This window comes from Dermacentor silvarum, chromosome 7 (assembly GCF_013339745.2).
Source record: "Dermacentor silvarum isolate Dsil-2018 chromosome 7, BIME_Dsil_1.4, whole genome shotgun sequence".
In the NCBI taxonomy this organism is placed as follows: domain Eukaryota; kingdom Metazoa; phylum Arthropoda; class Arachnida; order Ixodida; family Ixodidae; genus Dermacentor; species Dermacentor silvarum.
Genome location: NC_051160.1, coordinates 102865024 through 103009202, shown reverse-complemented (window position 1 = coordinate 103009202; position 144179 = coordinate 102865024). Strand labels below are relative to the sequence as shown.

General features: G+C 47.3%; 1 protein-coding gene across 1 annotated transcript; it reads right to left on the bottom strand.

Annotated features, from left to right (window-relative positions):
- Positions 1 to 68350: 68350 nt before the first annotated feature.
- Positions 68351 to 120256, bottom strand: LOC119458333 (mitochondrial basic amino acids transporter-like). The gene is made up of 6 exons (XM_037720170.2): positions 119573 to 120256; positions 98816 to 98859; positions 80047 to 80130; positions 75696 to 75893; positions 74610 to 74911; positions 68351 to 69953 (listed from the first exon to the last, which is right to left on the bottom strand). The coding sequence occupies exons 1-6, from the start codon at positions 119604 to 119606 to the stop codon at positions 69641 to 69643; spliced, it is 975 nt and encodes a 324-aa protein (XP_037576098.1). The 5' UTR covers positions 119607 to 120256; the 3' UTR covers positions 68351 to 69640.
- Positions 120257 to 144179: the final 23923 nt, after the last annotated feature.

The window sequence follows — 144179 nt, the reverse complement described above, 5'->3', positions numbered from 1 at the left end:
ATGCGAAAACACACGTGTACTTAGATTTAGGTGCATGTTAAAGAACCCCAGGTGGTCCAAATTTCCGGAGTCCCCACTACGGCGTGCCTCATAATCAGAACTGGTTTTGGCACGTAAAACCCCATGATTTAATTTTTTTAATATATTGCGAATTACTGTTATAGTACGTGAAATAGCTTAGAACTGCGTCTGTCAGTTATTTTTATATTTAAGAGACACAAATATGAACCATGGCGGCCCAAAAATTACTTAAATTTGCATTTATTTATTGCAGCTCTATAAAATATCAACATTATGCCGAAACACAAGGCAATAAGTGTCTCACAGAGGTCTCGGATGCCGCCCAGTAGAAGCAGCACATCGCGCACTAAAAATGTACCTTTGCTACAAACAACATTACTAATTAAACAAAGAATTGTATTTGGTGTTTTAAGTCTACAGCCTAAATGAATCGCCAGTTTAGGCAATAGTATTGTCGAGTTTCTACGCAACGGAGTACAATCAGCATAAATTACTTGCAATATTTACCAGAAAAAACGACCGCGGATGTGTGCAACCTTGGAAAATTACAACCCGATATCCAGTGAAGGTGAAAATCGGGTGTAATTGGGTTGTAACCAAAAAGTGGCCCCCATTCTTTCAAAACCTAAACATCCGCTGCTTTTGCTGCTGCCGGGATACGATCGAGTAAGGTAATAGTGCAGTTCTTTAGAAACAGCCTGAAAACAACAACAAGTTCAGAAGTGCCTTTAGAAAAAAGTAAAGTCAGTTTTGTGTTGGTATTGAAATGGCTCTGCACGTTCGACCAATGTCATTTTCACGAACATATCTACGATAAGTCGTGATTACACAGTTAAATTCGGCAGTTATACCTATAAGAGGATTGGTTGGATTTTTTGATAGTGATAAGGTACTGAGACTGCAACGCAGTGTAGGCTGTCTCTGGACAGACATTAAATAGTTCCAGCATTTGATAAGGTAACGATTTCATGCCGTAAAGCACACCAGTCGCTGGGTGTGCTGATTGGGTTTGCGATGGGTGTGCCGTCAGCGGCTGATTGTAATTTTGTTTTAAAATACGGATGTAGCGGCCCCAAAACATTGGGCATGATGCAGGTAGTGCAAGCTGACATTTGTTAGAGCAGGAAGTGCCCATTGCCAGGCCTCCGCAACGCGAGCGTGCATGGAGAATCCCACGCGTCGTCCGTTACAGCGCGTCCCGGGGAGGCACAAAAGACAATCCTCGCTGCCCGAGCAGAGACTACGTAGAAAGAAAAGCATTACTTGCATGGCCACTCTATTAGAAGAGAAAATTTGGCTTCAGCTGTAGTTTTGTTGGACTTTCCAGCATGCAACCGAAAGTGCCCACTTTCAAAAGTGGAGGGGCAAATGGCATACTTTGCCCCCGCCCCCCTCCCACGTTTAGACTGTGGAGGAGGGGGGGAATGACAAGTGCCCCCCTTGCCTCCCCCGGTAAATACCCCTATGCATTGGGTGCACGTTAAAGAACCTAGGGCGATCAGTATTTGTGGCCCGCTAGTTGTGCACTATGGTCTGGTGATGTTTATATACAAGCGTGTATTTACCTTTCCCAGCACCGATGATCATGCTCGACCGCCATATACCGGTGTAATGTTTCTTTCCTTCTGAACATTCGGGGATGAAAATTTCAGCGAGGTAATAACCAATGGTGTTGTGTGTGTCATAGCGCGATATTTTACGCACAAGCATATAGATATACCGTGAAATCGGCGAAACTATATTTGTCGCTGCAAGGGAACCGAGCGCGGGATGAATAAGGCGCCTGGAGCTGGAGAAGAGAATCGCCGCGTTGGCGTCCTTTCGGTTTGTGCTTGGACACCACAGTGCTTGCTGTGCATATTCGCGGCGTCTCTTCTTTGCATGCGTAGCAATATGCGCTGTCCCCGCGTGACACACCAGTCGACGCACCGTGGAGAGAGAGAGAGAGATTGTGGTTGTGACAGTAGAGATCAAACGTAGCGTCCGCGGCCGCATTCGCGACCTTTCCATTTGGACTTCGACGCCGCGGTGCTCACTGTGCATGTTCGCGACGTCTCTTCTTTGCATGCGTAGCAATATGCGCTGTCCCCGCGTGACACACCAGTCGACGCACCGTAGAGAAAGAGAGAGAGATTGCGGTTGTGACCATAGAGATCAAGCGTAGCGGCCGCGTTCGCGGCCTTTCCGTTTGGACTTCGACGCCGCGGTGCTCACTGTGCATGTTCGCGACGTCTCTTCTTTGCATGCGTAGCAATATGCGCTGTCCCCGCGTGACACACCAGTCGACGCACCGTAGAGAAAGAGAGAGAGATTGTGGTTGTGACAGTAGAGATCAAACGTAGCGTCCGCGGCCGCATTCGCGACCTTTCCATTTGGACTTCGACGCCGCGGTGCTCACTGTGCATGTTCGCGACGTCTCTTCTTTGCATGCGTAGCAATATGCGCTGTCCCCGCGTGACACACCAGTCGACGCACCGTAGAGAAAGAGAGAGAGATTGTGGTTGTGACAGTAGAGATCAAACGTAGCGTCCGCGGTCGCGTTCGCGGCCTTTCCGTTTGGACTTCGACGCCGCGGTGCTCACTGTGCATGTTCGCGACGTCTCTTCTTTGCATGCGTAGCAATATGCGCTGTCCCCGCGTGACACACCAGTCGACGCACCGTAGAGAAAGAGAGAGAGATTGCGGTTGTGACCGTAGAGATCAAACGTAGCGTCCGCGGCCGCATTCGCGACCTTTCCGTTTGGACTTCGACGCCGCGGTGCTCACTGTGCATGTTCGCGACGTCTCTTCTTTGCATGCGTAGCAATATGCGCTGTCCCCGCGTGACACACCAGTCGACGCACCGTAGAGAAAGAGAGAGAGATTGTGGTTGTGACAGTAGAGATCAAACGTAGCGTCCGCGGCCGCATTCGCGACCTTTCCGTTTGGACTTCGACGCCGCGGTGCTCACTGTGCATGTTCGCGACGTCTCTTCTTTGCATGCGTAGCAATATGCGCTGTCCCCGCGTGACACACCAGTCGACGCACCGTAGAGAAAGAGAGAGAGATTGTGGTTGTGACAGTAGAGATCAAACGTAGCGTCCGCATTCGCGGCCTTTCCGTTTGGACTTCGACGCCGCGGTGCTCACTGTGCATGTTCGCGACGTCTCTTCTTTGCATGCGTAGCAATATGCGCTGTCCCCGCGTGACACACCAGTCGACGCACCGTAGAGAAAGAGAGAGAGATTGCGGCTTGTGACCGTAGAGATCAAACGTAGCTTCCGCGGCCGCATTCGCGCCCTTTCCGTTTGGACTTCGATGACACGGTGCTCACTGTGCATGTTCGCGGTGTTCATACGCTTGCGCGTAACCCGCATACACGAAGTGCAAAGTCACCGTAACCCTTTCGCAGCGAATCTGCGAATCACCGAAGCTGGAAAAGGGCTTAACTTGACTTTGGGCGTAACATAATTACGTTTTCTGACATATCCGCTGCTATCATGTCTGCAGGTTGTGTGTCGTCGTACTTTACAAATATTGTGACGCATGTTACGTTGAGAAATTGAATTAATTCAATAACACACTTGCGCCAGGCGGAGGTCCTACTAGAATGAGGATGTTTGCTGCACTTCCCTACAACTGAGTGCCACGAGACGAACGTGTGCACACGATGTATCGGTCCTTGATGCGTGGGTGCTCTGCCCGTTGCATAGAGTTTCTCACTATATATTATCTAGAGAGAAAACTGGCGCTGCTGCGCTGTGGTATCCATGGGAATGCCGGTATATTGTGACTTCGGATTGGCATCGTTCTTGGAGAGCCAGAACGCCTTGAAGACGCGCCTGGCTAGCACCGTTCCGTCTGTCACCAAGATTCATTTACTACTAAAACAGCACGTAAAAAACTGCTTCAGCTTTATTATTACACAAAAACATGTTTTGTTTAATTTTGAGGACTTACTATTGGATGCACAATTATATGAAACGTAAAAACTATCAGAGGGCAGACGACAAGATTATCGCTCGCTTTGGAAGACCTTGTCGTCTGTTCTTGCTTTTCTTTGCTTGATTCGGCATTGTAGGTGAGTAAACTTGAGAGATGTAATATGGGTGAATGAAAGCCTTTTATGTAGATTTTATTTTAAGAAACGAATTATTTGTGTAGCCTTATCCACGTTTTAGACGAAGCCTCGTTCAACACCAGCCAACACAAGCCTCGCAGACACATATCTCGTCATTCCCATTAGGGCACGGCGCCCTTTAAGAAACTCGCTTAGACGGTGGCACCAGTTTACCCTCTAGGTGTTATAGTGAGAAACTCTATGGCCCGTTGCATCTATCGCACAGTGTGTGCGGCGCCCGTAATGGAAATTTCGGCTAACAGTGTTCAAACAGTTCACCGATGATTGCGATGCTCCCTATTGCGAAATTTGAGCGCAGCTTCATACGTGTTTTTATTTCGCGGTATATTGGCTGGCGCGGACAACCTGTCTCGTACGACGCGTTGCCAACTAAGTGAGGCGCGACTGTCGCTAATCGGGAGATCGCGAGAGGCAGCGCGTGGGTGACGCGTGGGCGCGGTACACAGCAGCCGCCGTCTTTGTAGACGTCATCTCCCCTCCAGCAACGATAAAGCGAAGCCTCTCTGGCTTCGTCTCCCGACTTTCCGGGGGCTGCTATGGTCTTGCTTGCACGCGCCGCTGCGATGGCGCGCACCTACGCGCATCTCTACTAAATATGGAGCGTGATACACGGAAGGCAGCGGAAGAAAGACTCCGCGCAGCCGATGAAAAACTGAACAGGCGAATGAAACTGGCTGGCAGCTGCAGGATAAAATATATATAAAATGGGACATATATCGCGGGAAAAAAAACAATAGTTCAAATATTAGTTCAAGCAAAGATTAAAGGTGAAATAAACGTTGGTTGACAGAAATAAGTGAGAAAAAGAAGGCCGCACCTGGAATATTTTGGAACTTATTAGGCAAGAAATCGGGAACCGTACAACAACATGTCCTTGACGAAGCTGGAAACAAACTGGAAGGGGACGTGGCATTAGGTTACGTTCGAAAAATAGCCGAATAATTTCAGGGCAATGGCGAGGTGGTTTCTGAGGAAAAAAAGGATATGAACGAGAACCAAACGGAAAAGGAGTCGGTGCTGAGTAACTTCAACTGGAAGAAAGCTGAAGAGAAAACTCTTAAACGCACAGCCACAGGTTTAGACGAGGTTCCGGTTAGACTGCTTAATGAGCTAGGACCAAAAAGTAAGGAAGCTCTGTTGAAAGCTGTAGAAAAATGCTTACGAGATAGGCAGATACCAGACAAGTGGCGACATGCTTACGAGATAGGCGGATACAAGAGAGTTGGCGACAAAATAGAATGAATTTATTATATAAAGGTAAGGGGTGAAAAAGGTATAATTCACTAATATAGACCGTTGACCATTACATCGGTAATATACAGGTTAGCAATGCAGGCGAATAAATTGAAGCTGCAAGCATGGGCAGAGAATGATGGCATATTGAGAGAACTTCAGAATGGTTTCAGAATCGGTAGCCGTTTGGATGATAACTTATTTGTCCCTACTCAGTGTATTCAAATGTCCAGAAAAGAAAGGAGACCACTATATCTGACATTTTTCGACATTACCGGAGCGTATGACAACGTAGATCGCAATATTTCGTGGGACATTCTGGAAGGGGAAGGTATAGGAAACGACTGTGCACAGCTATTTAGGAAGATTTACCGAGAAAATGCTGTTTGTGTTGAATGGGAAGGGATGAGGAGCGAGGATAAATTTGGCATCACCAAGGGACTGAGACCGGGTTGCCCTTTATCCCCGCTGCTGTTTATGATGTACGTGGTAAGGATGGAAATGGCGCTAGAAGCGATCAATATCGAATTTAACCTCTCACACAAAGAAACCGGCTCAATAGTTGAGCAGCAGCTTCCAGGTTTATTTTATGCGGACGACATTGTGTTGCTTGCTAACAAGCAAAATGATATACAACGTCTGGCTGATATCTGTGGAGAAGAATGCGAGAATTTAGGATAAAAATTTAGGGTTAAAATCACGTTTTATGTTATTCAATGAAAACGGTGAACAGACAGTGTTGATACAGGCCTAGGAAATACCATGGGTAAAAGAAAACAAATACCTAAAAAATAATCATGCTTAACTTCAAGCGTCGAACCTACAAGTCTATGGGTGGCGCGAACGGCCGATTTCAGTGGGAGTTGACCTATTTTCCTCAGGTCATGCTTGGGCAAAAGGCACGAACATGTGATCCTTAATCGCTTAAACGGATACGGACACAAAAGTTGGCGGGTGGTTTTTTGCGTCGGAACAAAAGTTGAACTGTTGAAAATGACGAATACAACAAGCTGCTTGAAAAAAAGAACGAGAAGCATCTTTTTTTGCGATTTTATGTTGCACCTTGCCTCCAAGCGGCCGACGGCAGAAGATGAAATTTGACGTCACAACACCCACCCCCGCGTGCGCGCGCGGCCGAGGTCGGCCACAGCCATCGCGATGTTTCCGGAGGTGTCAGTCCCTTGCAGCGTTTGTTTAACCCCTTTCGGCGATCTTCGCACGTGATCCGTCTGAAACATTATCCCCGTCGGTGCTCCACGCAGGTGGTGTGTCTTACCGCGGTCGTCGTTCGATATTGACGCGTTCGTCGCGGCGGAAGGAAATGCCCAGACATTGCTGTTATAACAGCATCGTTGGTCTTGACACGCCGTCGCACACGTTTCCCAGAGACGAGAAGGTGCGTAAACTTTGGGTACCTGCCTGTCAGCCATCAGGCCCAGCCTGGAGACCTAAAAAATGACTTCATTTTCGCAGACCACTTCGTCGACGATGATCATGTGACCAGCCCGGCTGTGCTGAAAAGCCTCGGCATGCCACTCAAAAGCTGTGTCATCGGTCTTCATACGAAAACGCAAGGCAGAAATGATCAGCGGCGCGTTTGAAAAGAGGACGCGAAAAGATGTCGGTACTGTTTTCGTTCACTTGCAGCCTTCTTGAGCAGTGTGAGGGCGAGGCTGGGGCGAGATGCTCGAGGCTGGGCACGAAGGCAGTAATGTCTTTTAAAATGTTGGCAAAGCATAGTAAAACAATACAGGGCTAGCAAGCGCGAGCGCGACTCACGAGATCAGTCCTACATGGCAGCGAGGCCGACACACACACAGCTCTGCTTCTCCACAGGCTAAAAGCAGGAAAAACTGGGGAGAACGCCATACAGGTGCTGCCATCTGTCGGGCGGCTGGCGAAGCGGACGTGAGAGTCTCGGAGGTACTGATATCTCACAGCAGTTTCTCACGTCGACGGCATAAAACTACTATTCAGTCATCCACGCAGTGCTGAAGTACCCTGCAGCTGCCTCGCCTGTGTGCGCTCTTGAAAAAGCAAGTTTGCAGAGTAAATGACAAATAATTCTTGTACAAGTGTCTGGGGCAGAGCGAAATCTTCGCGCTAGTGTTTGCGGTAAACCTGGCCGGCACTTCCACGGCCGCCTGCTCTTCTTCGTCGCTTGACGCGGAAGGCTCGTAACCGTAAGCGGTAATATTTCTTGCCAAGTTGGAATGGTCCTCGTCTTCAGACGTGTACTCATTGCTGGTAGAGGCACCAGAACTCGAATCCATGCTCGCGATGGCGGCGTCGGCGCGCTTCGAATGACCGCGGCCGGCCGGCTGGCTATCCGACGAGGGTGTCGTGACGTCAAGCCTTCCAACTCCCGTGAGTTGGGCGGCGAGGCGCGCGCTCACAAAAATGCCAAAAGTAAAGCCATATCGGATCAAAAATGAGCTAAGTGACTAGTTCTTTTCGGTGTAATCACACACTGAGGATTCATTTTCAGCATTTTCGTAAAATTTTCAGATTTTGTGTCCGTATCCGTTTAAATAAATACACGGAAGGCAATCAGTTATTCCCGCCAGAGAGGATTGGCTTTCGCCAGTCGCTCTCTTGCCAGGATGCCATGCTAAGGCTCAAGCATGACCTCCTTACTCCTACAGGTAGTAAACACACCCAAGCCATCTTGGGACTCGACCTTCGCGGTGTATTTAACAACATAGATCAGGAATCTATCGTACGTCAAAATGAATGCTATTAACTGTGGTAGAAAAATGCATGACTATATATCCGTGAATTTCTTACCAATTTCACAGCTGTCATTAGTCTCCATTAACAAACTTCTCCCCCAATCACCCTAGGTAGCTTTGGCACTCCTCAGGGATCTGTGCTCTCGCCATTTTACAGCGTAAGCTGTATGGGCTCATTCCAATAGCCGTTTCTGGTCGTGATGATGCCGCCGCCGCCGCCCCGTAGCCGCTATCGCGGGAAATGCGAAAAAATTTACCCGCTCTCCGCCGGGATCGAACCCAGGCCCGCTGTGTGGGAGTCGGATACATGATCACTGAGCCACGCAAGCGCTTGCTATCAGGCAGAATAAATATTCCCTTTATACGCGCCCTGCGCCTCTGTGCCTGCGCGCCTAGGCAGGCGCGCAGGCGCAGGCGCCCCGAGCCTCGGACAGTATGCTGCCGCCATCTAGTTAACGTGCCTGCAACCGCCGCGTGCGACGAATGCGATTCAGACGCGATGCTATTCAGACGAGGCGCGCAATCAACGCTATCCCGATTTTAGATGTGCGCCACGTATTCTGGGTACCTCTTCGGTACACGTTATGGCGTCTCCTCGCAAGGTACGAACCACTGCTCAAGAAGCGAATTGTAGAGCTACGTGCACGGCTACAACCAGGCATCATTGGGCTCAGCAGACTGCTGTGAAGAGAGCATTACAACCGCAGCTCGTCGTCGCAGGGCGGACAGTTCAGATCGTTCTCGTCAAAATCGAGGTGAAGACACTTTGCCGCGAAGACCTTGTTGTGTGTGGTGCCGAAATTGGAGCTACTCTTGCACCGCTCAACCAGCTTACGCTGTGACTGTGCTGCGTGTGCCGCGCAGGCGTCTAACTTTTTTATTTAACCTAGCTATGATGTCTATTACAGGAACGCTGGCACAAATACCGGATGCCCAATATTCTTTATATGCAGATGACGTTACCGTATGGATTAGGGGCGGTTCGGATGGCTACATACAAGATACCTTGCAAGAGGCTACAGATGCAGTGGCTACGAGAGCCGAGTTTATGTACCTGGAGTGCTCGCCCGCCAAATCTGAGCTGTTACTTCTATTCCCAAATAGACGCGATACGCCCAACATTCAGGTTATTGTTAACGAGAAGAAAGTTCACGTCGTGGACAAAAGCCATGTACTTGGCATGCAAATTCAATCTAACCAACTCAATACTTGTACATTTCAAACGGTTACTACCAGCGTGCCACGACATACCACACGGCTTATAGGAAGGGTGCCCAATAAGCATGGAGGTCTCCGCGAAGCAGAGCTGCTAAGGAGGAAGATAAAGTTAACTCACTGATACGCAGACTCTACCAGTTTGCCCTTGGAGTGCCAAGTAGAGCCTCCACTGAGATACTGTTGGCTGCAGGTACCCCGAGTACATCTAGTGAGCTCGCAGAAGCCCACCTTACAGCTCAATACCAGCGCTTGTTGAACACCCACACTGGTAGGCACATCCTAAAGTCCTTAAATATAGCGCAGCACCCATGGTTAATGAGAAATTTAATTGTCCCTACCCGATTCATGCGCACTTTCATATCCCTTCTCTCCTAAGAATATGCGCCCTGCTCATCACGAACATAGAAGGCAACAACGAGCTAAAGCCCTACAGAAAAAGTTATCTAACTACAAAGACTGGGTCTATATCATTGCCGCAGAGTATCCGTGCGGACCCAAATTCGCCATTTCAGTCGTTGACTCCACTGGCAGGGTTGCGACGGCAGCATCCATTCTAGCCTCTTCTTCGGAGGAGGAGGTGGAGGAGGTGGTGGTGGCACTCGCCGCAACAATACCCAGTTACTCTCTTATAGTAAGTGACTCTAAAACTGCCATATACAACTTTAAGGCGGGTATGGTTTGCAGGACAGCCCTAGCCATACTATCCCATAATCCGCCATCCAACGTCTGAGTTTAAACTGGACACCTCACGCAGGCCTAATCGGCAATGAAACAACCCAGGCTCGAGCTTTCACAAACCGAGTGCAGGCGAGACTAGGGGACGGTTAAACCGCCAATAATCTTCCTCCAGCATTTACCTTCAAAGACAGATTACTGACATACCACGACATTTGTGAGCATTACCGCCTAGGTCACCGAACCCTCCCACCTTTAATGCGTCGGTCGTCACACATACATGAGGTGCTATGGCGTAAACTACAAACTCGCTCTTTTCTATCCCCTGCATTAGGTCACAAAATTCACCCGTGAACATACCCTACCTCAGCCTGCAAGTTTTATCCTGCTAGCAGAGCGGACATAAACTACATTATGTGTCAATGCAAGAACCACTCCACACACCCTAACCTTTGTAGAGTTTTAAGTAATCGGAAACTGTGGGAGGCTGCCATGCGCAGCTACAACCCCGAACTTCAGAAAGCTATCCTGAGGTGGGCTGAGGTGGTAGAGGAGGCCTACCGCGAGTAGAACAACCTCTCTCGCCTTCTTGCAGCCCTTTCCCTTTAAGATGGAATAAATAAAGTAAGGTCCCTGTATTTTTTGGAACATACAGGGACCTTAAAATAAAGTTGTTTCTCTCTCTATCTCTCTTGAACGTCGAGTTTGGTCATGGCTGTCGTGTCTGCGATCGGCTGTGGTTTGACGTCAACCTGTCTACTGTGAACTCGCTTCGAGACTTTCATAAGTGCAATGCCGCCATGCGAGTGTTGCGCTAAGCGTTTTCCGCTGAAAACGACTCCGAAGAGTTGAATGTTCGCAAAAATCATGGCATAACATAGCATTGCATAGCAAAACTTCGTTAAAAGCTTAGCATAACATGGCAATACATAGCAAAAACTCAGTAAAATCTTGGCCTAACATAACAAAAACTTAGCAAAACTTTGTAAACCTTGGTCGACCCCCAGCTAGCCTGTTTCTTCAGCTTTGCACAAGTAGTGCAAGCTGCCCTCATTTTCTTTGCACTCCGCCTAATTACATAATTTGTCTTAATTAATTAATGAACTCCTCAAATGTTTTAATTAGATGAAAAATGCCAAAGAGAAAATATTGGGGCTACATTAAAAACTCCCGATACAGCTTATTGTTGCTGAATACATGCTACATAAAAGTGTTTTTCCAAGCGTGAAAGAAGCCCGCGAATACACGAAAAATTGCAGCTCGACTGGCCGCTCGAGGCACTTTGCATGTATTCGCGGCCTTCTTTCACATTCGGAATAACACTTTTATGTATAGCGCGTATTGAGCAACAGAAGGCTGTTCGGGAGTTTTTCATGTTGCCCCACAGTTTTATCGTTGACACATTTAATCTAATTATAAAATTTGAGAAGTTGATTAATTAAGACTAATTACGTAATTAGGCGGAATGAAAAAATAATCTGAGTAACTCCAAGCGACGGCAAACAACATTAACGTGTTTCGGTCCAGCTACGTGGCATTTGCATATTTTTAAATCTTGGTGTATGATAGTTGTGGCACCCTGTATACGCGACTCAAATCGTATCGGACGCCGCATCCATCGCGGAAGGAAAAACAAGGTGGGAGCGTCATGTGGTACAATTGAAGCCAGATAAAGTCGACCCAACACGTGATCATGTCCCGGTAAACATTACCGTCTCGGCGGGCTCTTCCGAAACGACAACATCTGCGTCAGTAACGTGTAGTTGCCATACGCCCGCAAATGGCAACGAAGAAGCGTACATGGTACAAGAAGCGACCGAAGTTTTACAAGTTCATAGGAAGAAAAATGTACGCAGAGTGGTTAGCAAAGCACCCGAACAAGTGCGCGTCAAATAAAGCGGGACCAAACACACTGGGCCGAGTACGCCAAGCGCAGGCTATCGAGTTGGGCAGACTCTTGGAGAAAAGGTTAGAGAAATATAGCGAAGGCGTATTCCTCTCACTCGATTCATTTCTTTGTTGATCATACGCCGTCAACGACGGCCTGGTCGCGGTGATATACATATCTATAATGTGGGTGGAGCGCTGATCCAAGTATTGACGAAGCTCGAAAAAGAATATCAACAAAGCAATAGCACCGTTAAATTATACCGGCCTTGGCTCACGCAGGGTGACTGCGTGACCTCATACTCCCATCCCATACGCTGTAAACGCAAATTAGCCCACATGGGCGTTTTAACAGCTGACATGCCCTTTTTCCTCCCAAGCTCAAAACAGGTACTCCCACGAGATGGAGTAAAACAAGCTAGAACCTTTATTCTACCCCCGACCTCATTCAGATGAACATCAAGGGGACGTTGCGCTAGTAAAATGGGGGTTTTCAAAAAGTACTGGCGTTGGGTAGATAGGGAGTGCTGAAATACGTTCATATCTGACCCGAGCCAAAAGCTAAAAGAACAACTCAGCCGCCTGCCATGACCAACATGGCTGTCACCGCCCCCCCTCCCCCGAGCGACAATTTCAGTAGAATTTCTGCACTCAGATTCGGAATATCCCCCGCAATGTGCGTCCGCGCTGTTTTTCTGTTTGGAGTAGCTGCGCTAGCGCTGCAGGCACTACAGGGAATGCCGCGCCAAGCCCGAAACCATCGAAACGCCGCGTCGACGGGTCTTCGGAGTGCGCGCGCTCGAAGCGACCAAGCGGCAGCCATTACCACCAGCGTCGGCGCATTGTTCTGCCGCCGTCGGTGTCTCTCGCAGTTTTGAACAGCCAAGACTCCACGGTAAGTGATTTTTAACGACCGCTGCACGTTCTGTGTATGTATGTGTTCTAAGTGAGCAGAGGCGCTGATACGAGCTATTGAAGGCCTCAGTGCAACAGTTCGCCGTCCCGAACCATTTTGCAAACTTTGCCTTGCACGATCACCGTGTTTGTACGAGCTTTGTCGTATTCGAGGCGAGTGCTTAGAGTGGATCGAGAGTACTTAGAAAACTTGATTTTAGATTATGAGGAACTTTGCCATGTCTTTGAGGTCTGTTAAGTGGATGGCTGTGAGCGTTCTAGGTGTTTCCCCAAGCGCAAGCCACTACCAGAGAAGTTACGTGCAGTGCGGGGTGAGCTATGCCGCCAAGCTTCGCCGCCTGACGGCGGCCTTAAAATGTGTCAACTGCGATGCGCGTGGGTGCGGGTTTCAGCGCTTCTTTGTGCGCGGTATCTGCCAGCTGCCGTGTACGAGGCGCCAATCCCCTCGTACGGTTGTGTGCAGTAGGTCGCTTACTAAGCGCGCACTGTGTAGATTTGCCGGTACGCTCCGGGCCGGCGTCTGTCTCTTTGCGCCCACGCCGCTGACTGTGCAGACAGTGCGCGATTGCTGCGCGTAGCTGTGCAGCTTGGTGAGCCAGCACCCGTCGACTTTCGTCTTTAAGAAACTCTTTAGATTACCGTTCAGATTACCAGATACGCCGTCACTCGACCCTTGGCGGGCAGAAAACGACTGCGGTTGGCTTGATGAAACATAAATTGACGCGATAGCGTTTGCTGTGATAGGTCACGGGAGCGTAGCGCGGTGGCTTTATTTGCTGAGGCAGCGACTACGCCTCCCATGCAAGCACTATGCAATATCTATATAATCGGCGCTTGTACACTGTTATTATTCGACTGCCCACTCTGTGCACTGGACGCCTCGACTTGTTTACTGTTTGTTTTGCTGCTGCCCCATTGCGTACAAATATTCAGTTTTGATTTCTAGATACCAAATTCATACGAAGTGGCGCGTTCAAACTCACGGTCTTATCACACTTAACAGTGTGATCCTACTGTGCACGAGTATTAATAACTCAATTCCTGCTGCTGGTCAAAAAAAAAAAGAATGGCTGGCTGATCAACCCAAATCTGAGAAAAATGTGCTTTAGGTCTGCCATTGTCTATTGTAAAAAGAGATACTACCTTGATATTCAATGTCAGCGACACTCATTAATTATGCCTCCTCTTGACTGAAATAGTTTGTCTTAGAAGCCATTCAGTTTAGGGGATCAGTAAGCATTTCATGGCTTAAGTGCATAGGGGCATGAGTTGGGTAACGGCTTTAGTTGTAAAGAGCAAAGCCTGTTGAAATATAAAATTTGGCAAGCATAGTTAACTAATAATGTAAGCTTAACAACATAAAAACTCAGCTTAGTACCGGAAGTAATCCCATATTAACTTGCGGCCAGCTGTTGCGTGCTCTATGTGACATCGCTATGTCTAATTTTTCACTTGTGTTTCAAGACTGCAGCCGTTTCATTGCCAGCTGTGAGGATGAAGCAGCTTCATAGCCGGACATCAGACGCCTTCCAGCAATTCCCCTTTTCAGCAACAGAGGCCTGGGTATGCTTTTACCTAGTTTTTTTTACCCTGTATCTTTTACCTGCGATGGCTAGTTTTGTGGCTTCAGTTATATGGATTGCTGTGACACCTGTTCCATGGGACAGAACACATATATAGGCATGTGTGTTCCAGTAAGAAAATAAAAATACTGAAGGAGCCCAACATGACGTATATCAGGACAAATGTATCATGTAAATTACTATGTGACAAATAAAAAAACTACAATATTTGGTGCACAGTGTGCAGATGTGTGCATAAGAATAACGACGGAAACCTTGTGCAAGTTAAAAAAATATTCGCTAGGTTGTTTTGTGTGGCATTATTACCATTGTTCTGTATCACATTATTGAAAAACTGTGCTCTCTAGTATTGCATGGTTAAAAACACAGTTCAAATACATCATTTGCCTTCACCGTCATATGCATAGCACATATGCCTAGCACATATGCATAGAAACAGAGTGGAATTCTTAAAAAGTTACTTTGCTTCACCGACCCTAATTTTAGGTCCTTCTCTAGTTTTCCCATCTATTTAAAAAGTATCAAACGCTTTCTAGGGTTTACAGGCAGCTTAAGCACATCGTGCCAGATTGTGGAGAAGCCAAAGAGGCCCCAGTGTCTATAGTGGTGTCTGGTAAATGCAAGTTCCTTGAATGATGCATTATGCTTAGTACCAATTGGATTAAGTCATGATTTTAGCAAAATGTTTGTTTTCCAGGCAAATGTCATTTGATGTGTGTCCAGAGAACCACACTTTTTAATAGAGTTGCTCATTGTCTAAGTCCACTGCTTGGTAATATGAAATGCATGCACCTTGTAAGCATAGTCTTTGGCCTTCAGCTGAAGATAGTATTGACACTTTTGCATGCAAATAAAGTAGCATTAAGACAAATGTGAAAACACAAGTGATAACACGACACAGCTATATATAAACATTTTCACATGAGCAGATCACTCAGCGCAATCCTTAGGAAAGTAAGTAAAAATATAATGTGCTTATATGATAAACAGTGCCGATGTCTCAGGAGCATGGCCATTTACCGTCATATACAATAACAATTTGTTATTTAGCATTATAAAACAATTTGACTTATTTGTGTCCAACTGGTCTTAGTTCGAAAATTATCATTGATCGCATTAGGAAGGTTCTGAGAGTGTCTTGAGTCACTGCCAGAATTAAATTTGTAATTGGAGCCTTCGTGTGTGTGATCACAAAAAATATTTTGGAACCAGTTGACTGTTATGCAGTATGCTAAATGTGCATATTAGAACAGTTACTTATATTTTCATTGTAGACATGTTTATAGTGTGCATGTACAGTGCCATAGGTCGGCAGTGTGGGAGAACACTCACTCACACTCACTCACCATAATTTTTTCCAGGCCCCGCACTCACTCACGTTCACACTCACCTCCATTCACACTCACAGCACTCACTCGCACTCACTTCCACTCACACTCACTGGCGCTCACTCGCACTCGCACTCATCTCCACTCACACTCACAGGCACTCACTCGCACTCGCACTCACCTGCACTCACACTCACAGCACTCACTCGCACTCGCACTCACCTGCACTCACAATCACTGGCACTCACTCGCACTCACCTCCACTCATACTCACTGGCACTCACTCGCACTCGCACTCACCTGCGCTCACACTCACTGGCACTCACTCGCACTCGCACTCACCTGCACTCACACTCACAGCACTCACTCGCACTCGCACTCACCTGCACTCACAATCACTGGCACTCACTCGCACTCACCTGCACTCACACTCACTGGCACTCACTCGCACTCGCACTCACCTGCGCTCACACTCACTGGCACTCACTCGCACTCGCACTCACCTGCACTCACACTCACTGGCACTCACTCGCACTCGCACTCACCTGCACTCACACTCACTGGCACTCACTCGCACTCACCTGCACTCACACTCACTGGCACTCACTCGCACTCGCACTCACTCACTCACACTCACTGGCACTCACTCGCACTCGCACTCACCTGCACTCACACTCACTGGCACTCACTCGCACTCGCACTCACCTGCACTCACACTCACTGGCACTCACTCGCACTCACCTCCACTCACACTCACTCACTCGCACTCGCACTCACCTCCACTCACTCACAGGCACTCACTCGCACTCGCACTCACCTGCACTCACACTCACTGGCACTCACTCGCACTCACTCCACTCACACTCACTGGCACTCACTCGCACTCGCACTCACCTGCACTCACACTCACTGGCACTCACTCGCACTCGCACTCACCTCCACTCACACTCACTGGCACTCACTCACTCGCACTCTGCACTCACTCACTCGCACTCACCTGCACTCACACTCACTGGCACTCACTCGCACTCGCACTCACCTGCACTCACACTCACTGGCACTCACTCGCACTCGCACTCACCCACTCACACTCACTGGCACTCACTCGCACTCACCTGCACTCACACTCACTGGCACTCACTCGCACTCGCACTCACCCACACTCACTGGCACTCACTCGCACTCACCGCACTCACTCACTCGCACTCACACTCACACTCACTGGCACTCACTCGCACTCGCACTCACCTGCACTCACACTCACTGGCACTCACTCGCACTCGCACTCACACTCACTGGCACTCACACTCACTGGCACTCACTCGCACTCACTCGCACTCACCTGCACTCACACTCACTGGCACTCACTCGCACTCGCACTCACCTGCACTCACACTCACTGGCACTCACTCGCACTCGCACTCACCTCCACTCACACTCACTGACACTCACTCGCACTCGCACTCATCTCCACTCACACTCACAGGCACTCACTCGCACTCGCACTCACCTGCACTCACACTCACTGGCACTCACTCGCACTCGCACTCACCTGCACTCACACTCACTGGCACTCACTCGCACTCGCACTCACCTCCACTCACACTCACTGCACTCACTCGCACTCGCACTCACTCACTCACTGGCACTCACTCGCACTCGCACTCACCTGCACTCACACTCACTGGCACTCACTCGCACTCGCACTCACCTGCACTCACACTCACTCACTCGCACTCGCACTCACCTGCACTCACACTCACTGGCACTCACTCGCACTCGCACTCACCTCCACTCACTGGCACTCACTCGCACTCGCACTCACCTGCACTCACACTCACTGGCACTCACTCGCACTCGCACTCACCTGCACTCACACTCACTGGCACTCACTCGCACTCGCACTCACCTGCACTCACACTCACTGGCACTCACTCGCACTCGCACTCACCTCCACTCACACTCACAGACACTCACTCGCACTCGCACTCATCTCCACTCACACTCACAGGCACTCACTCGCACTCGCACTCACCTGCACTCACACTCACTGGCACTCACTCGCACTCGCACTCACCTGCACTCACAATCACTGGCACTCACTCGCACTCACCTCCACTCATACTCACTGGCACTCACTCGCACTCGCACTCACCTGCGCTCACACTCACTGGCACTCACTCGCACTCGCACTCACCTGCACTCACACTCACAGCACTCACTCGCACTCACTTCCACTCACACTCACTGGCGCTCACTCGCACTCGCACTCACCTCCACTCACACTCACAGACACTCACTCGCACTCGCACTCATCTCCACTCACACTCACAGGCACTCACTCGCACTCGCACTCACCTGCACTCACACTCACTGGCACTCACTCGCACTCGCACTCACCTGCACTCACAATCACTGGCACTCACTCGCACTCACCTCCACTCATACTCACTGGCACTCACTCGCACTCGCACTCACCTGCACTCACAATCACTGGCACTCACTCGCACTCACCTGCACTCACACTCACTGGCACTCACTCGCACTCACCCCTTTCAAATGAGTGCAAGTGTGAGTGAGTGCACTCATGCGTCACCGTGCCGATCTATACCACTCACAATTCGTGTATATGCATAACGAAGCTTCCAATTTAGCACCTGTTGCATCGGGAGTGCGCCAAGGCAGTGTTTTGGACCCAGGTTTATTTTTAATATACACAAAAGATTTGCCTTCCAGATTACATGGTAACATCCGTCTATTCGCTGACTATTGTATTTCCTACCGCGAAATTAATCACAGCGATAATTACCATATACAAAATTCTGCCTTTTCTTAGTGTGAGGAGTGGCAGATGACTCTAAATGCCGAAAAATCTGTAACGCTAGCAGTAAGAAAGAAACAGATCTCTGAGTTTACTTACATTATTAATGACACACCTGTCACATGCGCATTTCAGCGTAAATATTTAGGTGTCACTTAACATACGCTCTCCGATGGAAAAGTCATGTTAACAAAATAACCTCAAGTGGAAGTCAATGTACATGCTGAGCACTAAACCGACTCTTCTTTCTGAGAAGACACCGTCTTGCGCCCCCATATAAAATTTGCTGGCCTACAAAATGCTTGTTCGAGCAGTGCTGGAGCACGCCAATATTGTTTGGTTTCCGTACACAAAATAACTCATTGCAAGAATGGAAGGGGTGCAGAGGAAGGCAACAGGGTTATGTTTTAATAAAATACAAATTAACGGATTCATTGACTAAATTATTAAAGAGAGCTGGTTTATTAACACTGCAAAGTAGAGCAAAACTAGAACGACTAAAGTTTTCGTTTCAATTTATTCATGGTGACATAAACATTGACGTCAGCCCCAAACTCTCTCTGTCCATTTCTCTGTCATTGGCATTAGACGTGTGCATGCTTGCCGCCCATGATCGCTAAGCTCCCCTTCGGTCGGATTCAGCCAAGAGAGCGGGAAATAGAGGGAGAGATTGGCTGTCCGTATACTTAGTCAACTACTTAACGCCGAAACAAACACAAAAAGGAGAACAAAGCGGTATCTATCATTGCATCTTCGCTTTTTCTCCATGTATGCGAGCGTGCGTGTCTGTTACTCTGTGCTAATTTAGCTAGTCCCTCTTCCGCTCTGCCTGTTTATATAAGGAGCCTGTACGTTTAAGAGGGAAGCAGGAAGAAAATGAGGAGCCATTCCACCCTCTGAAGGCGGATGACCAGCGAAGCTGTAGCAAATCACACGGTATTAAACGTCTTCACTCAGTGGAAGTCATGGCAAAATTTGCCGGTCATGATTTGGATATGTCTGCCGTCAGCGCTCCAGCCCATACATATTCCCTGGTGTATTAAAGAAAATGTCGCAGTTTCGCTCGAAATGCGATGCTTCGATTGCGATAGCAAATTAGTAGAGAGCTATACGAAGCAAGGATAGTAGTTTAATGGGCCGTAGAAACTTGTAAACATTCGCCTACTACCTAAATAGACAAGCACGGTGTCACGCGCGACCAGGTAAACATGAACGCATCTCGCTCGATGACCGCGGAAACTCGCTGTAAGAACGCTGGAGTAAGGAGGCGCAGCTATAGCCGCGAGCGAATTGATCTGCGTGCCGCCTTTCGCTTCAAAGCGAACTAAGCGTCGAAAACACGGCGCATACGAAGTTACCGACTCTAGTGAACATAGTTCACGTGGCAAATCGCTGTGAAGAGGAGGCGCGCGCGCGCGCCCTTTTTCCACGTAACAGATCGCTTTCGTGATACGACACCCACGCGGCCGCCGCCGGAGCAAGACGACCCCCCCCCCCCCCCGCTCCCCCCCCAATGCCTGGCGCCACGTTGCTCTTACATCGTGGCCTGACGCGCGACAGAAGCACCGCGCTTCCGCCCCGCCTTTTCCTTCGCGCGCGCGATATTGAGCAGCAAGTGTCGGCTGACCCTCGCAAGCTTCCACTCGCGCACGTAGCGTACCGCCCGCACGCTGCGACGATTTTACCGTGTTTGGACTTTATACGGAACCTCACAACGACGTCCACGACCACGGCAGAAGTTCCCTTGGAGTGTCCATATAATTGCTCTCGCAATATAATATATCCGCTCATCTCACTATACAATGTCTCACTCATGCCTGATCCTTGGATTATTACGACCTTAGTGGTTTCTATCTGGGCGTGCACAACCTGCTAGTGCGATAAGTCATCACAGCGAGTGAGCTTGTGCACACAACGTGCCTCCATTTTTCCGCAAGCAAGGTGAACCGATATCACCTCTGCTTATCGTTCAAGCGTTCACCCCGTTCACACTCACTTCCACTCACAACCACTCACTCATGTTCACTCACCTGACTCACACTCACGTTCACACTCACCTCTACACACCCAGAAGCACTCACCACGTTCACACTCACAGCACTCAGTGACGTTCACACTCAGCTCCACTCACACAGCACTCAGTCACGTTCACACTCATCTCCACTCACAGGCACTCACCACGTTCACACTCACTTCCACTCACACTCATTGGCTGTCACCTCCACTCACACTCACTGACACTCACCTCCACTCACTCACACTCACACTCACTGGCACTCACTCACACTCACCTCCACTCACACTCACCGGTACTCACTCGCACTCGCACTCACTGGCACTCACTATCACTCGCACTCACACTCACACTCACTGGCACTCACTCGCACTCGCACTCATCTCCACTCACACTCACAGGCACTCACTCGCACTCGCACTCACCTGCACTCACACTCACTGGCACTCACTCGCACTCGCACTCACCTGCACTCACACTCAGTGGCACTTGTTCGCACTTGCACTCACGCCTTTGAAATGAGTGCGAGTGAGTGTGAGTGAGTGCACTCATGAGTGAGTGCGCCGACCTATGATGTACACATTTGAAGTCGTAGACTATGCAGTTTTATTCAGGTGTGTGATTGTGTGGATATAGGTTTTTCTGTAAAGCATTGTCTAGAATTTATTAGCAGTACATTAAGGTGTGAAACAATGAGAAAAATATTGCTCGAACAAAATGGTTAAAGTTTACTCTAAGAGTCTTAAGCACATTTTGGATGACTTTTACAGCATGTAGTAAAAGGAGCAGCATGTAGTAAAACAAGAATAGGAACTGAGGTGCTCGTCACAACCATATGGCGCCAACAAACAACGAAGACAAGCAAAAAAAGGAACAGCAGTGAAGTGGACCAAATGACAAGTTGTTTCTGATGGGAGCTGTATTCACGTCTGCATGATGGATGCAATCTTTTATTGAGTTAAAGCAACAGCTTTTCCTCCTGTTCACTTTGTTGCGCATTTCTCTGTGTGTACTAAGTCTGGCTCTGGAAGCGTTGGGCAGTGCCACTCGTGGCCTTGGTGCTGGATGTAACACATCCTTCTAACTAGGTGTCATGTATTATGTGAACCTAAGTTTTCTTGAATTCATGTACCCCGCAAAAGCTGCACTTGAAACGATATGCTATATACGCCACCATTGCCATGAGTAGCACTGGCTGACTGTCCCATGGCCAGAGATTGATTTACCTTGCTTAACTATTACTGCAAAACTGTTTTGCATACAAATGTGGTAATTAGTATACATGCTAAATGCCTCACAGCATAACATTTTTGATGCGCATCTTACAATTCTTATTTTGTTTTAACTCAGGATGCCATTCTACCTGTGCTTCATTGTGTGGCAGACCACTCCAAGGATCTCAACAGAATCATTACACAGGTGTGTACCTTTGTGATTCTGAGTACGGGTATTTTTGTAGTTTACGTTTGGTGTAATGCACAGATGAAATGAAAAACAGATTAAAATATGAGCTGACAGGCACTGTCTCCAAACTTTAGTTACAGAGGCAAATCTTTTTTAACAGTTGTCTTTATAGCAATTCAAAAGAGCGTGCACATCAAAACACCAGTGCCTAGCAAGCAACGTCATTGTAGTGTAGAAGAAACCAAAACATCATACGAAAAATTGTACTAAACTAGAGACTGTATTAAAATATTATGAGAAAGACCATTTCTTAAGAGTGACAGTTTGTGTATTGGAGCCTTAAACTATTTCTTGGGTTACTCTGTCTCATTTATTGAACTCAACTGATGTCTTTTGGTTAGTTATTTTACCCACACAGATGCACATTTTGGCGCAGGAAACACATGAACCACCCCATACTTCCCTGTGACTTTCATTAAGTTGTGTGAAACCTTATTGCCAACTTGAGGGGGTGGATCTGTTGCTGAGGTTTCGCACAACTTAAGGAAGGTAGCAGGGAAGTATGGGTAGATCTTGTCTTTTCTGTGCCATGCAAGTTGGCACAACTGTGCAAATGTGTCGCCGGTAGTCAAATTAGGAAATACTGCATGACGAAACGTGAGTATCAGTATGTTCCATGTGCTAATTCTGTCGTGTACAGGATTCGTTAAACTGTGGTCGTGTTTACTTGGGACAGACTGACCAGTGCCTGAGCAACAGGCTCCGACAGTTCTTAAGGTGTTTGAAATAAGGAGAAATGTGGGATCTTGCCTTGCAGTGCAAAAGTGTGTTATTGTGGCTTTGTGGGCACTTTACCCAAAGTTTCATAGGTAGCCACAGCTCAGCTAGTTCTTCTATTTTTGTTTTCTTGTTTATTTCTCTTGGGCCAGTTGTGTGCAGTCGACTGCGTACACATGCTTTCCAATTACCATCACATTCATAAACGATTGTGCATGCATTGTTAGCGATCTTTGCCATATTTCTTTGTTTTTTGTGCCTGCTCTGTTTGTTGCTGGTTTCGGGGTGTCTTGGGTGCATGGCCTGCTGCAGTGAAATTTTCTAGTAAACGTTCAGTTGTCAGTTGCGCTTGTCCCATCTGTCTCGCCTCACTTTGTCCCGTCTATTGCGCTTCACCATACTCTAATAGCAGTAAGAAGAGTAACCAACTCACCCGAGCAATAAACAAAGCGCACAGGATTGCCAAATTGAAGGGAAAATGTTTGAGTGTAGGACCTGTTTTGTGAACTGTTAAGGAAATGGCATACTTGTTTGCAAACCAATGACCAGGTGCATCTTCCATGCAAAGACATTATTGTGTGTAACTGCTCCCTGCTTCTTAGGTTTTTTATGGCTTTCATCAAGCGTTCCAGAGTACTTGACTGTTTGTTCTAAAATTAAATCAGTTGTCATTCAGCACGGCGTGTCATTTTCTATAAGCCCTTACTTTGTCCTTGGCACTGGTCCCACTTAAATATGAATTGCCAAATAGCCTTTTTTAGATTATGAACAGAATACTTTTAATACGTATTTCATTACAAAAACTTTCTTAATTTTAGGAAGAAGTTCTGCTGAGCCTAAGCATGGTGTGAAATGAAGAAATGACACTCCACATCCGCTTGATTTCCCGTTTCATGCTTACTTGTTGGCATAGCCACTCTGCTAGCTTAATTTTTGGTTCTTCCTTATTGAATGCTCAAGAAAGGCACCAAAACTGTCATTCATTGAAAAAAAATTGTGCTTGCAGACACGGCCAATGCCACGCACAAAGCCCTTGACCTCATTATTGTTTTTAAAAGAGCAGCTTCTGTGTGCAGCAATAGGCTGAACAAGACGAGGGCAAACAGGACGGTTGAGAGATTAGTGATCAAGAGTTGTCCAACAAAGAAGGTCTCAAGCTGAAGCCAACATCTTTACAAAGGAAGAAATGGATTTAGCCTGAGACATTCCTTGTTCGACCAGACAAGTCTCCTTGTCGAAACATGTGCTCTAGCCTGAGGCGTACATACCCCATTCTACCACCCTCGATCTACAATACACCAATACAATTAGCAACTCGTGGCAAGGCTATAAATTCACGTTCGAAGGGAATGTAGTGTGCACCCTGCAAGGTAGCATGAATAGTATGTTATTTACTTGAACGAAATGCAGATTTGCTTGCCAGTTACTTTATCTCCATGTTATAATTGGAAAGCATGGTTCCTAAGAGAGAATAATGACGAAGTTTACGCAGTTTTGCTCCTTTATGTCAGTTCACACTGTTACGGTTGCTACACTACCAGTCCTGTCTAAAACTGCATAGTAGTGTTCCGAGTATGCAGCCCAATTCAATAGAAGAATTAGGCTTTTTCCTCAGAAAATGTGCTGCTGCTTCACAGCTTGATGCAGACAAGTATTTTATATCTGGATGGTGACTGCAATAGGATGCGCTTTTTAAACAAGAGCGATATGCTATTTCAAGTGCAATTAAATGCAATTTCCAATGACCTCAGCTTGGGGGATCACACGATTGGAGTCCAATGTGAGAAAGAGGATTTGATTTCTGAGAACAAGGCACTTGAACATGAGAAAGCATGGCTTATTTCATCTGAAGTTGCTACTGTTGGATATGATCAGGGAAGGTACTTATTCGTGGCTCCATTTGCAACATGTTACAATGCTGGCTGGATATTTTGCTTTGGTAAAATGAAAAAGCCACTGCTTGCACTATATTCAACTAAACAAGGTAGCCATGCTAAAGTGTCCATGCAGAACACAACTCATGCACTATTAGAAAATAAATACACAGGGTGATCGTTTCTAAGTTTTATGGAATTTAAAAAAAATCGCCTGTGGCAGACAGCATAATTCCTGTCCTTGAGCTGGACTATTTGAAGAGGCGGATTACTAGCACAAGAAATCGAAACACATATTCAATTAGGTAACGAAAAGTTCAGTAATTAACTTCTTGACTGATTAGTTTACAGCACATACACAGCAGTACAACAGTGCATTTTTAGGGCAAGTTTGATGGCGTATATCTCCAAACTGGCATTATTCTGGAAATTCATTCCAAGTGGATATGCATTGCAAGCTCACCGGTTACAATTCGTAAATTGCAATATAGGCCGTAAAGTTATTAATTCAAAAGGTAATTAGTTGATTTTTGTTATTTGCTGATTATGGTGCTACGATTTGTCGTGAAAGTAATGTTCGCGTCTCTGACTAAACAGCTAAGGACTGGAATTATATCTGCGACAGGCTATTTTTAAGAATTCTGTAAAACTTAAAAATGACCACCCTGTATATAGGGGACCTTGTTTAGAACTTTCACAAATCTAGTCATAAACAAAAAGACCAAGAATGAAATCCCGGCCACGGCCACCACATATCGATGGAGCGAAATGGAAGAACACCTGTATACTTAGATTTAAATGTAAATTAAAGAATCCCAGGTCGTCCAACTTAATCCAGAGTCGCTTACTACAGGGTCTCTCAGAATCAGTTGATGGTTCTGGCTCATAAAATACTATAATTAAATTTTTAATCTTTAGTGGTCTGCTCGAAACTGTAACGCAATCAATAGACCAAATTAATTATTTAGCTTGTTTGCATGATGAGTCCCAGTTTCTTAATTTAGTACTTTGGTATTTATTATTGTATGTTTTGTGCTAGTCCATGCAAAATACCACTGGTCGGCCTCATTCTATGGTCCACTGTTAATTTTGGGTGGCTTAGTCTTGCAAGCTCAACATATAGGCTGCAAAATTGTGGAATGTCTGCCCAAAGTAACAGTTCAAACACATGGTTCTGTATTTATAGTTCAATATGGGACGAGGTATATTTCTTAAATTATCATTTCTTTCGTTTACAAATTTTATTGTGTTAGGACATGTGGAATAGTATTGACTGGCATGATTACAATGTAGTTTTTTTAATTCAGACAGTTATTTAATGGTGCAAGAAATGTTTCTATTTTGGTAGAAAGTGACCATATATTTTATTATATTTGTTACATCTGGTGTTTAATAAATTTTGTTCTCTTTAGTGTGTGTGTGTCGTGTATTTTTCCTTTCAGCGAGTAGCAACTGCTCCCGAAGGCCCCTGCTCACCTCGGAGGCACTGCCGATTACTAGCATTTTCGCGAGGACGACTGCATGACAGCACAAGGTTTGCAAAGAGGGGCTCTGCGATCAGTGAAAGGAAGAGATGTCGAAGTGCGCGTGACTTCGTCAATGCTCAGGGCCGTCGATTGTGTCACGTGTGCCGAGCACGCGGCGAAATGTTTCGTGGCGGGACGGCACCGCGCTTACGCAGTGGCAGACGGAATACAGCAGGCTAAAGTGTCGGACGCCGGTGATAGCTACAAGCGGCGGCATTCGTGCTGGCCAAACGCATGCTCGGATGGCAGCTCCTCGGAGAGCCCCGTTCCCTTGAGCCTTGGTGGCCGGCGTCCGACATTTCGGCCTGTGGTGCTGTGTAAGCGCGTGACCAAGCGCCACCAAGCATTTCGCTTCGTGCTCGCCCCACGTAAACTAAAACGCCTTTAATTCTATCCATTAACTCTCTAATTATTACCAAAAAACGCCCTAAATGCCGCCTTAATTTCATCCCAAATGCTTCCATTTGGAAATGATAAAACTCCCATTGTGGCCTGCAAAACCTCCCAGTCAAATGGGGGTAAAGTGGGCATATTACGGTACTCCCGTAGTATGCCGAAGGAATGCCCACCTAAATGGGAGTTTTATCGTACGCCCATTAAATGGGAGCAAAAACATGTACAAATGGGAATGCGCTAGTGGACAAGCGAAAAACGCCCATCTGGGTGTTTTTCTGTTTAGTGTGCAGTTTGTTTCGTTCCTCCACGGGCGCGTCGTACCAGAGTCCCAACCCGACGCGCTCGCACTCTCCGTACCCTGGTGGTGATGCGAAAGAGGGCGCAGGTCCGGTCTGTGCGACGCCTCCTTGTGCTCGCCACTGCACCGCTAGCGCGTGACTCGCACCAGTCCCCAATTTGCTTGGCTGCGGCTGCTCCTGCACGGCGGCGGTCTCAACGGGCGCCTCCTGCTTCAGGACGGGCATCTTGGAAGCCCTCCTGTCGCGCACTGCCTTCGGCCGCTTCTTGATCTGCTTTTCGGCCTTGTTCTGTGCCTGACGCTTGATGTCTTCCGCAAGGCCTGCGTACTGGTTTCGGCGCCAGAAACGCGGGTACAGGCGTAAATGTCCCAAGATCTTTCCGGGAACCCGTACGAGAAAAGAACTACGACTAACGGTGTCACAAATTGCGACTCTGATCTTTGTCGTAAAGTAGGTACGAAGTGGGTTTACGACACAGCATATCGTCAATAGGCGGGTTGTTAGCTAACTGTAAGATCAAGCTGTAACATAGATCTTCCCAATTGAAACTTACGCCCGCGCGCAGTTTTCAAAGTATCAACTGATTCAACTGATTTCAAGCTTCAACTGATAGCGTTCTAAAACATAAGTCACCAGAAACTTAGAACTGGCATGTAAACGCTTTTACTTGTACAATAAAATGCCCCAAATCCTTCCCAGTTGACTAATGCTTGTTCTTTTAATCTATATACGTGTTCCCTTGGTGAGTACCCCTAGGGAGCATGCCTATAAATGCTAGTAAAGCTACAAACCTATAGGTAATTTTCTCTGCTGGCCCCGTTACTACTCGCATTGGCTATTGTAAAGTATTGAGCTTTTTCAGTTGTGCAAATAGCGCTTATTTAAAAAATGATTTCATATAACATGTGACGTGATACAAAGATGGGTCTTCCTCCGATGGCTGGCAGCTGATGGAGTTATTCATTTATTTACTACATTTAATGAAGCGCAGAAGCATTACAGCAGGAGAGCGGGGACAAATAATAAAACCAAACAATACAAATAAGCTAGTGAAATCTGCTAGAATGTTCATAATAAGGCTGTTTGTTGCGGAAGAAGCGGCCTTGCGTCGACAGGTCGTCAGGTCGCGCTGCAGACATGTTAATGATTACGACTGAAATGTACCGTGGCGACGGCTTTACGCCTCCAAATATGTCAAATTTCTACCGATACAATTCTTTGCCGTTGGGTTCAGGAACTCTACCCAGGTGTTAAATTATGGGAGTTTAACGACATGCACCTGCACAATGGGATATGAGGGATGTGGTGGTGGTATGAGGTGTGAGGTATCGTTAAGGCATGGGGACAATATTGAAACACTAATTGCCTTCAAAAAATAACGTTTTTCGCTTTTATGTTGCTATGCAACCTAGGGAGCCTACATGCAACGCCGTTTTAATGCAACCTCACACACTCCTCTACCTATCCGAAAATGAATCGTGGCTTTACCTTAGGCCGTTCAAAAGTTCAAAAGTTACAGGTGGTGAAACCGAAACTGGCACATTTCGGTTTTACTTTTTCGTTTGTTTTGGTAGAATAATATTATGTAAGATAACAATATTTTTGCTTACATCAATTATATGACGCGAAAACCTAATAATTCACATCTTTCTTAACGCTCACAAAAAGGGGCGCATCAGATTTGGCAATACCAGAAGGAAGTGAATTCAATAGGTGACCCGTAAAAGAGCGAGGGATTCTGGGATGCGCCGTCTGCTCGCTGTTTCTGATTCAAGAAAGCACAGCCGCCACCGCGGCTTCGCCGTTGAAGCCTATTGATACGCTTGCAGACCGACTTTGTCACACTAGAAGATTACCCGGTTGCAGGCGCCTAGCAAAACCATGGTCAGCTGTTCAGCCGTTGGCTGCTCAAATTCAAGCGTTAAAGGTAAACTCCTGTAACTACTGCCTTGCAGCGTCCCTCGCTGAGTCAGCTGTGCACAAGAGGAGGCATGACTGACACTTCTAAAACTTAACCATCAGTGAACAAAAAGAAAATGAACGTACAGTGGCACTTATCAGGCGGCGATGAGCTGTGTAAGGGCCTACACAGAACGATTTCCCAAGATATTTATTTCTATAACATTGACTAAAGCAACAATAACTATTTCAGTACTCACATGCACATATAGAGAAATTATGAAATATTCTTTTACGGCGCAAATTTAAACGGGACACAGCGAGATACATAAATAATACTCGTAACCAACTAGCACACCTTAGTTCCGTGAACACAGGTAGAGATAATGCGCAGCCGTAATATGTCGGCGATACGCCCATTCTTGTTGACAAAAAGCAAAAACTTTCAACTACGTACCACTTCAAGTGAACCCCGAGTTTCGACCAAGAAATGCCGTTGACAGCGCGCAGTTTTCAAACATTTTAAGCATTTCATTTTCTAATTACGCTAGCTGTGTCGTTACTGACGATATAGGTTGCAGCGACGATCACAGGGCAGTATTTATCAGACTGCTATAGCCATCGTCTCAGCACCAGATTTTCTAAGTAATGCTTCTATACGCTTGATAAATTATCGGATAAAGATAGCTTTTTCATCTGTCTGACTGATCCGCAGGAAGAGCAGTCAGTGACGGTGCGTCCAAGCAGCGGCAAATGTCGTAGAGCTAAACCTGGCAGAAAAAAAAGGCTGCCTAAACGAAAACCAGAGTTCTTTTATGAATAACAGCATATCCTTGCCTTTCTTGGCTCGTCATTGTCGCGCCCAGAAATCAGCTGCATGAATGGTACGGCATTTATGGTCGACAAAGCGGACGGAAAGCTTCGCATGATTGACAGTGAAAACCGCGTAGAACAACACGTGCGCCGAGCATGCCGCCGATGCCGCAGTGTCATCCGTCGAACCGATTAGCAGACCGCGCGCCCCACAATTGTCAGCGATTGCTCGTTTTACGGGTCACATAGGGCTTTACGTGCCAAAACTACGATATGATTATGAGGCACGCCGTAGTGGGGGACTCGGGAGTAATTTGGGCCACCTGAGGTCATTTAACGTGAACTCAATGCTTAGTACACGGCTATTTTTGCATTTTGCGCCCATCGAAATGCTGCCGCCGTGACCGGAACTTGATCCCGCGCCCTCAGGCTTAGCAGCGGAACGCTGAAGTCTTGTGGGAGTACACAGTTTCGGTTTAGCGAGTTTCGGTTTCGCCTTCAACGTCTGGCAGCCATGAGCGGCCCCGGTAGGCCGCCGGAGGGCGCGGGTAAAATAAACATTGGATCACGTTACGCGGGTACGCGGAGGGCAGACCAGACGCTTCAGAGGGGAACAGACGAGGGGAAATTTCTCGAAATTGTCTGCAGTAGATAGCACAATTGTAAACCGGGTTGATCTAAATTGCTGGATGAGGCGGTCGTCACTTCTGCGAGAAATCAGAATGCTTATTTGAATAATAAAGATATTTACACTAACCTTTTTATTAATTACATTACGGCACATATTCTACGAATTTTAGACGGTGAGTTCGCAAGGCGTATTCATTTGGAATGAATTGGGTCAGTGACATGGGTCAAATGACAATCGGTCACTGTAGATGTGGGACTGGATAGGTGCCACTGTTCAATAAAACTTCATGACGCCAACTTTTAGCAATGGGTGTGTACGACTTGGTCTGTGCTCTTCTTCAACGAACGTGCTTGATGTCAACATGTCCAGCTGGGCAAGTCCCATTGGGAACGTGCCGCTGCACAATAACGAAGAAGATTCCTCGAATTTCCCCAACGGTGAGTGGAATCGAAGCCACGACGCAAGCAGGGGCGGATCCAGGTTTTTTCTGAGGGGGGGGGGGGGGGGGTCAGCTTCTGTCAATGATGATGATAGTAGCCTTTCTTATTTACCGAAATTCACCGTTTCTGCTCACGATAAACCCACGTTTTATACGGCTAGAGCAACACCTGTAGCCCACCGTGGTGGCTCAGTCAGCTCAGGCGTTGCGCTGCTGTGCACGAGATCGCGGGATCGAATACCGGCCGCGGCAGCCGCATTTCTATGGAGGCGAAATGCAAAAACGCCCGTGTGCTTGCGTTGTAGTGCACGTTAAAGAACCCTAGGTGGTCAAAAGTAATCCGGAGCCTTCCACTACGGCGTGCCTCCTAATCAAAACTGGTTTTGGCGCGTAAAACCCCAGAAAGAGGAAGAAGACCTGTAACGAAGCCAGGTATCGGTTTCTCCGAGCTTAAAGGACAAGGACGTTACCCAATACAGCCAAGTGCTTGGCGGCTGTGCCTGATAATACAGGGTGTTCAAAACTAAGCTTTATGCGTTTCTTAAAATTAGGCACTGGGAGGCACGCGAAGACCGCCTGTGCAAATAAGTTATGTGGCCAGGGGGGCACAAAGTGAGATGATAATTATCGCTGTGAGCAGCGATAATTATCATCGATATTGACTAAAATTAAAGAATTATTTTTTGTCGACTGCAGTAAGTGGGCATGTTTGTATTGAAAACTTACGAGGCAGTCGTGTTTCTAAACAGTATCAGTCGGAAGAATTATTCTAGCGTCGTTCTAATTATTCAAGAATTATTTCAATTGTCGTACTGCGCAGAGTTATCGAGTCGACGCGAGAGCGGTTTATGCTTTGCGTTGCTGTGGAAGGGAGGCATTTTGAACATTTTTAGGGCATTGACATCTTGATGGGTGAAGTGTTGTCGTGAGATTTGTGCATGCAACACCAAACTTAAAGCGGCAGTATGAAATATTCGTTAGCATAGCTAAAAAGGTTTCTGCTGTTGATGGTGCAGCTGTTGGTCTTGATTTCAATAAAACTTACAATACTTGGAAATCAGCAGTCACTTTATTTGCGTAGCCCAGGCAAGGACCATGCCGGGTCGTCTAGTCACCTTTACGCACGCTCACTGTCCTCTGGCTTCTCCGGTCGCGCCATTATCTCGGCATGGCAGCTGCCGCCATCTTTACAGGCTGTGCGGTCGCGTGTTCCGACAGCGGTAACGGGTTCTTCAATGTTTTTTTCGCCAGCCGTGATAGGAAGGGGGACAGTTATTATCTTTGCCAATGCCTCCGCCCCTTTGTCAGACTAAACGGCGCACGCAACAGCCGCGTAACATCAGGGAGGAGATTTGCGCCGATCCTCAATCTCTTGCACGCGTAATCATGCGAACGACAATAAAAATTTGGAGTTGGATATCTCGGAGCACATACATGCTAGAAGAATTCCTCCAAGTGAAACTGTGTAGAAACAAGACTGCCTCTAACTTTTGAATACAAGCTTACACACTTACTGCAGTCAATAAAAAGTTAATTAATAAATTTTAGTTAATTCGCTGCTGACAGCGATAATTATCATCTCACTTTGTGTCCCCCTGGCCACATAGCTTACTTGCGCAGGTTGTCTTCACGTGCCCCTAGTGCCTAATTTTAAGAAAACCATAAAGCTTAATTTTGAACACCCGGTATATCTAGCCTGTATTGTTTCTTAAAATAAAATTTGGCATGATCTGTTGCAGGTTCGTTATAAATGCGTAAACACGGGTCCGTCTTGGGGTTCTGTTGGGACACCTTGATTTCCTTAAGGAGATTTTTTGTGTTCGGCTGAGGCACCTTCGTTTGCTTTGGCGCTCCAACGCGGCAACCACTACGATGGTTGTTTACGATATGCGAATCACCGCGTATGAAGACTCACGACGCCACCTAAAAGAACGATGTGGCGTAGTAGCCGAGAGCTCGAGCCAGCGTCTTCATGTTTTGTTTCCCACGCGACGTCATCCTTTTACACAAGGCGCGCATCTGCTCCTGCTTCTCTAACCACACGACGCCATCCTAGGCCCGCGCGCTGGCGTTGGCCGCTGACGTCACGCTCCCCCACTTCGCAGCCGCTGCTCGAGGCTTCGCCCCCCTCCGCGAGAATGCCCACTCATATAAACGAATCCGGCGGCTTTGAGACTCCTACGCTTAATGTACGACAATAAAACTACGAAGTTACAATGAAAAACTTGCACCGTACGAACGGTATACTGTGCTCGTACCGGATATTGTCAACGTGTAACTGTGATCACAATGAGTGCTAGAGTTAAAAAAAGTTGCCTATGCGTAGTTCTTAGTTTAGCTGTTAGTTGTTATTATTTATATATGAACAGTTCAGCAAGAGATCTCTTTCATTAAGCAGGTTGATCGCGGAACCGATGACAGCCAATGAGGCAACCGATGACACCCCAAGGGGGAATAAAGTTAAACAGGCGCGCGAAGGCACTCGCGCGGACATCGGCGTGCTTGGCAAAAGGGACGTCCCCTTGTTCATTCGACGCCACCGACGAGACGAGTAAGGAACGGCCGGCGCCAGGAGATCCACGGTGTTCATGAGAAAAATAACCATGGCAACTTCGCGACACCGCACCCCTATGGAATACAACTAAGCTTGTGAGCGAGCTAGACTTACTTCTACATGGCTGATATCAGTGGTGCTCGCGAAAAATACTTTTGAAGAATGCTGGTGGCCATATTTTTTGCGACAGGGCCATCCCCCTGTCAGCGAGGGGGCGATGCAGAAATCCGAGGGGGGGGGGGGAGGGATCAGGACATCCGAACATCCCCCCTGGATCCGCGCCTGGACGCAAGGGTTCCTCAAGGACAGCAGGCTGCGCCACAATTGCACTGGCTAAGCGCCGCTCGTCCGTAACCGCATTTCCCGCCAACGCTTTGGTGAGCTGCGCCACGAATACACTGGGCGCGTTCCGCTCTTCAATAAACCACTCGACAACGTGGGTCGCTGAGTATGTGCCACTGTGTGTGCGGCAAGCGAGGGAACAATTCGCAACGTTCGCAGGCACCGGCGCGCACGCTTCTCGTCTTGGAGGCCATGCGCGAACTTCTGGGCAGTGGCACTAGATGACGCAGCGTGTAGAGAAAGAAGCTCAACAGAGGAGCCTGGTTGTCGCATGACGCGTTTCTCTGCGTTCGCAACTACCAGCGCTCCGTGCATCGCGGAGGCCACGTGCAGGTTTCGTGGCGACGACGCTAGATGGCGCAAAGTGTTCTTAGGGAATAAAGTCACTGGAACCTAGAAAGTATACCGCAACCCTTTTCTCTTAGCCGCCGCACCGCCGATTGGTCAGTTGCAGTTAGGTGGCCACTTTCCGCCATAGATGGTCCACGAACGCGCCGTAGCGGACAGGCAGGCAAAGGCATCGCTCGCGCATGCCGTGCGTATGAGCCATCGACGAGGTCGGATTTTGCATTTGTGTAATTTAGGGGATATGGAACTTTCCTAGACCCAAAGCGAAACCAAAGTAAATGCCCGGGTGCTGCGCTTTCGGGTGCAGCAACCACCAGGAGTCCGGGAAAGCTCTTTTCGCGATCCCAATTAGGCGGAAAGAGTGACAGCAAGTGCCGTGACATCTGGCTGCACCGAATAAAGCGCGACAAAGTCACTGCCACAACGTGAATTTGATGATATCGCGAAGTTGAGAACCTTAGTGGTATTGTCACCCAGTAGTGACGGTAAAGAAAACAGTCGTAAAACAGTGTATGACGAAACTGATAGTTTATTGGGCGAACCTGTGCCCACAAAAGCAAGCTACACTCGAAGCACAACGAAAGCGGCGAACACAGTCGGCGGTCGTCGAAATCTTTTATACCTGAGTCATCGAAGGTTCCAGATTAATCCCTGATGCCCGCGTGTCTTCCAGAAAGTTCTAGACAATTCGCGCCGGTCACACAATCAGATAACATAAGCGTCGGTGAAAACAGGCAACGAAAAGAAGCATCGATAACGTTCTAGAAACTTCCGATACAGGCGGGTCCTGCGCGGAGCGATAACGTTTAACATTTGTTAGCCGGTGGAAAGCGGCCACCGGTGAAAGATAAACATGTATACGTGTCAATACCCTCCACGTCCCGATGCATCGTCCCGATGCTACAAACACGAAAGCGAAAACAAAACCACGCGTACAGAAAGGGACAAAAATAACAAAACAACAAAGGACCTAAGTTCGTCAGCGGGCATAGAAAGGCTTAAGACGCACCACGTGGATGACTTCAGGTCGTGCGCGCCGCCGCTGTGATTGCGAAATACCGTCTGGCACGATCTCATAGTCCAGTGCGCCAATGCGTCGGATGATTTTATATGGTCCGAAATAGCGACGTAAGAGTTTCTCGCTAAGTCCTCGTCGGCGTATCGGATTCCAGACCCAAACACGGTCTCCGGGCTGGTACTCGACGTAGCGTCGTCGAAGATTGTAGTGTCGGCTGTCGGTTCTCTGCTGGTACTTGATGCGCAGGCGGGCGCGCTGTCGACCTTCTTCGGCATGCTGCAAATAGGTGGCAACGTCGATATTTTCTTCGTCGGAGACATCCGGTAGCATGGCGTCAAGCGTCGTTGCCGGTTTCCTTCCGTAGAACAGGTTGAACGGCGCCATGTGCGTCGTTTCTTGCATGGCCGTGTTGTATGCGAAGGTCACGTACGGAAGGATGGCATCCCACGTCTTGTGTTCGACGTCGACGTACAATGCCAGCATGTCGGCGATGGTCTTATTTAGGCGCTTGGTGAGGCCATTCGTCTGCGGGTGGTAGGCAGTGGTCAGGCGATGGCTTGTCTGGCTGTAGCGCAGGATGGCTTGAGTTAGTTCAGCCGTGAAGGCCGTACCTCTGTCGGTGATGAGGACTTCTGGGGCACCGTGGCGCAGGAGGATGCTCTCAACGAAGAATCGGACTACATCGGCGGCACTGCCTTTGGGCAAGGCTTTTGTTTCGGCGTAGCGGGTGAGGTAGTCCGTAGCTTCGACGATCCATTTATTCCCGGACGTCGACATCGGAAAAGGCCCCAGTAAGTCCATCCCGATCTGCTGGAACGGTCGGCGAGGTGGCTCGATCGGCTGTAGAAGTCCGGCTGGCCTTGTCGGCGGTGTTTTGCGTCGCTGACAGTCTCGGCATGTCCTTACGTAATGGGCGACGTCGGTAGAGAGGCGAGGCCAGTAGTATTTTTCTTGTATCCTCGCGAGCGTGCGGGAAAACCCGAGGTGTCCAGCCGTTGGGTCGTCATGGAGAGCTTGCAGAACCTCTGGACGCAATGCTGAGGGTACCACGAGCAGGTAGTTGGCTCGGAGGGGCGAGAAGTTCTTCTTTAGGAGAATGTCGTTTTGCAAGAAAAACGACGCCAATATTCGCCTGAACACCTTCGGCACAATGACGGTCTTGCCTTCCAGGTAGTCTACAAGGCTCCTTATTTCGGGGTCGGCTCGCTGTTGTTCGGCGAATTCGTCGGCACTGATGGGTCCCAAGAAAGTGTCGTCATTCTGGTCGTCTTGTGGCGGCGGTTCTACGGGGGCGCGAGACAAGCAGTCGGCGTCAGAGTGCTTTCGCCCGGACTTGTAAACTACGGTGATGTCGAATGCTTGAAGTCTAAGACTCCATCGTGCGAGGCGACCTGAAGGATCCTTCAAGTTAGCTAGCCAACACAAGGCGTGGTGGTCGCTCACAACTAAAGGGCCTGCCATAAAGGTAGGGACGAAACTTTGATGTAGCCCAGATGATGGCGAGGCACTCCTTTTCTGTTGTGGAATAATTTGCTTCCGCCTTCGATAGCGACCGGCTAGCGTAACTTACAACCCTTTCTAGTTCGTCAGTCCTCTGCACAAGAACGGCGCCGAGTCCTACGCTGCTTGCGTCGGTGTGGACTTCGGTATCGGCGTTTTCGTCGAAATGCGCAAGTATTGGCGGCGATTGCAGGCGTCGCTTCAGTTCTTCAAATGCTTCGACTTGCGGCGTCTCCCACTTGAACTCGACGTCGGCCTTCGTGAGGTACGTCAGTGGCTCGGCGATCCGTGAAAAGCCCATGACGAAGCGCCTGTAATAGGCGCACAGTCCAAGAAATCTACGCACTGCTTTCTTGTCAGCCGCGGAGGAAAGTTGGAGATGGCTGCAGTTTTCTGAGGGTCGGGGCGCACTCCAGTCTTGTTGATGACATGGCCCAAGAACAAGAGCTCCTCATATGCGAAGCGGCACTTTTCTGGCTTTAACGTGAGTCCGGAGGTTTTGATTGCTTGAAAAACTGTTTCAAGGCGCCGCAGGTGTTCTTCGAAGCTTGAGGCAAACACAACGACGTCGTCCAAATAGACGAGGCAAGTCTGCCACTTCAAGCCTGCCAGTACTGTATCCATGACGCGTTGGAAAGTCGCAGGTGCCGAGCAAAGACCAAACGGCATGACCTCGAACTCGAACAGTCTGTCTGGTGTTATAAAGGCAGTCTTCTCCCGGTCGCTCTCGTCGACTTCGATTTTCCAGTAGCCGGTTTTGAGGTCCACCGATGAAAAATACTTTGAGTTGTAGAGTCGATCCAAGGCGTCGTCAATCCGTGGGAGTGGGTATACGTCCTTCTTCGTGATCTTGTTGAGGCGACGATAATCGACGCAGAAACGTAGGGCTCCATCCTTCTTCTTCACTAATACCACGGGGGACGCCCACGGACACTTGGACGGCTGGATGATGTCGTCGCGTAGCATGTCGTCGACTTGTTGCCTTATGGCTTCGCGTTCGCGCGCCGAAACTCGGTACGGGCTCTGACGGAGTAGGCGGACATTTTCGTCGGTTATGATGCGGTGCTTGGCGACAGGGGTTTGTCGAACTTTTGACGACGACGAGAAGCAGTCCTTCTATTGCAGGAGCAGAGCTTTTAGTTCTTTCTTATGCCGGGGAAGGTTCTGATTGACGTCGAAAGTTGGTTCAGGTATTATAGTCGTCGTTGCAGGTGCACTGGAATCCGTGAAGGCGAAAGCACTGCTCGCTTGTACTATTTCGTCGATGTAGGCGACCGTGGTGCCTTTGTTAATGTGCTTGTATTCGGGGCTGAAGTTCGTGAGCATCACCCTTGCTTCCCCTGCCCGCAGCTCAGCTATGCCTCGAGCGACGCAAATTTCACGGTCGAGCAGTAAGTGATGATCGCCCTCGATGATGCCCTCCATGTCTGCAGGCACTTCGGTACCGACGGAAATCATTACGCTGGGGCGAGGCGGAACGGTGACTTGTTCTTCAAGCACATTCAAGGCATGGTAACTTATGCTTGTATCCAGTGGTATCGCGTTGTACGTTGAAAGCGTTATCGACTTGGACCTTAAGTGGATGACTGCACCGTGTTGGTTTAGAAAGTCCATGCCTAGGATGACATCCCTGGAGCAGTGCTGCAGGATTACGAAGCTCGCCGGGTAAGTGCGGTTGTTTACCGTGACTCGCGCTGTGCAGATTCCAGCCGGCGTTGTTAGGTGGCCTCCCGCTGTCCGGATATCGGGTCCTTCCCAGGGCGCCTTCACCTTCTTTAACTTGGCGGCGAACGCGCCACTGAAGGCGGAATAGTCGGCGCCAGTGTCGACGAGAGCGGTGACGTTATGACCATCGATGAGTACGTCTAAGTCGGTAGACCGTCATCTAGCATTACGGTTAAGTCGTGGCGTCGGATCACGGCTGCGTCGGCTTGCTCCACTGCTGCTACGTCGCGTCGACCGGTCTTCTTGCGGCGGCGAAGTGCTGTCAAGGCTGTTGCTAGGCGGCGTGCTGATATCTCGTCGTGATGATTCGCGAATCGTCGTCGTCGGCGGCGGCGGCGGAGGATCTTCGGCATTGCGTCGTACAGCAACCGCACCTCCATCGGTTGCTGCCTTTAGTTTCCCGGGTAAGGGCTGGAAGATCGGCCCCGGGTGGGACCGGTGCACTGACGGCGATACGGCGAGATGTAGCGACCTGGTGACGGCGAGCGTGAGGGTCGTCGGGGTTGCCACTGGGTTCCGGCGAGGTAGTCAGCGATGTCGCGCGGTCGTTCACCCTGCACTGGACGCGGCGCGTTGACGGCGAACCCTAGTAGGCCCATCTCGCGGTATGGGCATCGGCGGTAGACATGGCCGGCTTCCCCGCAGTGATAGCAGAGCGGGCGGTGGTCGGGGGTGCGCCAAATGTCCGTCTTTGGTAACTGTGCTGGGCGACGGGCGGGCGTGCTGGCGGCGGCGGCGGTGGACGACGGAACTGCGGCGTTACGGGGCCCTGGCGCGAGCGCGGAGGGGGTCCTTGACGACGGGCGACGGCGGCGTAGGTCATCGCTTCCGGCTCGGGTTGCGGCGATTCGGGAAGTCCTAACGATTGCTGGATTTCCTCCCGCACGATATCGGCGATGGAAGCAACTTGAGGCTGCAACGACGGTAGCAACTTCTGCAGCTCTTTGCGTACTATCGCCCTGATGGTGTCTCGTAGGTCGTGGGAGAGTCCTTGGACTTCGGCGTACTGTGGCGTCGAACGGCGATTGTATTGCCGGTTGCGCATGTCCAGTGCTTTCTCGATCGTCGTAGCCTCCGTGAGAAAGTCTTGGACTGTCGTTGGTGGATTCCGCACCACTCCGGCGAATAGCTCCTGCTTGACTCCCCGCATGAGCAAGCGAACTTTCTTAAAGTCTTCTGGCATAGCGGGGTCGGCGTGCCGGAATAATCGAGTCATTTCTTCAGTGTACATACCGATGCTCTCATTCGGGAGCTGTACACGGTTTTCCAGCAAAGCTGCAGCTCTTTCTTTACGGACGACGCTCGTTAACGTGTCCAGGAATGCGGCTCGGAACAGGTCCCAGGTTTTTAGTGCACGCTCCCTATTCTCGAACCAGGTTCTGGCGCCGTCTTCAAGCGAGAAGTAAACATGGCGCAGCTTGTCGTCGCAGTCCCACTTGTTGAACGTAGCGACCCGGTCGTATGCCTCCAGCCAGCTTTCGGGGTCTTCACATGGCGATCCGCGGAAAGTTGGCGGCTCCCTGGGTTGTTGCATCACGATTGCAGATGTTGGCGCAGGGGCTGTCATGGTAGCTGCTGTCGAGGTCGTGGCTTTTGTCCTCTTGGTCGCTGTGGTCTTCTCGGGAAGAAGTCCGTACTCCGGCAGAAGTCCTTGCTGCCTACGGCTAGCTCGCTGGTCCTTGGCGACGTTGGCGCTGTCCTGCGGTTTCGGGCTTGGATCACGGCTTTGCGGGGGCGTTCGCTGCATGAACGCACTAGCACCTCCACCAGATGTCACGTAGTAGTGACGGTAAAGAAAACAGTCGTAAAACTGTGTATGACGAAACTGGTAGTTTATTGGGCGAACCTGTGCCCACAAAAGCAAGCTACACTCGAAGCACAACGAAAGCGGCGAACACAGTCGGCGGTCGTCGAAATCTGATCAGCGGCGAGACGCGTCGGCTTTTATACCTGAGTCATCGAAGGTTCCAGATTAATCCCTGATGCCCGCGTGTCTTCCAGAAAGTTCTAGACAATTCGCGTCGGTCACACAATCAGATAACATAAGCGTCGGTGAAAACAGGCAACGAAAAGAAGCATCGATAACGTTCTAGAAACTTCTGATACAGGCGCGTCCTGCGCCGAGCGATAACGTTTAACATTTGTTAGCCGGTGGAAAGCGGCCACCGGTGAAAGATAAACATGTATACGTGTCAGTATCATCGAACTGCCTAAATGCCATTTAATGTGATCGAGATCGAAGCTTCTTGACGCGTTTGCTTTGAAGGCTGCGATTCCCCTTGCGCAAATCAAGCGAGGATAGAGATGTTCTGAAATATGCAGAACCGAGCAAAATGTGGCTCGAAGAGTGTCGGAATGCGGGTGTACGTCTGTGTCAAAAATAACATAATGTCGTGAGAAAACCACTGCAATAAAGATTTGTCGACCTGTCAATATCGAATATTAAAATATACTTTTTCTCGTGTGTTGTTGTTTATTACTGCTTCAAACAACGGGAACGTGGCCTGGATAAATCTGTTTTAGCATATCTTTCCTTGTGCTGCACTTGTGGACCGTTTATCTTCGTCGAAGCCGATCTGTATCAATCGTTTTGAGCGCGAGTAAATCAGTAGCAACGTTCGAAAGCAATTACATCCTTGCTTATAAACGATGCGTGGCAGCGCTTGATACCTAGTCAGCCTAAAAAAATCTTGTGTGACACACGAGCATCGGGTTTATTTTGCATTTAGAACAAGTTACGCACAGTTGAATGCTTCACTTTCCGAATACATGTAATTTATATCGTATCTAGCTAAACGAAATACGTACGGATTTGTTGGTCGATTTCACAGGGCCCATGGCGACAACCATCGTGCTGTTCTTCACTTCAGAAAGCCTTGAAAACCCGAGAAAGAGCTGCTCGCGTTTTCGGCAACGCGTCGACTAGCTACGAGTTAGCTACGAGGGTAAAACTGTCAATGTAATAAACAAACCCGAGATCTCCGTAGGCCTGCGACGTATAAAATGCTTAAAGCACGAGTCTAACTATGCAGGCTGTCAAGCAGTTTAGTATACTGCTTGGATAGCTTCCCAACGAGCACAAAACTTATCGGGAAGGTAAACAAAAGAAAGAACAGCCGCTCAAGCGCCAGTTCGCTGGTCTCGCTGTATGAAACTTGGCGCCTGTAAAGATCTTCTGATCGTACTTATCTGTACAGCTTCGCACGCATAGAAGATGCGCCATCTCATCTTTCATCTAAAGGACGATGAAATCTGTCGATTTGCGATAATATATATCGCTGAAAGCGAAGCTACATAGCTGAGCGGCTGCCGCCCGAGAGACGCGTTGGACCAAACCTGGCAACAGCAGCGCAGTGTTGCCTGCGCGCGCTCCGACGGCTGCGGTACTTTCCAGGTTCCAGTGACTATTAGGGAAGCGCGAAACAGGATTCTCGCCGCAGTACACGCATCACACGTCACTATAGTTTCGACGGTGGCTATACGTTGTGCGGATATATTGATCCAATGCTAAACGAATTACCATCGAAAGTCACTGTGAGATGGGTTCTGCCCATTTTTTCTGTTTTGATATCAAAAACGTATATTTTAAATGTGAAGCATTTTTGACGAACATTTCCCACTTTGACAGTATCTATCTATCTATCTATCTATCTATCTATCTATCTATCTATCTATCTATCTATGTAGCCGCCTACGTCATGGTACTCTCAATGGTCGTTTCGTTAACTCAGTAGGTGCCAAAATTGGCATACTATGACGGGAGTTTATGACGAACATAAATGATATGTCATGACATGAATGTCATGACATGCGGGTCATGTAGGTTGTGAAACAGCAGCGTATACGTCTTGGTGCTCTCATGGTCGTTTCGTTAACTTGGTAGGTACCAAAATTGGCATAGTATGATAGGAGTGTATGATGAACATAAGCCATAGGTCATGACATAAATGTCATAACATGCGTGTCATATAGGTCATGAGAATGACCCACTGAAAAAGATCTGGCAGATCCCACGCCCTGTGGCAATCGATGTTATGCGAAGCAGTGTGCGGGGAGCCTACCAAGTTAATGAAACAACCATGAGAGCACCAAGACATAGGCGGCTCTTTCATTACCTACATGGCACGCATGTCATGACATTTATGTCATGACTCCTCAGGAGTCCCTTTAGCTACACCGAAGAGACCTTAAGGCTAAAGCCTTAGTCATGCTCATGACTATGACTTCGACCATCAACCTTTAGCCTTTTCCTTCACTTAGTACCACATCCGAACTCATTCCATTGCTTTTTGAGTGTGAATCTTTTTTCGCTGTCATTTTCATTTTTGCTGAGTCATGGTCATGACTATGGCTTCTGCCACAATCTTTTAGCGTTTCCTTCACTTAGTGCCCACGTCTGAACACATTTCAGTAGTTTCTGATTATTAATTTTTTCGCTCAGTCATTGTCATTTTTACTGAGCCATGCTGATGATTATGACGTCTACCATCATCCTTTGGTGTTTCCTTCACTTAGTGCCCGCGTCCGAGCCCATTCCAGTGGTTTTTGTGTGTTAATGTTTTTTTCGCTGAGTGATTGTCATTTTAGCTGAGTCATGGTGACCACTATGACTTCTACCACAATCTTTTATTGTTTCCTTCACTTAGTGCCCACGTCTGAGCCCATTCCAGAGATCTCTTGAGTGTTAATCTTGTTTCGCTTAGTCATTGTCATTTTTCCTGAGCCATGCTGATGATTATGACGTCTACCATCATCCTTTAGTGTTTCCTTCACTTAGTGCCCACGTCCTAACCCATTCCAGTGATTTTTGAGTGTTAATGTGTTTTTCGCTGGGTCATTGTCAATACCTACATGACACGCATGCTATGACATTTATGTCGTGACCTATCACTTATGTTCGTCATATACTCATGTCATACATATGCCAATTTTGGTACCTACCAAGTTAAGGAACCGACCATGAGAGCACCAAGACGTAGGCGGCTGTTTAATGACCTACATGACACGCATGTCATGACATTCATGTCATGACATATCATTTATGTTCGTCATATACTCTTGTCATAGTACGCTAATTTTGGTACATACCAAGTTAACGAAACGACCATGAGAGCCCAATGACGTATGCGGCTAGTAGATAGATAGATAGATAGATAGATAGATAGATAGATAGATAGATAGATAGATAGATAGATAGATAGATACTGTGAAAGTAGCAAATGTTCGCCAAGAAATACTTCGCATTTAAAATTGACCACATTGTACCAAAGACTATATCATATGCCAGCGCAGCAAGCGGCTCTGGTATAGGATAGTAAGGATGAGGAATGTTGCGGACGCTGGGACGGACGTAATGCGAGAGCGTCCGCGCTGCCGGGAAGGATAGCTTGCTTCTTTGCACAACCGCCTCGCCACAATTGAACTTTAATATCTCTTTTATGACGAAATTCTTTTCGAAAACTATTTCGGCACAACTTTCTCTAGACGGTTCTTAGCAACTTCCGGTGTACAGCGACAAATTCACACGGGACCTGAATCCTTTAATGGACGGTCTTTGCACCAATTCCCTGTACTTACTTACTAACGAGCACTTCGTCAGCGATCACAACACGGGTGTCCGCTAAGCTTCGTTAAGTTGAGCTTGTTAAGTGTTAAGTTCGCGCTTATAGAAATAGTTCGCCTCGGAGAAAATTGTAGCACAATGCATTCACACAAGCACGCATGAGAAGCGTTTTTGTAGGCGCACTGTTAAATATATTCCTCTATTTATGTGTTTACCTGCACCAGTCACTAAGTACACTCACCTCTGACTTCTTCTTCGACGGCTTTGGTTGCGACATCTTGGTGTCCTGAAGATGCACCTCGGAAGGGCTCCTGTCGCGTCCGTTCAGATCGGAGGGCGCTGAAAATCAGGGGTGGCACTTAATGCTATACGAATACTTGGCGTTCGGCACATAAAATCGTGCAACCACTTTTTCTTTAAAAATTTGCTCTTTGCAAAACTGAACGTGTCGGCTCATAAAGGCTGGAGAACCTGTGTGGGCGTCGGATGCCAATGCGAATTGCATAGCACGAAAGTAGATACAACATCGTAGGGGCCAGATCAGGAATGTGCGTGCACTGTTGATTTGTCACATGCAGCTGTGACTGTTTCTTGCTTCTATGTAGGTACCTATCGGTACAAGAAACAGCCGGTGAACAAGGGAAAGAGTCGCAAGCAACGTTTCGAGAAGAGGACTTGTCAAAACGGTGGCTTAAGGCTTTTTTTGTTGTCAATCGCTGCTAATCACTCCAAGCCTCCATTTTCCTGTGAACCGATTGTCTTGTTCCGATAGGTACAGTACCAGGCACCTACAGTTTTAGGTCCAATGTTCGATAGGTACGTACACTAGATGCCAAATACTGAGTGAGTAGTGGCGGCAAATATTGAACAACTGCAACAGAAACGGGAAAAATACGTATCATAAAATTTACGCACGTGGTATATATTAGCGTACGAGACAGACTGGTGTCGGCTGTCATAGCGCTCTTTCGATCGGTGTTGCGATGCCACAGTACGAAGACGAGCAATACGCCGGGCTTCTTCGGCAAGACAAAGCGTCTTGGCAACAGAGTACTCGCTGTGAAAGTCAAACGGTAGTATAGTGTCAATGCAGCTTAGCGGTGGACGTGCGTAAAGGAGATAAAAAGGACTGTAATCGGTCGTCTCATGCTTTGCAGTATTATAAGCATAGGTGATGAAGGGGAGTACGTCATCCCAGTCTCTGTGATCGGAAGATACGTACATGGCCAGCATGTTAGTTAGAGTTCTGTTCGTACGTTCTACAAGCCCATTTGTCTGAGGGCGATAAGGCGTTGAATGGCGGAACTGCGAATTGCAGAGACGAAGCAGTTCTTCTACGGCGTCCGCAACGAATTGACGACCGCGATCGCTAATGATTACACGGGGGGCACCATGCCGAAGAATAACGAAGCGAAGCAAAAAGGTTGCAACGGACGCAGCTGTTGAAGATGGTACGGCCGCCGTTTCCGCGTAACGAGTCAGATGGTCGACACATACGATCACCCATCGGTTGTCGTTAGATGATCGGGGAAATGGGCCCAGAAGATCAATACCCACTTGTTCAAATGGCAGGCGAGGCGGCGGCAGAGGTTGGAGAAGACCTGGCGGAGCGGTCGTAGGGCGCTTGTAGCGTTGACATTGTTCGCAACTGGCGACATAGTGCTTGACTGTGTCCCGCATTCTGGGCCAGTAAAAACGTTCCTGTGTCCGGTTCAAAGTTCTGATGAATTCTAGATGGCCAGAAGTCGCATCGTCGTGCATGGCTCTCAGTATGTCCGCTCGCAGACTCTGCGGCACCACCAGAAGGAAGCGTGCGCCGTTAGCCGAATAATTGGTCTTGTAAAGCAGGCCGTCACGGACACAAAATCGACCGGTGGCTCCAGGACGCGATGCGGCTACAAATAGAGGTTCCAAACTAATATCATTTTCCTGCTCTGCTGTGAAAGTCATCGAGTCTGGGAATGTACAAGAAATGGGAGCAAAACAGTCATCAACATTGTCTTCGTCACACTCGGTCGTCGTCGTCAGAGGAAGACGGGAGAGACAGTCCGCATCTGTGTGGCGACGCCCAGACTTGTAGGAAATAACGAAGTCGTACTCCTGCATTCGAAGAGCCCAACGCGCCAGTCGTCCACTCGGGTCACGGAGATTCACCAACCAGCATAACGCGTGGTGGTCGGTAACGATAGTGAACGGGCGTCCGTAGATATAGGGCCGAAATTTGTGGACAGCGAAAACAGCTGCCAAGCATTCTTGCTCGGTGACAGTGGCGGCAAATATTGAACAACTGCAACAGAAACGGGAAAAATACGTATCATAAAATTTACGCACGTGGTATATATTATGGCAAGAGCTTGTAAAGAAAACACGATGTACTAACAAATATATTCATCATCGCCAGCCTATTTTTATGTCCGCTGCGGACGAAGGCCTCTCCATGCGATCTCCAACTAACGCTGTCTTGCGCTATGCCGACCACGGGCTGCAGTCCTCGTGCTGTGTTCTTTCCCTACTTCTTGTCCGTTCGTGCGCTGCTCACAATGGAACGGAACGATCTCACCACTTGGCAAGAAGTGGTAGGCACACGACAGAATATTCAGCCATAATTGTCTGGGAGACCTAGGTAATTAACTATGTTGCGCTGTATATCTTCTTTCTGAAAGTAATCGAGAAGGGATGACGTTAATAATGCAGCGGTCGCCACATATCGGCTGAACAGTGGTGCCCTCTGGGCATGAGCAAGGGCGCGCGTGCGAAATAAAACAGTGGGCGTTTGGTTCTGAATGAGTGCGGTTGTCGTCTCGCATGCCCCGATCCGTCGTGGCCTGCCAGCACGGCCTGACAGGAACGCCACGCGACAAATAAAATAGGTTGTTTTAGTATCCACGGAGCAAACTGCATAGTTTGTACCAACCAGCAGGATGACGTAACGAAACGGAATTAAACTCTAATGCTACGGCGAGGCTCCTAGACAGGTACGCTGGCAAGTACTATATTCTCGCCTTGTTGACCCGCTGTTGCTTGTCTAACCCTTATCGGAAAGTCTAATTTCTTCATACTTAACAAACTTCGGTGTTCTTTAAAAAAGTAACTAGCGACGCCGCTACTAGGAGAAACGGCACACTACATCGTTGATGTGCACTGCAGTGACGCTTCCGCTTTTTGTGTGAATGGCAGCAAACGGCCCCGGAGAAAATGGAAGTCAAGGAAAGCGACCGTGACGAACCCCAAGGCGCTCAAGAGTTGTTAGTGCCCCTTGATCGTCTCGGTCTCTTGCTTGTCCCTCGAGGTCGCTGGCGCAGTTTGCTGCCATAATGAACCAAGTAGTTCAAGATTACGTTTTGACTATATTCTGGATGCGCTTAAATCTTCCATGGTTTGCAGCCATGGCAGTTTCCTGTTAAGAAAAACAGATATGAGAGAAGACAATTCTTGTTGGCCGAAATTCATCGCACTGAGAACATCAGAAACTGCATGAAAATCGTCAACAAGGCTTCGGGGCAAAATGATAATCTTGTTATCCAATAGTTACGCTGGAAGCGGATGTCACAACTTGGGCTTTCATCAATAAGAAGCTCAGTGATTAATAACTTTTGCGCATATAATATAATTGTGAAGATGAAGCCCATCAGTGCTAAAAAAGAAATGTCTGCTGAGTAAGACGATAACACTACTTTCGAGAAAGAAAATGACAAAACCATCTGGAACACCAATATATTTCGTCCCTGATTTTACGGACGAGTTATGTAGACTGCAGAAGCTGTCAGAATTTCCAATAATTATGAATTCCAATAATTATAATTATCTGTGAATTTTCCACAATCAGCGTGTTTCCTGGTAGTCATCTTTCGATTTCCGATGTCTTTCACTGCCATAAATTTTTGCCAGCGAAGAACTGGAGCTGAATTCACAAGGCTTTTGGTTCCTAAGGTTTTTTTGCATCGGTCGGCTTCCTTCGCTAATATGTGACACATTTTGTGAATATGAGCTCTTGGCCCGAATTAGCAAAGGCTCTTACGCTAGTTCGGAAGTGAAAATTTTAGCCAATCTTGTTGCTTGACGTATTGGCAAACATATTAGCGAAGGCCGCCGGAAAATAGCGAAGGGCTCTTAGGAACGAAAATGTTTATTTTGGCCCCTCGGCTCAACTTCAAAAAAAAAAAAAAAAGTTGTCGCAGTTTCATCTGAAAGGTGAAGCATCAATTGCGATAGCAAATTTGAAGAGAGCTATACGGAGTAATGATAGCAGCTTTATCAGCTGTATAAACTTGGACATGCAGCAGCACCGGCAACAAGCAGAACTGTTGTCGACGCCGTCGGCGTTTTGCCCGCGTTCGCTCAAAATGCGTGCGGCGTTGGTGACTGTTGCCGGAGCCTCTGATATAAATAAGCACTTGGTGCCGCAGCTAAACGTCGCCTCCCTTCCCTCCCCCCCCCCCCTGCCCCACGACCTGTCGCGCGTCGGAAGAAGGGACGTTTGCTCTACATATATGGTGATTGTAGAGGAGGAAAGAGACGCCTACTTCTGCAGCCCTTAAGGGAGCACGGCGCAGAACGCGCGTTTGTTCTCCGCCGTGCGTTCACTCCCCGTGAAAGCGCGCGTCCCTTGCGCCCTTTCACTCGCACATACAGCGTTCGGCGCGCGGCGACGATTTCATCTTCATTGACGTCATACAGAACCTCACGGCGACGGCGACGCCGACGGCAGAAATCTGCTTTTGAGTGTCCATATAATTGCTATCGCAATAAAAACATTTACGCTTTAATTGTGAGAGCAGGTATGAGCCAATGCGGAGGCTATAAATATTAGTGGAGACGGCCGGCCACTGGCAAATATCACTTATACGAAAGGAGAGGCTTGGTGAATACGACCACTGGCATTTACTTCTCGAATCCCTTAGTTTTTTGGCAGATTGTCGCTGAAACACACTGTATAGGCAAGGCTGAAAAGTGCCGCGTGGAACTAGCTCAGTCCATCGTGTTTGCTCAGTCTATCGTGCTGGCGCATTGCCGTAAGTGCACCTAAAGTCATGAAGAAGCTGCATTCCTCACTTACCAGCGCGTTCCGAAGTGGCCGAGCACCTGGCTTGTGGACGCCTGGCGTCACAAGGCGCAGCTCAATGTCCAAAGCGGGCAAGTGCGCAGGTCGCTGCCCTGACCGCCTCGTCAGTGTGGCAACGAGGGTGCAGGAAATCTCGTCGACACCGCCTGGACACGATGGCACGGCGGGGTTGTCTCGTCGGGCAGAGACTTCCGAGAGAGCGGGAAGACGGAGAACGAAACGATGCGTCCTTCACCAACGAATCTCTTCTTCTTTGACTTCTCTCGCGCAAGCACGCGCCCACGATGATCACGGATCGGTTAATGCTCGATCATGATGATGATTTGATCCCAGACGCTGGCACATACTCATAACGGGGGATCGGCGATAAAGTAGGCGGTAGAACAACAAGAAAAGAGGAGAATAAATAGTCCTACTAGCAACAACAATATTAAGAATAATAATCCGGTAAGAGGCGCTGGAAGTGAAGCCAACACCAAATTCAGTAAACATTATATTGTTGCGACGTCGGAAGCTCCAGGGACAAACGAAACGTACTTGTCAGCAGGGGCAGTAACAAGAACGGACGGCTTTTTGGTATCGCGTGCTATACTCGCGGACAACTTTCTGTGGCAATGAAGGGAAAGCTACGGGAGCGTGGCTGCTGCACATGTGTTACCGCGCCAAGTAGTCATGCAGCGTTTGAAAGTGCTTTTGGTTGCTCGGAGCAGACGCTGAATCGAGGCAGCTTCCACGTGCGACCGTTTCGCGTTTTCCCAGAAGCGGAAGGGAAAAGCTGCAAAATAAGTAAACTTTTACACTCGGTGGTACAGTTCTGTCATATTTAACTGTTGCTAATAAGGTGTTTATGTTTTCTCTTCCCCAGCCTAAACAAACGTGGATTAAAATGCGGGACTTATTTCAGAAGCGCTCTAACTTGTGCGTGCTTTGGCTCCGTAGCTTTCCCTTCATTGCCACAGAAAGTTGACCGCAAGTATAGTCACTGCTTCATCTTGTTCTTCTTCTTTCTCTCTATATTTTTCACAAGTGCTCATGTGTCTTACTACGTCACCGTCTTTGCCGCACTACAGACGCGGCATTTGCCTCTCTCCCAAGGGAAGCATCGTCCCGATGCGCAACGTAAGCGTAGAAATGTACGAGACACTAAAACGCGAGTCACTCGGAAAAGTATGGCTTAATGCGCACCGCGTGCAACACTTCGGGTGGGTGCTTGTGGTGCCACGAACAAGTTTCACCACCGGGCACGACCTCGTAATTCACGCCTTTCAGATGTCGGATAACCGTGTATGAACCAAAATATTGCCTTAGTAGTTTGTCAGAAAGTCGCCTACGCCGAATGCGTATCCAAACCCACACACTCTCGCCGGGTGTGTAGGTGACAAATTCGTGGTGAAGATTGTACCGCACTGCATCCTGATCTTGCTGGTGGCGGATGCGTACACGTGTAAGCTGTCTGGCTTCTTCGGCACGTTGAGCAAATTCTTCAGCACTTACATGGATGTCGTCGCACTCGTGGGCAGCATCGCATCCAAAGTTGTCGTGGCTTCGCGACCGTGTACCAAGTTGAATAGTGTCGTACGAGTCGTTTCCTGTTGAGCGGTGTTATATGCGAAGGTTACATAAGGCAAAACCTCCTCCCAGCTCTTGTGGTCCACGTTGACGTACATACAAAGCATGTCTGTGAGTGTCTTGTTCAAGCGATCCGTTAGTCCATTCGTCTGGTGATGATAGGCTGTCGTCTTCGGGTTGGTTCTGCCGCTGAGTTTGACAACTGCTTCTAAATGTTCGGCCGTGAACATGGTTCCTCTGTCAGTAATTACGACCCCTGGGGCACCGTGCCTAACTAAGCACGACGTTTACGACGAAAAATCGAGCTGCTTCAGTTGCTGTGCCCCGCTGGGTAGCTTTTGTCTCCGCATAACGGGTAAGGTGGTCAGTGGCGACAATAATCCACCTGTTTGTTCCCTTTAGTAGAAGTTGGAAACTGTCCAAGAAAATCCATGCCAATTTTGGCGAATGGCGTTCCCGGTACCTCTAAAGGATGTAGGAGACCAGCTGGCTTGTCGGGTGGCGCTTTGCGTCTTTGGCAGTCAGGACAAGTGCGTCCATGATGTTCATCATCGGCTGGGAGCTTCGGCCAATACTACTTGCACCGCAGTCGGGTCAATGTTCGTGTGTAGCCCAGTGACCTGAGATGGCCTCATCATGACATGCTGTGAGAATTGCATTGCGAAGCGAAGCAGGCACGATTAGTAAGTAGGTGCTGCCCGTCGGAGAAAAGTTCTTATAGAGAACATTGTCCGTCAAACAAAATGACGCCAGACTTCGTCCAAACAGTCGAGGCACGTCATTGCCTTGACCTTCCAAGAAATCAATAAGCGGAAGCATTTGTGGGTCGTCCAGCTGCTGCTGGGAAATGGTAAATGTATCGACGACTCCCAAGAATGCAGCGTCCGGGTCCTGATCCTCGGTGACAGCAGGCTGCACTGGTCACCGAGAGAGGCAGTCGGCGTGACGTGTGTACGACAGTCATGTCAAACTCCTGAGCCTGAGGCTGCAGCGCGCCAGTCGACCACAGGCGCCTTTTAAATTAGTCAGCCAACAGAGAGAGTGATGGTCACTGACGACGGTGAATGAGCGACCGTACAAATAAGGGCGAAATTTAATAACAGCCCAGACTACGGTGAGACAATCCTTCTCCGTAGTGGAATAGTTTTCTTTTGAGAGCGAAAGAGTTCTGCTGGCGTAGGCTATAACTTTTTCGGAGCCGTCTTGCCACAGCACCAGCACGGCACGCAGACCTACATTGCTCGCGTCGGTATGAAGTGTTGTCGGGGCGTCCTGGTCAAAGTGTGCCAGAACTGGGAGATTTGCAGACGCTGATGTAATTCGTTGAATGCCATTTGCTCGCGTTCGCCTAAAACAAAGGGAACATCCTCTCGTGTTAGTCACGTCAACGATGAGGCAATACGTGAAAAGTCTGCAATAAACCGTCGATAATAGGCACACAGGCCCAAGAAGCGTCTCACCGCCTTCCTGTCAGATGGTGTGGGGAACTTTTTAACTGCGTCTATTTTGTCTGGATCAGGCCGGACACCGTCGCTATGAACGACGTGGCCCAGGAATTGCAGTTCGTTAAAGCCAAAATTTTTCCGGCTTTAATGTGAGGCCAGCCGAGAGTATGGCTTGGAGAACAGCCTGTAGCCGGGTTAGATGCTCTTCAAATGTAGCCGAAAAAACGATCACATCGTCAAGGTATACCAAGCACGTTTTCCACTTTAAACCTGAAAGTACGGTGTCCATTAGGCGCTGCAAAGTGGCTGGCGCTTTACACAAACCGAAAAGGAGCACCTTAAATTCGTAAAGACCGTCGGGCGTCCCGAAGGCAGTTTTCTCCCGTTCTCTCTCATCGTCTTCTATCTGCCAATACCCGTTGCGTAGGCCCATAGAGAAAATAACGTGCGTGGCGCAACCTGCCTAGTGAATCATCAATGCGTGGTAACGAATAGACTTCTTTCTTTGTTACCTGATTTAAGTTGCGGTAGACAATACAGAAGCGTGAGCTGCCTTTACCAACAACACAGAGGACGCCCAAGGACTCTATGAAGGCTGTATCACATCATCCTCGAGCATTTTCTTGGCGGGCTGTTGTATTTCTTTGTGTTCCTTCGGGGCCACGCGGTAGGGGTTCTGTCAAATTGGTCTCGTGGCATCGTCCGTAATTATCCGATGCTTGGTCAGTGGTGTTACTTGACCTTGGACGTGGACGAAAAGCAATCCTCAAACTGCTGTATCAGTTCCAGTAGGCGCTGCCTCTCAGTGGGCAACAGGGTCGAGCTAACGTCGATAGACAATGTTGTCGGGCCCGGAATGGTGTTGTCATTCATTCCTTTGCCGTGCACAGCGAAGCAGTCCTTTACTTGTATTGTGTCATCACAGAACACAACTGCAGTGCCTTTCAGAACGTGGCGGCGTTCGTCGCCAAAGTTCGTAAGGAGCACTGTGGCATGCCCGCGATTTAAAGGCAGAATGCCCCGTGCAATCAAAACGCCTTGTGTGAGCAATAGTACGCTGATTTGTTCCGCTATCACATCACCATGGTAAGGCCTCTCCCTAGATACGTACACAAGGCAGCAGGTTCGCGGCCGCATCGTCACGTCCTCGGCTATATAGTCGTAAATGCCCGTGTTGTCGATCATCGTTGCAGTCTTCATCTGGGCTCGCGGAAAATGTGACAAAACGCTCCGGGATGTTTATTACAGTGCCATAATCCCGCAGAGAATCTATTCCCAAGATCAGTTCCCAATATCACAGATTGAACGCACTTTTGGAAGCTGCATTGATTCGTTTTAATTAAAAGCTATGCAAAGAGACTCGTGATACGCACAATTGCATCTTATTTTCAAGTTATGTAATTGCTTACCCGCGCCTCAACTGTGAGTTAGGTCTCCCTTAATGTCTACACGGCGCGTCGGCAGTGCCTAACCCGGAGAAGGAGGCAAAGAACCTATAGGTCGACATGCTACACCTGTGCGACTGTAATACGATAGCATTTTTAGGATTATCAGGATTGCACTCCCATCCTTGAGCGGCTCCCTTAACAAAGCTGATGAAAATCCTTGTGAGGATACGCAGTATGCACTGGTGTCAGGATGGACCAACCAAGTCACCACTTTGGATTAAAGTGTGCGCGTTTATCCGCCCAGTTTACTTGGCGATACACAAGACGACGCGTCCAACCCAGGGGAGGTAGGCTGAAGGCGCTTCACTTGAACTGGCAGTTTCACACAAAGTGGGAAACTGTGATCGCAAATAGCTTCGATAACTGCGGATACAGAACCCCCTTGCGAATCTTGCTTTCTTTTGCTTATTTTATGTCTCAACGAGGTTTTGGCTTCTAGTCATCGTTAGCACTCGCGGTTGAATGACGATGACTAGAAGCCAAAACCTCGTCAGCACTCGCGGTTGGATGGATGAACACGTAACAACGTAGTAGTCGGTTGGAGCTATCGTAAATAAAGAGCGCATTCAAGTTCAGCGCTGCGAAGGTGCGACTGCAGCCACCGGCGTCGACGGAAGCTGATATTTACATGGCACAAAAAAGAAACAGAAAAAAAATTAGGGGCAGCTTCACACTAGTGGTGCGAAGACTGGGAAAACCGCGAAGCTGGCGACCCCACCTAGTTTTATCTCGGTTCGGCCAAGGTTTTGCGAGGTTATGCTTCGAGATTCGGCCACATTTTGCACAACATCACCCCGGATTCATCGACAGCCGAAGGAGCAACGAACACTCGGTGATAAAGTATCGGGTCTTTCTGGACGCTCAAAAACGCTTTTGTTCGGTTTCGCGGGCTCGTGACTCCGGATCTTCTGCGAATCAGCCACATTTCGCCGCCGCTTCGGCGGCGCGATACTAGGGATACTCCGCACGGCACGGTAACGTCATAGCTCGGCAAAGCTAAGGCGATGCGATGCTGCGCGCGATGACTTCACGGCTCACGCAGCTGCGGCGAGGCTCGGCGCGATGGGCGTAGCTGGGGCGAAGCGTTGCTAGGCGACGCATGGTGAGGTCATCGCCAGGTGGAGGTTTGGGGCCGTACACTCGACGGGCCATCCTCGAGCTTAAACACCTTCTCTAGTTCACAGGGTATGTGCCATTGCACTTGGATCCTTTCTGCAGTAGTGCCAGGATCGGCCCACACTTTCTGTTCTCCCTGCACGGACTAACGGTCGGCTTAAACAGCTCCGCTGTTAAAACACGTATTTTGTGAGCACTATGTGAAGCCTGGCAAGATCACCGTACTGTGAAGCTCAAGCATGATGTGCATGCCAGCACGTGTAGCCAGGCATTGTTTAATCATGGTCAGAGAGACCTTGTGCCGTAGTTTTTTTAATAACAAGATGCGTCCTAGAAAGCCATTTTCTAAGCAACTTTCCAAACTTCGAAGTCGCTAAAATGTCTCCAATTGGTCGGTCATGTCGCGTCACTGGTCACTAAGTACACAAGTATTTCGCTAAACAGACAACAAACTCGATAAATCTAGTGACAACATCACTAAAATGGCAACACTGTGTGAGACCCCTTATTGATGTGTAGGACATTCGCAAAAGGGCCGTAGACAATGTAACAATTGCATGTAAGCTGCAAACTTTTATAGCCATATTTGTTAGACTTCCCCTGCTTCAAAAGATGCGGTTTTCAAAAGTGCGATATCTTGTTTTGGCGCAGAGTTGGGATTTGTAAATATCTTGCTTCAATTTTTCAAGTTTATCGGTTTTCGGCAATTTTTGAAAAAGAAGTCGCAGCTTCGCCCGAAAGGCGAAGCATCGATTGGGATAGCACATTAGTAGACAGCTATATGAAGTAAGGATAGTAGTTTTATCGCCCCTATAAAGTTGTATATATTCGCTTACGAACTAATTAAACGAGCACGGTGTCACGCGCGCACAGATAAACATGACCACATCTCGCTCGATGACCGCAGGATCTCGTCAAAGCGCTGGAGTTATAAAGCGCGCCAGCGGCAGCGATCAAATTGAACTGCGCGCTGGCTCTCTGTTCAACGCGAACTAAATGTCTAAAGCGCAGCGCATACGAAGCTACCGGCACTCGGCGAATGCACTTTCGCCCATCTCAGATCACGTTGAAGATGAGGTACCCGCGGGCGCACACTTCGGCCGCGTCACAGATTGCGTTCAAGGTAGCTACCTGAGAAGCAGCCGCGGAAGAAGAACGCATCCCCCCCGTCCCCTACCGTCTCTGTCGCCTCCTCCCCATGCCTCGCGCGTGAACGAAGACAGTGCGCTTCCAGCGGCCTTCCTTTCTCGCGTGCGCGAGATTAAGCTGCGGTTGCCGGCTCACCCTCGCACGCTTTCACTCGCACACACAACGCACCACGCACGGCGACGATTGGATCGCCGTTGGACTTCATACGGAACATCACGGCGACGACAACGGCGATGGCAAAAATGCGCTTGGAGTGTCCATATAATTGCTTTCGCAATAAAAAGGAAATCCTTTGAATTTTTCTACGCGATTAAGGCACCCGCATAATTTCCATCCAGTATGTTTGCAAGCGCTGAGACGAATCACCCTATCAGCTACGAAACATTCTTTACATCGCTCGATCGCGCCGCAGAAAAACCATACCTGAACTATGTGAGCGACAGCCTTCACCGAGTTCACCGCACAAGACTTGATCGCCGCGACCATCGTCACAATTCTCCGGCGGCATTTCGACCCCAGGCTATCCGAGCTTTACAGGTGGTACGTGTTTCAAAGACGCGACCGACGGCCGGACTAGCCGATCAGCAGCTGCGTTGCAGCTCTCAGAAGCTTGACAGCCGACTGCAACTTTGGAGTGCGGCCAACAGCTGCAACATCGGCGACGTCACCTGACAGCCAAACGACCGCTGCGAACCCAACTATGATGCCCCAAGATGTGATGCTGCGCGACAGGTACGTCTGTGGCATCCGGGACGAACACCTTCAGCAGACACTGTTCGCGGAAAAAGACGTGACATTCCAACGTGCTCTCGTCTTAGCCCTGTCAGCGGAAAGTGCGTCAAGGCATCGGCGAAGATTCAATGGAGCGGCAAACTCAGGGGAAATTAACAGGACGTCGCAAATCAAGCAAGGAAGCCAGTATTCATCGGCACGACATTGCTTCCGATGCGACTGTTCGCATGGCCCATAAACATGCAAGTTAAAGACAGCAGAGTGCCGTTTCTGCTCCAAGGAAGGTCACAACGAGCGTGTCTGCATTTCGAGGAAAAAGAAAAGCAAGGAACCACGCTCCGATAACAAGCAGCCTCATTTTTTTAACCATCAATGGTATCGCTCACGTTGCTCTCAAGTTGTTTGCGTACAAAAGCTATTGGACCCATTAAATGTTCACCTATGCGAGGTGATCTTACCAAATTCCTCTGCTCCAGTCCCTAAAATTGCATTTGATGATATTTCTCCAAACAATGTTGAGCATTTGCTCCATCAATATCTGAATTGTATTTTGGAAGACCACCTTACACACCTGCACACAAAGACCGTGGTAGCAACTGATGCTTCTGTCTGTGAAGAGAAGGCAGGTGTGGGCATTGTACACCATATCTAAATTGGTCTTTTTCTACTCGTCTACCTGACTTCATGCCTATCTTTCAGGCGGAATTATTGACGATTATCATAGCGCTACGCAAATTAACATCAACTTTGTCAACGGCTGTAAGTTTAAGCGAATGTCTGTCTGTCTGTTCTTTTCTAACCACGTCCAATTCGTCAGATTTATTAGAAACTGTCCTTTCTCTCCTCCCAAGACATTTACGTCTCGGTCGTACTGTGTGGGTGCCAGGCCACAAAAGTCTAGCCTTAAATGAATATGCAGATGCACTCGCAGTTCCATCCCGCGATGGTCCTGTAATCCCCATTTTGCCTACGTCAGCTATCATCACTGCCGCGCGATTCAGAGATTTTACTACAGCAAATAATTTTGCGAAATCGTCATTGCCAACATCTGATTTCCAGCATCTAAATTTTCCTTGTAGCAACAATTTGTGCCCACTAGAGAGATAATAAAACATTTATTATTGAAAATTAATAGCCGTTTTGTGGTCGGACCTCCTAGTCCGGAAGACCATTGGCTTTTGCCGCCGTCCGGGCTCGGTTGACCAGGGCTTGTTGCTATTCTGGGTCCGAGCTGGACAGGGTCGCCTCCCACTCGACTGTCATCGGATTATGCTTGGCCGATATTTGCGCTCTAGAAAAGGCGAAGTAACAATTACGAGACTACGATGCGGAGTCCCCTCACTGAACTTGTACCTCCAAATGTCTGGTCTGGCTATATCACCTTTGTGTCCTTGGTTCAATGAGAGCGAATCTTTGCAACACTTCTTTTTGACATGCCACGGGTTCATTATTCCAACAGACAGACAGACAAAGAGCTTTATTAAATAGGTCCTGAGAAGCCCTGCCCTAGGGCAGAGCTGCGGGCCGCTCCCACGTGGGGATGGGTAGGCCGAGCCTAACCGCCATTCCAAAAAAATATTTATTATTCCGTTCATTATTCCAAGAAAAATATTTTAGTAGAACCCCTCCGAAATTTCGGTTTCAATTTGACTCTTTCAGTAAGTCTTTCCTTTGATGCTGCCGTAGTGGGTTACAAACAAAGGAACGTTTGTGAAGCCCTCAGTGTCTTTCTGCGCGAGACAAAAAGAATTATACGCTAAAATTCTTCTAAACATTTATCATGCTCGCAATATTTTCTCTGTAATACTTAGATATTTGTTCATTCACATCTGCAGCAGTAGGCACTTTAAATGATAACAGATTTTTCATTGCCCGATTCATGGCCGATCCCCCACAGTGGGTTGCGCCATTTCACAAGAACAAGCAACAGGTGTACAGTGTCAGTAAGTCCTGCTATGAGCTGCACGCAGTGAGTGTACGAACACACTGCCCAATGTTCCTCGTGGATTTGAGAGTGGAGGGGAAGACACTCCAGTTTGAGGTAGACACAGGTGCGGCTTGCTCCCTGATAAGCGAGTACACGTTCTACAGAACGTGGAAGAAAAAAGCTCTCCCTCTTTCAAGTGAGCCGCTCTACTTGCGCGCATGGTCATGTGAATGCGACGCGTCCTGGGCTCCGCACAAGTTGGTGTTAAGTTGAAATGAAAGGTCTATGTGCTGCCGTCGCAGGTTACGAAGGGAACCGGGTGCAATCTTCTAGGAAGAGACTGGTTTTTGACACTTCACATTCCCGTGAAAGGGATCAACCGCGGTGAAGAGCCAGCGCCAGCGATTGCAGAGGTCCTCGGACGACACCCAGATGTATTCAAGGAAGACATAAGCAGCTATATGAGTCCCCTGGAACTTGAAGACGGCGCGATGGCGAAGTTTTGCAATGCTCGTCCGGTTCTGCTGGCGCTGCAAGGGCCAATTGGAGACTAGCTTGATCGTTTACAGTGACAGGGCGTCTTGAAACCAACGCAGCATACCGAATGCGCAACCTCAATGCACCTCGTTCGGAAGAACAACGGTACACTCTGTGTCTGCGGTGACTACAGGAGTACTGTCAACTACGGATGAAGTGTTCACAAACCTACGTAGTGGAACCCTCTTCTCAACGTTGGATCTACATCAAGCATATCAAGAACTGAGGGTCGACGGCGTAACATGGACACTGCTCCAAGTCAACGCCACAAAACGACTATTCAAGGTTGGAACTCCTCCCGCTCGGCATTCCCGCCCCACCAGCTATCTTCCAGCGCGTGATGGAGACAACGTCGGCTGGAATTCCAGGGGTGATTCTTCATGACATCACGACATCATGGTCAGTGGGAAAGGCACAAATGAGCACTCACTGAGCCAGAATTAGGTTCTGTCGAGGTTAAATGAGAAAGGCCTAAGCCTAAAAAAAAGTGCCGCTTCGGAATCACGTCAGTTGGGTTTCCGGGACATTTAATTAACGTCAATGGTGTTCACACTACCGAGAAAAGATTGAGGCTCTACTTCAAGCACCCAACCCATAAGTTAAGACATCGCTACGGCTTTACTGGGCCTTATTTCATTTTACGACAGTCTTTTAGAGAACAAAGCGACTGTCCCAGTGTAACTGTATAGGCTCCTAGAGACACGCCCCGGAAGTGGGAAAGCAGGTATTACGTCGCTTTAAAGACGCTTAAAGAGATGATGTGCGCATCTACAGTACTCGCTCAGTATGACGAGACGAACTCCCTTCTTTTGTGCGTGGACGCACCGCCGTACGGCGTCGGTACCATCCTCGCCCAGGAAGACACTCTTCTCGAGAGATGCCCATTGCATTGGTATCGCGAACACTGGGAAGCGCCGAAAAGAACTACTCCCAGCTCGACAAACAAGGTTTAGCAGTAATCTACGGCATCAGTCATTTTCATAAGTACATCGCTGGCCGGCACGTGGCCATAATAACGGATCCCCAGCCGTTGATTGAAATCATGGGTAAAACAAAGCAAGTACCTCGGGTCCTTTCACCAAGGAGCAACACCAAACTAGCAACATACGATTAGAAGTTGGTGTACAGGCCTGGCTGACTGCACCAAAACGCGGACGCGCTCAGTGGAATTCCGCTAAGGGGCAAGTTGATTAGCCTTATCGCTCGGGAGACGTGTTCATGTTGGTTACCACGCCCAGCTTCCAGCTATCACTAGGTCAACTCGCGCAAATGACTTCAGTGGACTCGGTTTTGTACCCAGTGCTAGTGGCTGTCTCAAACGACGAAGTGCATAAGATGACAAAGGAACAGTTTGCACAATACAGGAAACTTGGGACAGAGCTTTCAGCGCAGGAAGGGCGCCTTGTTAGAGGCTACCGGGTGGTAATTCCAACAAAGACCAGAAATGTTCTTCGTGAACTCGCACATGCAAACCACCGCGGAATAGTGGGCATTCATACATGCGCAGGAAGTTGGCGCGCATGTATGAATGGTGGCCAGGCGTTGACGCAGACATCGAAAGGCTCGCTAAAAGCTGTGTAACTTGTTGTCAACACCAGCGGGCACCAGCTAAGGCACCGGTCCCCTAATGGGAACGCGTGACAACGCCTTGGGACATCGGGCGCAGATTTCGCTGGCCCCGTACAAGGCAGAATGCTGTTAATCTTTGTGGACGCATACAGCAAATGGTTGGAAGTGTGCTCCATGCGCAATACACAGTCTGCCTCATTGATTGAAGAACTCCGGAACCTTTTCGCAACTTTTGGGCTCACCAAAAAGCTTCTGACTGATAATGAACCATCCTTGGTCTCAGTAATAGTCGAGAGCTTCCTAAAGAAGAATGGGGTGACCCACGTAACAAGTGCAGCGTATTATCCTGCAACGAATGGCCAATCAATGAATTGTTTCTGAGACTAAACAAGCATTACCCAAAAACAAGGACGGAACATTGGTATGGAAGCTGGCCCAGTTCTTGCGAAAGCAACACACCGCCGGTTCCACGTCAACTGGCAAAACGCCAGCTGCGCTTATGTTCGGGCGCGAGCTCGATACAGCACTCCCGCGCATTCAGCCCCAAGCAAAAGCGAACAAATCCCATACCAACTGCAACAACGACACAGTGTCGAGGGAACTAGCTGTCGGACAAGCAGTTTTCTTTCGAAACTTCGGAGGGAATTCGATCTGGACAAAGGCAACGGTTTTGGAAAATCTAGGGCACAGATCGTGGCTCATTAAAAGCCCTAACGGGTTAGTGCGACGACATGGTGATCACATCAAGCCCGGCGCTTTGAGACACAACCTAGAAAATTCGGCGACACAGGATAACAGCTGTACGCTAACCTCGAGCAGCGTCCCGCTCCCATTTATGCTTGGTATACAAGCAGATAACCCCACGTCGTCGGAGGCCACTCTCTCACGAACGCGGGAGCCTTCGAAATCACCGACAACTCGAACTAGAGATCGGCATTGTCCCCGATCCCACAATTTGGACACACAGAAGGAACACGATTGCAGCGTCACGACCACAGCGGGAACGGCATCCTACGGCCACTCCATCTGAGAAGGAGGGAAAGTGTTGTCTACAAGTGACGCACCACCGCTACTCGGCTGGAGGAAACACCAGCGCGGCAGGAACGGGAAGCGACCCCACCCCGAGTCGAGATCCGAGAACCTCCGCCGCCCCAAGCATCTCTGTCACCGGACAGGGACCGAGGGCCGAGAGTTGGCCCCCTCGAACACATGCGGCGCTCGCCTGCGTCCTATTTAAACAATAAAACCAGTCTGTCTTTTGCCAGCAAATGATGGGCATTCCTTTCCCGGACGCGAACAGATCCCGAACGTAACAGCACTCATCTTAGAAGACTGTGAATGGTAATGCGTTTAACATTGAATATATATAGGGACACAACGTATTGCCTCATTAAAAAATTGCCCCCACCTCCCCGAAGGGAATCGTGAGGAAATGCGAATGCATTTCTTGCGCCGAGAGTACACGGCGTAGTAATTTTAATGGCGTAAATTAATGACGAGACGAGGATTTGTACCGTAACCATTTATTTACACATTCATCAGCACCTGTTTGTGTTGTCATTGTACCTGACGGCCATAATCACAGCCTTGTGGTCGCTAAAGTGTACAGTCAAAGGGTCTTTGAGTTCCCGAGTTCCCGCGATGCGAGCGCCCTCACACGCCAGAGCGCGCTCCTCCTCTCCACTCACTCTCCGCTACTCAGCCCGCACCACATGCTCCGGTTGCTAGGGGCGAAGATAAGCGCGCGCGCCCGCAGCTGTTGCTATGGGAGAGGGAGTGAGAGCGGAGAGATAACACCTGCCGGCGCGCGGACACCGACAGACGCCTAAAATGCCCCGACTAAGAAATGCATTCGCATTTAAAAGAGTTATGCATGAGACGTGTACTGCAGAGGCCCTTCTTTCTTTAGGCTTCCCTCAGAACACTCGGCGAATTCTGCGAGTGGCCTCCAAAATGCATGGGACGCCGGTGCGTGCGAACGCTGAGAAACGCGTCATGCGGCCACCAGACTCCTCCCTTGCGCAGCTTTCTGGGCATGCTGCTCCATCTAGTGGCAGTGCTGAGACGTTCGCGCGTGGCGTCTGAGACGAGAAGCGTGGCATGCCGGTGCCTGCGAACGCTGAGCATTGCTCGATGGCTTGCCGCACCCTCAGTGGCACGTACTCGGTGAGCCAAGTTGTGAGAGATTCATTGAAGAGGAGCATATACCCAGGGCCTTCATGGCGCAGGTAGCTAAAGCGCTGGCATGAAAGGCGTTCATTGAAACGGCGCATATTCCGTGCATTTGTGGGCCAGCCTAGTCGTGCGTCGGGTTGCTTTCCTTGAAGAAATCTTGATTCCGCTCAGCGTCGGAGAAATTTAAAAGATGTTAACTGAAGCGCAAGTCGGCACCACACTCAAATGGAAGCGATAATTTGTTCCCGTGAGGACACTGAATGTTTAGGAGGGAGGTGCTTCATCTCCTCCTAATGTTCCTCCATGATACAGGGTTGGGAAGTGAATGGTGAGTCGTATGGGTCATCGTGGTTCGGAAAACGCAAAACATAATGTGCTCTGAGTCCACTTGATTTTGGAACCTGGTGTTGTTAGCTGTAATGCGAAGTGTTTCATGCCGTATCGCGGTTGACAGGGAGGGTTCAGGCGGAGCAATTGGCCAGCAACATTTGCAAGGTTGGGTCCACCAGCAGCAAGCAATACCCCTCCTCACTCCTCTCATTTGTCATTGTAGAGCGCCACATTCCAGCGACACGTACCTAGTTTCTCAAGTTGGCGTCAAAGAGGCTCTTTGAAAAGTGGAAGACACCGCGTGACCCAAGTTGGCAACAAAGAGGTTCATTTATGACAAGCAGAGACCGAGTGGAACATACCCAGTGCTCCGAGACAGCGTCAAAGAATTTCATTGGAGAGCGTTACATACGCAGACCCGCATCTACAGTGGCCCATGTTATTGTCACAGAGGTTTGTTGAAGAGCGGCACATATCTACACATTGCCACATACTCAGTGACCCATGTTTGTCCGATTGTTGGTTTCGAACTCTGCTCCCTCAGCAGAGCAGCCCGATGCGCTAACCCTTCGACCATGGGCTACCCAGTGACTCAGGTAGGCGGGAAAACGGTTAGAGACGTAGATGCACACACAACACAAATGAACTGGGTGCGTGCCGCTTATCAATCAGCGTCTTGCACGCCAACGCTCTAGCGAGCTGCGCCATGAATCCACTGGGTATGGGCCGCTCCTGAATGAACCTCTCGCCAGCTTAGGTCGCTGAGTATGAGCCGCTGGATGCGCGGCGGCAAGCGAGGGAACAATTCTCAAAGTTTGGACGCACAGGCGCGCCACGCTTCTCGTCTCAGACGCCACGCGGGGACTTTTCGGCATTTCTACTACATGGTGCAGCGTATCCAAAAAGAAGTGCGAGAGACGAGCTCAGCCGCCGTATGATGCATTCCTCGGCGTTCGCACGCGCCAGCGTGCCATGCATGTTGGAGGCCACGCGCAGGCTTCGCGGCGGCCCCGCTAGATGGCGCCTTGTGTGACTTGGTTATTACCGGAAAAGCGTGGACATAGTATGGAGGAAGAGGTCAAGAAAGTTGGCTACCAAGTGCAGGGTAATTGAAGGTGTGAAAAGACAATCCGGGGTCAAGGAAAAAAAAGTGAGAGAAACAGAGAGAGCAAATTGGGTGCAAAGAATGGAAACAAAGAAGACCATGCGGATTTACAAGAATGGGAAGAAAGAAATTAGAAGGGAAAATCTGTACGCTAACACAAAGGGCAGTACCTTGGTATTTGAGGCTCGAGCTGGTTGCCTAAGGGCGAAAGCATACGGGAGCCAATATTAGCAACAAAATGAGGCAGGTGTCTAATGCAGCAAGAACTTGGAGACCAATCAGCACATCCTTGTGGATAGCGAATGGAATCACCCAATGCGACAAGTAGGTAGCGTGCACCTTCCAGAAGCATTTAAATGACGGAAGCATGAACCGGTCAGCAGTAGAGATACGCAAGAGTCGTTTAGAGTATTGGTGAAAAAAAAAACAGGGAAGAGATTGATACGACTGATTCCTTTACAGCCATAGATAGTGGTACAAGGCAGATAGAGAAGTTTTGCGGAAGAGAGAAATTACTAAGGAGATGTGTACAAAAATGCTAGAATGAAAAGCTTGTATAACACCCCTGATTAACTCAAGCAGGCTTGGTTACTATTTGTCACCTCCCCATTTCAAAGGGGATTAGACAGTAAATTATTATCATCATCATCGAAGCGCGAAAGAGGAGTGCCGCTGCAGTACGCGCCTAACACACCTTGTTTTGACGGTGGCAATGCCTTATGCCGCTATATTGATTCATTGCTAAACGCATAACCGCCCACAGTCATCGTGAGGTCGTGAATCTTCGCAGATTCGCAAACAGCACGCAGGAATTTCCAAAGAGGAAAGGTTGGTACAAGCGCTAACCGGATCCTGACCAAACTCAAAGAAGAATACCAAAACAATTTATCCAAACGATAACATAGGTACCGGGACACGAAAGAATTACATGGGATCTACGTGCGGGTAGAGCGGCCCGAGGATGCGCTAACTACGGGGCCCCTCAACACATCCGAGGTATCTAGAGGACCTGACCCAAATCGATACCGACTACTCTACGATATTAAACTACTACACAGGGAATCGTATGCTCTACCTACCACTCCACAGAAACCTAAAGACTGAAAAGGCCACCGATCTGCGTAGGCTGGCAGACAGGCACCTTCGTCAACTTACATAAATTCCCCAAGATACACCCATCTGTCTTTAGGGACATATGCCCATGGTGCGGGTCAACAGCAACCCTGTAGCACATAACACGGGAGTGTACAACACACAACATAGAACCTCACGTACCAAATCCAAACACAGATCAGTGGGAGGCACTGCTGCCCAGCTCCGACCTAGAGGACCAGATCGTCCAGGTCAGAAGAGCCAACAGGCTTGCGGAAACCAGCGGAGCCCTGAAACAACGGCGCCGAACCATAGATAAGCCTCACATGAGGCCAGCTCAATAACTTATATTTCAAAAGGTCACAGGCCTGCGCGGCACACGCAGCACAGTCACAGCGTAAGCTGGTGGAGCGGCTCAAGAGTAGCTCTAATTTCGGCACCACGCACACCGGGGTCTTCGCGAGAGTCTCTTCGCCTCGTTTTGACGAGAACGATCTGAACTGTCCGCCGGGCGTCGATGGCGAGCTGCACACGATGCGTTTGCAGGCACGTTAACTAGATGGCGCCACCATACTTGTGGAGACTGGGGATCGCATTTTTTTTGCGCGCCTGGTGTGAATATCATCTCGTCGTCTGCGCCTTAACTAGATGGCGCCAGGATACTGGCGGAGGCTCGGATCGTCTGCGTCTGCTTTTATAGGGTCACAAGCGCTTGCGTGGCTCAGTGGTAAAGTATCCGACTCGTGCGCAGCGGTCCTGGGTTCGATTCCTGGACCGGATCTTTTTGCTCATTTTCAGCGATAGCGGTTACGCGGCGGGGGCGGCGGCGGCATCATCGCGACACAAAACGGCTGTTGGAATGAGCCCATAACAGCTTACGCTGTAATAAAGTTTATTCACTTACTCACTGCTGATTTTATTTGTGTTATTTTTCCTTCCGGCATAGAAACTGAGTTATAATTGATCCCTAAGCCTTGTATCCAGCAGGAAAGTCGAGTAAAGGGTGATGATGTGCTCCATGAATCCAGCTGTGCAAGTCTGGCACAGAGTTTTACACATTTACTAAAGGAAACTGGGACGCCAGTGTTTGCTGCAACTGCAAGCCGGGCGTTCAGCCGGCATGGGAGTGGTGGTTAGTACATGCACCTGAACTTCGTTCTTCTGGCTTCAAACAACTTCCTAACTTTGCAGACTGATCATTTTCAAGAAAGAACTGCTCTATGAATATTTAAATGTATTATATTAAAATTGTTCGATGGCAGTATTCGAACACAGGACCTCTAGCAAGGAAGCCCGATATCGAAACCTCCACTGAAGCATGGACAAGTGGAACCGGTGCAATTAGCATGAATTTATGCGTGTGGCATGTTTTAAATGCCTTCTGCATTACACAAAGTATAGATTGCTTTGAAATTTAAGCCAATTAAGGCAGACAAAGCGTAATACACAAAGCCACAAGAACGTCTGAAGCCAAAAGCACGATGATAAGAAATCCATGTACCAACCATCATTCCCATGATGGCTGAATGCTCGCCACGCCTGAGTTGTCTCTAGTAATTAATGCAGGAACCTCCAAAAAGTATGGTGATCCCATGGCACAGATTACGTTCACGAACTGTCTGTTGCCCGGCCACATCCTTCACAGGTCACTGTCATGCTTACAGATTCCACATCGATGCTTCAGCAACGATATCTTGGGTCGCCATTGAACTAGCCATTGAACTAGTCGGCAGTCGTATTAGTATTACTTAATGAGCAGGCAGGAGTTTTTTATTAGATTTTAGTGCTTTCCATGTTGGTATTTTCGTCAAGGAAATTTTGGCGTCAAGCTGAGGCTTTTCTTGTTCGCCTACATTTGATCAGGTCATCTCCATGTTTTCTTGACCCTTTTGTCTTGTTTGTCTTTACGTTGTGCTTCTTGAACATTTGGTTCTGTCTTGTCTGAAAATGTTCTTTTAACGCCCTCGGTATCCTTTGTAAACATCACCCAGTTTGCGGTATGTATGTTTGTCTGTCTGCATCTTACCTCTTTCACGAAAACTTGATTCACTGGGTTGTCCATGCTCTAATTGATAGATCATCGTGCTGCTGTGCTGAGAGAACCAAGTCGCCATTGGACCAATTTGGTTGACTGGGTATGAGACACTGGGTAATTGCCCCTCTACAATGAACCCCTTTGGCGCCGACTTGGGTCCTTGGGCATGTGCCGTTTTTCAATAAAAAAATCCCTTTTCATGCCTGTGGTGCTGGGCTTTCTGCCGGAATTTTTAATCTTCTCTCCAGTTGTGCTTTTTAATAAAGTACGGTTTTTTTGCTTCCCTTTTGCAGTCGTCCATATAAGAGAGAAGTTCACAAGAAGACGGTGATGAAGTGTAACGAAGGCAAGTCCCTTTGTCAAAACTTTGGCTCCTGCCTGAGACCCCCCCCCCCCCGTCTTTTGTATGATCACGGTTATTCTTACGCTGACGGCTTTTACAATCGGAAGCAGCTGATAAAATGTCGCAGTTTCACCCGAAAGGCGAAGCATCAATCGCGATAGCAAATTAGTAGAGAGCTATTCGGAGTAGGGATAGTAGTTTTATCGGCTGCATAAACTTGGACACATTCGCTTACTAACTGAATTAACAAACGTGATGTCAGCGCGCACAAGCAAACATGAATAGATCACACTCAAGGACCGCAGACAACCACTGTAAAAACGCTGGCAGCAAGCGCAGCCGCCGCAGCGAGCGAAGGTTCGTGCGGTCTATCGCTTCAAAGGAAACTGAACGGCGAATGCACAGCGCATACAAAGGTCAGAGCCGTGTGGAGATCGCTTTTAAGAGACGGTGTGGGCGAGTTGTTGGCAGAGTATAAGCTGTCCCCCCCTTTCCCTCCCGCGCTGCCTTCCCGCTTTCCTCCTTTCGCGTGGGAGATTGAGTGGCCATTTCCCCTTGCGCCCGATTGCAAGATACGCATTGGTGCCGCAGCACAGCGTCGCCCCGCCTCCCTTCCTACCATACCCCCACGGCCTTTCGCGCGACGGAAGTCGCGTTTGCTTTCCGCCGTGTGTTCGCTCTCCGTGATAGCGCGCGTCCCCCGCGCGCTTTCACTTGCGCATACGGCGCGGGGCAATGATTTTATCTCCCTTGGACTTTATAGGAACCTCACGGCAACGGAGACGCCGATGGCAGAAATCAGCTTGAAGTGTCCATATAATTGCTATCGCAATAGTAAGCTTTGGAAACGCTAGCTGTCTTTTCATCTTATAGAGTAAGAAAGAAACTGACATGGTAATCGCAGGAGGTAAATCCTTTTAAGAGTCTTTGTTGCCCTCTGTTTCCAGCACCCCAAAAAATGATATTTCTGGACAGGATGATGACTCTGTGGTCTGTTTCCACGTTTCCTGCTGACCGATAGAAGCTGTCAGGGGCAAGAGAGAGACAGAGTCTAGAATGTTACACACATACATTTACTTTATTGGGCACACAAGACATTCAAGACAACGCGAAAATATTTGTATATGACGCTGTGTTTTGCGTTGTCGACAAACAATGCACCTATGCTTATAACATGTTTTGAAACACTCTCGTATCAATGGTAGCTCTCAGTCGATCTAGCCTTTATAAGCAACGGCAAACGAAAAATGTGTTTAGACGCATGTTCGGTTTTTTAGCTGTCTTGGTGCACATAGGCAGTAGTACGTGCAGGGATTGCACCAAAAGTTCTTGCACGTGCATTTCATTGTCGCCATTCATCAGCTCCAACTTTGACTTCATCGCCACTTTATATGTCACGTTGAAACAGTGTTCTACGGTTTGTTTGATTTTAAGTACATTCCCTGGCGCGGTGGAACATGACACAGCAAGGAATAGAGAGTCATGGGCAACACTTCCACATACCCTCCTTGCCGCTCACCCTTCATAGTTTTACAACTCTTTTCACTATAGCAACTGCTACTCTGATAAGCTCAGAGATAAACAATAGACCAATTTCAATAATTTGATTCAGTAATTGTATTGCCATTCGGCTCACCGCCTGATATAAGAGTTTTCAGCATGCGAAGCCGCCATTTCGTTTTCGCGGTCCTGGAATCTGTCTGGCATCACGAATAACTTACGTGAACGTTGATGCAACGTTAGTCAGGGCTGCACGTACGATGTAAACGTAATATCAGCAGTTTCGAATGGAAATATTCGCAGTTACTGCATAGGCAACCTCTTAATCTATTCGGGCTCGTTCCAAAAAGCGAACGTTGTCTTTCATTTTTGTCTTTATGTATTGGACAATTTCGACTTGTAGGCAGGCTTTTTCAAATACAGCCTTAAGAAATCTGTTGAGCTTGTAATTGCGAAATAGTACAGCGAAGTAGGCCCGTCGCTCTAAACTCTAAAAACTTGTTTTACTTTATAGCACCTCTAGAACGCTAGAGATCTGTTAAAAAAGCATGCTAGGCATAGCACGCCCACATGAAGTGACATACAATTGGAATGTATAAAGCAGGCTTCCATCACGTGGTAAAATATTATATAGGGCTGGTTTAATGTAGGGATTCGTCTCGTTCGATTTTATTTTCATTTCACACCCCGTTCACAACCGTCCGATTATAGAGATAACGCTGGCATAGCGTCACACGGACAACTGACGAAGCGAGAAAAGGAATAGCCATGAGAATAAAATCGCTACATTATTCCGGCCTAGCACTCTGAGCGCGAAAAAAGACATCACAGGTTGAATCGTGCGCAAAAACTTAAAAATGAAAATGTATATCGTCCCACGCCATGGCCAGGACTCTGCTAACGTAAAGCTCAGGGTCAAGGTGAACGACGTGGTGGTGCTGAGGGTGAAAGTGATGATGGTGCTGCGTCATGGCCAGATGCGTGACGGGCTCCTTGGCCGGCCTAGCCTCGGGGTCGCACAACCGGATCACCCACGTCACCACGGTGAATATGGCGGCGTTGGTGGGGAAGGCCCGCAGGAGGGTGGAGTTGAGGCCGCGGGTAAAGACGGCCAGACCTTCCTGGCGGTAGCTTTGAACGGCGCAGTCCAAGAGACCTTTGTACCTGTAGAGGCGAAAAAAAATTGCGGTTTTAATATTATACGGCAGCAATAAAGGGAAAAGATACGTTGAAAACACGTAGAAAAAGGAGAGGGTGCACAGACAATACAAGCGCACGAAGTACGCAGGATGCCGGGCCCAACATCTCTCTTCTGTAGTCCCTGTATTTTCTTCTTTTTTTTTGCACTATGGTCTAAACGTGTTCCTGCAACGAGTAGCAGTTGCTATTGCGGCTTAAATAAGTAAATGAATAGTGCTTGTCCGAAAAGTGCCTGTGCAGTGAGAAAATGAACAAAGATATGATGATAACTGGTAATGACATCGCAGCTTCACGCGCGATGTAATAGATCAAGACCTGTAGTTGGTCTGATAACGTCCATGGGGGGCACTCAAAGGACGGATGTACGAGAACAATGCTCACGCACTGCAGGAGCCACAGACAGCCACTGAACAGGACATTGCTCACATAACTCCAGCAACCATTTACTAATTGTTTAACAATATGCAACGGCGTGTGCAGACATGTCTTCAAGCCTGTGGTGGACATTTTCAGCATCTACTGCAAGGGTCCCTGCACTGCCGTAGCTAAAACTTCAAACTTTAAGGCCATCATTGCTCACCGTACAGTTCCTTCTCCCACACCCAGTAATGAATGAATGAATGAATGAATATTGTTCTATGGCAACGAAAGTTTTTGACTGGCCCCTAAATGACCATTCCCTCCTGATGGAATGTTTTAAGTATGCTTTGACAAATTCTTCTAGGCCTTCTAAGCATACATGACTCGAATATGTGCTCTTAATTCACTTTACTCTCACCAAATGATGCCAAGCTTACTAGCAGTCGCGTGCGTTCTAGCACAAGGTCGGAAGTCAAAAATGGAGGTGTCCAAAGAGCTCAAAAGTCGACGTTGGCTTCCCCTCACACCTTTTAAATACGGTACCTTCAAGGATTGAGGCGATACTTCCGTTAACTCTATTTCGACACTTGAGAAGCTACGCGTATGGTCCGTCAACACCTACGCTTCTCTCCTACAGACCATTTGACAGCTCACGCTCCTCACCAGGAAAGGGAAGCGGTAGCATGACCTAGCTTAGATTCGTTGTGTTCCTATGGGAAGACGAAAACTGCAGCTGGATATGAGAATTAGAAAGAAATTGCAGCAAGATGGAGAGGTAACCTGACCTAGCGAGCTCTTGTTTGCTATACTGCGCACTTGCGGAAGCACAAAGAGGGAAAAGTGCGGTGTGTGATGCAGAAAGATTACGAGAGCGAAAGTATAGATGCGAATGACAAGCACGTGCACAACCATTATTACGCTGACGAGATGAAATTCAACGTCTTGTGCCGCATTGAAAGCTTATTGGCCCTTACTAATATTGCTGAGTACTTCTGCTAGCTTGTAGCACCGAAGGTAATATCCTTAATGATATTCGGAAGATTTGCGGCTCATTGCCGACACCAACACGTTTGCTGCTGCACATAATCTACACCGTCCACGACCTGCACGTACGTAGATCAGTCGCAAGATATTTGCTACACTTCCACACCTGAAGAGCTAAACATTGTTCTTAATACGCCAACAACCTGCATCGTGATTATAACTGAGTGGCCACGTTCATTTGACAAAAGTACGCGCTACTGAACTCGTGGCATACGCTTACTTATAATCACCCACAGGCCCTGCAGTTTGATGCACGCATTCAGTGCACAGAAAAATAGGAAAGTCCTTAGCCCTTAGCTTTGCGAGTATAGTTACATAATAAAGCGATCACGCAATAGTTCTTTGCTGCTTCGGTGCGACACAACAGCTGACAAAATGATTGCGAGCAGTATTCGACGACCAACTTTATTCTCGTCCTTTACATTTACATATAATCACAAGGGCTTACCGGAATACGGAAATCACGGTCGCCGGTTTTTTCCGCGACTTGGAGTGGTGATTGTCGGATTGTCAAAATCGAAGATGCTTGCCTTGAGCCGTAAGTGCCTGTTCTGCCGGCACTGTAATATCCCACTCTCTTGTGCATCTCCTGCTCTAGTAATATTTATCTTCTAGGGCAAAAGTCGTCGGTTTTCTAGGTGATGCACTTTTATTAAACAAAAGACAGTTCCTGCTCTATATTATACTGTCTAGAAGTGTACGAATAGCGTTTTTAAGACCAACTACGAACAAAAAAGCGCCAGAGGTGAATCAAATTGAATACGAATCGATTCGAAGACCGAATCCAACAGGACAACATTCCATTCGTTATTCTAAAATTTCAAATATCGCACGCCTTTAAAACAGCCCAATCACGCATCGTGTTTCATGGACTGTAATATGTGAAACAAAAGTTCTGCAGGCCTCCATGTCTGGTTCCATAAGTAATCAGTATGGGTGCACCAATAGAGGTGACCCATCTGTACATGAGGCCCGTGTCGCATATAAGTTTCACTCTTTAACATCTCGTAACTTCGAACCCTCCGTGGCGGCTTAGTAGTTACGGTGGTCTGCTGCCGAGAACAAAATCGCGGGCCAGATTTCCGGCCGAGACTGTCGCATCTCGATGGTGGTATAGAATGAAATCGCGTTCATGAATCGAGCTTTGCAAGCACATTAAAGAAATCTGCTCGAAAAAAAAAAACGCCTAACCTTGCACCCGGACGCGCAACGCTTGAATCAGCGAAGCTGGGCGATCGTAGCCTAGCATTTTACGGAAGTGCGCGCGAACTTTTCGTCTTATTATTCATGATGATGTTAATTTCTGTTCGCGCGTCTCGGACTTACGGTAGTCGCTGCGCGTTGCATAGCGCAGCTTGAAACACCGACCCCGCTTTGCAATGCCGACACCGCGTACCACCGCGTTGCAATGCCGACAACGCGTTCCAGCAGACGTGCTCCGTGAATGCGTCTCCATCTCTCTCGCTCTCATTTTCTTTATCTCTCTGCCGACCACAAAACCACAAAACGGCTATTAATTTTCAATAATAAATGTTTTATTCTCTCTCTCTCTGCCGAGCATAGCGCGCAAAACTTCACCTCACAGAGCATTGGCGCGAGCACGTGCGAACGCGCCAGCTGTGGACGAAGACGATGACGCTCGAGAGCAATCATTTGGTTCGCATGTTCTGCAAGCGCGGCTGTATAGCCTAAAGAAAAGAAAAAGAAGTGGCTGTATAACCTAGTGGTTACGACGCTCGCCTTGGGACCGTGGGCACGCGGGTTCGAATCCCGCCTCGGCAAGAAAATTTACTTCCTTTTATTTCTTTCTTCATTGCGGATGATGATAGCTGGTTGACAAGAACCACAAATTACGGCTGACTTAAACAGCTTCGCTATTAACATGAGGGCAGCTTGCTCTAGTGGTGCAAGGCTGGAGTAAACAGCGGAGCTGGTGATCATCCTAGCTTCTTCCGGGTTTTACTAGGCTTGGCTAAGTTTTGCTAGGAAATACCAAGTGCTGCTAGGCACGGTATTCCGAATCGGCTCGCCGCCGACGCGCAGATTCTCGCTTGGCCGGGCGACGCGCTTCCAGATGAGCGGCTTCTTCGGGTGACCGGATCTTCTTTGGTCGTCCTATGTCAATGCTACATGTATTCGCCACAGAGTCAACGAGAGTTCTGCCGCCGTCGCGGCGGCTCCGAGCTTTATCTCCCCGAAGACGTCACGGCCAAGCTGCGCTTCCACAATTGCCGGGGCGTGGCTGGTCGAAACCTGCCGAGCCACCGCCAGAGGCAGCGGCTGCATTCACGGACACCGCGCGCGGTCGGAGCGAACGCGGGTAACGCGGACGGCGTCGGCAGCAGCTCGGCGCGTTGCCTCGTTGGTGTTGCTACAATTGCGTGCTCTCTCTCTCTCTCGCGCTCTCATTTTCTCTTTCTCTCTCCCGAGTTTAGCACGCGCCGCGCCCATGTTCTCCTTTCCCCTCCTTAACTCCCCATGTGAAGGCAACATGTGCTCGGCACGGAGAGGAGACGAAGCACACGCCGCTGCGCGACGTGGTTGCTAGGCAACGCGTGGTGACGTCATTGCTAGGCACAGTTTTGTAGCGTTAGCTACACTGGCCTAGCCAAGCCCGTTTCGCGCGGCACATCAAGAGCCGTGCTGCGCATGCGCAAGGATCAGTGATGTCATACGGCTTGCGCACCGGAGCCACCGGAGCCGGCACCTCTCGTGCACTCCGCCGCCGCCGCGCGCGACTCACCGCCGCCGGTCTGCGCATTCCAGAGGAGTGACGTCGTAGCCGTGGTAGACGCACTGGCGCCGGCGCGCGCTCGCTGTGGAGTCGCCGTCTGACACTGCGCTGGAGCCGCTGCGCTTCTTACTGGCGTTTGCCACGGAGAAGGAGAGCGCAAATGCTGCTCAACAGCGCAGAAGAACGGAGAAGTTTGACTCATCGGATCTCGAAGTAGTTGCCTGGCAATTAGCGGTTGAGCGTAGGAGACAACCAGGAAAGCTAAGAATAATCAGCTGAACCTTTGCTAACGCTACGTATATCCTGGCATAGCCTAGCTAAGCCACTGCAACTTTTTTTGTTAGCTTTACGCGGCCTAATGAAGAGCTTAAACAGCTCCGCTGTTAAAAAAAAAAGTGGTGTCCTTGGCTACGCCGCCTCTGATAAATCCCTACGATGCTTGGGGACGTTAAACTTCATCAATCAACCAATCTCATGCGTACCTTCGTGGTCCTCTCATGCCGTCTACCTGGAGCCTGGACTTGAGCACGTCCATCGGGTAGCAGGCCATCCAGGAGAAGACGCCGGCGAGCCCGCCGGCGGCCATCAAACTGGCGGGACCACTGGCGCCAGCGCGCACCATCTGTTCGTAGCTGGCGAAGTATACGCCGAAGCCCGGCGCGTCTCGGAGAATGGTCGAGCCGAGGCCTCGGAAGGCGCCGCGGAAGCCCTCCACCCTGAGCAACTGCCGCAGGCAATCCACGGGGCCCTTGTAGAGTGCGCGACCGCCACTCTCGCCTTGGATCTGTGCTCGAGCGAACGGCACCCGCTCGTTAGAGAACGACGTCACCACAAGGCGGCAACGCTTTCACCAAATGTGCGCGAGCAAAAAAAGGAAAAAAATACAATAAAATTATACACAATCTACGGCGGTGAATCTTCTCGGAGGGCAAGATTATTACCACGGCCAAGATTCTAAAATTATAATTTGGTAGAAATTATTGTAGAAAATGGTGAAAGTGAAGACGAAGAAGTCATCGTAGTTGTTTTCTTTTTTTGTGGGCACTTTGACTCTTCGCTTACAAACATGCAGCTATTAATATGCACAGCCGGAGAAGGCACATTAGCAAGCATGTGTGGTTCTTCATAACTTCGAGGGTTTCGTAATTGCAGTGGCTACTTTTCAGTGCACTTGTAGTGTTAGCGCATAGTGCTTCGACGTGCCGGTTGCTTTTCTTTGGGTTCTCGAACGGCTTGTCCAATTTCCCTTTTCCACCACGATTAAACTTCCTACCGCGACGCTCCTGTGTCACAGCTTCTGTTTCGCATGTAACTTTCACAAGACGATTCCCGGAACAGGAGGTCGCGATCAGCTTTTATAAACCTTAAGCTAGGCATCTGATATCTAGCGGACATACGCAGCTGGCAGACGTCGCCAAACAGAACGCAACGCACTACTCAACTGCTTTGACCAAGGAGGCCATGGTTTTGTACAACTTTGCTTTCGCTCATGAAGGGTATAGCTTTGAAGACAATGCTCGCTGCAGCACATGTTCGAGCACAGTCGTGGTAATAGGTGCTGTACGTACTTGTAACCTAGTCTTGGCCAGCTCTATTGGACTGCTGATGATGCTCTGCACGGCCCCGGCCAGTGCACCGGAGGCACCGTGTGCCCAGATGTCGTCACCGAGGCGCTTCTGCGAGTAGCCGTAGACACCGAACACCACGGCGTTCACCAGTGCCACGCCAGCCATCGGCGACGACATTCCTCGGTAGAGGCCCGACACCTGCAAAACACGCATCGAGCGCGGGTGAGACAGCAGCTGAGGAGACATTTGAATGATCCTCTTGAGTGCTGTGGAGAGCCACACGCCACGCGTTACAGCTACCGCTTACTTTTAATGCTTAGGTCAGCTTCCCGTATGCCAGATAATCGCAGTAGCGCATGCACCTGACAAACCACGAGAATTTGATAGATATCTGGCACGTAGTAAGGCTGGTAGCAGTGACAGTAAGCGGTAGCTCTATGGTAAGCCTCCAATGATATTTTCCTAACGTTACTACATATACCGTTTCGTTATCATAATCGCACGCGATGACTAGTCTCGCCTAACCAGGGCGCTAACAATAGAACGGCCATACTGAGCGTTTAGTAATTGAACTTGCCGTTTAGCCGTTACTTTTACCAGGCGGAAATAATCGATAGGTAATACGGTGTGCTTATTCCACTATATCTTCACAGATTCAAGGGGGGTAGGGCCAAAACAATGACCTATAAATTAGAAGTATATAGTGTGGGATAGCCTTGAACTAAATAATTTACATTTGAGGGTCACAAATACGATCTAATTAGGCGACTCTGCATTTAATTTTAACTTACACCTGAATCCAAGTACATGAGCGTTTTTGGATTTCGACTCTATTCAAATGTGGCCACCGTGGCCGGGGACGAACCCGTGACCTCGAGCTCGGCAACGCAACGCCATGGTAACTATAAGCTACACTGGCGTCTGAGTGATAGGTAATGCGTCTGAATACTTTCACTACTGGCAACGTACCGGCTGTCGTGGGATGCACTATATAACAAATAGTGGCACCTCCTGCTTGACAAGCGGTTGCCTGCGGTGTCATTGACCCTTTGAACAGCTGACTCGCTCCAACGTCTCTAAAGCAACAAGTGGACACCACTCACGCGGGGCCATTTGCATTGAGAAGCAAATTCCGCACTGCGACTCTTCATGCATACCGCACCAATAGAATAATGAAACAGCAGGCGGAAGTTGTTGCCTCGGAGACTGCTCGTTGTCTCAACGAGAAGCAACACCTGCGATATATAGTTTTCAGAAGACATTTAAAGATACAATAAAGACTTGAGGAAAAGCTACGATATTTCGGGAAATATATTTGCGCAATTTCCTTGCGCTGCATCTATGCTTTTGTGAAGATTTCACTGCCTTATGTCACGGCTTTTATTCACCTCGGTCACAGAGCCACACACTTATATCTCTATTTCTACAAATTCTATCGACCGGGAATGCGAGAAAGCGCGTAGGGTCCAGATGCAGCGCACGCTAAGCAACCTTATGCGGTCAAAAATATTTGGTACCCTGCGCTACGGTTATCCAGGTAGCTGTGGTACGACTTGTAGATGCAAGAATCACTGCTCCTTGCACAACACACTCCAGCCGGCCTGGCCATAAAGCGGTAAGTACTCTTGGGTGAGGAACGCCTAGGATATATCTGTGTAGGCAGGCGACGAAGGGGTGTCTCTATCGGCAGACAACAAGGTGTTCCCCAGCACTGTTTTGCTAGCCTACATTGATGGCTGCTATGTTGACTGACAACGTCGTTTGGTGTCAACAGGGCCATCAATGTGGGAAAGCAGGCGACACCCGTTATCCATCTTATTGTCAAGCTTATTTCGCTTCCCTCTGCGAAGGCGACCGCTGTGACAGCGCGCTTGGGGTAGAAGCCGTTGTCGTTCGTTTTAGACAGATTCATCATCATCAGCCTATATTTATGTCCACTGCAGGACGAAGTCCTCTCCCTGTGATCTCCGATTACCCCTGTTTTGCGCTAGCTGATTCCAACTTTAGACAGATTAGGTACATTGAACTGTTGCAAAAAAAAAAAAGGCGAAGTCACTGAGAGCATGACAGCACCTGACTCCGACACGTCCAGTCAGTTTCCTGATACATCAGGACTTTCTTAAAAGCTATGGAAAGGCAGACGAACTCTTATCTTCATCTCGTAGAGGTGTCTAGGAACAGAAGCCCCTTGAACGCAACACAACGTAGCCGGAACTCTACAACACGCGTGCTCCCAATGGCTCATAAAAGCTGTTAAGTTTACGGACTTATACATAAAATACTTTTGAGAAGGCGGCCGGATACCACCGATCTGTGGACAGGGTTTACTTGCTGTTCTTGCCTCCCTCTTTTATGTCCTTCTCCCGTGCAGGGTAGCCAACCACAGCTACCTCTGGCTAACGTCCCTGCCTTTATAAAGGTCCCCCTCTCCCAATCTCTCTCTCTCTGTCAAGGCTGTACTTTGCATTCACAACATCTGTTATAAGTTGCGAGGGCGATAAAGAATGACAGTGCGTTAAGAAGGTGGAAGTCAATGTAGCGTTACGCGACCAGCCAGCATCCGTGAAACACACACACGCACGAACAAAGACAGACATACACACGAGCACAGACAGAAAGACACAAACACGCACACACGCATACACATATATGCCGGAGTGCTTATTGTACAACCCTGTTGATCTCATCGCATTTATATTTACATTGCAGAAGGCAGACCTACTTCTGCCAATTTGCCCCTCCCAAGCAATGCGAATGCCAGCCCTCACTGCCTGAAACACTTTCTGCAAGCAACTCTCACCATTACCACCATATTTAGCATGTGACAAACCACTGAGAGGACTCAAGTTCTTTTATCTGTTCCGTCAAAATAAATCAGGTTTGGAAGTGACACAGATTTCACTTGGCGAAAAAAAAAACAAAAAAAAAAACAAGGGATACGACAAGAGTCCTGCATCTTCCGAGACAAGATTGTAGAAAACATATTTTTTTTCTTTAAATATATATGAAAAACATTATTACGGCATGTTCTCTAGACTGGTATTATGAACTCGACAATTGCTATAATCCTGGTATTGTGACTTTTCTTGAATGCAGCTCTTTCTTGCGTAGAGAATGGCTGCCTCATTAAGAAAAACATGTGTCAGAATTGTATATTGTTATAGCTAAAAAGACAATATAGCCCAATCAAAGAAGAAAATATTAATACTATTATTCGGTCTAAGGCACACTGTTATGGCGCTCACAAGATGTTCCAAATGTTCGTGCCACCGACTTAACTGTAAATACACTAAAATCTAACCTTTTGTTTTGGCTATGTCTAAGCGTTGAACAACGCGCTGTTAAAAATGTTTGATATATATTTTCTTGCGGAGCCTCTATCTTATATGCATATTTAAAAAAATCGAAGTTTCATAATTTAGCCTTTAAAATTTGTGAAATAGCAGAATGCTCGCTTTAATGTTCTTTTCTTTCACGCAGGGAATAAAATAACACGTTTTCTTTCAGTCAATGATTAGGAAATTTTAATGAAATAGATCAAGAGGCTGCCTTAACAGATCGTTTCTGCATTTCGAATCTGTGAGAACAAGTAAACAAGTGTCCGGTGCAAGCTAAGGCTGCGTCATGCGAGCCATGTCGATGGTTTCCTACCGAACGAACGAACAAACAAAGGCACATTCCGAGGCTACTAGAGTTAGAGGACGCCGGGTATTTAAAACTTACAAGACTGATTTTTTTTTTGTTTTTTTTGCGTAGTGGGACTCGTTCAGGAAATAGTTTTCAGACCCTGAGCCGACTCTTGCAAATCAGATTCCTTTGCTTATGCATAGTATGACCAGGGTCATTCAATACTTTCTGGTACGACCAAATCTGATGAAATAAGGCCAGCAATCATTAAAATTAAATTATAGGGTTTTACGTCCCAAAACCACGATTTGATTATGAGGCACACCGTAGTGGGGGACTCCGGAATAATTTGGACGACCTGGGGTTCTTAAACGTGCACCTAAATCTAAGTACACCGGGGTTTTCGCATTTCGCCCGGATAGAAATACGGCCGCCGTGACCGGGATTCGACCCCACGACCTCGTGCTTAGCCGACCAACACCATAGCCACTAAGCGACCACGGCGGGTGCCAATAATCATGAACAACGGCACCTTGGGCTATAGCAGCACTCAACCACGGCTGTTGAAAGCTAACTTGGCAAAGACATTTCCATTTGAGGGCGAGTACGGAATCATTTGGGTCATATACTTTACGGAGCACATGTCCCAATTAATTCACGTGCAGCTGCTAAACACATGTCCACAGCATTCCACGAGAAAGGAGCGAATTGTGCGAGGACTCACCTTCTCTGTTCTCAGTAAGCTCCTGAAGCAATCGATGGCCCCTTTGTACCTATGAGATAAACCATCTTGGGTCTGTAAGCGGACCTGCGGAGAAAGAGTAGAAACAAATTTTAAAAAGACAGCATGCAAATCTCATCGCACTAACAGACTGTCCGCCCACTCGCCTTGCCATTCATATTATGTCTTCTCAATTGGCGTTCATCAAAATCAATAAAAATCAACCAAAGCATCCAGGTACAAACATTAGAGGAAGACAACAGAAGGCCCACTTCAAAAGCTCAATTGCTTACCGGAGTGTGCTTACGAAGTTTCAAAACAAACGCCAGTGGCAGGATTTAGAAGTCAGATATAATTTACGTCGTGCACATACTCGGCAAATCTCTAATCAATGCTTCTGCAGAAATTTCGCGTAGTCTTGTGAATAATTCGCCTTCTGGAATTGGACTCGGAGGAGTGTTGACTAGCTACAAATTTCAAGTCGTTAGAAAACTTTCACCCCAGTCCTGACACAACCACGTTTTAAAGACGATAGTCTTTCTTGGGGAACTTAAACGCTGAAAATTTGGTCTGTCTGTCTGTCTGTCTGTCACCCGATTCAGCCAACCGGCCAAAGTTGGACCACTTGCTTACCGCCCACACTACTTAAACTGGTACGGCTGTTCATACTTGTGAACGTTATCGATCACAAAGTAAATATTACGCATATCTGAGGCGCAACATCACTAGGTAAGTATTAGGAGGTGTGTTCCTTTAATAGAAAATGCATAGATACGTAACTCTAAAGACCCTAGTTTCTTAAGCTGCGCTGAAAATGCCATGCTATGCGCGTCGACGAACGACGTTCCCCGACTGCGCGCCGACGAGCGCCCTCTGCCATGGAGGAAGGAAACCCTCTGCACAAGCTCATGTTTCCCGATGTATTGCCGAGATGGCGTCCATGTCTCACGCAGCGCCTCCTCAATTTTATCAATGCCAGCCAGATGCAGCCGATAAAGGAAGCGCTGTCTGAGGCAGGGCAAAACATAAATGGCCGCTTGATGAAATAATGCGGTAAAATGAAATCTGTTCAAACAAACCTTCATGCCAGGACGGAAATGGTACGAGAACAGCATCACGGGTGGCCGCGGATCAGACCAGCACTCATGTAGTACGGCCAGCAGAAGACTATCGTCTTTCGACGACAATTGCAGCGAAGCACGCAGATACCCGGCAAATTTTTTTGTTTATATACAGTCATTAAACAGCCATACCTGAACATTCGAAAACTATTCAGGGATTCGAAGGAAATTTGTCTGGTACGTAACATGATGATGAAGAAGAAAGATCTCTGTTTTTAACATTCACTTGGTCAGTGGGCGCAATGTTTTCGCATATAAAACCATGATCTCAAGATCGGCAGGCCTGTTAACAAGCTCTAAAGATTGATATATAAGCAGATGCAGAAAAGCCAGGCGAAACAAAAAATCCGCCACTCAGTTTTACAGAAGACTCTCCAAAGTACAATTCGTATGCAAGAAACCTATACGACACAAAATTGTGTAATTCGGAACAGTTGTTTGAATTGCTCCGATCAAATTTACATATGTTTCACATGGTTGGAACGTATATTTCAACTTGGGTCGCTGCGACTCGATCCAGTGAAGTCACAACGCGAAAGTTTTAATATGGTTAGATCATTTAATTTGTTTTCAAGCAACTGCGGTCCAAAGACAAAAAAGGGTTGTAAAGGGGACAATACAACATAAAGAACAAATAATACGATCGATAAATTCAAGAGCAGGCAAAGACACTAAGTTCGTATATGTGACAACCGACCCGCAGTAGTGGAAATACCTGTCATGCATTTATCAGTTAGACATGAAAATTTGATGGCCTTCTATTAAATTGCATAGTACTCGGTAAAACAAGAGACTGTAAGTGTATACCGAGTGGAAAATCGCCAGTCAGCACACCTACCAAGTTTATCAAAATCAATATCAGCAGTGCCAAGTGATGAAAAAAATATATTTTATTTATTTATTTATTTATTTATTTATTTATTTATTTATTTATTTATTTATTTATTTATTTATTTTCAATACTGCTGCTCTCCTTCGAGAGCGTGGCAGTTGGGCAGTACAATAATTCTTCTGTACAGTGCAGTCAAACAAAAATGCAGGTTATACAAAAAGGATATATACAGTGCAAGTTATACAATCTATACAATACTCCGATATTAAGATCAAACGGAATAGTAATAAGGAAGAAAGAAAGAAAAAAAGGACATGAAGCTTTACGAAAGATGGCCACGGAAAATAACCATAGCACAGGTATCGCAAGGGGCAAATAATGAAACAGAACCTAAATTTAAGCATCGAACGTTGAAAATCAGTATGACAAACGAATAAACTGTCCTAAATGAGCAGGTTTACTGAAATTTCCTACCGAACAAAGAAATCTGTGCCGATGCCACTGCATGCATAGGTATACTCTTACGCATACGCAGATTTTTCCATGTGGGAGGTAAATTCAGATAATGATTCGATGTTGGTGATAGAAGCGTCAAGTTGGTTCCATTCTGCTATTGCGAGCAGGAAGAAACAATACTTAAACGTGTCATTTTTACATACGTATTCTGTCAATGTCTGCGCATGCTTATTGCGTGTAGGTCGAGCCTGGGAAAATGAAATGTATTTGGAGGTATCTATCCTATAGTTATTTTTTAGCAGTTGAAACAAGAATTTTAAGCGAGCGTGTTTCGCTCTTGTGGATAGTGTTAGCAAACCGGACTGGGTTAAAAGATTTGTTGGAGAGTCTGTACGTTTATATTTGTTATGGATGAACCTCACAGCTTTCCTTTGTACTGATTCTAGCTTGCTTATGTTAGTCAGTGTATGCGGAAACCAGACTGTGTTAGCGTATTCGAGAACAGGCCTTACAAATGATGTGTAGGCTAGCAGCTTCGTTGACGTGGTTGCGAGCGCCAGGCTTCGTTTTAAGAAAAATAGCTTGCGCAGCGCCTCTGAGATTATGTTACTGATATGTTTGTCCCACTTGTGCTTTGAGGTTAATGTAACGCCTAGATATTTATGTTCTTCAACCTTGTTAAGTGGAGTGCCGTTAATTGCGTATGTAAAGTCGGAGGATGCCGCTTTCTTGGTTACAGTCATGATCGCGGACTTTTGTACATTGATTTTCATCTGCCATTTAGAGCACCAATTACCTATGTCAGCTAGAGAATCATTCAGTTCAATATCATCATTGTAATGATTAATTTCTCTGTAAATGACCCAGTCGTCCGTGAATAGCTTTATATTGCACTTGATGTTAGCTGTGATATCGTTAATATAGAGTAGGAAAAGCAATGGTCCCAGAACAGACACTTGAGGCACTCCGGATGTTATTGCGACTGTGTTGGAAGGCGTCCTTTTGTAAACGACAAATTTCGAGCGGTTACTTAAGAAGCCTTTTATCCAAGCAGAAAGTTCTCCTATACGAAAAATATCTTCAACTTTAGCTATTAATTTTCTGTGACACACACAGTCAAAAGCCTTCGATAAATCGAGTAGAATCAAATCAGTTTGACCGCGGTTATTAACTGTAACAGCAAGATCGTGGACCAGTTCTGTTAGTTGAGTTACCGTCGACAAACCACTGCGAAAACCATGTTGGTTGGGAGAGAAAAAATTGATGCGCTCGAGGAATACTGTCATGTGCTTTAAGATTATGTGTTCGAGAAATTTACATGAAGTGCTGGTTAGTGAAATGGGTCTGAAATTTGAAGGTAATCCTGTGTCACCTCCTTTATGGTTCCCAATTACCTTTGCAATTTTCCAGTCATGAGGTAATTTTGAAGTCGTGAGTGATTTCCGAAAAATTAGGCCAAGATGTTTACTACACCACTCTGCATATCTTTTGAGGAAAGTATTAGGTATATCATCGGGGCCACTACCTTTCTTGGGGTCAAGTTGAAGCAGTAGATTGAAAATACCAGCGTCCGTAATGTCTAGTTTATCGATTTTCGTGTAATCTTGCGTTAGAATTGCAGGAATAACAATATCATCTATAGTGAACACTGACCAAAACAAATCGTTAAATGTGTTAGCCTTAGCAGTTTTTTCTTCGGGTAGGAGATCCGATGTAACAGTTTTACTGGCACGAAAGTAATTCCAGAACTTCTGGGGATTATTAACAAGAAAATTAGGTAATGTTACATTGAAATAGCGCTGTTTGGCCTGCTTAGCTTTAAGTTTGAATTCCGCGATGGCGTCCGGTAATTTCTGAATTCTGGATTCTCCCCCACCTTTAGTTTTTATAGCCGTACGTAACCTTTTCAAACGTCGCTTTGCTTGAATTACTTCTCGCGTGATCCATGGATTATTTTTTGGAGGGCGCTTTGTTTTTGTAGGTACGTAATGAGTGATGCAGTAAAGTACAATCGATTTGAAGTGAAACCAAAGGGAATCTACATCTACTGAAGGATCGGAACCCGTTTCTAAAAAATGATGGAATTCATGAGCGAGGTGCGTTAGTATACTATCGTCATCGGCTTTTTCGAAGTCTGCTACTACAGATACAGAAGAATGAGTGGTGATGGTGTCACCAAGAGCTACGATGCACACTGCTACGTCATGATCAGATATACCATGGATTACATCAGTTTTTATACGGTTTATGTCGAAGTGATTACTGAAAAAGATCAGATCAAGTATATTCCGAGTAGTTCCCGGTGATCGGGTTGGGCGTGAAACGACCTGATGAAGATTGAAGCTTAGCATGAGGTCAAACAAAACATCCGAAGCTGATGATGAGTAGCACATATTATTCCAGTTAATGTCTGGCAGATTAACGTCACCCATGAGGACAACGCGTGAACCACACACGTGACGTTCCATGTAATCATGAATGACACTGATAGAAGCGTCACCAGAGTTTGGGCTCCGATAAACACAACCTATAAATATGCTCGTACCGTCACAAAGTAGTTTGCAAAAAATTGCTTCGGCGCTTTGTACTTCAGGAAGAGCTACAAAGGAAAGTTCTTTTTTTATCAATAACGCCACTCCACCGTCACGTGTGGGGGCGGTCTTTTCGGATCACATAATAGTTGGGCGGTGCAAACTCGTGATCAAAAACGTCAGGCGCGAGCCAGGTTTCTGTGATATATATATAACTTGATGTGCCAATGTATCTAACTGGTTAATGGCTCACGGTAAGAAGATGGATTTTAATATAAGATGCAGCTGTGCAAATGAAGGCAATGTAGACGCGCGACTGATCGACTGACTGACAGATTGATTGGTTGATTGATTGATTGATTGGTTGATTGAATCGACGCACTTAGTCTACGAGAGACGCCGTAGCGGAGCGCTCCGAATTGATTTTGACCGAGTGTGGTTCTGCAAAGTGCAGCCAAAGCTTGGCCGCGGGGGCGTTTTTATAGTCCGCCCTGACCAGAACGCGCGGCTGCCGCGGCGAGGGCTCGAACGCGCAACCTCGTGCTTAACAGCATTCAGTCGTAGCCATTAAGCGACCGTGGAGGATGCATCATTTGGAGCAATCCGTAGGGTGAGTGGCCTTTGTTACGTCAACGATGTGACCGCGTGAGCGCGTGCCAACCTGATGGATGCGAATGTTTTCAGTGTCGCACTGAAGGACGCAACCAGCGAACTAGTGCCAAGAAATGTGGCATAAAACAATCCCGTTGGCACGTTCGCCGCATAAATCGCGTCACTGCTCGGGGCGATAAGGGCGGTCGTCGCAAGAAAGGATAGACCTCCACCAGCCGTAACAGAAGTCATTGCTGAATGCTCCCACCCTCCTTTTCGGCTTTTTTTTTTATCGGCGAGGGCATGGCCCCAAGCCTCTATCACGAGCGGAATGTGATTAGCAGATAAAGAGTGCCTGGACAACAAAGGATGCGAGATGCGTTGCGAGAGAGCTGAACGCGGTCGCCATCCCCATTCGCTCACGTTACTAGATAGGGCAATAGATAGTAGCCTGTAACTGGGAAGCTTACAAATACGACGTTTAATTTCTCAGAAATACGCCGACCCGCAGTGCGGAGAACAATGTAGAGATGTAGCAAAAAACTGGAGTACTACGGGCACATGCAAGCGCGAAGCACATAGTGATTCTGTAGATATATACTGTTGTCATTTGCTTGCTTCAAGGGCGATGTTAAGAGCTGTGGCCAATGCCAGTTCAGAAACGAAGGAAGATAGGTCTGAATCAGAGCACGAGACAAGTCGGCAGCAGAGTGGTTCGACGCTCGTGGCCTACAAGTGCGATCACGTGAATGCCTACGGCACGCCTTCCGTGAACGTCGCTTTTCACGTGCAATGTCGATTCACGTAACCCCGAGCTCTAAGCCGTAAAAAGCATGACATACATCATTAGGAACTTAATAATCCCTCTGATATTCTCAATATACTCGTGCTTCGTCAGTGCTAAAAAAAGTTGTCGCAATTTCACCTGAAAGGCGAAGCACCAATTGCGATAGCAAATTTGTAGAGAGCTATACGGAGTAATGATATTAGCTTTATCGGCTGTATAAACTTGGACATGCAGCAGCGCCGGCAACACGCAGAACTGTTGTCGACGCCGTCGGCGTTTTGTCCGCGTTCGCTCAAAATGCGTGCGGCGTTGGTGACTGTTGCCGGAGCCTCTTATATAAATAGGCACTTGGTGCCGATGATAAGTGGTTCTTAGCTAAACGTCGCCTCCCTTCCCTCGCCCTCCCCCCTCCCCCCTCCCCCACGGCCTCTCGCGCGTCGGAAGAAGGCGCGTTTGCTCTACATATATGGTGATTGTAAAGGAGGAAAGAGACGCCTACTTCTGCAGCCCTTAGGGAGCACGGCGCAGAACGCGCGTTTGTTCTCCGCCGTGCGTTCATTCCCCGTAAAAGCGCGCGCCCCTCGCGCTCTTTCACTCGCACATACAGCGTTCGGCGCGCGGCGCCGATTTCATCCCCATTGACGTCATACGGAACCTCACGGCGACGGCGACGGCGACGGCAGAAATCTGCTTTTGAGTGTCCATATAATTGCTATCGCAATAAAAATCACAGCATATCCACGGGGTGAATGATGATGAGTGGGCGAAGCTCCGGAGGGAATCATCGGATCTCCCGCTTAAGGGGACGCTAGCACAAACGCGTTAGAAACGTGCAGTACTCTCTAGTAAGGGGGAGCGGCCGCAGCGTCTTACGCAGACATTTACACATGCCGGAACGTGCACCGCGTTTGCCGACGCTCCTCGACTTGAACTTGACTTGCCACCGCCTTGGGCAGCGCGTTCGAAACGCGTTGAAGGTAATGCGGAGAGGCCACAGCGTCTTACACCAGCTTCTTACACGGGCCGTAATGCGCTAGCACAAACGCGTTAGAAACGCGCTAGAAACGCGCTAGAAACGCGGCCTTTCGTTAATGTTGGGTATTTATTGTCATCGTGGTGCGTGTGTCTATGTGCGCTTCGTGGCGTAGTGGTTAGCGCCGCGCGTTCGGAAGCGAGGGGTCCCTGGTTCGATTCCGCGCTACGGACACAACTTTCGGAATTTTGTTTTTCATAAAACGCCGGAAGCGTTCTCCGGAAGCCGGAAGCTGGCTTCCGGAAGCGGAACCGGAAGTGGAACCGGAAGCGGAAGTCGGCTTCCGGTTATACTATACGTATACATATATATGTATATATGGGTATACATACATATACGGACACACAACGCCATCTATTGAGCAATTCATAAAACTAGACGTGGCTACCTACTACGACGGGGACGAACGAGTGCCGCTATAAGGAGCTTCGCCCCTAAAATGAAATTACCTAGCAAATACAGACAGGAATTTGCCGGAAAGAGTACTCGCAAGGCGATGGATACAGCAGTATACTGGGAAAACGATGATCATCGGTACGTAAAAAGAAGCTTTATTTTAGTACGTCCTACCTGAATATATGGAATGACGACGATTGAACGACCGCAACGGTGTCACACGATGGCGGTGTCACAACGAATGCATGATGACTGTATGACGACGAGGGCGGGAAGGATGACGTCTTGACGAGTGTCGAATGACAAAGCTGAAATGACGGCAATGTAACGACCACAACGGCATCAAGGCCACGATCCCATGCTTGGTGGCACAAGCTGTTAGACCACTTGGGCCACTGGATCGGCGTAAGACGCTAGATAGATAGATAGATAGATAGATAGATAGATAGATAGATAGATAGATAGATAGATAGATAGATAGATAGATAGATAGGCTGAAAACGGCGGACGTAGGCAAATAATAATATTCACATTAAATACTTGCGTTCGGGCAGCCATGTTTGTCTCATGCCACATATATGCTCATGTCACATATATATGTGTGGACACATACCCGGCGGAACATACCCAGTGGCACTAGGCATTCGCCACTCTGGGGTCATAGGGCCAAGTTGCTTTTGCCAACTTGGGTTTCGGCTAATGCTTTTGCGGCGCGTCGTGAACTGATGTGGAATGCAGCGCTCGGCGTTGTTTGTTGTTGCTGGGACATTCAGTGACCCAAGTGGTCCATACTACCCAGTGGGGGCACATACCCGGTCATACCCGGTGGCACACGCCAAATGACCCCGGTTGCAAATACCCATGTTTGCGTGCCCTAGTTGGCGTCAAATAGCTTGATTGTAGTGCGGCACTTGCACGGGAAGGTCCGCATTCTCACACTGCACTGTCTTCTGGATTGGCCGATGAAAACGGCTAGATGTTGCCAGATGGAAGTTGCAGAAACGGGGTGGAACTCGCCAGGAATATTTCGCCTTAACACAACGTCAAGATCTACCGACTGTAGGGAGCAGGTTCTAAAGAGAAGCTTTCTTGTCGGCTCTCTCGGGTTTGGCCTGGCTACTGCTGCCATTGTCGGTCGGTATGTGGGTGGTTATATCTGTGAACATATACGTGAAGGTGATACGAGTGCCGAAAGGAAGCGCCAGCAAACGAGATTACTACTAGCCCTGTATTGTGACCAAGCAGCGCCTGTTAGCGCACCTGTGTTCTACGCAATACACAATTCATTCCTGCTTAAAACCTGAACACATAATGCCGGCTCATGGGTATCGCTGAAGCAAACCGACCTAAAACGAAATAGCGCTTATATTCAACAGTTTCTTTGATTTGTATAACTTTGATTTAGCTGGTGGGCATGTGCTACTTAGTGTGTGTCCATGCTTGGCCAATCACCCAGAATTGGTATTTGCTACAGGCGCACTCGATGTATAGAATCATTTCACTGTTCACTGAACAGTGTCCTTCCTTCGACAGGCATCATACATCGCTCTCATCCTCGTGGCATGGCTGCGTAGATGTCTAACCTTGTGCATTCGCTTAATTTGGGGCTTGCATTTAGGCATAGCTTGTGAACAATGTATTCCATAATTACAAAAATTGCATGAGAATAAAGTTGTGGCGTTTTGGGTGCACGAACACACACACACTAAAAGAGGTTACACCGTGGCAAACAATGAAAAGAAATACGTTGTATGCATAGATGTTAGTTGGATTGCTTTTCATTTACCGCTGCAGTAAAGCTTCGTTTCACATCAATTGAAACATGTGCTTGGGACCTGAATAACTTTTATTTAGGCCAAATTTTTTAAGTTGTTAAATATCGTAAAATAAAAAAAAGCAATGACGCGTCAAGCTTACAACTGTGTAACTCAGAAGTCGAACCCCATATACAAGTCTTCAAACTGCACCTATTAATATATATTATTCTGTCATTCATAAATAGATACCAAAATACAATTGTGTAGACAGCACCTATTGAGGTTTACGAATCTGTAACTCAGAAATAGAAGCCAATAAACAATTCTGTAAACCTATTGAGATATATGAAGAGGACAAAATTGGTGCATATCATACACCACTATGAGGTATACCACCCTTATTTGTGAGTAAGACTGCGAGTACGCGAGTTTAGAAAACCCACGTAAACATTGCAACAGTATCCCGTAAACCGCACACTCGTATATCACGTTTTTCCCTTTCAGATATCCAACGGATGCAATTGCAGAACTGCGGTATTTTGTTTGGTGCACAATTACGGATTGAGAAGCTTCGTGCTTCACGTTTTTTTTTCTTTCTAACTGCTCTATTTCTAGCAATTTTTGCAGAATTTATGATATCTTATATAGAACTTCTGCTCCCAATAGTTGGTAGAACATTACAATGATTTCCCTCTTGAATGATAAAAATATTGTTAAAGTCGGTTCAACGCTTACCAAATGAGTGAATTTGCGCGTTTCACATATTCGTTTGATTTCGAAAGTTGTAGCTGGCCACGGGCTAAAGCCTCCTAGTTCTTATCGTTTCAAACGCTGGAATTGACCCGCCGCGGTGGCTCAGTTAGCTAAGGCGCTGCGTAGCTAAGCGCGAGGTCGCGGGATCGAATCCCGGCCGCGGCGGCCGCGTTTCGATGGGGGCGAAATGCAAAAACGCCCGTGTGCTCGCGTTGTAGTACCCGTTAAAAAAACCCAGGTGGTCAAAGTTAATCCAGATCCCTCCACTACGGCGTGCCTCATAATCAGGACTGGTTTTGGCACGTAAAACCCCAGAAAGAAGAAGAAGCTTTGGGCAATGTCGTAGATGGCTAAGAAGTGATCCGTACATTCGTTGGCACAATTCTATTAGCACGTGTATATTGTTTCGCTTTTCGATGCTTACCGTTCTTCAGCGGATGTGTCAGTGTTATCGATTTGTCGCTCGGCGCAACAGGCCCCTATTACATCGGTAAATTTTTGAACGTATTCGCCCAATAAATAGATAAGTGACTGATGTATTTATGGCGCTAAATGTTTCTTCACCATCGCTACAGCGTGACAGTAATAGTTTAGATCGACTAGAGATTTTTTGTTTTACCTGAATGCTTCTTATTCTAAGTACACACGGGTGTTTTCAGTCCCATGTATACTGCCGTCGCAATGCGGCCGCTGCGGCAGGGGTTTGATTCGGCCCCATCGTGCACGCTGAGCAGGAGAACGACATCGCAGACGACGCGAATTAATTGGCGGGTCATACTGGAAAAATATAAAAGCGTCCGGAAAGTAGACACGTTTAGGCTGACGTGACGCCAACGCCTGACGTACTGAGCTTAAAGCACTGTACGGAAAATAATATTCGCTGACGTCGGTGCTAAATAGAAAGTGCCGTGCGCATGCGGAGGCGGCAATAGCTTGGTCACTTTCCTCTACGCTGCAAGGCTAGATTATCTGCCACACCACCGCGCTCGCAGCTGGCGGCAGAAGGCCGGGTGGGGGCACTCACCCCTCTATTTGCTCCTACCCTTTCCAACGTGATTGCAACGAATTCCAGCATGATCCCTCTTATCATGTCACCGCTTCAATATCATGGCGCCAGCGACGGTTTATCCGCAGCAGCGATCGATAAGCACTCTTGCGTATTACTCGTATACTTTCGATACGTTCGCCACGCTGTGGCTGGGAAGAAGCGCAAAGCCGTTCGTTCGCGGCACTTCCTTCCGAGGATTTTCAAATTTATCTCGAGATCCGGTGGTGCGGCATCTCTCGTATCGCCCCCGGTAGCTTTTTGATATACATTAAAGCGTCTGGGCACGCGTAGCAAGGAAGGACAGAGAGAGATACTATTTGCAATGATATGCCGGAGAGAAAGCAGCGAAGAAACGCAGCGATATTCATTGAAGAATGTCTTAAGTCGCGGACAAGTTAGTTCCTACTTGAGCTAAAAGCACCAACGAATGGAAAATAGAGGGAATGAAAGACGAGCAGCGGCGAAATACGCAAATAACCTCGCTGCATACACAGTATTTTTACAGCCAGACTATAGACCTATCATGGATGGTCGCATATACAACCTCTGGCTTACCTATAATATATGCTCGCCCCCAGACACCATCTCAGACTATGTATCTTCCGTCTTTGATAATGCCTTCGACATTTATGTGTGACATCGCAAAACTTTGACTTCTGTGACGTCTAGCTATCACCGTTCTTCCTTCCTTCCTTCCTTCCTTCCTTCCTTCCTTCCTTTCTTTCTTTCTTCATTTCTTTCTTTAAATTTCTTTCTTTTTCTTTCTTTCGCAAAGCTCCGTCTAACCAAGCGTTGTAACTTAAGATGAATAATTTTCGTAATGGCTATGTCGAATGCGAGTAACAGTGCTATTTCGCAAATTGTGTTTCCCGCGCAAGGATCCGCACGTACACTTTCAATCATGTTTTACGTTAGTCCCAGCCTAGAACGTCTCACGCATGTTCTAGCTAAATTCTGTACTCGTCATTTGTAACTCCCTCTGCAACGGCTCCCGATCGAGTCAACAGTCTTGCGAAATAAATAAATAAATAAATAAATAAATAAATAAATAAATAAATAAATAAATAAATAAATAAATAAATAAATAAATAAACATTCGACAGATATAACATGAAACGAGTTCAGTGCTCTTTTTCAGGATCATATACATTTTGGAAGAACATATCGGTTTGTGGCATTCTGCAGGCACATGCCAAACGGTCCACTGTGGCACGAAGACACATGGTGGAACAGCCAACGCCACTTGCTGCAGCTCGCCTTCTCTTTGTCCACGTACTCAACCCTCAACCGCAGAGGCATGCTGCGCTTTTCTCTCAGCATTGTATTTGCATACGTGTCGTCTCCATGGGCACTGTTCCATGTGTACTACTCCGGCAATGAAACTCAGTATACAGATTACATCTCACTACTGTTCACGGAGCCCTAAGGGGAGATGCTCCTCAGAAACATTTCTTTTTAAATAATGACACTGGGCGAATGAAAATTGTACCACTTATAGAGCTTGATGTGTTCATTCGAAATGTACTTTTAGTTTCTGGATATCTCGATGCTTTCATGTCCTAAGTGCCATGCATAAGTGAGAAGCAGTGCATGTTTGTGCAGCTGCTGGACTAAGCAGTTGGCATGCTAGAGCAGTGCAAAATTATTTTTCTTATCCCTAACACTCCACTGAGTGCTAATGCAAGATAATGTGATTCCCTTTATAGGCAACATTTTAAGAGAATTTCGTATCTGGTGCTTCATTTTCAGTGGCTGGTGCCCGAGTACAATTAAAAATTTTCATCCTTAGAAAAATATAGTGACTGCATTAAATCCTAGATAAGTGCATTCTACATATCCTAAAAATGACGCCCATCAAATGTAGTCTTGATTGGACCATAATAAGTACATAAAATGTCGTACACAAACGCCTTGTTTTGCTCAAGATATGAAGTTGAGAAAAATGCGATTGAAAGCTATAAAAGTTGTTTACTTCTGATAATTATTATTATTACTTCCCGGGGAGATTGTGATGCGGCAAAGCTAACCTTGGAGAGAAAAAGCTTAGGCCTACCACCTTGCACGAGCCCAATGGTGTGCGACACCGCGGTTTGACGCATCGCGCGCTTGAAAATGTGTGAAATCTGTGCCTTTTCTTGCCACCTCGAGTGCTTTAACCGAGTTTATTATACTTTTCCCGGTCATTTCTGGCTCTGATTTCTTCATATGTGAAATAGGAGAGATCAATGTTGCTGAAACAACTAAAAACACAAAACCTATTTCTTTAATGAAAATCGCCGTCTTTTTGACCCGCCTCACCAAAGAAGAAAAGAAATATTCTGGGTGACCGTCGCCTTCGTCAAACGACCGACATTTGTCTTCGGCTCTGACTTGCTACATATGGAGAGTTTCCTCCACCTCCTTCCAGCATCATGTGAGGCGCTCTCCATTAATCTGCATCCAATATCAGAGTATTTGTTGCAAATAGCGGCATTCTTCCTTTTACCTCTATTGTTTTTTTTTTGTTTTTTTTGGCGTCGTAGATTCAAGTTAGGACTCTTGCATGGCTCAGAGTGCAAGGTAGAAGGAACGTGCTCGTTAGTGGGAAGCGCAGCCAGGCCGAAAAGCTTCGCGTGCTTTTAATGCATTTGCATTTTGTACCATAGGAATACAACCCACGTCATGAATTAAATATATCGCTGACTGCAAAGGCCTCGATAAATATGTTTACAGAAATGAACTTCCTAAGGGCTCGGCGTATTGGCATGTTGACACGCAGCCGAGTTGAGATAACTGGTGGAAAAACAGCCAGTGAAAGCAAACTAGAGGATAACGTGCAAACCAATTCTGACTCAGCGAGATGTCTGTTATCCGGTCTCTTCAGTGATAATGGGTGCGCTAAAGATTGCGCTTAGCCGCGATAGAAAAGCAGGTCTGACACGCCCAAACGCAATCTCGTCGCTTTTGCGCTAGCGGCGGCGGTGTGGACGATCACGTGGGTACGGCGGAACGTCAATACAACCACAGGATGAAGGTTGGGCGAGTGGGTACAACTTCATTTTGTAAAAACACTGGGAAAAAAAGGGGGCACACAGACAGAGACAAAATGTTTGCAAGTGCTCGCCATTATTTGCCGACATGTGTGTACTGTTCAAACACAGGAATAAGAACACGATATATAGTGAGAGTCGAAGCAGCTCACATCGCACGCAAAGGTGCTTACAACATTAGATAGGCAGCGATATCACTCTCGCAAAAACAACCTTGATAAATCGTTGTATAGGGAGGGTACTATATATAGGTGATGACACGTGTTATTGCTTTTGCCCATGCAACGTGTGCACATGTTATGCTTGCTCACATTGTATAGGCTCCTGCCACTGGCCGTTCCAACCCGGCGCCCTCCAAGCAGAATGGAGCAGCCGTGCTCTTGTTATGATACTGCGTCTACGTAAGTATTTTGTTGTTTCTGAATAACACTTCGTTGCAAGTCAGCGCTTGTCCCGTGGCCTTCTCCGTCCTTGTCTTCTGTCCTTTTCTGCGGTCACAAAATGCACAATACAGCTGCTTAACTGCAACGGCGCTTTAAAATAATTCAAATGTACGCATTAAATGCACGCGTCTTTTGTACAGTGACGCATTATATCACTACTAGAAGGTATTGACTTCAGCTATTCAACTGCCGTTTTGAAAGGCGTGTGACCCAACTGTAAAGAAACGGTGCCAATAGAAGGTACGCCAGACCAAAAAAAAAAATGCCTCCAATCCACGCTAGAAGTTGGTTGGATGGCAAAGCTACAAACGACAACTAGAACTAATACCCATTGCGACGTAGCTTGAAATTATTCACATGGTGACATTCACATACACTTTACCTAATAATTAGCCTAAGACGTTCGAAGGCCTGCGCCGCTACCTCGTGCACCTACAAAACCAGGGAGACGAAAAATGCACTTTCAATGCACTTTAACTCATTATTAACCTAAGACGTTCGAACTACCTGCGCCGCTACTTCGTGCACCTACAAAGAGGGGACCATGGAGAGAGACGAGAACTCCACTTGACCACACTTTCGCCACGCCTCGTATGCACGCTGCTCTTCAGCAGTCTTCCCTATACGCGGCCTTTCCATAGCACTGTCACAATTCAAATGAGTTCGTAGGCGGGTTCTTCTTTTGCATACGAAAGTGTAATTACGTCACCCCCTGCTTTAAATGCTACCGTTTGCAGCTTCCCAGCAACTGCAGCTTATGCAACCGTAATATTTACCCGGAAACGCTTGCGGCGAAGGCTAGGTTCGAAGGAAAGCTTTCTGGCTCTTTTTGGTTCTTTTCCCCGCACGGCCGGCGCAGCCACTGCCGCGGATGCGCGGAGACTAGCGCTATCTGGTGATGCTGCAAGGAACCCAGTTGCGCACGCGGCGCGTGTCTCCCGCTGATTGGTTGCGTTTTTGCCCACGGACACGACATACCCATTGGGAGGTAAAGCTAGACAGCCTTCGATGTAAACACACACACACACACACACACACACACACACACTCGCCTTATGCAGCGTTGTCACCACGAAACGGTACTGAAAAATAAAATCGACTGTCTATCGCCCCAGTATTACGGCACGTTAGCGCATTTCTCCCTGTTGGGCAACATTTGCAAAATACCGATAGCAAACGCAGCTTTCGCACAGACACTTGTTTCAACGAAACTGCGCTCAGATTGGGTGCCGCACGAAAAACGATAGTTAGACGCGAAGGGGGAAGTACTGACAACGACATCAAGGTTTAGTAACCACTGCGCTCGATCACAGCAGCAACGCAGCTTACGGCCTGACCGCGTTTCCAAGCGTTTCTATTCCGACGCCTGATTCCCGCTACTGCCGCTTGGGGCGCGCGGACCCCCTTTCAGTGTAGCCAGTCAGCAGCAGAGATAAGCAAGATACGTTTAGAGTATTGGTTAAAAAAAAGCACGAAGGAAATTGGTATGACCGGATACGTCACAGGCACAGCACAACTGTACAAGATAGATATAGAAGTTTTATGTCAGGGAGAAATTATTGAGGAAACAGACAAAATGCCAGACTGATAAATATTTATATATTACTTGATTAGCTCAAGAAGGATAGGTGACAATTTTCACTGGTCCATTTCGAAGCGTATGCCAAAAGATCATCATCAGCTCGAATGCGTCTTACCGGTGCCTGAAACGACCCTTCTGACAAGTTTGCGGCGCTCGCGCATGACCACTGTCTGAGGAGACGCTATTCAAAAAGTATTCGCGGCATTTTCGGTGCATTCCTTCGCCTGCTCGTTCAACACAAGCTATCCGGCGTAGATGGGTCTGAGGAACCAACACCTTAAAAACTCCCGGAAAAAGACAATAAAAAGCAAGAAAGAAGAAAAAAGTCGCAGTTTCGCCCGAAAGCGAAGCATCAATTGCGATACCAAATTAGTAGAAAGCTATACAGAGTAAAGATAGTAGTTTTATCGGCTGTTAAGCTTGGGCACATTCGCTTACTAACGGAATTAACAAGCATGGTTTCAGCGCACACAAAGAAGCATAAATAGATCACACTCGATGACAGCAGACAACCGCTGTCAAAACGCTGGCATGAGCAAGCGTGGCAGCAGCAGCTAGCTAAGGTCCGTGTGGTCTATCGCTTCCACGGAAACTGAGTGGCGAAAGCCCAGCGCATGGTAGGAGCCGTGTGCAGACAGCTTTCAAGATACGGTGCGCGCGACGGCCGAAGCGGCGCAAAGTACAAGTGCGCAGTTGCTGGCTCAGTAGAAGCCGCACCCCCTCCCTCCCGCGCTGCCTTCTCGCTTTCCTCCTTTCGCGGGCGAGATTGAGTCACCAGTTCCTCTTCAAGATACGCAGATACGGTCACAAGATACGCAGTTCGTGCCGCAGCACAACGTCGCCCCCCGTCACCCCCATCCCCGCATGGCCTTTCGCGCGACGGTAGACATCGCGTTTGCTCTCCGCCGTGTGCTCGCTCTCTGTAAAAGCGCGCGTCGCTCGCGCGTTTTCACTCGCACATACGGCGCGCGGCGACGATTTTATCGCCCTTGGACTTTGTACGGAACCTCACGGCGACGGCGATGACGATGGCAGAAATCCTCTTGGAGTGTCCATATAATTGTTACCGCAATAAAATGGCTCGCCCTACCGGACCTGAGAAAGTGGATGTCCAGCGAAGCTGTGGAAAACTGCCACTGCAGCTGCTGAGAGAGGTATTCTTTATAAATACGAAATCATTATATGGCCCGTGACGAGGGAAATCAGGCGTTGACATCCGATGGTACGAAAACCCATGTGACCAAGTGGTGACGTCACGTTTTACACGATGATGAGACGTGATTACGTCATCACCTCAAAGTCGCGTGATGACATCTTTGTATATATGTAGCTGAAGCAACATAAATCTGAGAATAACCACTAATAATCTAAATGAAGGTGTTTTCCGCAATAGGGTGTGTCGGTATATTGCTTCAATGCACATTGCATTACCCCGGACTGTAATTGAGAGATCAGTTCAGCCGGAATTTTTCTTAACATCTCTTGCGGCATTTTCGCGGACTGTCCTTGTCTCAGAAATCTCCAGATTAGATGAAGTGCACCTGATGCAGAAATTAAATAAATAAATGAATGTGACTAGGGAGAATGCGCTCAAGCTCATTGATGATGTAGGAATCAAACTCGATAAATACTGGAAACACTGTTGAAGGAACCAATGTAAACACAGATATATTCAATGTGAACACTGAAATTGTCCGCACTTTCGATGGTGCCGAAAATACGCGGCAGTACATATAACACAGAAAACAGGCGATGGGAAGCAGGCGGCGTCAGTAAAAGCGCACACACCCGACGCTTTAGAGATACCAGCATCGTCATGACAGTTTGATTCCTTGGTTGGTATTACGGGCTATCGTTTGAGTAACCATCCTTTTATTTACTTGTTTGACCTGCGTATTGAATTGAACGAAATAAACTGCAAATAATATAACTTATTCCATGAAGTAAGCGCACGCTTTCAAAATCTGGTAGGCGAACTTTCAAGCGGGAGCAATATTACGGAAAGAAACACCAGGACATTGCTTTCGAAAACAAAAACAGGCTTAAGTTCTTTTTTTTAGTACTAACAGGGTGCATTCGTTAATGTCACTGTGCTTTCTCCATGAGTGAACGGGCTCAGAGATCTCAATGCATAGCGTAAATCGCTTTGTTAGGAGCCGCCATAATTGTCACAAAAAATCCTACTCACCTTCGAAAATCGCTCGAACTTGGGCAAAAAATGTCATATACTTAGTCTCTTGTTTATTTGTTTGTTTCTCTAGCCGAACAAACTTAAATGAACACGCTGTTGCAGCGGTTTCGTCAGTAACCAGCTTTTCATGAAGTCGCTGCGCCTGTGAAATTCTCTTTTCCTTTTCCATTTAAACATTCCATGAAAACACAGAAATAGAGCGAGGTTACTGATCTCACCCACCTTTATGGTGTCGAAAGGATGTCCAACTATAACACCAGCACACCCTGCGAAAGAGAAAGATAAAAAAAGGCACATTTGAGTCACCAACGGCTTGTACCCATGCTGCGGACGAATGAAACTGAAAACCTTAAACAGCTCCATCAAAAATAGCTGCCGGAAAGCACAGAGTATCAGGAGCATCAGAGTTACACAGCCCAAATCCGTATACTGGCTCTCCAGCGAGATAGACACGATGTTTGCTGCGCGGCTATAGTGTGATACGTGAGCTCTTAACGGTGGTTCGGCCAAGATGTTGCAGGCCTAAATCACATTCGGTGGGGTGCACAAGATTCTACTCAAGTGCGGTGAAATGTACTTTGGGAATACTATGTACTTTGGGCATACGCATTACTGTAAGTCTGCAGATATATGCGAGGTGCTGCCCTATGTCCACTATTCATTGTTTCGGGCATTACAATGAATTGCCCGCATGGCAGTCATAACAGGTGGACGACCGTACGCTTTTTGAATCAAGAGTTCTGCCCCTTGTCCAGTCAGAACAGGCTTTATAAATGTCCTGCTCCGTTTCTCAATGAAACCAGACTTATGCGACAGGCGGTGATCGCCCGCCAGCACCACTCTTTCCTTTCCCTCTTTCTTTGTCATTTCACAACCGGAACCCCTTCCTCCCTCGCAGAGTAGAAAATACACTCGTTATCTCGTTCTTTCGAGACAAACTTGGACCATGAATCAGAGCCCCCTCTGCGTCCCACGCTGCAAAGACTGTTTCAATCTTCCTCCCCATACTGGAGGATCTGGGGTCCGGTATGGATCCACACACACCTCAATATATAAACTTCCCCTAATATACCACAGAAATTTAAAGATAGACACAATACCAAAACATGCATCCTGAACATCACAAGGACAGAAGGAGAGCAAGAGCTAAAGCTCTACATAAACACTACTCGGGTCTGCAGGATATAGTCCACGTCGACGTTGCGGAATACCCAAGTCTAGATGCCGTCTCTATAGGTATAGTCAATAATCAAGGTCAGGCCCACTCCGCAGCAACAATTACTTGCATGCATGCAGAGGAAGCAGAAGACGCAGCCATAGCTCTGGCTATAAATGGCACCACCGCGGAAATCATTTTTAGCGATTCCAAAACCGCAGTTAGAAACTTGGCCAGTGGCAAAATCCACAAACCGGCCATGCAAATTCTAAACAAATATCCACCGCCTGATCGCCAGGTTCAAATCATCTGGGTCCCGGCACATTCCTCGCACCCAGGAAATGAGGCTGCCCACAACTATGCCCGAGGTTTCGTCAGGCACGCGGTCAGCGAGGAATTGCATGGTGACTTTCCACGAAATTACTATGCACTACCGCGAAGGTAGACAAACATACCCCCCCTCCACATAAATCACTAGATAAACTGCAACAGGTGACCTGGAGACAGTTGCAGACTGGCTCATTTGCCAACCTTCACAAGTATTCGCTAATATATCCGGGCTGCTTCCCACATAAATGCGAGAACTGCGACGCCCACAAAGCGGACCTGACAATATATTGAGCGACTGCCCCGGGCTCAAACCTGGGGCAGAACTCCAACTTATTAACACTTCGGACTGGGAGGTAGCGGTGTGCAGCCCAGTTGACGGTCCGCAGCAGACCCGCGGTCAAGCTGCGGACCGTCAACTGGGCTTTGGAGGTCACCGAAAGTCAAGGGCTTAGGCCACCTCACGCCGCCTAGCAGAAGAAACCCAGTAATCCAAATACCTCTGCATCTGACGAAAATAAAGTTTTTCCTCCTTCTCCGGCACACAGACAGGTAGAGGTTCTTTAATTAAATCTAGAGAGGTCTGCTTGCGGCTTAACATGGGTCTCAAAATATTTTTTGGCTAGTTTTAGATATTTCCGTCGATTTACGTGTTCTGACGGTTGTTGTGTTCTTTATGTGTTATTTCAGAAGCATTTCATTCATCTGAAGTAGCAAGCTAGGCCTGCCACCAGGCAAGGCCCTCCTGGTTTCACTTACGGACCTCTTTCTCTCCGATTACTTTTCTGTTTCTCTAAGGTGCACATATAGTAAGCGTTTCTCCGGATACTGCCATGATTGACGCTTTTTAATGGTGCTTGAAAACAGTGAGAAGCTTGGTAAAAACCGTCAAAAGAGCAGGCGGGAGTTTATCTAGGAATTTCAACCGTTCGCACATATTATGTAGATTCAAAAGGCTAATAACTGTATATACATTCATAGTCCGTGCCTCGTTTGCATTGTTTACAAGGCACAGTGCTTCGTAAAGCCATTTGTGTCTTTTATCTGAGTTCCCGGACATTTGACTTCCAAATTACGATTTCATCTGATTTATATAAAAATCTTTTTCACATGACTGCGCTAGTGAGCCGTTGATTTTATTGACGAATGCACAGTTTTAGAGAACTACTCCACGAGAAGCCAGTGGTGACGTAGAAACAATAACGCGCCGTGAACACTAAGGCTAGTGGCAAAATCTTGAGGCAATGATTTCAACGCAGTTCCAACGCTCCACAGGCACACGTCCGTTTCTTTGTGAGCAATATATCTAGCAATAAATTTTGGCTATCAAGGTTACATTGGTGCAAAAAGTATTTGCATCACGAAGTAAGTTGAACAAAGTCGCTGAAGGCACTACCACACCAACATACTTTGTTTAAAAACAGCCATGCAATATGCTGGGGCCAACGCACTTGGTCCCGTAATGACGTCAAGACAGCCAGGCACAAGGTGTGCAGGAGAAATCATCCGCTCGAAGGCAGGAATTAGGAGCGCGTACATCGTTGCATGGATGGATGGATGCAAAACTTTCATGAAAGTCATGAGGTACGCGACTCAGCGCGCAGCGGGCCGCTCCCACGTTGGGACAATCAGGCCATGGCCGAGCGGCGCATCGTGAACCCGTTGCGTGCAAAAATTTATTTGGGGATGAAGTTCGCAACGCTCACGCCACTTGGGGCACTATGACCAAGCGCGAAACCTTTAGTCCAGCAAAGGCATTTTCATCGTGTGTAAATAGCTTTATAACAAATTTCGGTGAAACCTCCACCTAAAAAATAATAGCATAAGCTACCCTTGACATCCGGAAGGGTAGCAGTTTGAGCCTGTTAGTAATAAGGACTGAAGAACCGCGAACTTAGACCCCCCCCCCCCCACACACACACACACACACACACACACACACGTGCGGTCTTTGTGTGTGTATGTGCTTTTTCTGTATAGTTCACACTTCTTTAGTCCTCCTCAGTGACATCCACCGATGCCACATGAAAGTATACATGTTTCTAGCACTGCATAGAACAAAACACTCTCAAGCGGTCTGCGGTGTTTTCTCTTGCGTCGACATCGCGACAAGCTATCATGCTGTTTTGCTCCAAGGCACGAAGGGCTTTATCGATGCCTGCCGTACTGTCGTTGCCCGCTGCTTCCTAGAGCGACCACAACAGCTAGCAATGTACCTTAATACGGTACCAGAAGGTACCACGAAATTATTTTTCTCCACGACGAACCGAAAATGTCACGCCATAATGAAGTCCCGCGTTTTATAAATCTAATATTACCCCCGTTGTCCACTGTAAAGTAGCCACCGGCCATGGTGTTAATAGACCTTGAGGAAATAAATTCAAGTGCGCTTCTGTAACGGTATTATAAAAAGCCTGCCTTGTATGACACTATATATGGCACCTATATGCATGTGAGGTGTACCAGTCATTGTACACGTATCGTTTGGTATTTTGCGGCACTGACTTTAAGCATGTCGCAAATATAACTGTTTACAGTCATAATGTTTGAGCGATACGACTACATAAAATGGCTCCAAAAGACGAAATAGTCACGCGGGATTCAACAACAAAACAACCGTGACAGCATTCCCTAATTGTAGGAAAAAGTTACTGGAAAAGCCTGCTGCAAGAAGTAAGTGCAAAAATGAAATTGTAACAATTTCCGAGGGAAGCAGCCATATAATGCTTATGCATTAAAACGCCGCATGTCTTCACCGGCAGCTTACGAGCACTTATATCATGGAACCGAAACGCGTGTTCTCAAAGTAATGTGCTATGGTGCCGAAACTGTGAGGCCCCCGCAACAAGCAAATGAACGGGTGTTATGATGACTTTAGTTAGAATAGAGGAAAAAACAGTAAACGCAGGTATTTGAAGTTATAGTTGAGATTGAGGGGAACAAGCAGAGTATAGGGCCGGTGAAAGCGGTGGCCAATGGAAGCGAATGGAGTCAAGGGCAGGAAAATTTGACGGAGCTATGAAATTAGAAAAATGTCTAGGAGTCGACCGGCTCGAGAAAGTGGTAATTCAGTTCGCCGAAAGACGCTTTATTCCTGCGGTGAATAGTAAATAGGCTGATGATGAAATAGCCAGACCAAGAGGTCTGGTGCGTTTAAACATGGAAGAAGAAAAATACGATTGGGAAAACCGGCGAGAACTGACGAGGTAATCCGGAACACACGAAATACAACCGGCGATCTTCATAAGCGCTATAACCGTTTCCACTACTTGCGCGAATCGAAATGATTTTCACGCGACGCAGCTTCACTCGCTCTTACAGGACCGAAAGTCAATTTGTATAAAAGTTCGCTCTTTAAAATGCTTTATATCGCCAGATGTTTTTTTTTTTTTTGTAGGCGAAGCTTTCATTCCCTACCATCCCATGCTTTGGCCTAGATCGGTCGGACGTCGGTTCGTCGGTCTGTCTACCGGTCGGTCACTGGTCGGGTACTCGCCTAGTAGATGAGACCTCACTTAAAGAACAAGCACGTCTGGCGCCGGGATTGAAACCTCGGCCCGCCTGCTCAGCAGCCCTATGCTCTAACCATTAGGCAGCAAACACATTTTTTATGTAACATGGCAAACAAAATTCAAAATATATTACAGAGCCAACTTTGCTACCCACTCAAACCTCGGGTAAACACGCACATGCTTTCAACAAGCATCCAGTCCGTCGGAGGTTCCTGCGCAGCCTACACACTTCTCACATCCCATAAGCTGCACTTTCACGATATAAGGATCTTGTAGATCGCGGGCTTTCGGCATGACGATAACACAGCCTAGATATCGAGAGGCTGTGTAGACCCAGTGCAATGAACATGAGCCTAACTGAGTACGGCGTGACGTCAATATCCTTTCTAAGCATCCGTTGGGGAATGCCACAAACGCACGCACATTTCTCTCTTGCTTACACCAACTAACGCTTTCAGGTGGTCATCACGTGCTGATTACGGTGACGATATTCATACAATTAGTATGCTCAACACGATGAAAGCAAGGTATACCTCTGAAAGCATATATTTCGAAGTGTACTATAGACAGTAAGACAGAGCTGTGTGTTAGCGTATTGAGGTAGCCTAAATCCCATTTCAGATTAAAAGAAAGAAATGCAGTTGGGTATATCAATAATGCGTAGGACAGATAACCAGTGGTCTGTTAAAGGTACAAAATAGATGTAAAGTATATAGCGAAGTGCAGTCGAGGACGGCAGAGGACTAGGTTGTGCGAATAAATTGTGAAATTTGCAAGCATAAGATTGTCTCAGCTCGCGCAACACAGGGGTCAGTAGATCACCGGAAGCGACCTTCTTCCTGGATTCAGTGGACACTAAGATACTGATAATGATGGTGATTATAATGGTGATGTCTGACACCACTGAAAGTCTCGAAATATTCGTTTTGTCAGCAACATAGTTGTATTAAACTGATTTAGTTAAAAAAGGGATTATGTTTTTTAAGGAACGTGAACTGCAAATTAAATTCATAACAATACATTTTGTTGATGCAACTATTCATGTTGCTCCATTACTCTTACTGCTTGAGGTTGTAAGGAACGTTCTATTGGATGTATTCGATGACATATGCATATGTGGCTTTTTTTCATTTTCACCTGCGTCTAATGCTCTGGAACCGTGCATTTCCACATGGTCCATACATATTTTTTTCTTATTTACAATACTGTAAGTCCTTACAGGCTGTTACAGGATGAGAACCATACAAACAAGGCATAAACAACTTACGAGGAATATAATTCACACTGAATTACTTTCAAATGGTATTGTAATCGTCAGAATCATTCCAAACTACCAGTGATACATGAATCCTCTCACTCGCTTCGCGGCTCCCAGAGCCATCCACCTGAGATTTCCTTTTCTGAACTGCTGTCGACGGACAAGTTTATCCGCACGCCTATGCACCCCGATGTATGTATGACATGTGTTTTTCATTCAAGCGTTATATCTGAGCCGGGAGGAGGGGGAATATACGCTACAATGTAATCTTCATTGTCTGTAATCATCGTGCGAGATTGCAATCATGATAGCGAGCCCTTCGTTATCACGCGGGCTGGTTTCCGCGGTCTCCACTCCGTTCGCCGCCAATAAACGTAGGCTTGAGCGTGACGGCGCGCAGCACACTTATCAATCATGCCGTTCTTTATAAGTACTGCACACTGCAAAGGTACGTATGAGTAGCGAAAAGTTATCACTTTGATCTCCTGCGCAAAAAAAAAGGTTCATAAATATGCAATTCAGTTTAAACGGATAAGTAGGGTATACAAGGGCTGGTGGACGCAAGCTCCATCGATAAAATGCTATAAAACGCGGGAAGAACGACGAGCCCTAGCTTTTCTTTCCCAGATCTGACCCAGACCACGAGGTAATAAACCTTACGTGACAGAAGCGTCCACAGCCTATCCCATAAACAAAAGCACATATGTGCTACTGTGAAACACTGCAACGATTCGTATTTAATGCGAGGCAGCACCCATATAACTTCTTCGTCATTATTATTAACGACGAAATTCCCGGCCAAAAATAAAGAAAACAAACGCCTTTAATTGAAAATACGTTCTTATGGAAGTTGCTTCTGATACAGATATGGTTCTTTCGTGGAATATATGACGAACAGCGAATTTACTATTTTCGTGTCTTATAAAGGCAATAGTTTCCCATTACTCGCTCAATGGCAATATTAACTGAGCTAACAGTACACGGCAAAGAGTGGCATCGCTTCAACACAGGTGGAGCTCAACGGCACAGCGCCTCCACATTGCGATAAGTCTCTTACATCCTGTAAGCCGATAAGGTCAGCTGTCGCGACATCCAGGCAGATACAGCGACGCGCCTCTTATGTGAACAGCCAACACAGAAAGACAAAGGGCTATATCGATCGCTATCAATAATTGCCCCGATAAATTGCGTGATTGAAAACCGCTTTCGTGGGCGCGACATGGAGCACTTACAGCGGCAAAAAGACCATCGTGTTCAAAATTGACGAACGTAATGACGGTCCACTTTGACGGCGTGCGTTCGACGCACGTCACAGTGCATTATTGTGGGCTCGTAAGTGATAAGTTTCTACCTGTGCCTTCTACCGGTGCTAACGTATGGGGCACAAACTTGGAGGTTAACAAAGAAGCTCGAGAACAAGTTAAGGACCGTACAAAGAGTGATGGAACGAAAAATGTTAGGCCTAACGTTTAGAGACAGGAAGAGAGCGGTGTGAATCAGGGAGCAAACGGGGATAGCCGATATTCTAGTGGACATTAAGTGGAGAAATGGAGCTGGGCAGGCCATGTAATGCGTAGGATGGATAACCGGAGGGCCATTAGAGTTACAGAAGGGATACCAAGAGAAGGGAAGCGCTGTCGAGGACGGCTGAACACTAGGTGGGGTGATGAAGTTAGGAAATTTGCAGGCGTAAGTTCGAATCAGCTAGCGCAAGGCAGGGGTAATTGGAGATCGCCTTCGTCCTGCAGTAGACGTAAATATAGGCTGAGGATATATATATATATATATATATATATATATATATATATATATATTAGTCTGCTCCGGACCACCATCAGTTGCACTTCGCTCCCGAAGAGACAGGACGTGTGTCGAGTGAACTCCTCAACTACACTTTGCAATGGAATCGGCGTGGTTTAAATCATCTATCCGGGACCTCAAAGAGGTACGACGTAATGCTAACGCATTTCTCTAGTATTTACCGGTAAATCGTCACCGAATTTGTTGACTTCCGAACTAGCCGAAAATCGGCCAACCTTGCTTTTCACATCGACACAACGGAGGTGAACAGATGGGCTGAGGGGGCGAAATGGGGGGGGTGGAAAGGGCTTTGTCTTGTTTCAGGTAATGGTGTTACTAGCAGCAGATATACGTACAACGTGCCCTGTTCGGCTTTCCTGACTTGAACAGCACTCTGTTACGTGTCTCTCTTCTTTCCTTCTTGTCCCTACCTATGCGCTCCGTTCATCACAATGTGACGCAATGCCCTTATTAACGACACAATATGCATGATTCATGTTCGTCCCTCAAAAGACTGTCCACAATCGGGTCTGTAAGTTTCTATGTTAATGGAGCAGAAATGTATGGCGAACGACCGATCCCTGAATATTTCTTCCATATGGCGGATTGTGCGTATTAACGTAGCCCTTATTAACGAAACGTTCACTGTATTGGAATTAACCAAAACAATATACTCGTACACTTAACGTCAGTGCAAGGCGTCGCGTTATGCAAGCTGTAACATGACACGTGGCGCAGCTAGCAGTCACGTATTGTTGGGTCCTGTAAATTTTGCTTCCATTTTTATAAAATGCAGGCTGCGTAAAATGCGAGAACCTTTGTAAATGTTGCCGTTTCTACAGGGTGGTTGGCGAACCGGCTTGGGCTAGCACGCAGATTGTCAAGGGAAGGGAACTCAGAGTGGTATCATTGCGCATTCATGCGCTCAATTAACTTATTACGCTGCAATGCATCACTCAAAAATATATGTGCCTTGTCAGTACACAAGTTGGTAGGAATATAATTCACTGACCAAGTTCAATATGAATACATTTGGGAACGCCCGCGGGTTCTATCCCGTGGAGTCGCCAGGACCCATTATGCTTTGTATACTGCAGGACACGACGTATATACCGTATTTACTCGGTTCTAAGGGGCCTGCAGTTGTAACGCTTACCTCGACTTCCATGCTTCAAAAGTGCTGAATGCAATACCCTTGATTGCGATAACCCTATGAAGTCAACAGCCGGTGAATCAATGGAAAGCACAATAAACCTTACTTGTAATTGTAATGTGAAGGTGATAAGGTAAATGAAAATAAAAGTAAGCAAAACTACAAGTTGCCGTCCGTGGGAGCCGGCTTTTCGTTCATAGCCTGGCGAGGGTCTAGAGTCCAGCAGCTTTGATGTCTTCAGGTAGCGTACGAGACTGCGCTGGCCATTTGCCTGTCCTAACGTTCGCACACTACGTGATGCTTTAATTCTTTCTCCTCAGGACCTCAATAAAGTTCGTACTCACTCACTCACTAGAAAGATGTCCCACATACGCCGCCATGGCCATGAGTGACGCTGCCTAACGTTATTGGGATCAGGGGTGCTATAACGTAAAATGATTCCAAGCTGTTTTGTTTCCAAATTCCTGACGTCAAATTTACGTAACCACCGAGGCAAGCATCAGGCGGTGATCCGCAGCGTTGTCTGAACAACCCAATAAAACCCTCTCCTCGTTTATAGGAGGTCACTTTTGTTTGCTTTTAAAACCAACAACATTGTCTACACTCAGCTGTTTTTGTTATCTCATTGGCTGACAAGGGTCGAGGAGCAAGCACGCTCTAGTGGAGAGGGTTTCGATGAGGCCGAGGCAGCGCAGTGAAAATAGATAACCGCATAAAGAGGGCGGTGCCGACTTCTCAGATTGGTCCGCTTCGCCTTGGCTTGCGGTGGCGGGTCGAAAATCGTGGCGGCGTGCAACGGAAGGAAAAGAATGCCGCTAAAACGAATCCTCAGCAAGGAAGAGTTGGCAGAGCGATGTCGTATGCATGCCGAAAGGGCTTGATAACGTTTCACGGCCACGCAAAAAGGTTTATCATGTGCAAATAAATACATGCTCACCGGCAGGTGCAAGTAGCGAGGGCCTGAGTGATTGGCAGGCAGCCATCTTCTATTCCTTTCGGAACGGGGCAGTCTGTGGCTATTCAGAAAAAAAATCAGTTTTGTTCGGCATTTTTTAATGGATTTTTTTTCGCGTACACGTCACTTTGACGTGGTGAGTTTTCGCGGTTTTGTGACGTCGCGTGACAGACAGGCGAAGTGGGCGTAGCCAGAAAACATCGGACCAATAGCAAAGGGCTAACGGGGAAAAGGCGTCGAATCAGGAATGATTATTTTTTGTGCGGTTTATTCATGCATAATCAGTGTGTACATGTTATATCAGATGCGGAGCTATCGCGGTTTTCGTGACGTCGCGTGAAAGACAGGCGAAGTTGGGAGTGGCCCGAAAATGTTTTGACCAATCGTGGAGGCTGATTGCAGAAATTGGAATCAAAACACTTTGGAATCATTTTGCGTTAGATCACCCCAGATCTTGTTTACACAAATGAATACTCACTAATGTGAACATGAGAACAGCCGTTGTCGTAGATAAATTGGTAGAGCATCACACGCGTAATGCGGAGTTGGTGAGATCGGCTCCTTCCGGTGGCAAGTTTTTTGTTGTTGTCCACAGTGATTTCCCTTTTCTTTAACTTACCATTTCTGCAACGCAAAAACAAGTAACTTACTCTAGGCTTTTCGTGGCTTAAGAGGGTTGCGACAAACAAAAATCTGGTCCCTTTGTTTACCTTCTTCTCGCCAAACACTGTTAATTGTCTCTTCACCAGATTTTCAAAGCACGGGAGAGAAATAGCGATTCGTTTTCACTCGAAAAAAGAAAATTTATTGCACCCGAACCACACTGCACCGGGAGTCACCCGCCATCGCTATTTAAGGCTTTCAAAGCGGGATGCGAAATTGGGGAGAAGAGGAAAGATTTGGACACTTCCTGTTCCAGTTTTTGTTTCCAACTCCATTCTAACGTGCATTTTAAATCATAGCCACTTTTTCTAAAAAAAAGTGCGTTAGAATCGAGTAAACGCGGTACATACACCCCGCGAGACTGCACCGATTGCACGTACAGTTTCGTTCCTGTCAAGGGTTTTGGGCATTGATTAAATTGAGGTTGATGACAGCTAAAAGGAGATAGTGGGGTCCTTTACAAAAAAAAGTAGCTGTGTTGACCATCTCTCAACAAAGTATGCACACACGTGGTCAGCAATCGTGCTTTTCTTGTGATTGATGCTCACTGCAGTTAAGAGCTCAATGCACGTAGGCATACACTGGCCTCTTGACCACTGAACGTGTCATAGTGTCGAAGAGACAAATGTTTGAACCTATGATTATCTGCTTCTTGAGAGAGTGCAGAACAACCACACATCGGCATGTAGCGACGTAATGAAGCTACAGACGAACACGAAATAGGTCACGCAATGCACTTGCACTAGAACGCAAGCTGGTCATTCCTGTTCTGCTCAATAAAATTGACAGCTGTTAGTCAGCGCCTGTTCTTCGCGCTTTTCTCCTCGCCCGCTTGTTTCTGCGATGATTGTTGCACATTGTTCAAAGTAGAAAATCCAAATCAAAATAAACGTTTTGCTCGCAAAGCAGCGTGGACACTAAAAATTTCAGTGGTAATGAACAGCACAATCATTGAACAACAAAATTTCACTAATTGCTTTTTAATTATTCGCTTAAGGGACGATGTTGGCAAAATTTAAGTGAGCTAGTACTCAAAGGATAACGCTTTGCTCAAAAGGCTACACAATTCTCGAGAAATGCGCAAGTATACTAATCAAAATATGCATCCAAATATGTATTGGTGTCCCACGCAATATGTTTCCGCACTTGGAAAGAATGCAGTGCGAGAAGCTGTTAACTGGAACATGACGAACAGCGCTAACAACGGGATGCGTGACCGAAGAGGACAGATGATCTCGGCGCTGTTCTCTACGTTGAACGTAGAACAGCTAGCCCCGTTTAGAACCCTAATTAACTGAAAGAGGAGTGCATTTCACGCTACGTTTGGAGTTCGTATTATTCAGGATTAGTGCTACAGGCAAAATGTCTCTATCAAAAGCTTATGCTCTGAGCACTGACCGAATTCAATTGTGGAAGTCAATTACGTTGAAATATTAGTAACATATTGTTAATCAGTAATCTTAGCGGTGGTTACGATGGCAAGCATAGTTAGAAAACTGAATGTGTTCTGATATTGTGATAATTACTGCGTTTGGCACAGCTTTTCAATGGTTTAGAAATTCTTCAAGGCGGCCGAACAAATGTTCGGAAGACGCACAGCTATGCTGCTTGATTAAAATTTATTTTGATCGCAACTGAAGGGGCACATAAATACCGTTCCCTCGGACGACTCTTGTCACAATACTAAAAACAGTGGATTCTGGACAAGAGTGAAATATTTGCCCGAAATTGAAATTGTGTCTCGAATCTCCCTTTTCTAGTATTCTGATAAGATTCGTCCTAAACACACGCGAATAATTAAATTTAAGTGCATGTTAAACACCTCCAGACACTCAAAGTTATTCCGGAGTGCCGATAATCAGATCGCGCATTTGGCACGTTAAACCCCCAATCTTTTGTATTCTTTTTTGTTTCTTTTTTAAAAGTAACACGCGGTGTTTACGCGCCCCTTGAGTTGCAATCAAAATCAACGTAATCAACGCGCCCAACTGTGCATCTTGCTATAAAACATTTACTCGGCTGCCTTGAAGCATCTTGAAACCGTTCAAGTGCTGTTCCAAACGCAGTAATTGTCATAATATCTAAGTGAATTCATTTTCAGTCATCCCCACAAAGCTCAACGTGTCATTTGTGTTGCGCTGAGTTTCATAGCTAGAAATTCTGATTCAAGCGCGGGAAACCATGCAAAGGTCACAGCAGTGTCTTTGCACTAGTGAGTTTTAATTTCTCACTACTTAAGCAAACCAATTACTAAGTAATTATTTAGTAACTATGTACTCTCCGCGAGCCCAAATAGGGAGGAAGGACATTTTAGTTTACCTTCCAGTAGAATGCTCTAGCTTGAAGGTTTGATTTCAGTATCATGATGGCAACGGAAAAATGATCTCAGAGGTGGTTTCGTCTCTTTCCACGCGTTCTTCTAACTTAATTGCGTTTGGTACAGCGAACATCAGACGCAGCCTCCTAACGGTTATCTTCGCGTCGGCCGTCACTGCAAAGCCGGATGCATTTATTGGCGGCCGTTATAGGGCCTGCATTTATATGAGCGCGTCCTTGCTTTTCCGCAGTTTCGTACTTTTCTTGTCTTTGGCCCAATCTCTGTACCTTTCGGCTCCTTCGCGTCCCATTACAGTATTACATGAAGAGGGTCAGTGCGTCATTCCATCGTTCGCGGCGCCAGCAGTTGTGGTGGTGGTGGTGGGTGGTGGTGGATTGTAGCAACAGGCTGGGGTTTAGCCTCGTGATCAAGGCCGGCATTTGCTCCGTCCTAGCGTCCCTTACAAAATCAGGGCAGTGCTTCACCATTTGTCCATGAAACCAGTCTGTCTTAAGAATGTGATAAGAAGACGTGAAGTTTCTTTGCAGGCTATAACTGATCCTTCGGGGAATACAAGGTGTTGCAGGCACGCATGCGGAAGGCACTTTTTTTTTTGCAGATTCTCCAAGAGAGCATCCCTTTCCTCTTGGAATTTCGGGCACGACCGCAGAAAGTGTTCGATGTCTCCTGTCTGGTTGCATGCCATATAGTTCGGAGAACCGCCAGCAGTTCTCTGCGAACCCTTCCTTGACTTTGCTTACCGTGGCTGCCTTGACGAAAAGCTCATACACTGGACAACATTCATAGAATGAATCGGCATATCTGTTGCCCCATCCGAACTGCACCTATACAGGTGAACCGGCGACCGGCTCCGCTTTCGACGTAATCAGGCAATGAAGCAAGAAACGGTACAAAAAAGAAAAATGAAAGAAACAGAGGTGGTGAAATGCATGCAAAATACCGTAGCCAAGAATTCAACGACATGGATGGCAAACAAGACATCAGAAAAGAACATTTGCAAGTCAACACAAAGGCTAACGCCTTGCTTTTCGAGGCCCGGGGTGGCTGCCTGAGTACAAAGACGAAAACGAACAAAAAGCTCGCAAGCGGGTAATACCTGTGTCCGCCGCTTCAGAAAGCAAAAAAAAAAAAAATCAGAGATGGCTCGGTACATTCTAATGATTATGCCAATATTCCAACTAGCCAGAACCGTGGTAATCTTCTACCTTCCAGCAGCGCTGTGGTTCAAAGCCGATAGGATCGTTTACTGGTCAGCGGTGGAGATAAGCAAGAGACATTTAGAGTTTTGGTGGAAAAAACATAAAAATCAGGGAAGTGATGGAGTCGGGGTCGTCGCAGGCGTAGGTAAGTTTACAACACAGAGATAAACAGACTGCAAGATTGCAATAACTGTGTAGTAAAACTCAATTAGCTCATGCAGGCTACGTGATCATGTCATCACCCCTAGTCAAAGAGGATACCATTATCAATAATCAGTCAAAGAATGAAATCTTTATTATGGTGCACCACATTCTACCTTCATAACTGCTGATGCTGATGACCCAACGGAACTTGAACTCCGGGCGATAGGCTGGGCAGTAGACCGGGTCTCAAGCAGCACGCAGGCAAAGCACATCGATATATACACTGACTCTCAATATGCACTGCATGCTTGCAAGTCTCGCCACACAACCTCATCAGAAGTACTTCTAGTCAAGCAGACCTTCAGGCGTGCGGAGGACCGCAGGGTCACTGCAACACTGGTCACTGATCCCTGGTCACCAGAGCACCGAGGGAAATGAGAGAGCCTATGAGGCTGCGCGCGCACTTCTTTCCAACCACGTCGTCTCCCGGGATCCTTCAGAAACCCTCAGCACCAGCGCAAGTAGCACGACAAAAGGACCACCGTATGACCCAGACAGAGCTCTGAGAGCAGCACCCAAGCGAAGCAAAAGGGAACTCCTTGCGAGTGTCCCGCCAGACCCAAACCTAGTTCCTGTGGGTCTTTCCAGGTCGGGGCAGATGCTGCTGCATAGGCTCCGTTTTCTCTATGTACTGGGCCCTCGCTTTCCTTCTTCCGCAGTGTAGGTTAGGGTCCATGTTGCGTGGTATTGGGGCAATGTGATACCTGTCCTGGACGTGACGAAGTATCGTGCAGGTATTTTGGGTTCGTATTGTGGTGGCTTTGAAGCCCAAGGTTTGTACCATAGGTTCCATACCACGGCCCGTTTTACGGACGCCGCTATGTACGGAACGAAGAATAAGGGCATAGTAGCAGTGGTTTGCGACCGCCAAGGCCACGTCACCTCCAGTGCATCGAGCCGCCCCTGCACGATCACGGAAGCCGAAGAGCTGGCCATCGCGTTAGCCATTCGCGAAGGCCAACACGCAAACAAACCACTGAAAATACTCACGAATTCCCAGCAGGCCTGCCGCAACTTCCTACGGGTAAGAATCGCAAGACCTGCGGCACAAGTCCTAGCCCAAATACCAAAGGAGGACACTGACGTCAACACCATCCAAACCATCATTTGGATACCGGGCCACGCTGCCATCACGGGTAATCTGCATGCCGACAGAGCAGCTCGAGAATGTGCACATAACCGCGCACTCATCAAGCCGACTGTAGATGACCCTGACCCAGTTGACCCCGAGTATTGAGCAATCCTGAACTACCAGAGAGGGGGTCGCTTGCGATATGCCCCACCCCATCGAAAACTAAAGACAGAGGATGCCGTTGCCTGGCGTAGGCTCCATACAGGCACTTACACGAACCTACACATATATTACATCGCATGCACCCCACGTCCTACAGGGACGCATGCCCGTGGTGCGGGGCCACACCAACCGTATACCACATTGCATGGGAGTCCACGCTACGCAACATAGAACGCCAGGACACGAACACCACGAGGGAGCAATGGCAAACACTGCTGTCCAGCTCGGCCCTCGACGACCAGCTCAAGCTGATCCAGAGAGCAGAGAAGATGGCAAGAGCCAGCGGAGCCCAGGACTAGGGGCCCCGACCATTAGCGATGTCCTCTTCGGGGCAAGACAAAACTCCATCTTTGTAAAAAAGTTTATCTAACTATCTATCTAGGCTCCATTCCGGCCTCGTCCTCACACCGAACGTGCTGGAGCGGTGGCGGCAGTACCGGCCACGTCAGGAGAGACACGCCCTCCTTTCCCTTCTCCTGACTCCCTTCTGTTGCAGGAACATGGCCCCTCGACAGCCTCTGAGGACCAAGAAGCACCCCAGGAGCCGCACAGGTGCCCTGTCTGCGGCGTAGCAACGCGACCATCCGCAGCCCATTTGTTTTGGGAGTGCCAGAGCTACGCTAAGCAGCGGGACCGCCATCTGAAGGCGGTGCAAGTGCCGTCCTACGAGGAGTGGATTAGGCCGGCAACTGGATCGGCGGATTCCGACAGGGCCATTCTGGACTCGCTCTTGGGTTTCGCCAAGGACTCGCAGCTTCCAGGACGGCTCGAAATACTCCTCCCCTCTCCCCTTCCTATTCCACATAATATGCCTTCGAGCCATCCTACAATAAATACATTTTTATCATCATCGTCATTATAGTGCCCAGGAACAGCAACGGAGCCTTCGCACTGGTGCACTTAAAAAGTATACACGAGACAAAATGTACGGAGAAGAAACATGCGGTAGAGCTAACAATGTGCGGTAGAGAAACAAATATGGAAGCAGAAAACGAGGAGGGGGGCGTAAAAAATCATGCAACGTCATTATACTGAACACAGGGGATTAACTTTGCATGCCAGTATGTCAGTACAGGCAGAATACTTATTATAGCTCATTATAGCACCTGTCTATTGTACCTGTATTCTTTTCGTCCTGGTCTCTTTTGCGCTGTTTTCAAGTATGTTACACCAACTCGCCCACATCAAGCTCCTGCTATTATAGCTTCTTTTTATGGCAGTCGAGCTATAGGACACTCTGTAATGCAACAAGGCCGCGCAGAAAACGCGCAGTGCTGCGTGGCATACGTTTGCGGCACGGAAAATAGTACATGATCAAGAAGCTTTGGGCAATTTAAATTGCCATAGAGTACCTCACAGATAAACAAAAGGTCTGCATCTAATGCTTCTTGATTTTAGAGGTGTGAGTAGATGTATATTTGAGAGGGCTGGACTATGGTCGCCAGAACGGCAAAAGCGGTGCTTGAAAATAGATACAAATGTATTCTGAAGTCTGAACGCGTTCAATGAGGCCAGAATGAGTTTTCCACATTTCACCGTAAAATAGAGTCATACTCCAGTAGTGGAAGGCACACAGTAGATTACAATTTCAGCAAACGTAACAGGGAACTGGGAGTCAATCGATATACGACAAACAATACCAATAGCGCGAAGAGCACGTTGTTTTGCATATTTATAGCGTGTGAGGAGAAGCTTAGCGTTTTGTCAAAGTACACACCAAGATCTTTTCATTTCATCGACCCTTGGCAGTGGAGCATCCCGACAAGTGCATAGAAATTGCACATAGTATGTTTTCCACCCATAACTTAGTTTTGGAAACAGATAAGAGTAGCTTATATATAGTGTCTCTACACCGGTTTAAAAGGGCGAAAATGTCTTTTTGGAGGTCAATACGATCGTGAACAGTGTTGGCAGTCTTAAATAGCTTGAAATTGTCAAAATATAGAAGGAAGAAAGTGTGTTAAATGGCCGATGGAATGTTTATGAACAGTTGGAAGAGAAGAGGGCCAAGAACAGATCCTTCAGGGATTCCGCTAGTGACCTCATAACTAACAGAGCTCTGTTTATTATTGCCAATGAAACACGATCTATTGTTTAGGTAATTATACACCAAGGCAGTGATAATTTACACCAATTTACACAATTATACAACCAAGGCAGTATGTTAATTTGCGTGATCTAGAAAACTACACAAAATGCTATACTTAGGTCAAAGTGAGGAGCTTCTAATTCATCCATAATATGTGCTCCCCTGGAATAATGGGTCATAAACGTTACCAAGTTCATTTTTGTGGAGTGGCCTGATACAACTCCATGCTGTTTATCTGTTAAAAGTTCATATGTTCTGAGCACTAACAAAAAGCAGTGAATGCAGTACAGAGTCAAACACTTTTGACGCAGCGCATGGGGTTGCATGGGTTACAGTGGGGGCACTATCCATGCTAGATTCCAAGCGCTGGGAAACGCACTAGAATTTAGAGAAGCTTGTGCTTGTCAGAACAGGCACAAGTGTGTTTTTATGCATCTTAAGCAGTGCGGGGGGGGGGGGGGGGGCTATCGGCGACACAAGAAAGGGAAGGTTTGAGCCGCTTCATGCACTTAAAAACAAGGTCTTCATCGAGTGATAGATGTACACACCTTACCTGACAGAAGAAACGTCACTTGAGGTAGAAACATCTTTTGCACTAAATACAAAGAGAAATTTTCTGCAAAGGTAACAGCAGTGTTCGAGAGAACAACGCCGTTTTCAATTACACGACATTCACCTTCGGCGCTCTTTTAAAAGAGTGAGATAGCGCGCGTAGCTCCATAAATATTTTGAATTACGGGTCACGCTGGCTTCAAAACGTTCATTGTGGTCGTAGTGATCTTTGTTAAAACAAAGTTTGCGAAGACAACGTCAGCGCTTAAACTCAAGTTACCACTTATCTAGGCCTGTTTGGCTCGAATAATAATAATAATGATAATAATAATCAATCAATCATTTATTTATCGTGCCCAGGAACAACCGTGAGGTCTAGGTGCTGGCGCACGTATACATAGAAAAATAAATACGGCAGGGGAGTATCAGTGAAAAAAAAACGAATAAAAAATAACAATGTAGAAAAGTGTACATACATGTAACATAATAATAATAATAATAATAATAATAATAATAATAATAATAATAATAATAATAATAATAATAATAATAATAATAATAATAATAATAATATATATTATTATTATTATTATTATTAATTATCAAGCATTTCTTTTTATTTTTCAGTAGATTCTGTAACATTGCGTAAGGTCCGCGAGATCATTGATCTCGGTGTACTTTTTGATTCAACCTTGCACTTTTCAGCTCACACTAAACGCGTTGCAATGCGGAGTATGCGCACTCTTGGCTCTGTTTGCAGACTTGGCTCTGTTTGCCATTCTCCTACACCGTTCCGAGAGTTGTACACAACAATCTCTCTTCCTCCACTCGAATACGCGTCGGTCGTCTGGAACGGCAATTCAAGATCCAACAGAGACATTATAGATCGGGTCCAGAAAAAGTTTCTAAGCATATATCATCACCGCTTTGCGAACACGGACGCTGGGCCTTGCTCAAGCACTGTTGGATTATTGCCATTGCCCTTACTTCGCTGCCGACGTAATCGTGCTGACCTTCTGTTTCTTTTCAAACTGCTTCAAGGTATCCTCATGTGCCCGCCACTCCTCCGTTGTATCATGTTTCGCATTCCACGCAAGTTCACCAGAGAGCACAGACCTTTCCATGTTGCTGCCTGTCACCACCAACACTCAACCGTACACAGAATACAGAGTCTTTATAACGCCCACTTCCATGACCCTGATATTTTCCACAACTCGCTGTCATTGTTCTGTTCTCAGCTTTCCGTTGTTGTGTTTTTGTTTTACATATTGTTCAACTTCCCTTCTCCCCCTTTTCATTGCCTATGCATTTTGCTCCTTGTTGATTGTACACTCTTCTTTTCAAGATTGTTATCTTCAAAACAAGATAACAATCTTGTTATTCCCCCCTCCCCGAGTGCGTTTCGCCGGTGAGTGGAGACTCATGAGACTACGCACCGGCTACCGTCTCACTTTTTCTCTCTCCGTCGATGCGACACGTCACTGTTTACATGTACCGCGTGAGTCGAGTTAACCCTCTCGATCTACCCTCTCCTGACGCACTAATGCGATTCGCCTTCATAGCGCGTTACCGCCGTCGTCTACACGAATGCAATGAGCATAAAATTCGATGCGCCGCGCAACTGTCCCATTCATGTAAACGCTAGGTTGGGTGTTCTGCAGTTTTTATATTTGTAATATTGTTGTCGGTCACAGCAACAACACCGCTATTAGATGACACCACCAGTTTGTCTAGTCGCCGCTGTGTTCCAAAGTCACAGAGGTCCTCGTTCAAGACAGAGGTGATTGATCAAAAATGAAAATAAATAAATGAAAATTCATGTTTACCTGACATTTCGTAACCTGCAGTGCCACGTATACCCCGGGTACCGGCACTTTTCTATAGCAAATGTCAATGAATTCGATAACATTACCAACTAACACGCACCACCGTACCGGGCACTAGAACTGAGCCTGACGTGTTTTCGCTTATGGAATTAAGCGCAGAAACGCCTATGGCTAAGCAACACCAAATAATCGACCACGAATCTCCCTTCCTTAAGCGTATTACCTGGGCAGAGGGGAAACAAACGAACGTAAGTCACAAACTTTAGGAACTTGTATATTATTTCGTAGGCTACCGTTTAGTGAGATTCCGGTGCACACATTCAGTTGGTATCATACCTTTTCAATTTTTCTGAACCATATGCGGCACGATTTATACTTTAATCATTCTTCGGGTGGCGTCGACCAGCACAAGTTTGCACGGGCATTTACCGACAGTTTGTCGGCATTGATGCACCGATCCGCACTCACACAGCAGTGATTACCGGCACAGTAATCTCATGGCGCCACAGCTTCTGCCGCCGAAAATACGTCAATGCAAGTATTTCCAAAGATAGCCAAGTGAACGGCAAAACACCTCGCAATATGCGATACGTGCTGCTACGTAACGCCCCCGTCCGAGCGACAGCACGCCGGACATTTGGAGCTGGACTCACCTCCTAAGCATCCTGCCGCAAAGTCCACAGCCATGAGTCCTGGGGTTCTGGAACTGGCCAGAGGGCGACGTCTTGACGAGATCCCCGATGCGGGGGGCCGGCGTTGCGTCAGAAACCACTCGCTTCCTCGGAAGTAGGAGGCCGGTCAAAGGTCACCCGAAAGTCTGGACCACTAATAGGTCGAGCAGGTCATAGCAGACGACGCAAACAAACAGATGAAAGTCTCTGTTTTCTTAAAAAAAGAACGTCCACCCAGCAAAGACAGATAATTGCACTCACGAACAGATGCAAGACCGACTGATTCTGGAACGAGGTTCGCAAAACGTCCGCGCACCTCCTCCGCAAAAAAAATTGCGCGAGGAGGAACTACACTGAGATAGCACAGGGCACTCGCCACTCGATAGCTCACTAATCTCTTTTGTTTCCTTTGTGGAATAGCCCGCCTTCACCGCCTGACAAAAATCGGCGGCTGTCTAGAAGCGCTCTCGCGTTTGAGACAAGCGAGGAGAGAAGGCAGAAACAAGGGACGGCGATCGCGCGCGTCGTCTGCTAACGAGGACGGAGCCGGTTGCCGCGTCTCTCGGAATTGACCGTTATCGCGGCGCGAACCTTATCCTCACATAAAGGCCCTTATCTCGCCTCATACGCGCGTCTTTATCCTTCTGCCTCGCTTAATTCGAGCGACCCCCTACCGCTCAGCTCACCTCTTTTTATGGCCGTCCCAAGCTCCAGGGCTCGCGGCGAAAATATTCCGAAACAACCGTGTCGGCCAATGGCAAGCAGAAGTCACTGGTAGGTGGGATAGTGGGGAGGTGCGGTGGGCTAGCCGCGGCTCCTTTATCAGATAAAAAGCAGCGTTTACGGCTCCCCGGAGTTAACAACAACGAAAGCGCGCCTAATCACCTGTTTGTCAGAGCGCTGTAGAGGATAGCGTTCACGACACCGAAATCACGCCCTATAGCCGCAGCTGCGCTTGCAGTCCGGCCCCATGGCCTGTTGCTGAGCGCCCTAACGGCAGGTCCCTGAAACCGTTCGACGCTCGCTCAGTCACTAGCTTGTAGCATCCGATAACGCGTACTTTTCGGGTGCTCTAAACGAGAACATTTACGGCGTAATACCTGCGCAATGTGACTATAGAATGCGAAGACACTCACATGTGATGGTCGCGGTGCATAAACGGAGGATGCTTTTGTTTGGTTCGGTGAGGAGAAGCGCGAAAAGTATTCTTCATGACCTCGAGAGCGCTCCGCGAATGTGCACTCAACCGCATCGATCATGATGCGGATCTCGGTAGAACAGTTAAGTTAACGGCGAAATAGGGGCGAATAATAACGACAGGGAGGTGTTGAAGGTAGAAGTGCTGCTGATTACAGAAACAAGACCAGACCCGCGAAAGACAGAAGCAGCTAACTGATGTTTAAAAGATGTCTTGAACGGTTAATCTATTGGCTGTCTTGATCAATGCATTTTTAGCCGTCGACGACTAAAGGCAATTTAGTAAGCCCTGCTAGCGTTACGCTAGAAGTTGGCTAACGGACACCTTGACAAGAGATACTGAGTACTATTATTAGAGATTCCTAAAAAAAAATTCCGCAGCGTTTGCAGTAACGCGAGGGGTATCCACAGTTACAATTCATTATTCAATGCGGCAAGAACATGAAAAAAAAAAACATGTTTGTATTGTGTGAAAGAGTGATGCACAGGCAGTTTTTCCAGATGTGAATAATCCTCTCTTTAGAAATTTATTGTAGCATAACCTGATTGCTTTACGAGCCTATTTTGCTTAGACAAATCAATTGCATGATACCTGCAAAATCATTTTCCAAAGAAAACTGGGATCTGTTTCGTATGGCAACATCTACCAATGCGCTTCTATTGATTGAAACAAGGATGTCACCTCAGCACGAAACATCATTGTTGACAAACGTTGTCGTGCTGGGTCTCCTGAGAACTGAAGTAGTTTCTAGCAGGGAAACATTTTGCCACTGGGGCTACAGTTCAGGCTGAAATTACATCCTGGTTTCTGTTACAGGCGGCACATTGGCATGACAACCGTATACAAACACTGTTTTGAATTGAATTCCTAAATTAAAAAGGCTGGTTCCCATCTGAAAAAACGATTTGTGCACCACTCTGTCCACAACCAATAAAAACAATTTTTTTTTCTGATGTCCGTGTCTCTTTGAAATGGGAATAGTACCTGATTTTGTGAGGGCTCCTTGTAAACTATCGCCTTATGCTTGCGTAGCATCACGCAGAAATAATGGCCAGTTCTTCTGCTTACCGCCCATTAGTAAACTCCATAGCTCATTGCATGTAACCGAAACTGAAAAATGTACCAAAATATGCTGTTGTAATGTTTTTACAAACAATGTCCAAGTCAACTTTTCCTGCAGTACAATGCATAAAGCATGCATGCAGGCTAAAATACAGGGAGACATCTACTTTAAATTATGCCGTTTTACATACTCAAAATCTATTGCCTATAAATTATAAAAGACGCACAACGTGTAATTAACAAGAGACAAGTAGCAAAGGTAACCGTGCATGGATGTTGAAGACTGGTGCCACAACCATAGCAGGCCGGGCTGCCTCGGAAGATGTGCCTTCGTAGGAGACCACTGGCTGCCCACAAAAGTTCGCTGTCGTAAGCCACACGTGTGAAGGTTCTTGTAGACACAGGCAAGGAAAATCTGCACACAAAAGAAAAATCAAGAGAGGCAACGAGAATGCGCGAATTTGAACTCCAGTTGACAATATGTTCCAAGCAAGAAATTTGGCTCACGTTAAAAATAAATTTAGGCACTCCTTTCACTCTTGAGTTGTGTATCTGATTGTGTTTCAAATTAATATATCTTCTGGTATATTGTCATTAAAATGCATTGCCAAGTGGGATAGAGAAGTGCTTTCACATTAATATTTGTGGCGGCTTTCACGAACGTTTAATAACGAAAATAATAACGATTTTAGAAACGTGTGATTACTCACTCCCTAGAACTCTCCAACTTCATACCTAGGCTACAGGAACCGGGAGTCCTTAACTTCATGGAGCTGTCCCTAGCTTGGCGGCCACATCTTATACCAGTGGTGTGACATAAAGATGAAAATGCAGTCGGCGAGCGAGGTATGCATGCCTCTTCCGGCTAAATCGCTCGATCGTTCGCACTCATATTTCGCAGTGGACACGTTTTATACCGTGGGCGAGTGTAATACTTGTCTATAGGTGACCGCTTAGTGCAGTGTCTAGCCGAACGTGTAGAATTTGCTCTAACGGAACAGTTTCGCCATCTGACACTGTGAAGGTAAAACCACGGGCTCTGGCTGAAGCAGGGCATGCGCCAAGTTTTGCCGCCATAGCGGCCGACGACACTGTGGTTCCGTTCCCGCATTTTCTAAGCTTTCTGGTAGGCAACGAAAGGCGACATGTATTCCGTTTGATTCTGAACCAGACAAGTAATAATGCAGCCACGTGTGGCCTTAAAATGCGTGCACCACAAAATGCTTTCTTTGTTTGAACGAGCAGTTTATAAGAAAGTGTGGTGTATACCAGGCACTCATCTAAGCAAAAAAATTGTGAAGATGGTCGAACAGCGAAGCTGAGTTAGTTACACCGAGTGTTACATGTGCATGTGTTGCACGTGATGCAATTGCGTAAACACAAGTAAACACAGATCTACAACGCGAACTTATTATTGAAACGTTGCGAGGCGAGAAGAGGCAGCGCCTTCCGACGCTACTCGACGAGTGCCCAGTTCTCTGATCGAAACCTGCCGAGCCGCTGCCAGAGGCATCGGCTGCAGTCACGGACACCACGCGTGTTCGGCGCGAAACGCGGGGAAACGCGGACGGCGTCGGCAGGAGCTCTGCGCGTTATCTGAAAAGGCACGCCGCACAGAAACACCTTCTCTTATACCCATCGCCTCTCCTCGCGCCCAGCACGGCGTCCCATTGGTCGCCTCCTTTCCCAGCGCGAGCAATCTCATTGGTCACCTGCTCCGCCAGCGTGCCTCTCTCATTTGCTGTTCCCGTGACCTGCCCTCCCCCGGCGCGGCTCTTTCCTCTCCTGGTCACGTGACCTGCGTGACACCAGCGGACGGACGGACGGCGCAGCCTCGACCTACAACAGCTCGGCTGTTAAATGTGTGTGATCTTAGTTAGCTATGCCACCTTCACTAGGCAGCAAAAGACACAGACAAGAGTTCGGTGAATAAATGTTTTTATTTAGAGCAGTATGTGTGGCATAATTAAGCGTAGACAAGTTCAAAGACGATAGTCCTTCTAGGGTTACCTAGCCTAAACGCGAATAACTTGTGCCTGTCTGTCACTCGATTCAACCACCCGCACAAAACTGATTCAACCGCCCGGCCAAAACCAACCAAGCCACTAGCACTGGTGGCACGGCTCATCCACGTCAACATTGTACTGATGTCGCCAGTCCCCAGGGACTGGCGCCGAATACAGACAAACACCTACCCACAATTACATAGACCACAAAATGTTTCCCAACAAACACAGCGACTGATGTCTGTGGTACAACTCCACCCCGACACTAGAACACATCACTTACCAATGCACGCAGCGTCCGGCAGATGACGTCTGGCCGCTACTTAACGAGACACTTAGCAATTGGTCGTGGGAGGCGCGACTCTCCGAACTATACTTGGGAAGCCAATTGGCGACCCTCGACCAGGCCCGGCGCGCCGCAATAGCCAGTGGGGCCCTGGAAGAGGGGCTCCACCCACAGTAACCAAGTACGATCTTTATTTCAATAAAGTTGTTTCTCTCTCTCTCAACATTATACAGCGCAAAGGAAAGCTCAGGCCTATTTGAGGCAAAATATACGTACGTAACCATGATCCACCGCGTTCATTTAATTAAGAATACACATAGCACTGGCTTTTACGTTAGTAAATTAAAAAAAGTTGTCGCAGTTTCACCTGAAAGGCGAAGCATCAATTGCGATAGCAAATTTGAAGAGAGCTATACGGAGTAATGATAGCAGCTTTATCAGCTGTATAAACTTGGACATGCAGCAGCACCGACAACACGCAGAACCGTTGTCGACGCCGTCGGCGTTTTGCCAGCGTTCGCTCAAAATGCGTGCGGCGTTGGTGAGTGTTGCCGGAGCCTCTGATATAAATAGGCACTTGGTGCCGCAGCTAAACGTCGCCTCCCTTCCCTCCCCCCCCCTCCCCCACGGCCTTTCGCGCGTCGGAAGAAGGTACGTTTACTCTACATATATGGTGATTGTAGAGGAGGAAAGAGACGCCTACTTCTGCAGCCCTTAAGGGAGCACAGCGCAGAACCTTTCAACATCTTTATCTCCTTTTTCCCCTTCCCCTGACGCTGCGCCGTGCTCCCTATTGGGCAGCAGAAATAAGCGTCACTTTCTTCTTCAATAAAATCACTACTACTACAGCGCAGAACGCGCGTTTGTTCACCGCCGTGCGTTCACTCCCCGTGAAAGCGCGCGTCCCTCGCGCCCTTTCACTCGCACATACAGCGTTCGGCGCGTGGCGACGATTTCATCTCCATTGACGTCATACGGAACCTCACGGCGACGGCGACGGCGACGCCGACGGCAGAAATCTGCTTTTGAGTGTCCATATAATTGCTATCGCAATAAAATCAACGCGTTAGAAATTGTGTCGAAGAGGCGACATCAGCCACGACACACCTCGGCAGAGCTGTAGCGAGCGCCCCAGCCGTCGCCCGGCGGGGTGATGTACGCGTTAGAAATGGCGTCGAAGAGACTGGGTGCGACTGTTTTCACCTCGAATCTCTGCAGGGGCGGGGCCTCGCCTCGCTGACGTATCAACATTTTCTTTCTTTCGTCCCCTCTGTTTGGCGGCGTTCGCGTTGGAACGGAGAACACGCTGGGCTGGTGGTGACCAGGCACAACTGTGGCTGCTGTTAAGGAACCGATGGTAATCCTAATAAAAGCATCACTGTTTCATGATACAAATGCAGTCTACCTGACTGGAGCAGTTTTTTTATTTGGGATGTGGCTACGCTGCGATCCGTCGGCCCCCGGCACCGCGGCTTCCACCGCGGCACCGGGGCACAACCGACCGCGCCGCCAAACAGTGAGAAAAAAAAGAAAACGGTGATACGTCATCGAGGCGCGGCCCCGCACCTGCACGCTCGGCCCCTCCATCTGCCCACCATCCCCCTGAAGCCGCCTTCCGACTTGGCGGGAGCGCGCGGCCGCGGTAAAGCGCGGCCCCTCCACCTCCCTACCCTCCCTGCGGAGCGTTGTGCCTTCCCGCTACACGACCTTGTGTCACGAGCCGCGATTGCCGGGTCACCTTCGCATGCGTTCACTCGCACATACGGTGTAGAGCGCAGTGACGATTTTTTCGCCCGTGGATTTTATACAGAACCTCACGGCGACGGCAGAAATTCGCCTTGAGTGTGCATATAATTGCTATCGCAATATAAATGTTGAAGTAGGACAAAAGCTGTATTTTCAGGTAAAATTTAAAAAATTAAATTATGGGGTTTTACGTGCCAAAACCAGTTCTGATTATGAGGCACGCCGTAGTGGGGGACTCCGGAAATTTGGACCACCTGGGGTTCTTTAACGTGCACCTAAATCTAAGTACACGGGTGTTTTCGCATTTCGCCCCCATCGAAATGCGGCCGCCGTGGCCGGGATTCGATCCCGCGACCTCGTGCTCAGCAGCCCAACACCATAGCCACTGAGCAACCACGGCGGGTTTCAGGTAAAATAGTTGAAAGTCATAAACTAAAATGAAAGTCAAAAAATAATTTTGGAAACATTGACAAATCAATTTGCGGCCCTAGTGAAGTTGTAAATTGCAATAGAAGCATCTAGGTCACTGTAAAGGTATTTTTTTTATTTGGCCAGAAACTCGGTGCCAGAATAGAAAAAATGCTGAATGAATTCGTGTGCATTGCAAAAGTATCATAGTGGCAACAAAGGCAGACCATCTTGATCCTCAGTCGATCTCCGCAGATGGTATGAAGTAACACCTCATCATAATGTCATCATAGCTATCGTCATTATCACCATTAGAACTTTCCTCCCTTTGCAAAGAACTCAAACCCCTGAAATGAGTACTACATATCTAGGATAAACGAAATTAATAAACAGCAGTTTCAATGTCTAGGAACGCGTATTTAGTAGGCACAAATAATAAGGACCTATAGATACTGCATAGGTACCGTTGGAAGGCTTAAAAAATGACAGCAGCAGCAAGAAATCGACAGCAACGTGTCATCGCGCGAGCGCGTGAGAGCGCGGAAGGACAAAGAAGAAGAACCTGGCAAGGTGGTGCATCAAGTCGTCCGTGTTCTGCTCCCCAAAGAAGCCGTGACGAGCAACCCTTGGCGAGGAAAAAAAAACACTTACCGGCGTTGTACCTCGAAAGATCCGTGCTCTCGTCAACGCGGGACGGTGAGTGCCTCAGTTCGTAGCTTGGATGATTTCTATTCTCCTGCACTGGTGTCGGTGTTCATCTCCTGTCACCTCAAGGTGTCAATTATCTGAAGGAGATTCCTTTCCCCTGGAAACATCTTTAATTCCTCAGAAATACTGCTAATTCGTAAGCCTGATCGCGCGCCGTTTCTGTTCTGCCGCTGTAGTTGCGGAGTTCGATTATATATCTGTCTCCTTATTGCTTCCTTGAAGTAGTGTTGAGGGGACACTGAAGAAGCTTTAAGGAAGCGAGAAAGGTGTTGGAGATGAGCAGGAATCATGGATTTAATAATGGTTTTCTCATTGCGTCCATGGAATACCTTCTTCTTGGATTCCATACTTGCCATTTCCTTATTGTAGTGACCGGGAGAGAGAGACGACGTTTTGCGTCTGACCGCCGCCAGAGGAGACAACAGGCGGTGAACATTGCAGGAATGTGATTTGTTCGCGAAAGCATTCTTTGTGTACTGCGTAATTTAATGGGAGTTTTATGGTGTTGGTGGCCTACAGAGACTGCGCGGACAAAGTGGGTTAGCGGAAATTCGCTTAGTGGAGGGATCCTCATGAATGACGTCTACTTGGAGAAACCCCATGCTATACTGCCGTGGTTTCCTACTTTTATTGCGATAGCAATTATATGGACACTCAAAAGCAGATTTCTGCCGTCGGCGTCGCCGTCACCGTAGCCGTCGCCGTCGCCGTCGCCGTGAGGTTCCGTATGACGTGATTTGGAGAAGAAATCGTCGCCGCGAGCCGAACGCTGTATGTGCGAGTGAAAGGGAGCGAGGGGCGCGTCTTTCACGGGGAGTGAACGCACGGCGGAGAACAAACGCGCGTTCCGCGCCGTGCTCGCTTAAGGGCTGCAGAAGTAGGCGTCTCTTTTCTCCTTTACAATCACCATATATGTAGAGCAAACGCACCTTCTTCCGACGCGCAAGAAGCCGTGGGGGAGGGGGAGGGAAGGGAGGCGACGTTTAGCTGCGGCACCAAGTGCCTATTTATATCACAGGCTCCGGCAACAGTCACCAACGCCGCACGCATTTTGAGCGAACGCGGGCAAAACGCCGATGGCGTCGACAACAGTTCTGCGTGTTGCCGATGCTGCTGCATGTCCAAGTTTATACAGCTGATAAAGCTAATATCATTACTCCGTATAGCTCTCTACAAGTTTGCTATCGCAATTGATGCTTCGCCTTTCAGGTGAAACTGCGACCACTTTTTTCTTTCAAGACAGATTACGTAAGTGATAGCGCGGGGGATGTTAATAGGATTCTGGTAACAGAACTGTACCAAATCGGTATTTCCTCAGACGTTTCTTCGGAAAGGACTAGAACGTTTGTATATACACAGTATGTTACTCCTGTGCTTGAAGCGTAGGTGATATAGATACTGAAGACATCGCAGTGCAAAGATTTCGCTAGTTCAAAAAGTGCCGGCATTTCCACATCGACGTCATTCTAACGTTGTCGATAAAAGGTGGTTTTCGCAGAGCCCGTCAAGACACACGGGGTGGCTTAAGGAGAATGGCTAGCAAGGCTAAGCCAACCGCAGGAAAGTCATCCCGCAAGGCAAAGTCTTCGATGGGTATGTACATTTCATTCTCAGCAAAGCTTCCTGCAATGCACCGCTGTTAACGAAATATATGTGTATGTGTGAATTTTTAACAGTGGCGCTGTTTAAGCCGGTCGTAAGTCCAGGATGTGTCGGAAAAAATGTGGGCCGATCCTGGCGGTAGTGAAGAAAGGTTCCAAGCGCAATGGCACATACCACTGTGAACTAGCGAAGCTGAGCCCGGCTAAGTTAAGCTTGATTGGGTCCTAATTATGCGTAGTCACTCATAGATAGCCAATTGATAGCCAATCTATAGCTAATAGATAATTGATCAATAATTAATATATTCCGGAAAATGCTGCGGATGACTTCGTAGTGCTCAGCCTAGCCCAAAAGCCAAAACAAGCTAGGTGTCCATCAGCTCCGCTTTCTCTTTAGCATTGTGCCTCCAGAGCAAGGTACGCTAATTTTTTTTTTTTCAACGCGCCTTCGTGTGTCCGTCGCCATGTTCGATACAACATAGAATGCCGAGTCCTACTCCAAGCTGCAAGTTAGAAAAAAGAAACATTGGGCAGAAATCATCGGTTATTGTTGTCAATGTACGGGACTAGCCGAACGATTCTAAAAAGCTATTTGCTTTATAAAGAATGATGCGCTTGAGGGCGTATATTTGGTGTAGCGAAGATATTCAGTTGGCATTCCTTGTTTATTCGGGAATTCCGCAAAGTACATGTAGAGTTGTTAACTAGCACATCTGTAGTAGTTCGGTTATTTCTTTGGCCTAGAAATCGGAAGGATCGTGATATTGTGGCAGCGTTTCATGCGAAGAAAAACAGTTGATTGCAAATTACTGCTGTTTTTTTTTTTCAAATGTGATACAGGCTGGAGAGTGCCGTGATTCAAGTGTATGCGCAAGTGTATTAAGAAAATGTCAGTTGTTAGGGAGAGTATTGCTACCTTGTATTTATCTTGTACGCTTATATGTCCCTGTAGCGCTGCAAACAAAATCAATGTCAAACAATCGGCCTGAAGACACACTGTGCTACAGCCTAAGATACTCGCAGTTATTTACACACGTTGCGCTAGCTCATCAACTGCGAAGTTTACCATTAAGGAATGCAAAGACATGACATCAATTGAAGTGGTGTGGCCTGAAAGGGTTAGAAGACGTTCCGAGTGAAAACTCGGATGCTTTGTTTAGCAAGAACGCCGACTAAAGGGGTTTGATATCAAAAAGACACACGATAACAACAACGAGTTTGTAAGGCCCGATTCCAGCAGCACAAGCAATATGTCACTCTGCGAAAACGAAATAATGGTTGCAGGGAATAGTTTTATATAACCGTACCCCGAAAGCAAATGAGTGTTGGCGACAACTGTTTTCAAGTATAACTGCTTGTCCGACGTTTAAAAATTTGTATGTACACATTTTCAAAAGCATGCCGCACTTGTTTCATTTTAATTCGATTAGCATTTATTACCTGCTTCCCCCATTTTGGCTTGATGCTGCTTTCTGATATCTAGCCCCTAAAGGGTGGCTCTCGCTTACCAAACAAAAAAAGTAAATTAGATGTTCTGACTGATAAAAGTGAAAACGCGCGCTCTTCTAGATGACAATGAAAATTAAACTTTACGCTTGAAAAACACCCTTGTGGAATTACGCCGTAGTTTGTTGAAAATCAGTTATGCTTAACTCCAATTCCACAGCGCCAGGGAGACAGAACTTGCTGCGGTTGGGAGGCCGTGTTCAGTGAATTTACCTTTTCGGCGTTCGAAGATACAGTGACGCTGTGGTCTATGGCGGCGCGGAGGCCCGTGGGTGTATCAATGCTATTGGCATTCTTAGCCTAACGTTTCCCCCACTACTCAGGGATAAATAAAGGGTGTCTTCAGTATTATTCTGGGTCGTGAGATTGCTTGAATGTCAATCGAAATAACGTCAACGATTATCGTGAGACGGGTTCTGCGGGGAAATATCATTTGCTTTCCTGCTGCTTCTAACTCCCATTCGGCGGCGACTACTACGCCTGTTGTCAGGGTAATTCATAATTGCCAACCTAGAAGCCTAATTTACCAATCTAGCACACATCCTTTCATTTATTTGTGCCTCTTTAGCTATCGTTCCAGTGGAATGAAATAACTACGCAGCACAAGCATATATATAAATGCCTTCGGGTTTGGCACAAGCTGAGCAGTTTCTTCCTTTCAAGAAGCATAGCATGCTGGTTCGTCCTTCCGTGATGAGAAACTGGTATCACCCATCGCGGTGAATCATTAGCTATGCTGCTCCGTTTCTGAGCACGAGGTCACAGGTTCCACTTTTAGGACTCCGCGGTCCCATTTTGAAGCGAGGCCTACCACTTTCAGATCGTAAACTCATTAAATAATTCAAAACTATCAGTGGGACTCTATGTGAATTGGCTGAACTATCAATGCAAAAGCAGCGAAGTTATCACATTTCTCACCGGAAGATAACCATGCCGCCATGACGCACTCCGCCCTCCTGGAACATTTATTTTGTTCCATTGGCAAGCACTAATCACATTATCTTCCTATTCTGTCTATCTATCTTATTCTATCTTCTTATCTTCCTATTCTAGCGTTGGTCAAAACAGAAGCAGTCTGAAAAAGAATATTGCTGTAACATCCGTAGCGCTAAGCACAAATTCTTCTCAAATGACCTCCAATCCATGATACAAAATAACCCCAAGAAATTCTGGGCAGTGATTTCCCCTCGAAAAGACTCGGGCCGAATTTCCCTCCAAGACAATACCGGAGCACCTATTTCAGAAGAATCCTCAGTTGCTTTTAATATTTTTTTATCTCGATGTTCACACGCGAGGATTACTCTACCATTCCCGCAGTCGCAGACGTAAACTACAGGTATATGGCACCAATAAAGATTGATGCCTCCGGCATCTCATCTCTAATTAAGAAACTAAAGGTCTCTACCTCAGCCGGCGTCGATGGTATAAATAATAAAATTTTAAAGCATACATCCACGTATACAGCCCCCATCCTATGACGCATTTTTGAGCAGTCCTTATCCACAGGGGAACTACCATGTGACTGGAAAGTCGGGAAAATCATTCCCGTCTTTAAGTCTGGCGATAAAAGCAAGATAAGTAACTACCGACCCATATCATTAACAAGCATTCCATGTAAATTACTAGAGCACGTCATAGCATCTAATATTGTGCAGCACTTAGAGGCTAACAATTTCTTCTATCCAAAGCAACACGGTTTTAGGAAAGGACTTTCCTGTGAAACTCAACTAATCGAATTCACTAATGAGCTATTCACATACATAGACAATGGTTTCCAGATTGATAGTATCTTTATTGACTTTGCCAAAGCCTTTGATCTCGTTCCCCACTCTAGATTGATAGCCAAACTATCATCATTACATTTAGACAGTCTTACAATATCATGGATAAGGAACTTCCTCACATCCCGCAAACAGTTTACGTTTACTGACAATCATTCGTCTTCCTTGGCCGATGTGTCAACTGGTGTACCTCAAGGCAGCGTGCTGGGTCCGCTATTGTTTCTCATCTACATAAATGATTTGCCGTCCAACATAACATCAACAATCAGATTATTTGCTGATGATTGCGTAGTTTATCGCCAAATTAAGACACCCGACGACCACATCGCTCTTCAAAAAGATCTAGATGAAATTACAAACCGGTGCACGCTATGGCAAATGTCACTAAATACAGAAAAATGCAAATTAATGACCAGCAGCCGAAAGAAAACAAACTCTCTTTACACTTACTCGCTTAATAACAGTGTTGTCACTGTCACCCCCTTGTACAAATATCTCGGTATCCATATTACAACAAACCTATCATGGAAAGCACATATAAAACATGTTACAGCAAAAGCATCTAGCACACTTGGTTACCTAAAACGAAACCTACGTGAAACCCCTTCAGCAACTCGTGAAATAGCGTACAGAACCTTTGTTCGTCCTCAGCTCGAATTTGCTTCCGCCATCTGGTCGCCACATCAGGTGTATTTAATAAGTTCTCTCGAATCTGTTCAAAACCGTGCCGCACGTTTCATCGCGAAAGATTACAGTAGGCATTCTAGCGTTACTGCTATAAAGAAATCACTATCACTCCCATCTCTTGAATCTAGAAGGAAGATAGCTCTGCTTTGCTTACTGCACAAAATCGCTCACAGTCAACACGCAACTACATTACCCCTTTCCCGCCCACTTCGCACATCTCGCCCCTTATATAACGCACACAGTTTCACACGTGTGTTTGGCCACACAAATGCATTTAACAAATCTGCATTACCTCTGGCCATAGCAGCTTGGAACGAACTTCCAAGCCACATTGTTGAAATTAATAATCTGGAATCATTTAGAGAAACATTTAAAAAATGATTCCTTAGTCATGCGCACACGTTTGTTTCATTTGTACCATATGACCTAACTGTCCTCATTTCTCGCTTCTTGCAAGCAGTTTATAGGCTACATGCGTTTGCAGTTCTTTGCCATGAGTTTGATGAGCCGTGCGCGCTTCTGATCGTCCAGAGTGCTGTTGTTTCTCGTTTGCTTGATGTTAAACGGCGTCTTTTCTTCAGTTGTTTTATTTGCTGTTAGCTATGTTCTCCTGTTTTTGCTACGTGTTGTTTCTCTTGCCCCCCTCACGCAATACTCCAGTTGGAGCCTGTGAGGTATGTGTATACATATATTCCAGAATTGAGGCCAAACTTGTCTGATTAACGCGATCGAATAAATGTTTTCAATTTCCTAACACTATTTTGAACATTCTAACTAGCTCGTAGAGGGGTGCAACTATACCTGCACGAAAGTTTCAGCTCAAATATTTCGTTGCCGAGCTTCACGATAGTTCTTAACCTTAGTTTTACTCTTTTTTTTTTCTAGGTGTTCTAGCGGGCACTGAAAAACCTATGTTAACTCTGTTATGGCGCAACAAGACTTCTACACCAGAGAAAATATAAAACGACTTATTTACCTTTCTTTCTGTCCAGTTAAAGTAAATATGTACAAAAATAAGCAACAAAATAATGCATTGGTAAACGCCTAATTATTGTAGTAAATTTTCATTAGTAATTGGTACTCTAAGTTCTCTACAACAAAAAATTAAGCCACAAGCACTGAGATTAGGCAAATAAATGTACTTACCATCATTGCCATGGTAACTGAACGACACGAGCGCCTGAATTCCCTCTAGTAATACTTATATGAAACTTAACGGCGCATACGCATTTGCTGCGTGTGGGGCCTTTAATGGGTGCGCGCCTTTTCCTGACCCGAAATGTGGTTCTAAGTGTAGCATTGCTGTCAAACCATGCAGGCCGTGGCACAGAGGGCACGGCTGGTGGCGCTGGAGGTCTCAGTGCCAAAAGCACTACCAGTCCTCGCCGCAATGCGGAGCTCGTCAGCTCAAACAGCCCAGGTACACGGCACACCCCAGGGCAGAGAAGGAACGTCACGGAAGACCACAGCCAGCCGGAGACGGCCCACCAGTCCCCTGTTAACGTAAGATAACAAATATTGTCTTCTTGTATTCTCAAACCCACCGCTGTACCCTATAGAGGCTATGGCGTTGCGCTGCTGAGCTAGAGGTCGCGGGTTCAATTCCGGTCGCTGCGGCCGCTTTTCTATGGAGGCGAAATGCAAGAACGCTCCAGTACTTAGATTTAGCTGCACATTAAAGAATACTATAGGTGGTCGAAATTTACCCTGAGTGCGCCACTGCGGCGTGTCTCATGAAATGAGATGGCGGTTCTGCAACGTAAAACGCCAATATTTTATTGCGAAAGCAATTATATGGACACTCCAAACCCATTTCTGCCGTCGCCGTCGTCGTGATGCTCCGTATAAAGTCATACCACGATGACACCGTCGCCGCGCGCCGTACGCTGTATGTGCGAGTGAAAGCTTGCGAGGGTCAGCCGACGATCGCGGCTCAATCTCGCGCGCGCGAGAGAGAAAGGCAGGGTGGAAGCGCGCCATCTTCTGCCGCGCGAGAGGCACGGGGGGAAGGCGAGGGAGGGGGGTGGCGTTATACTCCGTCAACTGCTGTTTACGGTGTGGCCGCGCGGGCGCCGTATCTTGACAGCGAACTGCGACAAGGACAAAGTGCGGCCCCGCACGGTCCTAATCTTCAAAGCGATCTGCGATGTGGACAAAGTACGCCCAGTGCCGGTAGCTTCGTATGCGCTGTGCTTTCGACGTTTAGTATGCGTTGAAACGAGAGGCAGCACGAAGGTCAATTCGCTCGCTGCTGCTGCAGCGCTTTCTCACTCCAGCGTATTGACAGGTGAGTTGCCGCGGTCATCGAGTGAGATGTGTTCGTGTTTACCTGTGCGCGCGTGACACCGTGCTTGTCTAATTAGTAAGCGAATGTTTGCAAGTTTGTATGGCCTATAAGACTAATATCCTCACTCCGTATAGATTTTTAACACGAAAGTGTTTTATGCCGGGGTCCACCAAGACTTCACTGACGTATTTCCGTCACGGAAATACGTCAGCTTACAATGTACACGAACATAATACAAAGAAAGAAACCAGAAGAAAAAGTTCCACACACATGCAAAATTTGGCAATCGAACCCACGACCTCTCGGTCCGCGACGATAGATCGCCGAGCGTTTAACCCATTGCGCCACAAACGCATTTGCAGAGAGCTACACAGACGCGCCTTATATATCTAACACTCCTCCGTGTACCCGCGCTCTTGCTCGGGGCGGTGCCGCCGCCTACGAGCAGAAAAGAGAAGTACTGCATTATGACACTAACGCGCACCGACAGTGAACGCTTCGGTGGTCTCAGCACTACGACGCCTCGATGCCAGCATTCGAAGGGACGCTGGCATCAAGAAGCACTACCAACGCCACCTAGGTGGCGTGGTAGTGCGTTCACCGTACTCAGCACAGCGGAGCGTGGCCTCCGCAATTAGCTCTGAAAATGTTTCTGAAGTTGATCGCGGAGGCTGCAATTACGACGCGCTGTACGCGCTGATTTGACTCGGTGACGATTCAGTTACGTGCTTTGTCTTGCGCGTTGTATTAGTGTGTCAGTTACGTGCTTTGTCTTGCGCGTTGTGCTAGCGTGTGCAGCGTAGTGCAGCTTCCATATGCACGACGGTTGCTCAATGGTCATCGACGTTGGTAGTCGTGATGGAGGAGACGTGCCACCAGGCGTCAGCGTGGGTGCATCAACGCCTAAGGGCGCTTTAGCCACAAAACACCAATAGACATTATATATCAATGTGCAATAAACATTACACTACTTCTGTGAAGACACGTTTCACTTTCGTGTTCTATACCGATTCCTATATAAGAGGGATCAACCACATTTTTTATACTAATTTGCTATCGCAATCGATGCTTCGCCTTTCGGGCAAAACTGCGACTTTTTTATCTCTTTTTTAGAATCTAGTCATGTTTCCCGTACCACAAATTCAAACAGACAGTAAAAAATTTGCCGCCATCCCGCCCTGCGATCGTGAATGTCCAGCGAAGCATGTATCGCTGCGCAGAGGGACATTAAACATGGCGCTGAGGCTGAGAAACCAAAATATAAAGAAGTGAAAGCGCGCACTATCACTTGTCAGCATTCGTGCAATTGAAGATACAGAAGAGAGAACCGGCGTTGTTCAAAGGTTGGCGGCACTTTTCCGAAGGTATACAGAGGGGCTTTAAGCTGTATAGGTGACAGGAAGTAATGTTTACGTTGGTAATTGAACTATGTTGCTCTGCTTAACTTTGTTCCTTATTATTCCTTTGTTCGTTGTTTACATTCTGCAACATCTATTTCCAGTTTGTAATAAACATTCCCGGTTGAAAGTCAACGCTTGTCCTTGTCTCTCCTTCGGTTTGTGTTCTCGTCCGAGTGTCCCTGTTACATTATGAAAGAATTACCTCGCGTTTATTCCTATCTCGACCGCATTGTCGGCAAAAGAGCCCCCAACATTTACCGATAATGAAGCTGTATTCCGCTTATCTGCTGGTTTTACCGAGTTTGACAGTGAACGAATCAGCATCAAGGTATTGGCTCGCATTTTCTTATTAAGACAGAAGCTGTGTAGCGCTGTAATGCACGTATTTCGAGCGCGTTGTTGCTTTGCTTATACAGTGTTTCAGGATGGCGTCACCAGCTGTTCCCGCTTAGGTCCCTAGATAAGTTTCAAAGCAGCGTCAATTTCCCTTTCCCACTACCCATGTCTTCTAATTCTCCTCCAACACCGCGTGCCACTAGCGCCTCCAAGAGGTTTCAAACCTGTCAACACGTGTGTAAAAACAAATATCTTGTAGTTTGTACCTTACTACATGTAATATCAGTAGTAGTTTGAAAACTGTCTTCCGTGGAGTGAATGTTTATTCATGCGTCATCAACATAATCCCCAGCCGATATTTATGTCTACTGCAGGACGACGGCGATGTCCAATTACCCCTGTCTTTCGCTAACTCATTCCAATTTGCTCCTGCAAATTTCTTAACTTCATCACCCCACCTAGCTTTCTGTCATCCTCGACTGCGTTTCCCTTCTCTTGGTATCTATTGTGTAACTCTAATGGTCCACCGGTTATCCATCCTACGCATTACATGACCTGACCTGCCCAGCTCCATTTTTTCCGTTCCATGTCAACCAGAATATCGGCTATCCCCGTTGGCTCTCTGATCCACACCGCTCTCTTCCTGTCTCTTAACGTTAGGCCTAACATTTTTCGTTCAATCGCTCTTTGTGCGGTCCTTAACTTGCTCTCGAGCTTCTTTGTTAACCTCCAAGTTTCTGCCCCATAGGCTAGCACCAGTAGAATGTAATGATTGTACACTTTTCTTTTTAACGACAGTGGTAAGCTCCCATTCAGGATTTGGCGATGCCTGCCGTATGCACTCCAACCCAATTTTATTCTTCTGTAAATTTCTTTCTCGGGATCAGGGTGCCCTTCGGATAAATGAACTAGATAAACGTACTCCATTACAGACTCTAGAGGTTGATGGCCGATCATAAATTTTTGCACCCTTGCCAGGCTATTTAACATTATCTTTGTCTTCTGCCTATTAATATTCAACCCTACTCTTGCACGGTTCTCAGTCATTTGTTGGAATTCATCCCCAGTGTCCCTGAACAGCACAATGTCATCTGCAAACCGAAGGCTGCTAAGATATTCGCCGTTGATCCCCACTCCTAAGCCTTTCCAGTCCATGAGGTTGAATACTTCTTTTAAGCATGCAGTGAATAGCATTGGAGAGATTGTGTTTTCTTGCCTGACCCCTTTATTGATAGGTAACTTTCTATTTTTCTTGTGGAGAACCAAGGTAGCTGTGGAATACTTGTAGATGTTTGCTAAAATATTCACGTACGCCTCCTGCACTCCTTGATTACGCAAGGCATCCATGACCGCGGGTAAAATGCCTTTTCACAATCTACGGAAGCCATATGGAGAGGTTTATTGTACTCCGCAAATTTCCCAATTACCAGATTGATGACATGAATGTGATCCATCGTAGAACATCCCTTTCTGAAGCCAGCCTGTTCTCTTGGTTAATTGGTGTCAAGTGGTGCCCTGGTTCTGTTGAAAATTATTTTAGTGAATATTTTCGGCAATACTAAAGAAACGGTAATCGGCCTGAAATTACTCATTTTCTAACGCATCCCTTCTTACAGATTATTATGTTGGCATCTTTTCCAGTCTTCTGGTATAATTGGTAATTGGTATCCTCTCCATCTTTCATTAAATTGACTGTTATACCATCTTCTCCTGCCACTTTTCTTCTGGACATGTCTCGCAAGTTCATCGCAACTTCATCGCTAGTTTTACAAGGAGCTTCTTTATCCTGTTCATCCCTACTTAATCGAAATTACGGCTGACATTTCCCTGCTTATCATTTACTGCATGCATATTGCTCTGCTTTGTGCGTATGTTGGTCTAAATCATGCTACGTGAAAAAACTTTGCAACCTTTTCCTGGCCACCTGACCGCCATAAGCCAATCACGCATGGGCAATGGTGGGAGAGCGCTAGGAGGAGGAAGACGCCGGGTGGATGAAAGAATGGCGCTTCCTTAACTTGTCTAGGGACCATACTCTTGCCTAGAGACCCTTCATACAAACCCACGCTCAATCAGGCACTGTTTTAGAACGATGACACCTCCATAATTTCACCGCTGTTTGCCCCCACACTTGGTAGGGAGCCATATCTATTGCCAATTTGGAAGGCGCGTCGCATTACTATTACTACTGGTACCCGCGGACAGGTGCCTCAAATGGTTGGCGATTACTCAAATTATTTTATTTAGTTATGTGGTAATGCCGTCCAGGGAACCTGCATACACCTTCAATATACCGATATGTTGCCTATTTCTTTTATTTGAGCACAATAAATTCGTTTCTTTAGAGCTGCATGTCGCACGAAACACTGAAAGCAACAGGTTTGGGAGCATGGTGGCTCGCGTTTGGCAGCATGATCTCGTGTCAAGAACGTAAAGTGCATTAAGCCCTGTTTTTTTTTTTCTTTCTGTCGGGTTCGCACGTAAGAAATTTATTGGAAGCCCACACCGGTTGCTATCCAAAAGTAAGTTTTGCATGCTTTGTGATGTGATTATTGGTAGCACTTCGTTCAACTATGTTGTATGGGTAAGGCCCTTACCACTAGGTCTTACTCGTACCCGTACTCCGGGAGCCACTTCCTCAATGAAGAGCTACGAATCACGTGCTGCGTCTGCGACCACCCTCTGGTGGCACAGCGTCTCAAAGGACGGCGTCTCAAAATGTTAGCTGTCACGTGGAAAGAATGCGAAATCGCCCGCCTTACCTTTGTGCGGTACTATATCACCTTGCCGTTTTTACCGCTGTGTTCGAAGCAGTGTTCTACAGAACGGCGTTCCTGGAACTAGTTCCTTTTGGGAGGAACGGAGGAACGCCATCGTTCCATTAAGGAGAGATGGAACTGTGACGGTAACTTGTTACATTTACGAAGGAGTGGCAGAGGGAACGGCGTTCTTTCTGTAAACGTTCCACGGAATTGAACAGACGCATGGACGTACGCAGCACATCATGCAGGGCGGATGAGCAACCGCGTGAGGCCCAAAGAACTACCGCCTGCCTGTCACGTGACTATGGTCCATTTTTTCTTCGGGAGTTCTCCGCTATATTTTTTGTGACTAGGCTTCAAAATTTTCACGTGACGCTTCCTCCTGTACACCACAAACATAAAGACAGTTGACTGTGGTGGCCAAACCAGCCAGCGCATGATGTTTTCCCCTCGTCCGCGCCCGAAGATTTCTTCTCGTTCGGGCACCAAACCCTTCCAGCCGAGGAACAGGTTGAGCTGTCGTGGTACCTGCTGCTACCAGTACACTACCCGCTGTCACAGATGAAGAACTTCGAGGGACTGAAATAACTTTTCCTGAAGTACAGCACGGCAGTACCCTCAAGCGCTTTGGTGGAACGGCTCTTTAACAGTGCCAACGAACTACTGACGAAGAAAAGACTTCGTCTGTCGGACACCAACATCGAAATGCAACTCTTGCTGAGTTCAAACAAGAGAATTTGTTAAGTTGCGAATATGTATACTGGACATTTTTCTTCCGCTCATACTGCAATTTTGAATCAGCATTCATTAAACGCCTATGTATTGTTCCTTTCGATGCGGTTTCTTGTGTAAGAAATTTAATTATATTGGTGCATGTGAGTAACTTTCTATTTGTACATCTGAAGCGCAATATCCTGACTGCGCATTTGAAGATCGAAGTGGAAGGTTCCATATGTGTTGCACTTGTAATACACGAGCACCAAATTAGTTGCAGTTAGACATGCCTCGACTATGTGCGGTGCTCCCTGAACAAGTTCATCTAGGAGCGTTTCTTTTGATTCTTTTTATCTCCAGATAATCTGCCGTCGGCGATGTTGAAATTCGTATAATGTATGTAGTTCGATGCGAGTTTTAAATTGGTCACTTTATTTCGCCTCAGGATTATCCGACACTATATTTTAATTTAAAAAATACCAAATCTAACGTTAATGTAACGATACGTTCCAATGTTCGAAGTGTAACTGGAACGCATCCCTTTCGCATTAAAGGAACTTGTAACGGGAACTCGTTTCAATATTGGGAAGGAACGAGGAACGAGCTTTCGTTCCTATTTTGAGGAAAGTGTACAGCACTGGGTAGAAGGCACAATCTTCGGGATCGGCCCGCGACGGCTAGACACGAAAAACCGCGGTTAGTTTCTCAGAAAAGCGAAACACTTGAAAAGAAAAATTTTTAATTGGGTGGTAATAAAGATTTTCGTTCTTGGTCTGTTTAACAATACGGTAAATGTGTAATGTGAAGAACTTACATATACATTTTTTGTGTGCGGCTGTGTGCAATGGCTATTCAAGGAACGGGATTATACTTGCATGCCACCAACGATCGTGGGTACTTTCGCCTATCTCGGCCATGGTTTATTCTACGCTCTAGTTATAGTCTTTGCGGCGTCTTGAGGAACCACTATTTTGATACCAAAAATTGTCAAATTTAGAGGAAAGTTTCATCCAGCATTGAGCGGAAAGCGACACGTACTTTTTCAAAGGCTGACATCACCCAAAAACTCGAGCGTAGGCGTGCACATGAAGGCTGCTTACTCTCGATTTATAGCGGGATCCCACAACAATTCATGCTGAATATGGCCGCGCTCACGTAAATATTGTTGTAACGGACGTATAAATATTATCGGTACTTAAGCACATCAGTACGCCCTGCCACGAGCTGCCATTGACGCTTACTTTCGCGGACAAATGAAACGCGAACGGGAAACTATGAAGTGGCAGGACGGCGAAACCATCATTCCAGAGGTCAATTCCATACCGTTGCGTCTCCGGTCGGCAAATGTGACGTAGCATCCAATAAGCGTAATGCACACCTTAATCAACCCACCACGGCGACTCAGGATAGCTATGACGTTATGCTGCTGAACACGAGGTCACCGGTTCCATTCCCGACCACGGCGCCCGCATTTTCATGGGGTCTAAATCAAATGCAAAACCCGGTGTGATGAGCAGGTTCTTTTGTCTAATATTTTCTGGCGGTTCTCTGAGGCGAAGCCTCCCAGAACGCAATCGAGGACAAAGCCGTTTGTTGGGAAACACACACACAAACTTTTAATGAAACTAGAAACGAAAATTAAGCCATAAAAACAAACACACAAAGATACCATGAAAACATCTAGCTAGAACGCTAATGATATGAGTCAAGTTCGGGCAGGCTGCGGGTGTGCGTATGCACTACAGTCTCGACGCGGCGAAGCGGAGACGACGACAGAAGCGTTGTTGGTCTCACCAAAAGGTCGCTGTATCGGACCGGCTACCAGAGCGTGGTAGCTCTGGCTCGGAGGGAGAAGACAGGCGGCTCAGCAGCATGGGAAGACGGCGGTGGCGTTCTGGCTGGGCAGCTGGTCGTGGCACTCGGGCTCGTAGCCCGACAGCTCCCGTTCTGCCCACGGGCGCAGACGCTCACCGGCCTCGGGCAGCAGTTCTCGAACGGATGGAGTAGCGGCGCCCAGGAATGGGTTGGCACGAGGCCCCGGCCGGGTGAAGTCCTGGTGGCTCGGGTCCGGAACCCGACGGCCGTCTTCAACTCCCGATCCGGTGGCCGACCTTCTACTGGTGCCGCTTCTGGAACTCCTCCCCCTACTGCCAGCGCGGCTCCTTTTTCTGCTGCTCTGGTCGATTCGTCGATTTCTCATTGGCTGCTCGAGGCTCCATGTTCTTTTGTGATTGGATTGGCTTTTTTTCTTTTGATTTCTTTTCTTGTGCCGCGTGTTCACGCGCCGGGCGGTCTTCGGCGTCGTCGTTTTCCAAATTCGCCTCGGCGCGCGCTCTCCTTGTCGTCTGCTCCTTGTCTCCAACCACCGCACCTTGTCGCACACCACAAATATCACCGTCGCGCACCACACATCACACCCTGTCATAACGAAAGCGGGAACAACTCGGCGCGATAGTTAGCGCTGACCTGTGTTCGTGTTCCATTTGTATAATGCCTTTCATACAGTACTTTTTCTGATGTGGCACCAGTCTGCGGGAACCTGATGGATCTTCAGCGAGTTTAATTACTATATATAGGAAATGCCCTCTGCAGTTCAGCTTAGAACATATTGTGGCACCAGGTGGGCCCCTTATCAAAATGTGCAATCAAACCAGATTGTACCGAAATGTTTCGTGTGTTAAAAGTTCGGTATATTGAGTAATTCGATGTGTCCGAAGAGACATATACAACGAACTGTTAGGACGAGAAGCTGCGCGACATTGCTGAAGTACTCCTTTTCTCTGTCGTATTATGCGCCGTATTGCACACTATACCTGGTTACACCCCAACATGCCGTCGATAGAATGATAGAAAAAAACTAATATATAAGAAATAGTTTCAAACAGATACTTGAAAAAAAAAAGAATATTCTAGGCAGATATATATGTGAGGTTGTGGATGTTAAGATATCCATATATAGAATGTACATTTTGATTAAAGGAATTCATTTTGCACGAATATGTCGCTAATAAAGTGTTGCGTACTCGACATGGAGCATAACTGGTGGTAGCTTGGTTTCATGTAATCGGGTTTCAAGTGCATATCATAACTCTGCCACGTCCTTTACGTCTTTCAGCTAACTCCTGCCATGGAAGCCTTAATAGATCAACGTGTGCACCACGAAAATGCAACCAAATTAGTATTGCTCACGGTCCCCTTGAGCCCTTCAGAGTATAGTTTCATATGAGCTTAGGTAATTAGTTCCCGAAAATTAATTAAACAAGAATTACAGTATTACGTTGAAACAAAATTTTCAATGGAGAAGTTGAAGAGCCTTCCTTTAAAATATCCTAAATAATTTCTTTCCCTGATGATAACGGCGGCGAACTTATTTTTCTAGGCTCCAAATAAAGTGCCCAAGATTTGAAAAAGTACCACGTGACTATGCGCTTGCGCGCAGTGATATTAGAGCCCTCAGACTGCCAACGAATGTTCGATGCTGCACGCAGACCGAAGGCATGAATAGGCCGGAAAAAAAAAGTCCATGTCCACATCTGTCGAACACCGTTAGGACAACCTTGCCCTTTACTCTGTCAACATCAACAAAAACGCTGACAGAGCCTCGCGAGTGTCCATGCATATTCCATGGCGAGTCGCTTCATTACTCAGTAAAAGCGGAAACGAGTATCATTGTATTGGATTAATCTCCTCAGTTCAAGGCCTGTTCATGCCTTCGGTCAGCATGCAGCATCGATCATGCGTTGGTAGAATGTTTGAGGGTAATAATGTCGCTGAACGTAAATGCCTAGTCATGTGGTACTTTTTCGAATCTCGCGCGCTATCTTTGCAGCCCAGAAACATTAGAACCACAACAGCTATCATCACTTAAAGGAATTATTTGGATATTTGTCAAAAGGGTCTCTGGAACTTTTCCGTGGAAAATTTTGCGTTAAAGCAATACTGCAAAAATATGTTATTTTCGTTAACTAATTGCCTAAGTTCATAGTAAAATATACTCCGAGTTGCTGAACTACACTCCGTAATATATACTCCGAGTGAACTATACTAAGTAGGTTGCATTCCCGTAACGCACACATTGAAAAGTTAAGGCTTGCACGAGTT

Bases quoted from the DNA above. Each gene is read 5' to 3' on its own strand.
- LOC119458333 (XM_037720170.2), bottom strand. From the start codon at position 119,606: ATGGCTGTGGACTTTGCGGCAGGATGCTTAGGAG. The intron at 98,860-119,572 runs GTGAGTCCAGCT...TCTCTTTCGCAG, and splicing joins TGCGGCAGGATGCTTAGGAG to GGTGTGCTGGTGTTATAGTT. The intron at 75,894-80,046 runs GTGAGTCCTCGC...CGTGTTTTGCAG, and splicing joins GCTTACTGAGAACAGAGAAG to GTGTCGGGCCTCTACCGAGG.